At 33.9% G+C, this 144,179-nt stretch overlaps 9 protein-coding genes across 10 annotated transcripts; 5 read left to right on the top strand and 4 right to left on the bottom strand.

Moving 5' to 3' along the window:
- Nucleotides 1-32,697: 32,697 nt before the first annotated feature.
- On the bottom strand, nucleotides 32,698-34,324 carry LOC120174239 (heavy metal-associated isoprenylated plant protein 7-like). The gene is made up of 5 exons (XM_039181157.1): nucleotides 34,222-34,324; nucleotides 33,911-34,127; nucleotides 33,630-33,820; nucleotides 33,442-33,529; nucleotides 32,698-33,340 (listed from the first exon to the last, which is right to left on the bottom strand). The coding sequence occupies exons 1-5, from the start codon at nucleotides 34,228-34,230 to the stop codon at nucleotides 32,859-32,861; spliced, it is 987 nt and encodes a 328-aa protein (XP_039037088.1). The 5' UTR covers nucleotides 34,231-34,324; the 3' UTR covers nucleotides 32,698-32,858.
- A 10,644-nt stretch (nucleotides 34,325-44,968) lies between these two features.
- Nucleotides 44,969-58,557, bottom strand: LOC120174240 (SUMO-activating enzyme subunit 1B-1-like). Its single transcript, XM_039181158.1, has 3 exons — nucleotides 58,312-58,557; nucleotides 58,175-58,226; nucleotides 44,969-45,270 (listed from the first exon to the last, which is right to left on the bottom strand). The coding sequence occupies exons 1-3, from the start codon at nucleotides 58,392-58,394 to the stop codon at nucleotides 45,079-45,081; spliced, it is 327 nt and encodes a 108-aa protein (XP_039037089.1). The 5' UTR covers nucleotides 58,395-58,557; the 3' UTR covers nucleotides 44,969-45,078.
- A 7,776-nt stretch (nucleotides 58,558-66,333) lies between these two features.
- On the bottom strand, nucleotides 66,334-69,099 carry LOC120174234 (gamma carbonic anhydrase-like 1, mitochondrial). Its single transcript, XM_039181154.1, has 2 exons — nucleotides 68,647-69,099; nucleotides 66,334-66,846 (listed from the first exon to the last, which is right to left on the bottom strand). Exons 1-2 carry the CDS (start codon nucleotides 69,017-69,019, stop codon nucleotides 66,470-66,472), a joined length of 750 nt encoding a protein of 249 aa, XP_039037085.1. The 5' UTR covers nucleotides 69,020-69,099; the 3' UTR covers nucleotides 66,334-66,469.
- Nucleotides 69,100-75,838: 6,739 nt separating this feature from the next.
- Nucleotides 75,839-78,674, top strand: LOC120174248. Its single transcript, XM_039181164.1, has 2 exons — nucleotides 75,839-76,473; nucleotides 76,533-78,674. The coding sequence occupies exons 1-2, from the start codon at nucleotides 75,895-75,897 to the stop codon at nucleotides 78,291-78,293; spliced, it is 2,340 nt and encodes a 779-aa protein (XP_039037095.1). The 5' UTR covers nucleotides 75,839-75,894; the 3' UTR covers nucleotides 78,294-78,674.
- A 1,284-nt stretch (nucleotides 78,675-79,958) lies between these two features.
- Nucleotides 79,959-82,591, top strand: LOC120174316 (nuclear transcription factor Y subunit C-1-like). The gene is made up of 2 exons (XM_039181213.1): nucleotides 79,959-80,733; nucleotides 82,371-82,591. Exons 1-2 carry the CDS (start codon nucleotides 80,036-80,038, stop codon nucleotides 82,372-82,374), a joined length of 702 nt encoding a protein of 233 aa, XP_039037144.1. The 5' UTR covers nucleotides 79,959-80,035; the 3' UTR covers nucleotides 82,375-82,591.
- Nucleotides 82,592-84,772: 2,181 nt separating this feature from the next.
- Nucleotides 84,773-86,904, top strand: LOC120174244 (protein transport protein Sec61 subunit gamma-1). Of its 2 annotated transcripts, XR_005521153.1 has the most exons (4): nucleotides 84,773-84,914; nucleotides 85,050-85,219; nucleotides 85,299-85,345; nucleotides 86,893-86,904. XR_005521153.1 is itself a non-coding variant. In XM_039181160.1 (3 exons), the coding sequence occupies exons 1-2, from the start codon at nucleotides 84,821-84,823 to the stop codon at nucleotides 85,163-85,165; spliced, it is 210 nt and encodes a 69-aa protein (XP_039037091.1). In that variant the 5' UTR covers nucleotides 84,783-84,820; the 3' UTR covers nucleotides 85,881-85,990. The 2 variants fall into 2 exon arrangements, 1 of the variants encoding a protein (XP_039037091.1); XM_039181160.1 differs by lacking the exons at nucleotides 85,299-85,345; nucleotides 86,893-86,904 and adding an exon at nucleotides 85,881-85,990 and having other exon boundaries at nucleotides 84,783-84,914; nucleotides 85,050-85,165.
- Nucleotides 86,905-88,084: 1,180 nt separating this feature from the next.
- On the bottom strand, nucleotides 88,085-92,818 carry LOC120174238 (ubiquitin-like modifier-activating enzyme 5). Its single transcript, XM_039181156.1, has 14 exons — nucleotides 92,624-92,818; nucleotides 92,068-92,136; nucleotides 91,856-91,969; nucleotides 91,584-91,712; nucleotides 91,295-91,363; nucleotides 91,012-91,164; nucleotides 90,830-90,866; nucleotides 90,291-90,373; nucleotides 90,088-90,162; nucleotides 89,587-89,661; nucleotides 89,350-89,436; nucleotides 89,152-89,276; nucleotides 88,902-88,951; nucleotides 88,085-88,351 (listed from the first exon to the last, which is right to left on the bottom strand). The coding sequence occupies exons 1-14, from the start codon at nucleotides 92,711-92,713 to the stop codon at nucleotides 88,212-88,214; spliced, it is 1,296 nt and encodes a 431-aa protein (XP_039037087.1). The 5' UTR covers nucleotides 92,714-92,818; the 3' UTR covers nucleotides 88,085-88,211.
- Nucleotides 92,819-98,392: 5,574 nt separating this feature from the next.
- On the top strand, nucleotides 98,393-102,256 carry LOC120174233 (F-box protein At5g50450-like). Its single transcript, XM_039181153.1, has 6 exons — nucleotides 98,393-98,398; nucleotides 100,048-100,059; nucleotides 101,216-101,221; nucleotides 101,529-101,690; nucleotides 101,769-101,931; nucleotides 102,008-102,256. The coding sequence occupies exons 4-6, from the start codon at nucleotides 101,539-101,541 to the stop codon at nucleotides 102,239-102,241; spliced, it is 549 nt and encodes a 182-aa protein (XP_039037084.1). The 5' UTR covers nucleotides 98,393-98,398; nucleotides 100,048-100,059; nucleotides 101,216-101,221; nucleotides 101,529-101,538; the 3' UTR covers nucleotides 102,242-102,256.
- A 24,244-nt stretch (nucleotides 102,257-126,500) lies between these two features.
- Nucleotides 126,501-129,030, top strand: LOC120174308 (exocyst complex component EXO70B1-like). The gene has a single exon (XM_039181208.1). It carries the CDS (start codon nucleotides 126,794-126,796, stop codon nucleotides 128,744-128,746), a length of 1,953 nt encoding a protein of 650 aa, XP_039037139.1. The 5' UTR covers nucleotides 126,501-126,793; the 3' UTR covers nucleotides 128,747-129,030.
- Nucleotides 129,031-144,179: the final 15,149 nt, after the last annotated feature.

Below are 144,179 nucleotides of genomic sequence, written 5' to 3'. Positions count from 1 at the left end.
ATGGGGCATGGATGTTATTGGGTAAATTTCGCCGAAGGCATCAAATGGACATCGCATCATTCTGGTAGCGATAGACTACTTCACCAAGTGGGTAGAAGCAACTTTATATGCCGATGTTACCCAGTCAACGGTATGTAAGTTCTTGAAGAAGGAAATCATCTGTAGGCATGGCTTACCGGAGAGATCTAACAATGCATTGAACTTAAACAACAAGATGATGAACTCTGTCCGTGAGCAATTCAGGATAAAGCATCATAATTCCATGATTTATCGCCCAAAGGTGAATGGGGCAATAGAGGCTGCCAATAAGAACATTAAAAGGCTTATAGATAAAATGACAGAGACTTATAAAGATTGGCATGAGAAGTTGCTATTCGCTCTGTTTGCCTATCAGACTTCTGTACGGACGTCAATTGGGGTAACTCCATTTTCACTAGTTTATGGCATGGAAGCCGTCCTCTCTCTTGAAGTGGAAATTCCCTCACTTCGTGTTTTGTCAGAGGTGAAGCTGAATGAGGCAGAATGGATACAGGCCAGATATGACCAATTGAATTTAATTGAAGAAAAGAGACTAAAAGCTATTTGTCACGGTCAGATGTACCAGAAGCGGGTGATACGAGCACACGACAAGAAAGTTCGCCCTCGAGAAATTCACGAAGGAGATCTGGTGCTCAGGAGGATATTGCCCTTTCAAAAAGATTTTCGGGGGAAATGGATGCCCAAATGGGAGGGACCCTATGTTGTCAAGAAAGCCTTTTCTGGGGGAGCTCTAGTCTTAACTGAGATGGATGGTTCAGAATTACCCTATCCAGTGAATTCTGACGCAATTAAGAGGTATTTTGCTTGAAGATGAACAAAAAAAATAAAATAAAATAAAAATAAAAAATAAAAAAAGAGAACAAAAAAAGAACAAAAAAAAAAGAAAGAAAAAGGAGGGTTCAAGATGAAAACTCGAGAAGGGCGTCTTGAAACCAATGGAGACCTCAAGTTGAAAACCCGCAAAGGGCGGCTTGAGTTTTAAATTCAGAATTCGTGCATGGCAGAGGTTTTGAATTGTTTTTGAAAGTGGAAAGAGCTCCTGACATGGGTGACAACAATTGACGATTAGGGTTGAGACAAAAGATTAATGAATCTCGGTGAAAACAACCCATGGAGAATTTGAATACGTGAGATTCAGCACTGATGGGGCATGATTGCACCCACATCATGTTGAGATGACAAGATTCAGACCAAGGAAGCATGAAGTGTGAGCCTTACAATTTGAGGTGATGGGGCATTTTGAAGGCCTGTACCAGAATGAGAACATCCCAGTTCGAAATATTTTAGGCATGAAGAAATCCATGAATACATTGGGGCAGAACTGAACCCACATCATGTTGAGATGGCAAGATGACAAGATTCATACCAAGAAGGCATTGAGAGTAAGCCTTACAATCTGAGATGTTGGGGCATTTCAAAGGCCAGTACCAGTGTAAGATAATATTGCGACACTAGGGAGGGCCTGTTTTCAACTAGAGGTATTAATGTGGGCATATTTGGAAGCCTATGAAGACTTGTGGAATGATCACTGAAATGGACAAATAGTTCCAATGAGATAGAAATGTATGAAGAGTGAAAATGATGAAACAGTGACAGTGGAGTTTACTGTACATGATCATTTGGTCCATCATCAGTTGCTTTACTCTTGTGATTTTATTTGTATTAATGTGGGTGATCCGGTATCCCACTTTGATCTCCACTGAGTTTTGGTATCCTTGTAATACCATGTGAAAACTCTGAGTGCTACGCAAAGAGCTTCTCCAGTTAAAAGATATGGGCAGAAGCCACAGGAAAGATGAATATGGTCAAATGTTTTACGAACCAGTGAATATGGTGATGAATCAGTGTTGCGATTATGGGTTGTTTCCATTACCCAAGATGAAGTTTGCCTTCTACAACCCCAAGGTTAAAAATGACAAATGATGAAGATTTCTTTCCATGGAAAAGGCGATGGAATTTTAAACAGCAAGAAGCTAGTGGAACCAAATAAGGTTGGATGATGGGATGTTGTTAAACCTCTCGACCTGATAGGGCATAAATGAGCGTTGTTTGATATTTGATTAGATGGGGTGACATGAAAAATTGGGATAGATCCTCCTTGTGATGTGTTTCAAGAGTCAAATCAGAATAGATGCAAATCTCCCTGTGATCTTTACGAAGTTTGGTATAGTCATATGCACAGCCTCTGAAAATGGGGCGACACAGTCATATTTCTGACCATAGCAAGAAGTTGAGAGAGAAAATCAATTTCTCCGGAATGAAGGCAGAAAACAAAGATGACAAGAAGATAGAAGAAGATCAGAGGGCTCTTCAAGAATGCTAGTTGGAAATTATGATTTGTTGCATGGGTGTCTAAAGCAAACCCTGGAAAAGAATGATCAAATGGAAGAAGACCGAGCTAACCACTCTGGAGCCAAATGAAGATTGATTCAACATTTATGCATTCATGAAAACATCATTTGCATAAAAGAAAATGCATTACACTGATACATTTAATTGCATTCGTGTTTCATGCATAAATATATGATTTTGACAGATTTTCCATTGAAAAGAGAAGATGCAGGATGTTAGAATCCCAATGATCGAAAGAAATATTTCAAACATCAAACGCAAGGAATCGCGTTTAGAGTTCCATACTCCTTAAAGAAAGAATGAGCGAACCCGTAATAAGAAGATGTTCGAGTTCCATACTCCCTAAAGAAAGAGGGAGCGAACCCGTTCGCAGAAGATTTTTGAGTTCCATACTCCTTAAAGAAAGAAGGAGCGAACCCGTTTGAAGAAGATGTTCGAGTTCCATACTCCCTGAAGAGAGGGAGCGAACCCGTTTGAAGAAGATGTTCGAGTTCCATACTCCCTAAAGAAAGAGGGAGCGAACCCATTCGCAGAAGATTTTCGAGTTCCATACTCCTTAAAGAAAGAAGGAGCGAACTCGTTTGAAGAGATGTTCGAGTTCCATACTCCTTAAAGAAAGAAGGAGTGAACCCGTTGGAAGAAGATTTTCGAGTTCCATACTCCCTAGAGAAAGAGGGAGCGAACCCGTTTGAAAAGATGTCTGAGTTCCATACTCCCTAAAGAAAGAGGGAGCGAACCCGTTCGCAGAAGATTTTCGAGTTCCATACTCCTTAAAGAAAGAAGGAGCGAACCCGTTTGAAGAGATGTTCGAGTTCCATTCTCCTTAAAGAAAGAAGGAGCGAACCCGTAAGAAGAAGATTTTTGAGTTCCATACTCCCTAGAGAAAGAGGGAGCGAACCCGTTTAAAAATATGTCCGAGTTCCATACTCCCTAGAGAAAGAGGGAGCGAACCCGTTTGAAGATTTTTCGAGTTCCATACTCCTTAAAGAAAGAGGGAGCGAACCCGTTTCAAGAAGATGTCCGAGTTACATACTCCCTAGAGAAAGAGGGAACGAACCCGTTTGAAAATTATTCGAGTTCCATACTCCATAGAAAAAGAGGGAACGAACCCGTTTGAAGAAGATGTTCGAGTTCTATACTCCCTAGAGAAAGAGGGAGCGAACCCGTGTGAAGATATTCGAGTTCCATACTCCCTAAAAAAGAGGGAGCGAACCCGTTTGAAGAAGATGTCCGAGTTCCATACTCCTTAAAGAAAGAATGAGCGAACCCGTTTGAAGAAAATATCCGAGATCCATACTCCTTAAAGAAAGAAGAAGCAAACCCGTAAGAAGATGTTCGAGTTCTATACTCCCTAGAGAAAGAGGGAGCAAACCCATTTGAAGAGGATATTCGAGTTCCATACTCCTTAAAGAAAGAAGGAGCGAACCCGTTTGAAGTTGTTCGAGTTCTATACTTCCTGAAAAAAGAGGGAGCGAACCCGTTTGAAGATTTTTGAGTTCCATACTCCCTAAAAAAGAAGGAGCGAACCTATAAGAAGAATATGTCCGAGTCTTATACTCTCTGAACGAATAGAGAGCAGACAAGATTATTGAAGATTGTTCGTGTCTCATACTCTCTGAACGAATAGAGAGCAGACAAGATTATTGAAGATTGTTCGTGTCTCATACTCTCTGAATAAATAGAGAGCAGACACAATTCTTAGAGATTATTCGAGTTCCATATTCCCTGAAAGCAATAGGGAGCGAACCTAATTTTTAGAAGATTCTTTTCAAGTCTCACTTACCCTGAAATAGCAGTGAAGCGTATTAACCTTTTGAATTTTTCACGACTGGACAAATTTGACCATCTATTGATCTTTGCTCTATTCTCGTTCCACGACAATGAACAAAGAGGGGCATCTGTAGATGCTCGATTTGTCCGGGGTGTCATTCGATTTTAATCGAGTTTTATTATTATTGTTTTTATTATAGTTTCGGTTATTAGCATAAGTTTGGTATTTTTGCAGTTATTAATATATATAAATATATGTAAACAAAAAATTATTAACATATACTAAATCTTATTATTGTCGTTGTTACAGGGTGTACAGTGGTATTACAACCAAAATTACAACCCAATCCAAAGCCCAACAGCAGTTCAAGACCCGATCCGACCCAACAAACTGATCCGGACCCGGTTGTAACATTTATGTCTCCCACGTGATCTACACCACCAAACAGCAAGCCCAAAGCAATGCCACGCTCAGCCATCAAGCATAACCGAGCACACATGCACTCACTTCTCCACGATGCACGAGACCCCAGCAGCCCGTACTTCCCACGTTCCACGCGTGAAGACCCTGTGCCCATGCTCCACTGCACGAGACTCCCAGAAGCTCCTGCCAGCACCATACCCGAGCAGACAAGCTCGGCTCCCCATCATCCGTGACCTACAACACGCGAAGAACGAGGGCGTTCAACAGAACCATAAACCAACAGGAGAGACTCAGTTTTTTCTACATAACAGGGGAAACAAATTGAAAGAGGGTTTTTTTTAGAAGGATACCAACAGAGAGCTCACGAACAGCAGAGCACGGAACCAAAAAAACCAACAGAGGAGGGGATTTTTCGGTAACAACAAGGTGGTTCTTGAACGGAAAGCAGTGTAACTGGAGAAGGATTCCCCCGTATTCGAAAGCAATGTGAACAGGGGATCCTTCCATGATTTTACAGAGGAATGAAATGCTAGAAATCATTTTTAAAGTTTATTTTCCCGATTTCTTCATAAGCTTTTTTTCGTTTTTTTTTACAATCATTCTAAAAAATGAAGAGCTCTAAAAAACTAGTGAAATTCCATCCAAAACTATCATCAGCAACAACCCGACAACACAAGCAAAGCAAGCAATAAAACCCACTTTCGTATTTAAGGTATTTCTCTGGGTATATCTTGAACAAACAAAAGGCATTGGTAAGTTCACGAGGTAAATGCTATTATCTTTATTCGTTTCGATTCCATGTGTGTGGTGTGTGTGTGACTTGTTTCAAAATAAACTAAATAGATTGAGGCGAGGGAGTAATGAATACCTGTTAATGGAGTCTTCGTTGGAGAGAACGCTCGGTAGCGTTGGTCGCGGAGAGGAGTCGAGGCTTTCGACTGTTTTGGGTTTTAGAGAAGTTTGGGGTTCAGGAAAGCTTAGGCTCGTTTTGGGATTAACCAGTCGGTTTAGATAGGTCTCGAAGTGGTCTGGGGTGAGTTTCGTGGTTGAGTCATCGCGGCGCGACAGTTGGAGCCGTGGAGTTTGGGTCTCTCGGCGGCGTTCATGGGATGAGGAAGGGAGATAGAAGAGAGATTGCGGCTGAAGATGGTACAAATGAAAATTAGGGTTCATTTTACCCAATATTTGATATGTATTGATTCCTCAAAATGGCGTCGTTTAGTGGGTGTTTAGGGTTTCCCATTTCGCACGTGGGGTATTCAGCTTATGAGCCATTTGATTTTCCAGTTTCTTGTATTTCAGTCCTTAATTTGGCATTGATGTGTTTTTAATTTTGTCTTCCTAGTTTACACACATTTAATTTCAGTCCTGTTGTAATGTATTTAGTTTCTAATTTTTTGACAGTTTACTTTCAATTTTCGCATGTTTCGTTCCAGTCCCTAGGTCGAAGTTTGCATGTTTATAATTCTGTCTATTTATTATATGTTAATTTAATTTATGTCCTAAATGTTGATTTGTTTCATTTCTGGTGTTTAGATTTTAGACTTTAAGGTTTTTGCATGTTACATTTTAGTCATGTGGGTATGTTATTTTAGTGATGTTGCATATTTGGCATAGCATTTTCCCGATTTTCATTTTAGTTTTATAGGTGGTCTAGGTTTTACTTTGATCTTAGAATATGTAATGCATTGGTAGTGTTATTTTTGTGATCTTTGTTTAATAGGGATTTTAGCTGTAGATTTATTTACTCATTTATTTTAATCGCATGTTTAATTAATTTTTATATGACATCCTTTTTGCATAATTTGTATGTTACCCTCATGTGCATGACCGACGCCGTTACATAATCGGATTAAGGGTAATACCCTTTTAATTTAAAACTGTCGGAATGGCTTCTCCTAACTTACTAGAGAGATATTTTGACAATTTTAAATTAAAATTGTATCCCGTTAGTAACGCCTAATTAAATTTGGATCTATCACTTTAAAATTTGGGAATGAAAGAAAAAGAAATATTCGACTATTTAAATTATTTGAGAAAAGATCGTTAGAACTCACCTAAAGATCTGGTCTCGATATTTTTAAATAATCGAATATCCTTTATCTTTCAAATGGTTTGGTAATTTCAATTAAATTTATTTTGTTGCTTTGAATGTTGTAAATTTGCATTTTTGTTTGTTTTAAGGGATCATAAATCAAATTAAATTCGAACTTGTGAAATTCGTTGCAAAGACAATAATTAATCGATTAGGTACCAATTTAGGGCGTTGTGGGGGTGCTAATCCTTCCCCACACGTAACCGACTCCCGAACTTGGATTCTGGTAACGTAGACCGTAAATTTGTCGTTTTAATTAAACTTAATTTTTATTTAAAATGACAACGTTTTTGGGTGCCCAATCACACCCTAATCAAAGATTGGTGGCGACTCCTCGAACCTTATATTTTTATCGTAAAGGAATTTCCAAATATTCGAAACGAGAGGTTTTCTAAAATCGTATTGTTTTTAATTAAAAATCAATCGTAAATAAAATAATTAAAATGACGCGGTTTTCAAAAATCTCGCCCCCCCACGTTTAAAAATCGTTTCGACAATACAATTACCTGATCTATTCTTGATCCTTATCAAAACCAAATCCTGACATTACATTTATCTGAGACTCTGAAGTAATGTCTCTACGTGTTTTTTAGACACCAAATCCATATGTTTATCTTCTCGGGTAAAGCTTATTGGTTTATGATACTACATTCCACCATATATGGCTTCAAAAGTGACACCTTTGTCCTTCCAAATACAAAACAGTCATACCGGTGAAACCAAAAGACCTCAAAAGTACCAAAATTTCCAAATTATCCGTGAATCTTCTTGCAAGAAGATACGAGATGGGGCATCATAGATCAATTTGTTGAAGAAAAGTTCGAGTAATTGGGGCATGCTCGAAACAAGAAGAAGAAATAAAGGGATTGATTGAAATAAATATATCATGCATTAATTACATTGTTTTCATGTAAAAAAAGTTAATCTTTAATATTCATCCCCCTGGGATATCTCTTTTCACAAAGATTTATGTGTATGAAATGATGAACGGTCTTCTTTCATTTATCCCTTTGTAAAAGGAGAAAAATATATCCTTTATTGTCCCCATTTGAGTCTGAATGATTTTTCTTCTGATTTAACCCTAACCAAGGATCACACTCCACACTGGGGTCAAAGTGAAGGATATCTGCTCACAGGAATAAAGATCATCAATCTAGTTTTATTATGAAGGTAAATCTTAATGAAGTAAAGAGGGTTTTAAACTACAAGGTAGGTCAAATACAAAGTTCTTGAAGAACAAATACAAAGTTCTTGAAGATCAAATACAGTCAAGAATAACGAAAGAATTTTCGAAATGCAAGAGGAAAAAGAGGTGCTCAAAGCAATTGAAGTCCTATACTCATCCATCAGGAAAAAAAAGAAAAAAATGAGAAAAGAAAAGAAAATTAAAAGAAAATGAAAGAAAAAGAAAAGTGTTGAGTTAATCGATTGACGAAATCGGCCAAGAGGGGGGTGAATTGGCAATTAAAATTTTTGTGGAAGCTTTTGCAGAAAATTGAAAGTAATTGCACAGCGATTTACAGTGGTTTGACTTTCTCAAATAAAGTCTACGTCCACTACCTTAGCTATCCACACTAAGGATTTTCCAACAAATTCACTAATTTGTTCTTTCTTTTGAGGCCAAAGAGATAACCTTACAATTCCCTCAAGAGTATACCCCAACTCTTGAGAACACTCTTTTTCCCAAAGAGAATATTACAAATTTGCAAACTTACAAGAAAACCTCACAAGGTAAGATGTTTGCACAATTCTAGAACAAGAAAAGAACACTCAAAGAAAATTACAAATGAGCACAATAAGTGTTCTTTGAAAGCAAAATGAATATGAATGAAAATTGGCTTGAATTGCACAAACTTTGTGTTTGATGCTTTCTCTCTTGTTTCTCTATGATTTCTTACTGATCAAGGGCTTCAGAACTTGTTTAAATACACATTGAATCACTTCTGAATGTTGGGGATAATTAATGAAGATAATATAGCCGTTTTAGTGTGAAAACAATTAATAAAACAGCTTGGAGCGTGGGGGGAATCGGTTCCTCCTTATAGGGAATCGGTTCCCTAAGTGTAAAATTCAAATATTTCGACCGTTGAACAGGGGGGAATCGGTACCCCCTATGGGGGAATCGGTTCCCTCCGAGCATTCTGGAAATCTCGGAGTCAAACCATTCAGGGGGGAATCTGTACCCCCTATGGGAGGGAATCGGTTCCCTCTGAGCAATCTGGAAATTTTGGGTTTGACATGGTTCGAAATACTTTGAAAGATTATTTTGAAATTGTTTTAAGATTAAAACTTAATTTTACACTTAAGTAAGGATTAAAAATGATTTTAGAAATATTTTGAGTAATGTTTTGATATTCGAATAATTATATCGAATATACTTAGAAAATCATTTTGGAAAATCTTAAAATTCATTTAACTTAATTTGTTATATCGAAATATCAAAATGTTTTCAACAATCTCCCCCTTTTTGATATAACAAAATATTTTAGTAATTTTAAGATTTTGAAATCAAGTTTTGAAATTACTCATTACTCCCCCTTACTTTAACACTTCTCCTATTTATCATTTTAAAAACACACACTTAAAACAACTTAAAACATAAAACACACTTCTCCCCCTTTTTGTTAAATCAAAAAGATTCAAATAAACGTGAAAAATATTAAGCCATTTGATTAGGTATATGTATGCATAAGCTGTTAAGATCACAATTAAGAGAAACGTTAGCCATTAGTTCCGTAATCAATATTCATAAATAATGTGATATGGCAAAATTGGTCATATTGCTAATAATTATGTAAATGATGCAATAACGAATAAAACACACCGAACATATAAGTTCACACTATCCAAAATCCAACAATCCACAAAATCAAGCAATTCAAAATGTTGAAACAATATTCATTTTGTTTAAAGTTGTAAAGCTAAACACAAAATCAAGCATCCGGATCGGTAGGAGGAAAACGGGCTCGCATAGCAGCCATTTCATGAGTTAGTTCATTAATACGAGCATTGGTTGCTTCATTTTTTGCACGCATCTCCTGAAGAATCTCTAATTGTTGAGCTCCCATTGTGGATAAATGAGACTCTATAGAGGAAAAGCGCGAATCCATTGTCGCATAACGGAAATCAAATGTCTCTATAAAGGATTGAAAATATGGAGGCATTTGAGTCGATTGTTGTACGTGCTCCTCGGGTTGTTCAGGTTCTTCTTCAGCTTCATCGATATCCCTCATTAATTGTTCAAACTCGGGATCTTCGTCAGCTTCGGGTGGAGCTTGTGAAGAACTAGCTCCCGGAGTAGAAGATCGAACCCATGCACCGGTTTCCTTATTTTTGACCCATCCCGCTCTTGTTAAAGAAAGAAGATTGATTTGTTTCTTAAGAGGAAATGAGGCATCTAGACCAACTCGGAGTTCAGCTTTAGAAAAGAGATTACTAAGGATACAACCGTAAACTAGTGAAGAACAGAGTTTCTTATTTGGCACTAGGTTAACGGTTTCAACAATTTCAGCAAAGATAATCTCGGAGAGGTTTATTTTTATATTGTTTTCAAAATAGTGCAACCACCAAAGATCTAAAGCTCTAAGAGTTGAATATCGACCCCCGGATGGTCGAAACCACCAAGTGATCATGAGATGAAGGAAACGCTCATGGAGATCTAAAACACTTGCACTATCATTTCGTTTATAGCGAGAGCCTAAAACTTGTTTTTCGTTTGATAAACCTTCATTATCCAAGCCTAAGGCATTGGCTATGTAAGCCGGATCAAGATGAAAATATTGACCTAGGAGGTAGGAACGCACTCCTATGGTTTTGGTTTTGTCACGATTTTTGATACAAACAGCATTACAGTAGAAGATACGAACAAGTTGATGATAGACAATGGTTCAAGTTCGAAAGTTTATCAAATTTCCATTCGTGCAAGATAGGGAGATATTTAAAGTTATATCAACCATAGTTTGAAGAGATGGAATACGTTCTTCCCTAATCTTATATGAGTCAAATATTGGTAAAACCAATAACGATAATCTTTAGGACCGGTTGATTGAAACAAATTTTGGATAGTCAAGTTAGGATCAAGATTTGGAATAGGATTTTGAGGGATAGGAGGTGGAATTGGAGGTGGATTTGGTTGACGACTAGAACGACTAGATGAAGACCTAGCACGTTTAGGATTGGACATGGTGAAGGAAATCGGAGTAGATCAAATAACCTGCAATTTTAAAAACAAATGTATGCAATTCAATTAATCCCAAAACTCAATTGAGTCCTCAATATTTCAAGGTTCTCTAAATCAATCCTAATGGGGTAAAGTTTTTGAGAAACTTTTGAAAAATACGGTTTTGAGAAACAATATATGTATAGTTTTCATAACAACAACATAATTTAATCAAAACACAATAATTTGAAAAACAACAATTTTTTTTTTTAATTTCGAAAATTTAAAAATGTTGGAAAATTCTTGTGTTTTTGATGAAATTAGTTGTAACATCTAGTTTCTAATCATTAAACAATCAATGCCCGATCACTATTTCAACCTAGAACTAATTAAAACTAATCCTATGTTCAAAAACAATGAAATAGAGAGTTTTAGAAAAATTACCTTGAAAGATGAAGATTGAGGGGATTTAGATGTTGTTTGCACGATTTTAATGATGATTGCAAGTTTAGGAGATGATATTTGAAGTGATTTCCGATTGATATCGTTGATTTGAGGCAAAAATGGAGATTTGAGAAGAGTTGAGAGGAAACGGCGGAAGAGAAAAAACAAATGAGGGTTTTGGGTGTTTTGAAGGTTCTGTTCGATTTTAACAGAACCCCAGGGGGGTATCGATTCACATATAAAACATTCTTAATTTGTATGGAAGAGGTATTACCTATTGTACCAATACCTTCAATGTGACCTTTTGAATTGTCTCCAAAAGTCACTTCTCCTCCATTTTTGGCGTTAAGCTCAATGAACCGACTTTTTGTCTCCGGTCATATGTCTTGAGCATCCACTATCAAGGTACCATGAGTTTAAATTTGTTTCCCGTGCCTTGTAGCAATGCTCCTTTCCCTACAAACATAGATTAATTTTTTATTTTTGGTACCAAATTCTTTTGGGTCCATATTCATTAGTTTCCAAAATCCTAGTCCCCTTAGGTATCCATTTGTGTAGGATATTTTTATCTTTAGTAGTAATGAGTTCTTTAGGAACCCACATACTTCTAATGATTTTTCCATTAGAGGTTCTTTGGGGACCTCTATGATTGTAGTTTCTAAAACTTTTTCTAACAAAGTTGGATTTTGAATTTCCACCTCTTTCAAAATGTTTTGTTCCAACTTTATCAAAAGAAATTTTAAGATCATCAATTTTCTTTTGATGATCATCATTGATCTTTGAAAGTAAATTTTGCAAATCTAAATTTTTTCTTTTCAAACTCTTCTAGTTTGATTGCAAATCTTTGATTTTACTTTCAAGATCGTTGTTGGTTTGGATATGAGTTTGTTTTTATTTTTCAATTTGAAACATCATTTTATATTTTAAAAACAATTTCTCATAATCCGAAGCCAACCCATTGTACTCCTCAAATACTCATCATAAGATAAATCATCAAATCGGATGAGTTAGAGGTTACCTTAGAATCTTCCCCGAATGCCATCAAGCACAAGTTTGCTACTTCTTGTTCCTCTTCATCGGAAATTTCTTCATCGCTCCATGTAGCCACATGAGCCTTGTGCTTATTCTTTGATTGACCCTTTTTCTTCAATTATGGGCAATCATATTTGACATGCCCCGGCTTTTTGCATTCATAGCAAATGATTGGGTCCTTCTCTTTTGGTTCATTTTTGAGGCCTTCGTTTCGTTTGAATTTTCTTCCTTGGTAAGGTCTCATCATTTTTCTGAACCGTTTGGCAAACAATGCCATTTCCTCGTCATCATCATCATTATTAGAATCACTCTCATCTTTTGTGGATTTGAGAGCAACTCCAATATTTTTCTTCTTCTCCTTTTCCTTTGGTGTCTCTTCAACTTTATCAAGGTTCACCTCATCTTCGAGCATCATCTCATGAGTGAGGAGTGAACCGATAAGTTCTTCAAGAGTTAAGGACGATAGGTCATTAGACTCGATGATTGTCGTCTTCTTTGATTGCCATGATTTTGGGAGGGAGTAGACTAACTTCCTCACAAGCTTTTCATTTGAGATGATCTCTCCATATGATTTGAGACCATTGACAATCGTTGAAAATCTATCCGTCATAGCTTTGATGTCTTCATTTGGTTTCATCCTGAAATTTTCATAGCTATGCGTTAGAATACTAATTTTTGATTTCTTTACCTCATCTATACCTTCATGTGTGACTTGAAGTTTGTCCCATATTTCATTGGCGGTTGTACACGATGAAACTCTTCCGTATTCATCTGGTCCAAGAGCACAAAAAATAATATGGATGGCTTTGGAGTTGAGCTGGAACATTCTTGTCTCTCCTTCACTCCACAACCTTGGATGAGTGAGAGGTTTGATGTATCCTTCTTCTACAGCATTCCATGCTCCCATGTCACTTGCTTGAATGAAGTACATCATTCTATTCTTCCAATAGGCATAGTTAGCTCCATTGAAGAAAGGAGGCTTGTTGACGGGCATCGAATCGAGACCGGAGTCGAAGTTTGAAGCGGAGGCCATTGATAACTTTAATAATCGATATAACTCTTCCTGAATCGACTCAAGAGGCGATAAAACCTTCAAATGAGTTAGGCTCTGATGCCAATTGTTGAGTTAATCGATTGACGAAATCGGCCAAGAGGGGGGTGAATTGGCAATTAAAATTTTTGTGGAAGCTTTTGCAGAAAATTGAAAGTAATTGCACAGCGATTTACAGTGGTTCGACTTTCTCAAATAAAGTCTATGTCCACTACCTTAGCTATCCACACTAAGGATTTTCCAACAAATTCACTAATTTGTTCTTTCTTTTGAGGCCAAAGAGATAACCTTACAATTCCCTCAAGAGTATACCCCAACTCTTGAGAACACTCTTTTTCCAAAGAGAAGATTACAAATTTGCAAACTTACAAGAAAACCTCACAAGGTAAGATGTTTGCACAATTCTAGAACAAGAAAAGAACACTCAAAGAAAATTACAAATGAGCACAATAAGTGTTCTTTGAAAGCAAAATGAATATTGAATGAAAATTGGCTTGAATTGCACAAACTTTGTGTTTGATGCTTTCTCTCTTGTTTCTCTATGATTTCTTACTGATCAAGGGCTTCAGAACTTGTTTAAATACACATTGAATCACTTATGAACATTGGGGATAATTAATGAAGATAATATAGTCGTTTTAGTGTGAAAACAATTAATAAAACAGCTTGGAGCGTGGGGGGAATCGGTCCTCCTTATAGGGAATCGGTTCCCTAAGTGTAAAATTCAAATATTTCGACCGTTGAACAGGGGGAATCGGTACCCCTATGGGGAATCGGTTCCCTCCGAGCATTCTGGAAATCTCGGAGTCAAACCATTCAGGGGGGAATCGGTACCCCCTATGGGAGGGAATCGGTTCCTCTGAGCAATCTGGAAATTTTGGGTTTGACATGGTTCGAAATACTTTGAAAGATTATTTTGAAATTGTTTTAAGATTAAAACTTAATTTTACACTTAAGTAAGGATTAAAAATGATTTTAGAAATATTTTGAGTAATGTTTTGATATTCGAATAATTATATCGAATATACTTAGAAAATCATTTTGGAAAATCTTAAAATTCATTTAACTTAATTTGTTATATCGAAATATCAAAATGTTTTCAACAAAAAGAAAGAAAAGAAAAGAGAAAAGAGAAAAGAAAAGAAAAGAAAAGAAAAAAAAAAGAAAAAAAAAAGAAAAAAGAAAAGAAGAAAAGAAGAAAAGAAGAAAAAAATTGAATCAAGATGGATGACTCATTGAGCCTCAAGCTACAAGGTTGATCAAGTGCAATTAGTTCAAAGATCCATATTTAACGAGAAGCGCAAGAAATACTGGAGATATAAGAAAATAGAAACGAACCAAAAAATTGGCAGTATAGAGGGAACCTGAAAAAAAAATGATCCAAGTCAAGCAATGCAATATTCAGAGTAAATTTATCATTGGTGCAATTACCCTTAAACACTTGTTTGGGCCTATTTATCCCTTTCTTTAATAACCATGAACTCTGGCCAATGTTATGTACCTGAGAAGTCCATTCTAATCATACATGGATTTCTATATGAAAGAGACTATCTTCATATTTCACTCCGCTTCTTAGGATTGATTTTTATTTTGCTAAAAATTGTTTTTTAAAATCTTTAATGCATGATATGAAAAATGATAAAAGGGGGTTCAAGATGTAAAATTTCTAAATAACATCTTGAAACCAAAAGAGTATTCGAGTTGAAAACCTGAAAAGGCAACTCAAATATTGAATGATGCAACAACTACAAAAGAGATGATCTTAAGCTCTTGATAAAGCACTGCACATCCCAAAAACGTTTCTAAGAGTCTGGAACCAAGAAATATCTCTATGAGATGAGCATAACAACCATTTCTTCAAGTTAGTGGATGCTCAAAGACATATGTACTGGACCAACCTGAGAAACCTCACTTTACCAGAATCAACCTACACTAAATCAGTTAATAATTTTGACACTTGCCATAGGACTATGATTTTTGAATGATTTAAAAGAGTGGGTGATTTAGTTGATATTCTTTGAACTCATGCTTATAATTTGATTCAATTGTGAACCTGTAAGGGGCAATATTTTACAAAATTCTTTCATTCTTTAATAAAGAAATGAGGAAAAACATTTTCAAACAGGATTGTCTCAAATGAAAAAATCTTGAAGCAAGTTGATGTCTATTCTACCTCTATTGTAGTAAAAGAATGAGCAATTCCAGAATGATTAAGCATTTCACATTTTTGAAAACAAGTGGTCCGAATGACCTGAAAGACTGGAGAATTGAATTTGTAATGCTCTCTAGTGATATTATCAGCAATTCATTAAGAAGGATTACCCTATTCAAAAAGGGCATATATCTCAGTGCATAGCAAAAAGGGCAAGAATGCGACCAAATCAAGAAGAAGATAATCACCTTATTCAGAAGAGACACATATCTCAGACATTTCTGTTAGAATGATTGATTACTTCTTAAATGTTTGTGGCGACAACATGAAGAGAATCCCTCAAGTTACTTAACAATATTGTTGTTTAGTAACAATGGAATAAGAGCATTCAAGAATAACAGATTTGGTCACGAAAAGAGCTACAAGTACTCATAATGAGGCATTATCAAAGTTGTACCTTGTAGGAATCATGAAATTCAAATTCAATGGACATTGAGAGTAAACCTTTTAACTTAAAGGTTGGATGTATTTTTGAAGGTCCATATTATCTATCTGGGCATCTTGAAGGCTCACATCAGCATAAAAAAGACATAAGTTATCCATGTGGGTATCTTAAAGGCTCACATCAGCATGAAAAAGACAGAAGTAATCCACGTGAGGAATCTTGAAGGCTCACACCATCATAAAAAGGTTGGGATATTTTGAAAGTCTATTTCAACTAGAAATAGAATGTTGAGACATTTTGAAGGCCCATTCCAATCAATCAAAAATGATTTATGAGGGGCATTTTTGAAGCCTCATATCAACAAGAAGCAAACACTAGGGCATGCTAAAAGCCCATATCATCCTTCAAAAAAATCATTGATTTGAACAAATATTTCCAATGATACAGGAAGGTATGAAGAATGAAAATGGTGAAATAGTGACAATGGAGATGACCATATATGATCATTTTATTCATCATATGGTTGCATTATACTGGTAATTTCACCTACATTGATGCTGACAAGTTAAGTCATCCCACTTGTATTCCCAACGAGCTTTGTTCTTAAGTCATGCCCTACAAAAACTCTGAATGTTATGCAAATAGCTTCACTGAAAAAATCTGGGCAGAAGTCACATGAAAGAATAAATCTGTTGACAAATGTTACGAACCAGTAATTATGGTGTTGAACCAATGTTGATTATATGGTTTTAATTTTGTTGACCCAAGATAAAGATTATTTTCCACGGAAGAAGGGGCGCTGAAATTTTTACAACAAGAAACTAATGGAGCCAGCAAGAAAGTCGGTTTTATTACAGATAAAAAGAAACAACAAGGTCATAATTTTGACTGCAGCAAAAGCTCCGTAAATGAAACATTTCTTCTGAGACTTTAATGCAAATTGAGACAAGGAAGACACAAAGATACAAGTTGATCAGATGTTTCTTCAGAAATACAAGCCTGCTAGCATAAGTTGCTACACTGATATTTGGAGGAAACCCTGGAAAGGAATTATTAAGTGGAAGAAGATTGAATTCGTCACTCTAAAGTCAAACGAAAATTGAATCTACATTTTGCATTCATAAGAACATTATTTGCATAAAAGATCATGCATTACATTTGATTGCATTTGCATAAATACATTTTTCACATGAAGATGCAAGGACAAAGTACCTTACAAATGTAAGGTAGAATTCGAATCCCAAATACAGGAACATGTTAGGAGAGACAAACATCTGAAGAATAGATGAACATAATCCACAAATAAAGCATTATTTTGAATTGGGGCATGGTACCCATCCAACAAGTTTCTCATTTAATCTTTTTTAGAAAATAAAATTCTTGAAAAGAAAGAAGTTTCTTACCCAGTAAAGTATTTCCCACAAATTTGTAAACCTTCGGGTCATCTGTTAGTCTTTCGAGCATGATGCTTAAAACCTTCGGGTCATCTGTCAATCTTTCGAGAAAGATGATAAGTCCTTAGGGCCATCTGTAAAACCTAAGGGTAGGATGTTTTCGCATGAAAATAAGAAAGCGATTTCCAAAGTTTCTCATTTAATGTTCTAGAAAATTTAAACCTCGGGGTAATTTGTAAATCCTACGGGTCATCTGTAAAACCTCAGGGTAGGATGTTTTCACATGAAAATGAGAAAGCGATTACCAAAGTTTCTCATTTAATGTTCAAGAAAATTAAAACCTCCAGGTAATTTGTAAAACCTCCGGGTCATTTATAAAACCTCAGGGTAAGATGTTTTCGTATAAAAATGAGAAAGCGATTACCAAAGTTTCTCATTTAATGTTCTAGAAAATTAAAACCTCCGGGTAATTTGTAAATCCTCCGGGTCATTTATAAAACCTCAGGGTAGGATGTTTTCGTATGAAAATGAAAAAGCGATTACCAAAGTTTCTCATTTAATGTTCTAGAAAATTAAATCCTCCTGTTGATTTATAAAATCTCCGGGTCATCTGTAAAACCTCCGGGTATGATGTTTTTACTTTAATTTCCTTATAAAAACTTGCCAGTAGGACGAAAATTTCTTATTTTTTTTATCTTTGTTCTATTCTTGTTAACACAAAAATAAGCAAAGAGGGGCAGCTGTCGACAGTCATTTTCATCCGAGAATATATTATTATTATTATTATTATATTACAATTATTATTATTATTATTATTATTACAAATGTTATAAAATCGGAGACTAGTTACAAATAAATACCCGAAGGCCCAAGACCCGTGTCAGGCCCATAATCAAAGAAAGCCCATATGACCCAAACTCGATTAAGGTTTCCTCACACATCTCCAGCCGTCACAGATCACAACCGTTGGATCTGGAGAGATCCAACGGTCTATATCTAATCTAGCAAGAATCCTAGGGCCTAGGGACTATTCCGGCGCTGCCTCCAGATGGTTTACTCCGACGTTGCCACGACGTCGCCGCCTCCAACAGAAGGATCCATAAGAAGCGAGGATAACCACACACTTCATCATCTATATAGTGAGTCACCATCGTAGATCTGATGACTCACCGAACGAACAGTGTTTTGAGGGCTATAAAAAGCCTTGATTTCCCTGTAAAAAAGGGAGAACGACGGCAAGAACGGGAAGAGAGCAAGCAACACTAACGAGTAACAAATAAACCGAAAGGAGAAGAAAAGAGAGGAGACTTACCGAGGAGCTCAAACGTTGTCGGAAAACGTCATTAACCGAAGGTAAAATCTCATATCTAGGCCGATTAAAAAGCTTTTAGGAAAAAATGATGGTGGTTTCGGCTTTAAGGTGTTTTGATCTACATTTTGAGCTATTTTGATTTTTTTCGGTTGTGGATAGTGACCGGAATAGTAATCGACGGCGGTGAATAGTGATCGACGGTGGCCGAAATAGTGACCGACCGATGGTCGGCCGGTGATCGGAGCTCCCTCCGGTGAGGGAATTTAGAGGGAATGGAGAGCTTCTCTCTCTAAGGAGAGAGAATCAAAATGAACAAATGAGAAGAATTAAGGATTTTAGGCATATTTTGGTCTATTTATACCTAAATCAAAACTACGTTGTTTTGCGGAGGGAGTGTCTGTGTAATTTCGGGATTGGTTTAACCATATGTATAGTCTCTATATTCTATAATTTTCTATTATAGTCACCAAAATTAGGTTTCTATATCTTTTAATTTTGTCTTCATATTTTATTTATTTTTATTTTAGTCACTACCCGTATATTTACATATCTTTAAATAATAATTTAGGATTATTTACACTTTTAATATATATTTTTTATAATATTTCGAATATTGACAAATAATTTATATATTTTTAATTTAATCCTATATTATTATTTTGGTTATTATTTAATAGTAATTTTATTTTATTTTTATTATTATCTTTTATATTTAAATATTTTAAATCTAGTACTTATTTACTATTTTTTATTTTAGTCACATATGTATCTTAATAATATATATTAGTGTTTAAAATAAAATACATATAATAAATAATAAGGACAAAATAATTTCATTATTAAAAATAATAATAATAATTGAAAATGAATAGCACTAACTTTTATTCATAAGATTTACTATATTTTAATATTAATTTCACGTTTTTTTTAATTAATTATATTGTTTTACTTAAATTTTTGTTTTTTATAAGACATTATAATGGATACTCCACTTTCAAATATATTTATAAGATCACTAACTTTTGTTCATAAAATTTACTATTTTTAAATACTAATCCCACCTTTTTTATTTTAATTGATTATAATGCTTCATTTTTTATTTGTTTTCTTGAAATATGTATTTTATTCTCTTAATTTAATATTTTTAATATTTTTATATTATTAGAGAATTATTTACAACTATAGTACTTTGCATATTAAGTAGTTATAATAGTAACCTTAATTTTTATATTTTCTTGATTAAATCATTAAAATTATTATATGTAATTGGGTTATATTATTTTATACAATAAGTCATAAAATATTTTCTTAACTGATTAGGAAAGTATTTTAAATGATTTGTTGGTATAAAATAATATCCTTACTATTTTTATGGGATCATAAATTGAAATTAAATACAAATTTGTTAATTTATTGCAAAAACATTAATTAATAAACAAATGTACCAATTTTGGGCGTTGTGTGGGTGTTAATCCTTCCCCACACGTAACCAACTCCCGAACTCATTTTCTGGTAAGTAGACCCTTTTTGTGTTATTTTAATATTATTTTTATAAATTTTATTAAAATAACATAGCATTTTTTGTGACCAATCACACATCGATAAAATGATTGGTGGCGACTCCACAAATTGTGTTTTATCTTATATCAAAAGAAAAACACTTACATTTTCGAGACGAGATTTAGAAAGTAACGAAACTTGTTTTCGCCGGGCAAAATACCGTCTTGACAAGAGCATTAAGAGTAACCCGACAAAAATCGGATCCGATGGGGCATTAGTGCTGTCGGTAATGCCAGGTCGAAACCCAAATGTTATAACTTCATCCCCGAACTCATTGCCATGGAAAATAAGCTCTTGGTCTACAATTACATGCCCAATGATAGATTGTTTTGGTTACTTCACTGTACATTTCATCTTTTTTTTTTTTTTTTTTGCATTAGTTTCAAGTTCATTTCATATAAAATTAATAAATTTGGTTGTTGTTGCGGTGGGTGGAAGTAACCACTGTCGTCGGGTAGATATATTTGTGGGGTTTATAGAGACTGTCGAAACCGTCCCTTCCTGGTGAATCTAAGGCCTCCCTAGTAAGTAATTGTAAGTGCGTATAATATTCATCACAAGGAATTCCACCTTATATGTAGCTTGGCCTATAGTTAAAGGAATGTACGAGATCTCATTCGTTAAACTCTCAGAGGCGAACTTTCTTATCGTGTGCTTGTATTATACGCTTTTGATACATCTAACCATGGCAAATAGCTTTCAATCTCTTTTCTTCAATCAAATTCAACTGGTCATATCTAGCTTGTACCCATTCTGTCTCATTTAGTTTCACCTCTAATAAAACTCGAAGTGAGTGAATTTCTACCTCAATAGGTAGGTCAGAGATGGTTGATGGGTCACTTTCTCATAAAGTATAAGTAGATATATTGTTTGGATCAATACCGCAGGAGGAAGGAATGAAGGAAGGAAAGAAAGAAGAAGAAGATCATGTCGCTACATCAATAAAAATTAATTAGTAATTAGAGGTAACGGTATAGACTTTACTGAAAATAACTAAAAGTTCAATGATTGTACTATAAGTTTCAAAAGTTGAATTACCAAAATTTAAGAGCCCTAAAAGGTTAAGGACTATTTATATATTTTCCCTAAAATTTATATTATTTTATATAAAGTTGATATTATTGGTATCATTTTGGTAACGTACTGTATTATCCGATAAGTAGAAAAAGACGGAGGAGAAAGAAAGATAGAAAAGATGATGGGGTGGACGTGACGTAGGTGATAAGACAGCATATCTGAGTGTGATCGTTCCCCAAACATCACGGCAAGTATAGCTATCCCCCTTACGTCAACGAATCGCCCGCCGTCGTGCAAAAATAAAGCAAATTATGCTCTAATGGCGGCGGCTGAGGAATTCCAAATTAAAGTAATATACGTCACTACTACTATAATTGTAAGTTAGTTACTACACCATATGAAATCTATAGGTATAATAAGGTCATTTTCTAAAACAACGGTATTCACTTACGATAAAGTGATTATTTCTTTCATTATAATTTTGTTTTCTAAAAGAATAAATATTATTGAGTTTTATTTTCCCCGTAGCGGACTTAGTTTCCTCTTATTTTTTTGCGACGCTCATCTCGTGTCTTCTCTATCTTTGTTGATCCACAGTGATTTATGTCTTGATGTTAGTTTTTTAGATGGATTCTAAACATTTTCATTGTATAACATATAAATGATTACATATAGCTAGTTTCTTATATCAATAGTTATAAAAAAGTCTTAATTATATGTTTAATTTATATTTATAAAAATGATTACATAATAAAGTATATTATAAAAAATATTATATAATGAATTTTATTACATTTAAACAAAATATTTAATTAATAAATTAGATATAAATTAATATATAAAAAGTCCGACAGAACTAACTATTTCACATGCGGTCATATAAATTTACTCTGCCTCTCGTAAATATAATAATATTGTGTTTTCCCTGCAGCGAATAAAATTAATAAATGAAAGCTGGGAGTTAAAGAGCTTTTGGTGGTTATTTTAAAATTAAATTTTGGAGATGATATATATATATATATATATATATATTATTGTATTATTTTAATTAAGAGTCCAATGATATGTGAGCCAAGGAAACAATGTCGAGTCCCTTCTTACAATGAATATGTGAGCCATGATATGAACCCACACAATGGCTAATTTACATTTTAAATCATTAAATATAATTTCAAATTTAATTTCCATCACAACTTTAATTTAATCAGTTTACAGTATTCAACTTTATTATTCATAAATAAAGTCACTTGCATTAATAATTAATATTGTTAAATTTTTATAACGGGAAGAGTATGTTTGGTTCTAGAAAAGATAAGTCATTTTCATTTTTATTTTCTTAGAAAGTAGGAGATGTTGAAAAAATGTGTTTGATTGTAAAATTAGAAAAACAAATTCTAGAAAATGAAAAAAAAAAATAAGTAAAATATGAAAACATAAAAAATTATTTTCTATATTTTCATTAAAATTGTTTTGAAATTTTGAAAAATAGGAAAACACTTAATGTAGATTTTTTAAGTTAACTTATACTAGTTCAGATCTTTTTAATAATATTTTTTACTTAATGGCATCTAAAACCCTCAAATTTTTACACACAAAAAATCAATGTAGTCGCTGAATTTTTTACACTCAATTTGTCCTTAAACTAATTTTTTTTATAATTTAATTTTGTAGTAATTTATATTTAATGTATTAAATATCTTCTTTATTGTATAACCACCAATATATTATCTAATGTATTAAATATCTTAATAATTATTTATATTTTATATTTAAATAACTTCTAATTTTTTTCTAAAAAAATAATTAAGTCCTTAAACTTTCTTAAAAATCAATTAGGCCCTTGAACTTAGCAAAAAAAAATCAATTAAGCCCGTCTACAACATCATCGTCCATCATGTACTATCACAACAATATCATGAACTATTACATCAATATTGTAGATTTTGTTTAAGTTTTGAACTGTCATGTAAGTGTCGTGACGCTTAATGTTTAATCTCGTTAGACAAAGAGCTAAATTAATTATTTTCTTAGTTTAAGGGTCACATTGATGCTACACTTCCCCCCCCCCCCAAATTTTTTTTTTTTTGAAGTTCTTATATATTAATGATACTTTGTGTGCTTTTGTTTATAAAAATATTTTTGTATGTATTTTTTAATATAATTAATGTCCAATATGCATTAAAATTATATTATTGTTATAAACTAAAATAATTTATGTTTTATAAACTTTCTTATCAATTTTATTGTTTTATATTTGCATAACTCATATATTAAATTAATGTAATATTTTCTAATAATTATACTTTAACATAATTATTTAATAACTATTTGTCCATCTCGATTTGAAAAAATAGTTACCAAATATATTTTTACTATTTTTATTTATGAGTTCAAATTTTCGTTTCTATTGACCAAATATGTTTTTTAATTTTCAAGAAACTGAAACTGAAAATCATTTTCTAAAAAAATAAAAAACATTTTCTATAATGAAATGAGATAAAAAATTGATATTTTTACTTGACATGTTTTTCACACATTATCACCAAATAAGATTTACTTGATAATTTAAACAATTTTATTAAATTCTTTTTAAATATTTTGTTCAATTAAATGAAACGATAAATCAATTAAAAAATTCTTATAACCTATTTTCTGTAAGTTTTAAGTCCAATCGTACCGGAGTTATACTGATATTTCTAGAGATAAAAAAAAACAATGAAGAATTGGATAAAGGGATGGGATTGGAAGGTACAACTCTTCTATCGTTTTCCTTTTGGGTGTATTTGGATAAGCCGAAGTGAGTGACAGATGCTTACCCAAAAATAGACTTATTCCTTTTACAAGTTTTCTTTTCTTTCTTTTTTTTCTTTTCAATCTCTTTTAATTCTTTAATTAACGACACATATTAACTTTTTTAGAATTTAGATTAAAAAAATTAAATAGTTTAGGTGTCTATTTTAACTAAAAAGTTAATTTTAGGTATTTATTTTTATCAAATAATATTTTAAGTACTTAAACGAAAAATTAAATATACTTTAGATACTTATTTATTATATAAACCTTTATTTTACTATGATTTTTAATGTATGTGTTTGTTTTATAATCATAAGGTTATTGTTATACAGGTATGGGCAAGTATAGGTGGGTACGAGATAGGTGATCCAATTGAGTAATTGGCGTGGGGTGAATTTGAGACTATATCTATATGGGTGGGTGTGGATTTAAAAATTTTACTCGTAGTAGGTAATGAAAAGGTAATTTATCATCCCTATTCGTTAGGAACATATTTAAAATTGAAATCATAAAATATAACTTGTAGGATAAAAAAGCCTGATAAAATATTAATTATTGCACGTGAAATATCACGAAGGAATTGTTTGATCAATGATGTTGTTCGAAACATAATTATTTGAAGAGAAAATAATTTTAGTGACTAAAAATGTCTTATAATATATGATTTTAATCAAAAAAAAATTATTTACCAAAATGACCAACTAAATCGTAATACGATCGATAATTCGCAACGCGATCTCCGGTATCGCAAATCAGTTTCGAGATTCGCAACGTGAACATCGACGATTTTCCAAATTTGTTGCGATAGTCTAAGTTCGTGTTGCGATTTATTCCAAGTTCGCGTTGCGATTGTCCAAGTTCGCGTGGACGTGGTCGTGGTAATACGTGTCTTCGACACGTCCGCGCGAATACTATCTTTTTAGAGAAAATTCTTAAGAAATAAATGCAATACCACCAGTCGTTGCGATTTTGGACTATCGCAACGAACTTGGAATAAATCGCAACGCGAACTTCGACTATCGCAACGAACTTGAAATAAATCACAACGCGAACTTGGATTATCGCAACGAATTTGGAATACATCGCAACGCAAACTTGGACTATCGCAACGAATTTGGAATAAATCGCAAAACGAACTTCGACTATCGCAACGAACTTGGAATAAATCGCAACGCGAACTTCAACTATCGCAACGAACTTGGAATAAATCGCAACGCGAACTTCGACTATCGCAACGAACTTGGAATAAATCGCAACGCGAACTTGGACTATCGCAACGAATTTGGAATAAATCGCAATGCGAACTTCGACTATCTCAACGAACTTGGAATAAATCGCAACGAATTTAGAATAAATCGCAACGCGAACTTCGACTATCGCAAAGAACTTGGACTATCGCAACGAATTTCTAATAAATCGCAATGCGAACTTCGACTATCGCAAATCAGTTTCCAGATTCGTAACGCGAACTTCGACTATCGCAACGCGAACTTGGACTATCGCAATACGAATATATAAATCGTAATGCGATAGTCGAAGTTCGCGTTGCGAATCTGGAAACTGATTTGCGATACCGGAGATCGCGTTGCGAATTATCAATCGTATTGCGATTTAGTTGATTTTGGCAAATCTAAAAAAAATTAGTTAAAATCGTATATTTTAAGACATTTTTAGTCCCTAAGGTTATTTTCTTATTCAAGTGGGTTTACTAAATGTGTTGTGTCCTTCGTACAAAAAATTATATAAAAGATTTTTTCGAAATTCAGAAGATATAAAGAAACAGAATACTAATGAGTTGACATAAAGTTTATTGTTATATCAGTATCATTGCATGACCCCAACAGATGGCACAATCTTTGGTGCATAATTAGGTATGTAAATAAAACAAGATTGCAAATTAACTGAGTTAACCTCATTTAAAGTTTGATTAATTCCAATTAATTTTGAACTCAAATTGAATTATTTTTGAAAATGATGTTTTGTAAGTTATTAATAATCGAAGCATACAAAACAAGTAGGTCTGTAAATGAACCGAACGTTCAGCGGAAAGTTCGTTTATATTCATTTATTTATTAAATGAACGAACATGGATAAGATTTTATGTTCGTTTAATTAAATAAACGAACACAAACAAAAGACTCGTTCGTTCATTTACGTTCATGAACGTTCGATAATCCGTTCATTTATGTTCTTTTATTTATGTTTGTTCGTTTATGTTCTCTAGACTCATTTGAAATATAAATATTTAATAAATTTTAACCTTAAACTCATTAATATTTTTAAACTCAACTAATTTTAAACTCAAATAAAAAGTACTCAAATCAATTAAAGAAAATAAAAATCTTAAAATTATTTGAAAAGAAAAAACTCTTCTCCAATATAAACTCAATTAATTTTATGTACGTTCGTTTATGTTTTTTACGTTTGTTTATGTTTGTTTATCTTTATTCGTTTGCGTTCATTTATATTCGTTTATTATTTAAACAAACGAACATTAACGAATACGAACAAGCTAAATTTTTTAATTAATGAACACAAACAATAAATTTCGTTTGCTTACTTATTTGTGTTCGTTCGTTTGTTCGGTACAATGGCATGCCATGAGGTGGAGTGGTATCTAATATTTGATTACTGATTAGATCTGGTACATTCGTGTACATATGTCTGGCACTATATTTGCATTATGATATTCATGATATTTTGACTTCGTGAATTATCATATATGGTTCTGATTTAGTATAGTGATGATGTGTTCTACTATACCTATACTTTTGTTTGGCACTAAAAGTGATACGTGTTATTGTTAGTATAATGATATTGTGCTCTATAGTACTTATACTATTGTTTAGCATTAAAAGTGTTATCTGATACTAGCATTAAAACTGCTATATGTACTGAAAGTAAAATTGCATATAGCGCTCACTCATTATCTGACTCGCATACCATATATTCTCATGAAAATACAATGGGCAATGATATGAACTGAAATAGAAAAGTATAGATCTGAAATGACACAGTACAATCTGATTTATAATTTTTATAGTAAATTCTTATTACGAGTTCTGATTTAATGTTATACATATTTTATTTTAATAATATTTTATACGATATTGTTTGTTTTATCTATTAAAATATTTTATTTATTTTACTTGCTGTCTCACTAAGTGGGAAACTTAACTTTTGATTGTTTCACATGTAGATACGAGGAAGTGAGTAAAGTAGAGAGCATGTCAGCATCATTTATGATGAATCGAATATGCCTCTAGAATCGGTAAGGACATCGGACATCACACGATAATATTTTTTAATTATATATTGGCTTGTATATTATAGAATCTTTAATTGTTCTGATATAAAATTTATTTGGTTTGCAAATAGTTTAAATACATAAATTATTAAATATAATTAGTAGAAATAATGAATAGTATTTTAAAAAACACATCTTTAGAAAGTAATTGGTGGATTTTAAATTAGGCAATATTATTTAGGATATAAAACACTTTTGAATTGCATGTTTAATGCCTAAAAACAAATTCAATTATATATAAAATATTAAATTATAATTATACGATTCAAATTAAAGAAGTGTGTTTGAAAATTTTAAACGGATTTCATTAATTTTTTATTAGTAAAAATTTTATACGATTGATGTGACATATTTAACTCGTATACGGAAACATATATGTGTTAAAGGTGTTACCACCTAGTAATTTATGTTATCAACTTTGGTAATTTAAATTATATTTCAAGTTGTTATATTTTTGTCTTCTCATTCTTGATGTTTGGCTTTATCTATAAGGTTCTGTAGGTTATTTAACATTTTATGAGGGTATTTTAATTGTGCTTGCCCCTTTCTTTTGTTGTTTTGAGTGTGTTGTTCAATACGTTGCGATTGTGTTTTGTTGAGCTATTGTCACTTGTTGTCTGTGTGCTTGCTCCTAGTTCAGGTGATGTATCTTAGGTTTTCTGTTGTTGTATGATTTGTCGTTCTATTGATTTTGCTGGGATTGACCCATTTGTTACAACAGTCTATTCTACCCGATTTGGTTGTTCTATTTTACTTTCAACTATGTTTTAAAATATGATATGTTGGTAGATGTTTTAATATGGTATGTTTTAATATTGTAATTTTGTTAGTGTGGATGTTATATAAGTTTTATTAGGTTATTCTGTTTAATTTGTTTTTTAATTTGTTTAGTAATATTTTGAACATGTTCACGAACATTAAACGAACACGTTAGCTAACGTTAAATGATCGAACAGAAACACCTATAAAAATAAACAAACGAATACAAATATAGTCTTGTTCGTTCAAGCTCAATTCATTTATACTCATACCAGTCAGAAATTGAAGTGCCTTAGCACTAGGTGAGATATATCTGGATATTTTTAACAAGCAAACAACCGTAAAATGCTAAAGTAGCTCTGATGTCCTGGTTGTTTCCCTAGTGTCATACAAAGGCTAGTTTTATGTCATCATAATTTTCACTATTTATAGTTGTGTTTGTATTTATTTATGTTGCTCTTACTTGTAGGCTTATTTATAAAGTTCTAATGACCATTGATCCCCCCTACCTGAACACCTGAATCGAAATGAGTTTCTTACCCAAACCAGGACGAGGGTACCGATACTGAGCATTTCAGTATCGATATTAACCCTTGGTATCAATGCTAAAATGGCTACTAGATTTTGAAAGGACTATGTAGTATCGATACTCTTAGCTGGAGTATTGATACTCTTACATTAGGGTATCGATACTATCACAAGTATCGATACCAAATTTTGTTTTGATATTTTGAAAAATACCTTATTGAGAGTATGTATACTCTACCGTCAATATTGATACTCTCATGAGTACCAATACCAAAATTGGTTGATGGAATCTGAATTGTTATGTTAGTATAGATATTGCGTTCAGAATATCGATACCACATGAACATGTATCGATACTCCCAACCCAAAACACCATTTGTTTTAGACTACATAAAGAACAATATCGATATTGCTTGTTTAGTACCAATACCCAAACCCAAAAATACCCTTTTTTAGTACGAAAATATGCCCTAACACTACCCATTTGCACTACTAAGGCCATTAAACAATGTCTAATACTTATGTGAGCTATTATGGGTTACAGGGAGTCATTTTTCATGTTGAAAACATCATAATCAAAATCTACCATGAAATGCCCATACATGCTTCATGAACTCAACTAACTAACAATGCATACCTAAGGTTTTGCATGGTCAAAACATGATAAGATGAGCTTGAAAGGAAGCTTAGTGGATGGAGGTTTCATTTCTTACCTTGAAATCTTGAAATGAGGATGAATAGTTGACAAAGTTATCACCTTTGTGGAATTGAGAGAAAAGGAAAATGAGAGATGTAGGAAGAAAAAGAAGAGACAAAAGAGTGAATGAAATGTGAGATCACCCAAAATTAATAGAAATCAGTCTTTGTTTGAAAAATGGGGATATTTGCTCCTTTAATCCTCCCTCTTTTGACTTAAGATTAAAAATGTTTTTTTAAGTCTTACTGGGCTCAAACTAAGCCCAGACTAAACCCAAATTGAAATAAGCCTTCTTACAAGTTAATGAATTTGATCTAAAACTCTCTCGGATTAGCTCAAGAATCCTAACCTAAGGTTTGGGCGTTACATATGTCATCTAATCAATATAAATTAGGTACCGCTAGATTTTTTATTAAAATATCTAATTATTATAATTAAATTTAGATATCCCATATTTAAATATTAGATTTTATTTTTTTATTTAAAATATATAACATATTATTAATATTTAGAATAAACTACATAAGATATTAGCAAATTTTAGGTGATGTATCGTTTATATCATTGATTTTTTAATTGTTTCAATTAAAACATTAAATTTTCATTTTTGTTTCAATTATATCACTAGATCATTAACTCAACAACGGTATGATGTTGTGGATGATGATAATCAACGTGAATGTCATATCAAAATGATATCATTTTGATCGTGTTATTTTGATGTCTAAAACGACTCAAAACATCATTGTTTTAACAAGAACAATAGAGAAAAAAAAATCAACTAGTATGCTTAAGAGGTTTGAATAAATGACCTATAAAAAGAAAAGTCTAACTATTAATCACTAGGCAATTTTTTTATAATTTTATAATTGAAAATAGTGTAAATTAAACTAATTTAAATTTAAATAAATTTATTTTGTCGCCTCGATTTCCCGTCTAGAAATAACAGAAGAACGGAGATAGTAGTTTCCCAAGGAATCATTAAGCTTATCGGAAATTGAAGCTTTGAAGGACTTGTGGTCTTTCCAATACATTAGACTTCAGCCAATGCCATTATAAATTTTGAAGGAAAATACCCATAAAATATTCACAAAATCATAACAATTTGTTCCAAAAAATTGAACCTTTTTAATGTCCTAAAAAACTTTCAATATACTCTTTAAATCTTTGAAAAAATGTTTTTACTTAATATGTGATTTTATAAAGAAAAATAAATTAATTTAAATGAATTTTAATTGAATTCATTTTTGTAAAATTTATTTCGTGTATAATCATATTTTTTATATTTAAATCATATATAAATATAACTCTTATAAAATAATAAAAAAATATAATTGATGGAATAATTGATCAAAATGTAAAGTAACATTCTTTCTCGTGTATTTATCATCATCATGCCAAGTTAGTATTATTTTAATATTAATAAACAATCAATTTAACTTATATAAAATTTAAAAAAGTTATAATAAAAAATATTAATATTAGGCTTAATATAAAGAAATGCTCAAACTATATTATTTTTAAATTTAGGTGTTTAAATTATTTTTCAGATAATTTAGGTATCTAACGTTACAAATATTATCTTTTTAAGTGTCCCAACCGTAATAAATATTAAAAAATTATGTCAAGTAACACCTTTCACATTATAGTAATTTTGAAAATTTTAATCGAAAAAATTCAAAAATATAATTAAAAAATTTGTTTATCAAATCTTAAAAAGACCAAAACTTTGAAAACCCTAATTTTCAATCCATAAACTCATTTTGGCTGTCGGCCTTTGTCATCGCCATTGTTGTCTATCGAACCTACCCTGATGACACGATTTAAACCCCAATCACGATTTAAACTCATTGTTACAAATGTCGCGATTTACGTGACCCATAAGACCTGATTGCGCGAGAGACGACAAAGGTGACGACAACTCAAAAGGGAGAAGGCAATGACAATACCAATGTCGGTGATCGTGTCCGTAAAGAGATATGATAAGGTTGAGGTCAGGAATCTTAGGGTCGATTTGAGGAATTTTTAAGAATTTGATTTTTTATAAATACGATAATAATTTAAATTTTTTAAAAAATATTTTTTCAAATTATAATAATGTGACACATGACACTTAACATAATTTTTAATAGTAGTTACCGTCGAAGCACTTAAAATAGTAATATTTAGAACATTATACACATAAATTGATCGAAAAAATATTTAAGCACTTAAATAGAAAAAAAAATAGTATAATTTGAACTTTTTTTTATATTAAGCCTAAATTTAGTTTTACGGATCACTATATAAAGAAAGGCCCACTTGCCCCTACATAACTCTTCCTGCCAACCACCTGACATCATAAATAATATTTGCATTCATACAAAATTTAATTACAAAATCCGACCGACCATTTTTATTGCGGAAACCATATAAATTGTGTACCCATTCTCTTTTATTTTAAATTCTCTATTCCCATTTATTGGTTAATACTCTATCGAAAATTCAAATACTAATAGTTAAAAAGATTTTAAGTGCCGATTATATAAATCTCGAATGTAGCCACTAAGCTTGGCGTGAAGATCTTATATTTGGTGTCTAATTATCACCCCACAGAAAGGGTTTTGGAGGAAATGCTAATGTACGGAGCAGTGAAGAAGCTGGCGACATTGCTGCATTTGAAGGGACGATGTTCGACCCAGATAAAGGTGCTGGACTTATTATATATGTTACTAAAAAATGTGAATTTCAAGGAAAGTAAGGTATATTTAACCCCGTTTACTCTCTTTTTTTTAAAAAAAAAATTAAAAAGAAACCGTCTAAGGATACCATTCTTACTTTTCTTTCATCCCTTTTTTTTAATGCAATCCAAACATAAGATTAGTAGTACGAGACTTTTGACAAATTTTCCACGTACTTCAATGACTTTGTTTTATGTTCTTAAATTAAAGTAAAAATGGGACCAAAATGAACAAAAATTAAGTTTAGTGATGCTTTTGAAATGAAAAAATAATTGAGTGACCAAAATAAAAGTATAAAAATAGTTTAATGGCTAATTATATAATTTATCCTTGCATTTTCTTAAGAGAGTTAAAATTTTAGGATGAGGCAACAATTAAACTCCATGGTAAAACATCCCAAAAAATATTTTTAACAGCTAACTCGGTAAAAAGGATAACTTTAGACTAATATTTCATTTCTATATGCAGACTAATAAATTTCACTGAGTTTACAAGATAAAACATCAAACGAAATTTTGTCACATTTCTATGTAAAAAAGGACAACTTTAGAAACAAGAAGAACATTAGGGAAAATGAAGAAAATATTTTGAAATTGACATCAGACGATTTGTCATTATTTATTGTATAATATAGAAAAGTACAACTCTAACAAAATTCTACAGATAGTTCTGTAGATTATACCCTTTTTACCCAATAATATTACAGCCACTAAGCAGAGCTTAAGTAGTACAATCTGAAGAACAAGATGGCTCAATGTTGTTTTCTTTCTTTTTCTATCCCTACAATGCCCCTCAATCTTCCATGTTTTTACATGACAGTACAAGCATTAGGATTCTCGTCACTGAAGATCTGGGGCGGATACGGATAAAACTCCGTAGCATACCTTGGCGGGTAGTAATAGTATTCGTTTTTCTTCACTTCCACCGCCACTTTCGTCTCCTCCGTCGCGCCTTCCAGCGCCGTAGCCGGCGTTTCTTCCGCGGCTGCTGCTTTGTCTTCCGTGGTTTTATCACCTTCGTCCTGTTTATCTTTGTTCTCCTCTTCAGCGCCGGACTCTGTCTTCGGTTTCTCACCGCCTTCTCCTCCACTTTTTTTCTCTTCCTTGTTGCCATCGTTGGGTTTTTCTTTTCCTTCTTTCTTGTCGGCCGGAGGCGGCGGCGGCTCTTGCTTCACTATCGCTGCGTGCTTCCCGGTTCTCTTATACACGTACTCCACCAGTTTCGGTGGTTCGAAAACTCCCTTCACCGTCACCTCGGAGCTCTTTAGATCTGGTTCAGCTGATTCAACCCCTGAAAAATAACACATTAAAACAGTTTTTTCTACTGTAAATTAATGATGATATTTGTCAAGATTCGATTCATAACTACATAGAACCTTTAAATGAACCAACCTTTCATTCTTTGGATCCGTTTCTTGATTTCCTGAGCACAAGCTTCACAATGCATGTGAACTTTCAGAACCACCGTGATCGGCACCGGCTGCAAAATTCACCGCCGGAGAAAAGAAAAACCCGAACTTTATCAGATAATGTGGAAAAGCATACATGTTTTAAACAAGACGTTTGAGAAAGAGACCGACCTCTTCTTTCTTCTCTTCAGGCTTGGGTTTATCTTTTTCTTCCGACTTTTTCTCCTCCGGCATCGGTGAAAGAAGCTCCACTTTCCGATGACTCTTCCTTTGAACTCTCTCGAGAACTTTCAAAGGATCGGCTTTCTCTCCTTTCACAACCACTTTATTACTTTTGCAATCCGTCGTTACATCTTCAACCCCTACAAATCCAACAACAACAAAAATAATCAAAATCCGAATCAAATAAACAAAAACAAAGCCAAATCCTTACGCTTTTTTATGTTTAAAACCTTGAAAACCCTTGAGACACCGGCGAACTTTCCGAGCACAGCCTTCGCAATGCATGTAAACCTTCAAGATGATCTCTTGCGGCGGCATTTCCTCCTTTGTTTCTTCCCTTTTATTTTCCTCTGCTGGCTTTTTAGCAGCTTCTTCGTCTACTTTCTTTCCATCTTTCTCAGGCTCTTTTTCCTCCATTTTCTTCTCCTCTGCAGGTTTCTCTTCTTCCTGTTAAACAAATAAAAGCACGGACCACAAATAAGATCCAAATCCAAGCAAATATAAATTGAAAACAAAAAAGATCGTAGTTTAAGATCATTACCACCCCCATTGACGCGAGCTTATTTGTTCTGTCTTTGTAAGGAGGCTGTTTTCTTTTTCTAAGAAGAGAAGCACTTAAAACTAAGTGAATCGCAGAGAATTATGAGATGTAGAAGAAACTACTAAATAGGGAGGTGAGGGTGGGGATTTTATCATCATCGTCCATTATATCATCACAAAATGACACGTGTTAGGGGTCGTGGATGAGTGGAGACAAATGGTGGATCAGCAAGGTTGCATGCTTTTCTTCCCTCTTTTTCTTTTATAAGATTATATCAGCTTTGCATACCAAAAAGAGAGATTAAATCAGCTTCCATTTAGCATCTAAATCAATAGATTTACGTTTACATTTAGGAAAATCAAAATATCACACAAAGATTGGGTTTTATTAGATATATTATTTTAAAAATCATTTATATAACACCTTTAAAATATTATTTATCTAAATAATTCTAATATATTTTATCAAAATAACAAACTTAATTTTGATATCAAATAGATTAATATGTATTGTATTAATTATGTCTTTTGAGAAGTATATATGATAAAATTTCTTTTTATCTACGTCGTGTAGAGAGGATGTATCAAAAATCAATGTGAATAAAAAATTAAAAGAGTTATATATATATATAAAGAAGGAACATAGTACATATATATTAAAGATACATGTTAGTATGAACATGAACACGTATCAAGTGATAATAATAATATGCAGATAAAAAAAATATGATTTTATATTATGAGTGAACTTATACTATTATTTAGAGGAATAAATTTATGAAATTTTAAGAGATAAAAATAAATTATCTATAAAAAATATAAAAAATATTTAAAATATGTAAAAATTTAAAATTTAAAATTTTCAAGAAATTGTTGGGTGATGTATGTAGTCTCATCTTTTGCTAAATTTTTAGGATAATGATATGTAAAAAAAATGTTCAAATAATGATCAATTGAAATTATTTACTCGAATAATGTTTTTTTACAATACAAGGGTATATCACATCGTATTCAATGCTTTTAAGCTAATGCCGCAGGGACTACCATGCGTGGGGATGGCAAACGGGTGAAGCGAGTGCGGATATCCCTTCCCTCATTTTTATATATATCTAATATTTTCGTATCCATCACTACCTACCAACCACGCGGGTAAAATTTTTAAATCCACACTACCTATACGGGTATATTCTCAAATCTACCCACACGTCCACTACCCAACTGAATATCTATCACTCATCTCGTATCTGTCTATATCTGCCCATACCCGTCTGACATCAACCTCACATATTACATAAACAACAAAGTATAAAATAAACACATCCTTTAAGAAGCATAGTAAAATAAAGGCTTATATCATAAATAAGTATATAAAGTATACTTTATTTATCATTTAAATACTTAAAGTATTATTTGATCAAAATAAATACCTAAAATCATCTTTTTAGTCAAAATAAGAACCTAAACTATTCAATTTTTTTCATTTAAGTACTTAAAGTATTATTTGGTCAAAATAAATACCTAAAATCATCTTTTTACTCAAAATAGGTACCTAAACTATTCAATTTTTTCCATCTAAGATCGAAAAAAGTTAACATGTGTTATTAATTAAAGAATACTTTAGGTACTTGAATGAAAAAAATTGGATACTTTAAGTAGTTCTTTTGACCAAAAAAATACTTTACGTACCTATTTTGACAAAAAAGATAACTTGAAATACTTATTTTGATTAAAAATATTTTAGGTACTTAAATGAAAAAGATGGTATATTTTAAGTATTTATTTGCTATATAAGCTTAAAATAAACCAAGGATTAATTCAGTTTATAACCTAACATTAATTTATATTACAAGTCATGTCCTATAAAATCTTAATACTTATAGAACAATCTTTGAAATTATACCTAAATTCATAATGGTCCAAAATTTATATGGTGAGTAATTAGTGGGCGGGTGGATGCGGGGCGGGCGGATACGGAGCGGGTAAGATCTTAAACCCGTCACCTACCCACTAGCCAAGGTGGGTACGACTTTTTACATCCACACCCGTCCACTATCCACTAAACTTATATCCATCCCCGCCCCAATTGAAGCGGATTCTGTATGAAATCTACGAAATTGTACCCATCTACCCTCCCTAACCATGCGTTTCTAAGAGAAAACACATGGTGCTTAAACTATTTTTCTACAAGTTATCAATGTCAAAAAGTTTTTTAAATTCATCACCAAAAGGTTGAAAAAAACTCGATGAAAGCTTCAAATTATGGGTTTTCAAAAAGGATTAATTATCAATTTGGTCCAATTCTATCATTAGAGTTTACATTGTGCATAAGTTGTAGATTGCATTTTTATATTATATGTAAAGATTTAATATAATCAAATAAAAGAACTAGAATTAAACATACAATTTATGCGTGATATAAGGATTAATAATAGAATTTCTTAATAGATTTCACATGGTTTAAAGACAAAAGTTCAAAAAATTTGAAGTAGTATAACTAAATTTAAAGCTTTCAGATAATATAAAAACAAAATCTATTGTCCTCGATTGCTCTCTTTTAAAAATGACATAAATTAAATTGTATTGTTTATTTTGAGAAAGTTTAATTTACTCATTATGGATTTTGAAAGTGACCTCATAGGTCTTTTAACCATTTTATATCATCACTATTATTCAACCCATGGAAGACGCATTGCAAGCTGTCGTCGGTAATGCAAACGTCGCCGAGAAGACGCATGGGTAACGCATCATGCTTGGAGTCGCATAGTAGTCCAGTCCATGTGTTTTAGCATGGACTGCGTCCCGCGTCTTGCATGGTTGTATCAATAACCCTATTCGAGCAAATAATTCTACATTGAACATTATTCGACAAATTTTTTATTCTCACAACATTATTGTAAAAAATTTGCTCATCCCCTCATCTTTACTCGGCTGATTTTTTTGCAATAATGCAGTCAGAAAAATTGTTCGAAAAGGACACTCTTGGAATTATTTCTTCAAATAGGGTAATTGTTACAGTACACCCCAAAGACGCATTGCAGTTCATGCGACTCTAATATAAATTTGGGTCCCATATTTTTTTCATATTTCATATTTTACTTAAGTTTTAATCATTAGATAAAAATTTGGGAAGGCTAAAATTGGGGGAGGAGAGTCGCATTATGATCCGGGGGAGGGGGAGTCGCATGGTGTTCCATGCGACTTTGGGGAGACGCGAGGAGCCCAATGCGACTTCGATGTGTACTGTAACGCGCCCTATTCGAACAATTGTTTTCGACTACATTATTGCAAAAAATCACCCTCTTTACTCTATCAAAAAATTAATGCTAGAATGATAATTTAAATACTTAAAAAATATAATATCTAATCAATGGGAGATTTATAATATCAAATCTCACATTACTTGGATATTGAGTTTTCTAAGTGCTTAAATAAGTCTTTTGATAAACATTCTTTTAAGTGATTGAAGATAAAACTAATATGTGTTCGATCAATATTATTTGACTCCTGCCCTACCATGCATTTTTCTTAAAATAATTTATTTTTATAATTTAATTTAATTTTTTATTTTTGTTATTCACAAACACATATTCTTAAGATTTTTAAATTTAAGTGTCACGTTATTTTTCTTTTAAAAAACTTACTCAAACATCCGTACATGCGAAAAATAATACTATTTCAATAAGGAAACTTTTATAACGCCGACGAGTATCGATGAAACCCATTAATTTAATTTATAAAACTTTAAAACTTTAAAGGACTCTACATATAATTATAAATTAGTTGAAAATTTAAAGGTAAATTATTTAAAGTAAAAGATAAACTATACCAATAATCACCTAACTATTGCCCCTTTTTATTTTGACTAACATTTTTTTAATTTTGTCAATCATGTCAATCAACTATTTAAATGCATTCAATTAATCCATTTGCCGTTAATATTTAATAGAAAAGCTAGTGTGACAATTAAAATATTTGATATTATTTCACATTTGGTCCATGTTACTTATATATTCTATTAATTTGGTCCTTATTTTAATAAATTAAAATAAACTTAACCCTCAAATCAAATGGTGCCAAAGTAGTCTTTATTCATCTTATTCTTTCAATTGGTAGGAAAACAAACAAGAAATAAAAGAAAACTTAGAAAAAATGATTTCATTTTTGAGAAATTAAAAAATATATATATCAAACGTTTTGATTTCAAAAATACATCTATATTAAGTGAAATCAAAATTTAAACTCTTAAAAATTGATCCAAAACAATTAGATTTTAGTTATAATGCGATGAATTAGGTAAAAGTAAAGTTATAATACTTGGATAGTCGAGTAATAAAAAATAAATATTTTTTAAACAAACAGTCCAAAAGTAATTATAAAATAAAAAACTAATTTAAACTCCTAAAATCATTGAATCACACTAATTGTCTTGCATGTATCAATGTAAAATATAGTATTATAAGCAAAAAACGAAGAACATGAAGAGATGATGACACGTTTCATAACAAAACACTGGCATGTTTATTTTACTTTATTATTAGAAATAATAAAATCTGATAAAGAGAACAGAAAAATTGTATTGGCTGACATTAAATTGGATTCCTGTCCAATTAAATCTGATTAAATGTGTAATTATACTAAATATTTTAACTGTTACATCAACTTTTCTGTTAAATATTAACGGTAAGTGATTTTGTTGAATGCATTTAAATAGCACTTGAGTGACCCTGATTGATAAAATTTAAAAATGAAGGTCAAAATAAAAGGAGTAATAGCAGGTGGTCATTGGCATATTTTACCTTTTATTTTAAACAATTTACCTTAAACTTGTATGAATTATGTTAGATAAAAATATATTGTAGTTTACTATAAAATTTTCTGGCCTCGCCACTGAAGATCTATACATATTGTCAATGATTAATTTTTTTTAAAATAAATAATATATTATAATCACCTTAAACTATTAAAAATATTACAAATTTCCAAAAACATATAATCTTTTTATTAATCTAAACCAACCCACGAACAACACTAATTCCAAATATTAAAACCTTGTGATTTTATAAATAATAAACACTTTCTTTCTTAAAAGACAAAAATGTAAAAATCACTTTTACATCAAAAGTAGAAAATACTTTACAATAGACAGACGTAATCTAAAATATTTACATAAAAGCATCCATACATATGCTTTTTTTATTTTCTGACAAAAAAATATACTTCACGTTAAATTATTTTTAATAGTTTGTGATATTTATAAGATGATATTTGTTCAAAATTTTCTCAATCAATTAATAATAAACGTATTCTGTAAACCTAGACATCAATTAATAACGTGCATATTATGTAAACCTAATTGTTTGATTAACTAATGTAATATATAAGTCCTATTAAACTGGATGTAATTAAAGATTCACGTTATGCTATTAGATTCTTATGAATGACGTGAGTTAATGTACTGCGATTGTAAATAAAATCGATAAATTTATAATTGGTATTATTTTAAAATTTAATTCATATAATTTTATAATTATATATTCTATCATATACGATATAAAGAATTAAAAAGTATAATTACAGCAGTCAAATATATATCTAAGAAATCAATATTTTACTAATAAAAGAAAACTTGCATTTTTCATACTAGATATCGATGTCTGAACTATCCATAATTAATTAGAAATCTTAATTTGGGAAATGTGGTTAGAACGTTGATTCAGGTAACCCTAACCATGGTGGAATTAACTTTGAAAAAAAAGGACGTCTCTCACTTGAACGTAGGCCACAATCCAAACGAATTGACATTGTTGGCCATGATTCATAAGATAAGAAAATGCGAAATGACTCTGATTTGACATTGTACCCTCTCTAATGGTACCATTACAGTTAAATGCTAAACCCACATTTTATTTAACATAAATACAATTATGGCATGGGATAAGCCAAGGCTGGAATATGTACAAGAAAAATCAAACACTTTGATCACTCAGGGGGATGCTACTGTTTTAGATTAACCATTATCTGGCTGGTGTTGGACCGTCCAATCATATTCATGATAAAGCACGGAGATTAATTACACATGTCCGAATAATCAGAGCTAATATCTTAATTTATGAAATTCAAGATTTGGTAATAAATAATGACAGCATTACACCGATAGTGCCCCTTTACCATGATGTGAAGCAAAGCCTCATCTCATTGCAGCAATGACTAAAATCAAATGGATTGCTTCATAATTAATCGCTATCATCTTAGTTCTTGTACTTTATTATATATTGATATCACATCATTTCTATTTGTCTTATGAATTTGTTACACATACATCCTTGGCGTTCGGCTACCGGCAAAAATAATGATGGGCCTACAGTTTGAACAACCAACCCACGTTCCACGAGCCATTGAATTCCCTTCTAGAGGACTTATTCCTTCTCAAGGCACCACAGAGTAAGATTTTAAAATGGAGGGGTGTGTGCTCGAATGCCAAGTGGCAGGTGACTTGTCTTTTCTTTGACGATTCAATTATTTGACATGGAAAAACACATGTTAGCCGTTGCCGTGTTAAGCACATTACAAAACAACATCTAGATGTGTAATAAGCCTAATCTATACTGCTGTCAAGTACATCTGAACCGTCATTTGCATAACATGGTAAGATTTGAGCTAAAATAGAACATGGTATTCGATAATCTGAAACCAGTTAAATTTTGAATCAATTCAAATATCTAATTGGAAAAAGAAACTTAATTATTATATTAATACCAATATATTAACTTAAAAATGAGGTGGGATGATCTGAACCACCTGAAGAAGAAATTCAAAGAGCATATAATGGCCTCCATGGGCCTCAGTTTAGAGCTGAAGAGGACCATTAGAAGGGCAGAAGCCATTCATGCATCTCTTTCTCTTAGGCCCCAATCAAGTAAACTTTTGGAAAAGCAAAACCTTAATGGCAAACACCACCAATCAAGCATCAAACACCCAACAACAGAATAACTCAATTTGTGGTGGTTGATCTCAGGATTTAAAGGCCCCCCTTTCAGCATTTGTTTTCTTATCAATCAACCAACTTTCAATCTCAAGAAACTATCTATATTTGAACACTTTTGTAGTTTCAAGAACCTCCATGAAAGATATTTCTTTTTCGAGTTCTTCCATTTGGGAGAAGGGTATAAATATTTTAATTACCACAAATGTATCGATCGATATCTTTGCCCATCACTCACTATTTTTTATTAGTCATAATATTAATTTAAGAAATGATCATAAAATTATATTATTTGCTTAGACCAAATGATATTTGGTTTAACAAGATTTTAATTTCTTTATTTTCATTTTACAAATTAATTTCTCTATTTCTACACTAAATTACAAAGTGATTCAATTCGTCATCATATTTTTTTTTAAATAGTATGAGGTGATTATAAGATAGTATGTGTTTATAATCATTATTAATCATTGATAACGCTCGTACACCCTACACGCAACTGCTAGAACAAAGAATTAAGGAAATCCTATTAAAAAAACCGTACCAGAATGGCACAAACTGGGGAACTATTTTTTTCATCAACAATTCGGGAATTGTGGAAGAATAGAAACGAAACCATATTCAGAAACTCAAGAAAAGATACGCATCACATTATACGCTACATCTACAACCTAGCAAGGGACTTTAAGAAAGATGCGAAACTCATTAGAGAGTCACATTGGGTCCATTGGAGAAAACCCTCAATCGATTGCTGGATTTTAAACACTGATGGGGCGTGTAATACAAACTCTGGCCTGACAGCAGCGGGAGGCTTAATCAGGGACGAGAATGGAAACTGGGTGCACGGATTTATGTTGAATATTGGGAGAGCTACCAGTGCAATGGTCGAAATTTGGGGAAGGAACGATAATAGCCAAAACCCTAGGAGTAAAGAACCTCATCGTAGAATCTAACGCAAAATAAGCTGTCAATTCGTTAAACAAGGACAGAAATGAAGACCCGCGAAAGGAAATCATCTTTATGGATTGCGAAAAACTCATAAATAAGGAATGGATCATAGAGGTGAGACATATCTCGGGAAAAGAAAACCGAGGGGCTGACTGATTGACAAGAATTTTCCTTTCTAAGATGGTAGTTCAATAAACGTGGTCGTTTCAACCTTTATACCAAAAAAACAAACAATTTCTCTCTTTTAAACTCATTTATCATTATTGTTACACAAAAATAAAACGATCAAGTTATTTAATATGATAGATACCTGTTTTGACAAATTGTGATAGTGAAATTTGTTTTGATAATAATCTAATGTTCTAGTTACATACTTATCCATAGTGTTAGTGTTCGGATTACATCATCATCAACTATTAGCAAGAATGATCACATGATAGTGCGGTAACATTTAAGTACGAAATATTCTTATAGATTATTACACTTTTAGGTGTCTACTATTAAAAAAACCCGTTAAATGATACGTGTCACATTCACTTATAGATGTTTCGACAAGAATAATGAACGAATGAAAAGACATAAAAATATATCGAAAAGTAACAAATGCAAACCAAAAAAAACCTAAAGCATGGACCGAGTGGCAATTATTTGTTTCCTTAACATCTGAAAAGACGTCTAGTATATCCAGAATTGATCCAGATCCAATGGAATGTTGAAGCTTCAACCTTTTTTCAAAATGCCAGAAAACAACTTCACATTGGATAACGATAACTTCCCTAAAAACTAATCAGAGGCAACATGCAAAGATCTTTCGACCCTAAACCGCCAATTACGAGGCATCCAGCCAGATGTATGTAAATGCAATCATCTTCAAGTTGCAGACATCTGGTGTTTTGTCTGATATCCAACGAGTCTTTGGAGATTGGCATGGCAGTTTCAGGCAAGCAGTGAGAAACAGCGAGTTGGGTGTTTCAGACATGAAGGAGAAAGATCAAACACAACCACAGGACCAAATTAACCAAAGTTCATACAGGAAATCACAAAAATGGGTTTTGTTTTTCCAACGATAATGGCCGTACTAATCATGGGATGTAAAGTGGCTAAAGGGTCAATCTTGTCTGTGAACAGCCAAACATATCATGGTAGAATTATTTGATTGGCCATGGCATGTGATCTTGTTTTTGGTCCCACTTTGGTAGGGAATAAGAATCTTTACTGGTGCAGCAATAGCAGACCCATTGATCTTTGTTGGAACATGGGTTTTGGTATATGGCTACTCACATGTAAATACATTGATACTAATTAATCCAACACGACTACTCACATGTGATGTGTTATTATTAACTATTATTATAATAATATAATGATTAAATCATTCATTTATATTATATTTAAGGCTTAAAGTAAAAAATAAGTACTTAACTTATTTTTTTTAGGTATCTAAATTATTTTTTTATTAAATTAAGTGTTTAAATTATTATATTTAATTATTTTACGTCTTAATATCTTTCAGTTAGGAATTTATTTTTCGACCAACAATACATTGCCATGTCACACAAAATTAGGAATTTATTTTAACTAAAAAAATATTTTAGGGGCTTAAAGAAAAAAGAGATAGTTTAAGGACTTATTTTGATTAAAAAATAATTGAGGTACTTAAACTGAAAAAAAGGGTATGATTTAAGTACTTTCTCTTATTGAAGCCTATATTTAAATACATTTAAATTCACATATGTTATTGAACTCAACGAGTGATCTTAATAAAAAGTTTTGTTCTTCCTTAAAGGTTCTGCGTTTGAACAACTATGTTTGCAAAGTGTGTGTTGTCTTAAGAAAGATTATGAATAGATAATATTTTTTTATATCACATTTTTGCTTCTCCTTTGCTTTTTAAATTTTTTAATAACTCTATCTCTTGACATGTTTTCAGTCTTCTTTATTGGTCATTCGGTTGTTTTTTCGTTCATCTTTTTCTCATAGTTGGATTTGACGTTGCATCGATTGATCAAGATGACACTTATTTTTTTATATTGCTAATCCTCTCTGCTTTAAACCATCGGATTGGATTTTGGGTTTGTGTTTGTGGATAGTTTTCTCACATCGTTCGTCTCCGGTTTGCAATTTATTAGTAGTCTTTAATTAATTCGACCCTATTTTTTAGTGTGTTTGCTGATGCAGTCAAATATGGTCGCATCTATCTTTTTTTTGAATATTTTGATTGAATTTTTTAACTTTTTCCTTATATAATCTCAAGTGACAAGTTTATTGTGTTTATAGTTATAAAAAATATCCTAATTATATATTTAATAAGTAAACGTGATTATAAAAAAATTATTATAATTCTAAATATTTTCTCTTTTTAATAAATATAATGGGTTCTATAAAAAAATACATTTAAATTCATGAATTACTTCAGGACTCAAAGACCAAAATTAATTTGATGATTATTCAATGGGATGACTGATAGAGATCATAGCCCAGAACTTGCGTAGTGGGCTGGGTTTCAAAGTCACTTGCAAAGACCCAATTTTGTTTCTTGATGTTGATTATAGAAGTTATTAATCAACATAAACGAATTAAACACATCTATATTTAAATATATTAGTTTAGTTAAATAAATATTTATGGATTATTTGACATTAAATGTTAATTATGGATATATCAAATACCAAATAATATTATTTATTGAGCAATTTTTTAAAAAGATTATATCCTCAAATATGTCCGAGATAAGAGAGTCGAAGCAACACAAACAAATATCAGAGCAAATAGATTAGATGCCCTTAAACATAAACCTTCCAAGTTCCAACAATAAATTCCTCTATAAGGTCTTTAAGAAAGGTTTCACTCCACAGCTATACTCAAAATTCACAAAAGTTCTGAGCATTGTGAATTTTTGACCATACGATACTCAAAATACTAACCTTTTTATACAGAAACATGAACCATGGGGTTGAATTCTTTCAAAGAAACACAACAGACCTCAGCAAGAGTATTCCCAGTGTACAGATTTTCATCAGGCAATATCAAGAAATTCGCAGACAAAGCTTCCTGAGTAACTGCACGGTCATCCACCAATGTCACACTACCAACGCCTGCCAGTACAATGTTCTTGCAAAACTAAGCATACCCACAAATTTAAGCATATAATAATCATTAAAAAGAACAAAAAACAAAGCAATGACAAAAGACCTATAGTGATAAAAAGGATGTGAACGAGACTCATCAGTTTGAGTTCATATGCAACTCAATACTAACTCAAAAAGGAACTTGAATTCAGCTTGTTCTTTATCAAGCTTGAGCACCTTCAGAAAGCCGAATCATCTTTATGGATTGCAAAAAACTCATAAATAAGGAATGGATCATAGAGGTGAGACATATCTGGGGAAAAGAAAACCGAGGGGCTGACTGCTTGGCAAGAATGGCGATTAGTTTGAAGATCCACATCAAGAGATTGTTGCGATTCTTCAATCTGATAGAAAAGAAATTTCCTTTCTAAGATGGTAGTTCAATAAACGTGGTCGTTTCAACCTTTATACCAAAAAAACAAACAATTTTCTCTCTTTTAAACTCATTTATCATTATTGTTACACAAAAATAAAAACGATCAAGTTATTTAATATGATAGATACCTGTTTTGACAAATTGTGATAGTGAAATTTGTTTTGATAATAATCTAATGTTCTAGTTACATACTTATCCATAGTGTTAGTGTTCGGATTACATCATCATCAACTATTAGCAAGAATGATCACATGATAGTGCGGTAACATTTAAGTACGAAATATTCTTAGAGATTATTATACCTTTAGGTGTCTACTATTAAAAAAACTCGTTAAATAATACGTGTCACATTCACTTATAGATGTTTAGACAAGAATAATGAACAAATTCTAGAGGAATGAAAAGACATAAAAATATATCGAAAAGTAACAAATGCAAACCAAAAAAAAACCTAAAGCATGGACCGAGTGGCAATTATTTGTTTCCTTAACATCTGAAAAGACGTCTAGTATATCCAGAATTGATCCAGATCCAATGGAATGTTGAAGCTTCAACCTTTTTTCAAAATGCCAGAAAACAACTTCACATTGGATAACGATAACTTCCCTAAAAACTAATCAGAGGCAACATGCAAAGATCTTTCGACCCTAAACCGACAATTACGAGGCATCCAGCCAGATGTATGTAAATGCAATCATCTTCAAGTTGCAGACATCTGGTGTTTTGTCTGATATCCAACGAGTCTTTGGAGATTGGCATGGCAGTTTCAGGCAAGCAGTGAGAAACAGCGAGTTGGGTGTTTCAGACATGAAGGAGAAAGATCAAACACACTGTCGTAACCGTCTTTCGGTTGGGTCCCGGATTTGGGCTTCGACTTAAAAATGTGGATTGGAGTCGCCACCGACCACTTTAAAACGAATTTAGGTGGGCCGGACACCATCTTACCTGATCTGCGTTGTACCAGAAACGTATCGGGTTCGGGAGTCGGTTACGGTTAAGGAAGGATTAGCACCCTTGAACCGCCCTTTCGGTACCAATTAATTTGTCGGTTGTCTTTAATTGCGAAGAATTAGAAATTAAAATTAAAATTTAAAAACCGATTCATATTACTTACCTTTGATTGATTGGAAAAAATGTTAGACAATAAATAAATAAATAAATAAATGTTAAATAAATAAAATAAATAATAAATGAAAAGGAAAAAAATAATAATAATTTAAAAATGTTTAAAAAAGTTAAATTTTAAAAGCAATAGAATAAAGAAAAATATGAAGAAAGAAGAAAAAAATAATTAAAGAAAATAATAAAATAAAGTAAAAAACTTAGAACATCAAATTGAAACAAATTAAAATTAATGGGTTAAATTGATATTAAAAATGAACTGCAAAAGTAAAAATAAAAAATTAGTGGGCCAAATCATAATTATTAAAATATTTTTTCATGCAAAATAAATAAATAAATAAAAGGTCACAATGGAGTAACTCTTGAAGGGCCAAGATGATAATTTACCCTTGAAAATTCCAAAAGCAATGGCTCCCACGTGAATGCCGTGAACCTTTCTCCAATAATTGTGAAACCAAATTTAAATTTGGTTCATTCTTCCTCTTTACAGTCTACACGACATAAAAACAGAGAGGTCATCTCGTCTTGGCTTCAATGTTCAGAGGTCGGCAATGGAACCACCGTGGTGCTCGTCGCTGGACACCGTTCGACCCTAAATTTCACGGGAGGTCTCGTCTCGATGCGAGGAACACAGATCCGACCTCCGTTTTGCGAGGAACAGTCTCTAACTTGACAAAAAGGTCGTCAACTGTTTAACTTTCTCCACTCCGATTTACCACCTTCCGCCGCTGGATTGTCAAAATTTCCGGGTATGTCGTTTTCTAGTCTCTCCTCTACCTTCTTATTTTGTTTTGCATGTCTCGTTGGTGGTTAATGCTTCCATCGGATTTTATTCGAGCAATCACGATGTATGTAAAAAAAAACATGAAACAAAAGGGAAGCTTTTAACTAAAAGAAACTCTTTTATTGACTTTGATGATTGAGTTACAATGACTGGATTTCTCTAGTAATCCCTTTTTTTCAGAGTCGAATGTGAGTTCCCCTTCGTGTTTCTTGTGTTTTTGCATGTAATTTCTCTCGAAAAACCCCCCCTATGAGTTTGATTACAAGCCTATTTATACAAAAAAATGCATGCTTGTTTTTAGTCCAATTTCAGTTCTAATCAAACTCTACTACCCCTATTTGTTTGATATCCACGGTTGTTGCTCATGGCCGAGAGAATCGGGCTTTGTTGAGCAGTTGGTGTCTCACATATTCACGTCGGTTGGAGGCCGAGAAGAGTGGGGGTCGTTGCGTGAGAAACAGCGTGCCAAGGGAGGGAACCTCGATCGAGAACATGACATGCGACGCTAGGGTTCTGAAAACCCTAGCTGATACGGATAGAACGCGTCTTGGATCTTGGCTGGGCCATACGTGGACTAATTTTATTTGATGTAACAGGCCTGCACAAATGTAAAGAATAAAATTACTAATATAATAATATTAATAAATAAAAGACAAAATTAAGTGTCTTCAGCTGCCCCTCTTTGCTCATTATCGTGCAACGACAATAGAGCAAAGATTAAAAGACACAGATTTTGTCCATATAGAATATCCTCCGTCGTAGAGTTGAAATCCGATATTGAAACTGGTTTGTCAATTGACAGCCACTCCTTCCTTGAGTTGGATATCCTTCGTTGTGAAGTTGAAATCCAATCTAGAGATGGATACTGCTTGTGCGCACGATTCCCTTCGTTGTGAAGTTGAAACCGTGGGTGGCCCTTGATCTGAAGACTATGGTGTTGTGGTGTTACAGATGACTCCTTCGTCGCGAAGTTGGGTCAATCTGTTTGTGAAGTTGGAATTGTATATGGCTCCTTCGTCGTGAAGTTGAGCCTGAGAATTGGATATCCCCCGTCGTGAGGTTGAAATCCAATGCAACTTGCGTTGTTTCGAGGCCAATATCCTTCGCTATGAAGTTGAAATTGACTCTGAAACTGGGAAGTTGTTTGTTGACAGCCAGCGGCCCCTTCGTTGTGAAGTTGAACTTGTGCTGTCTTAAACTGGGGAATTTTTGTTGACAATCAGCGGCCCCTTCTTTGTGAAGTTGAACTTGTGTTGTCTTGAGTCCAATATCCTTCGCTGTGAAGTTGAAATTGGCTCTGAAATTGGGAAGTTGTTTGTTTACAGCCAGCGGCCCCTTCGTTGTGAAGTTGAACTTGTTCTGTCTTAAACTGGGAACTTTTGTTGACAACCAGCGGCCCCTTCGTTGTGAAGTTGAACTTGTGTTGTCTGATACTGGGAAATTTTTGTTAACAACCAGCGGCCCCTTCGTTGTGAAGTTGAACTTGTGTTGTCTTGAGTTCCAATATCCTTCGCTGTGAAGTTGAAATTGGATTGGGAAATTGTTTGTTGACAGTCAGCGGCCCTTTCGTTGTGAAGTTGAACTTGAGCTGTCTCGAGTGGCACGATATCCTCCGTCGTGGAGTTGAAATCGCGGATGGCCCCTTCGTCGTGAAGTTGAGCCTTGACTTGAATATCCTTCGTCGTGAAGTTGAAATCCAAGTATTGTATGTTGCAGGTGGACACGATTCCCTTCGCCGTGAAGTTGAAACCGTGGAGACCCCTTTGTTGTGAAGTTTGGCTTCGAGTTAGATATCATCCGTCGTGAAGTTGAAATCTACTCTCGAGCACATTGTTTTGTTTCGAGCGAAACTGCCTCATGGGAGACAAAATTTGTTTCAAAAGAAACTGTCTCAAGGGAGACGAAATTTGTTTTAAGGAAAACATATTCAAATATTTTGTTCAAGGGAAACTGTTTTCAAAGTCGATGTTTCAAGAGAGACTGTCTCAAGGGAGACAAAGTTTGTTTCAAGAGAAACTATCTCAAGTGAGATAAAATCTTCTAGTGAAAACGGTCTCAAGCGAGACAAATCTTGTTTTAAGAAAAATAATCTCAAGTGAGATAATCATCTGCATTAAATGAAACTGTCTCAAGCGAGACAAAATTTATATTGAAAATGTCGAATCTGAAGATGAATGTCAACATTTTCAATCTGTCAAGTTGGTGGAAATGTAGCTTCTTGCTGCTGAGTTAAGCAACCAACATGAATCTTTAAAGGTGCTTTTGAATCGAGTATCCTTCGTCTTGAAGTCGAAACTTGATTCTAAAAGCTGCAAAAATTATGTATATGGAAAAGAATGATGAATATGATACTCTCAAATGTATGCATAAGATGCGTGTAACATGAATTGGTTATATTTTATCTGATAATTTGCATTAAGATGTTGAATCCCCAAAGATGCCCCAAATGTTCCTCATTTCTTGTTTCAGCATTGATTCTGAGCATGAGTTTTGTGTCTAAGAGTCGCATGTCATTTACCAAGATCCACTCTAGAGAGACTGTCTTGTTTGAAAAAAATATTTTTTTTTCTCTTTTATTTTCAAAGTTCTAAAAATATCAATTAAAAGAGTTTGAAAAATGTTTAATCAAAAGTTTTGAAAATATTGTCTCTTTCACGGTTTTACAATTGAGACGAATCATAAAACTAGAGTTCATTGGATATCAAATATTTAATTACAATGTTAATCCTTCAATAAATTATAGCTATTTGACAAGTGCCAAGATCAAAGCTATCTTTGGGAAATGGTTAAGTAAGGAAAGGATAAAAAAAGTCTCAGGTTATTGTGATTGGTCAAAGGTTTGGCATTTGATGTTCAAAGGTTTGACATTTGATGCTCAAAGGTTTGATGGGGTAGTTTGCGTGCTCCTCTGCTGGAAGTGTTCTCTGACTCCCAACCTTCATGGTCACACTCGGATTGTACGATGCCTTATCAAGGAATTTGTGTGATCGCCTCAGTTGCACAATTTTTATTTTCGAGCCGTCTTTTCAGGTTTTCAACTCGAATCCTCCTTTGGTTTCAAGACGTTATTCAGGATTTACGTCTTGAACCCCCCTTTGTTATTTTTCTCTACCATGCATTAATTACATTATTTTTTGCAAACAAAGATTAATCCTGATGGGCGGGATGAAATCTGAAGATAGTCTCTTCTGTTTAGAAATCATGTGTGATTAGAAGGGACTTTTAAGGCACGTAATGTAGGCCAGGGTTCATGGTTATGAAAGAAAAGGATAAATAGGCCCAAACAAGTGTTTCATGGTATTGAACCAAGGATCAATTCATTCTGATGCCTTCAATCATGTCCTGCTCAAAATGTCTCTCTCTTTTGATGCTCTATGATCTTCGAGTGAAGTGATTCGAGAATGTTTGTGCTTGATCAATCTCATAGTTTGAAGCTTTATGTGCCATTTGTCTTTAGGGAATCTTTGCATGTGCTTTTTGTCCCTTTTTCTTTCGATTTTTGTTCTTTCTTTTTGTTCTTTTGTTTTTTCCTTTTTTCCTTCTTTTCTTTTTCTGTTCTTGATTGGATCTTTGCACTTGCCATTTGGTCCACCTCGTGGTATCTCCTTTGGATTGATGTCTTCACTCATGTGAGCAGATTTCTTCCACATTGCCCCCCCAGTGTGGTGGGTGATCCTTGGTTAAGGTTGAATCAGAAGAAAAATACTATAGGCTCAAAAGGGGACACAAGGGATATATTTTTTTTCTCCTGTTGTGAAGGGATAAAGAAAGAAAGCCGTTCATCATTTCATACATGTAAATCTTCACAGAAGAGGTATCCCCAGGGGGATAGATTTTCAGGATTAACTTCATTCACATGAAAACAGTGTACTTAATGCATGATAGAATTATTTCGAATGAATTGTTTTTTTCTCCCCAGATGTCTCAACGTTTCGGCTATCTGCGAAATGCCCCAAGTTAGAAGAATGCTCATGTTCGAATGAACAACTCAATGCATTGGGTTTTAATGGTGTAAAAATGTCAATTTTGAGTCTAAAGACAATGGTGTGATCTTATTGACTCAAAGAAAGGTGTGGGTGTATCAAAAAGATAAAGGTAATGTTCAAGAATTTCAAAATGAGGTAATGTCAAAATTTGGTCTTTTTGGTAATGACATGAGTTGTTTTGGGTAAAGAATCAAGGTATTTTGTTTTGGGGTTTGAGACAGGATAAGAAAGGTATAATCTTGCCATATGTCAAAAATCTATAATCCTTGAAGAATTAAAAGAATCCTTAATTCATTTAATATTCGAAGAACTAAAGATTAAAATTTGTTCAATTGCTCCACCTTAGAAAGTAGCATAAATTCAATCCTTTAAAAGATTAAGCGAAAAATCAAAGACGTGTTCAAACAAAACAATCCTCTAGGTGCAAATGGTATATGCAATGCCCCCTTCTTCGGCTGTCTGTGCCCCTGAATCCATTAGGTTTTGGATCTTGCGCTTCAGCGCCTTATAGTTCTCAGAGGAATGTTTGGAGCATCCTATGTGGCAACTGCAAACAACTTCAACATCGTAGCCCTCAGGATATGTGGACTCTTTTCTCAGATCATCCCGGCAGGCTTAGTCATACAACCAACTGATCGGGCTCACACTGTACTGATTTCAGTTTTTTTCTTTTGATGTTACAATCTTGCTTCCATGTGGTGTCATGTGGTTAAAACCACTTCATTGAATCCTCCATGAAGAAATTTAATGTTTATGAAAATACTTTAAAATGAAATGTAGATGCAAAATGCAAAAATGCATGAAATGTTCGAGGCATTGATCCGAAAACGTGTCTGTTATTATAATAATCTTTATTTGGACAAAAGTGTTTTATCTTTTAAGAGACAATAAACATATTTAAAGGTACATCCGGACTAAATCCTCTAGACCCCAAAACAAGTTGACTAGTCTTCTGTCTTCGTTTGTCACACCGGTCGAATACCCTGCCGAACCGCTCCGGCTTTTCTGGCTAAACCGTGCAAGTGACGAACTGTTTTTTGTACTTGTTCCAAAAGTATCGAACGACTGCATCTCTGGCTTTCATCCTTTGCTGAATCAGAAACTCCATTGAAATCCTCCATCAAATGGATTATCCGAAGTTCCTTTGCTTGTTTCTTGAATTTGTCGACAATGACTTCCAATTCAGCTATCGTTTTGCCATCTTGTTCTTCTTGTCTTTGAATGGACTCTCGAGATTAGTAACCTTTTTCTTGTCTTGCCCCTGCCACCTTTGTCAACCCATTTTTGAAAAGTAAACTTTTGATGTACTTGATTGTGGGCACCACGTCTTCTTGATCGAATGTGACACATAGTTGCCTTGCAGATTGTCCTCCTTTTCTTTTTGAGTCTTTTCTGACCATAGTCGGACCCCTACGTTCTTATCTCTTGTATTACAACCCCTTTGTCCATTAATGCAAATTATTTATGGTTAACGAACACATTTTTTGGGGATCAACACCTCTTTTGAAATGATGCAAATGGTGAAAATAAAATAAAAGAGAACAAAAAGGAAAGGAAAAAAAGTTAGTGAGGTGAAAAATAATCAAAAACGATAAAAATGAAAGTTCTACCCCACATGATATCTACCCCACATGCTTATTATTCCTACCCGGACATGATCTCTATCCCACATGCTAAACAAATCCTAACCGCATATTTGTCTAGTTCGCATGCTTTGAACAAAAGGTAAAACATGAAATAATTCAAGCAGTCTAGGGTTTGGAATGAGTTTTGGGGTAGACTCTAATTCTTCAAAGTCTCCCAGTTTTGGTTCTAAAAAACGGTACCCGAGTTCTCCTTGCTGGTGCCCCCTTGGGCTTGCCAGACCCTTAGTCCTAAACACATCACAGGCTTGTATGGACTAAGTTGAACTCGAGAGGAAACATTCCCTTATGCCCAACACGGAGAATAAATTCACACGAAGGCATAAGGTATATGTATCCCGAAGGCTACTTGCTAGGTCCGCACGGTGAATAAATTCACACGAAGGCGTCGCTTTCACCCCCACTTAAATAGGGTTTGGAGCTCGGGTATAGAGCCTTTAGATGAACAACAAGTTTGGGAAGCTGAAATCATTAGAAAACGGTCAGTACAACTATTTACTTGAAAAATAAAATCAAAGATAAATAATTGAAATCGAATAAATAAATTAAAATTTAAACTTGTAATTTTCGCTAAAAAAGACAACCAGAAATTAATTTCGGCCTGACTCACTTACCTGTCCCCAGCGGAGTCGCCAAGCTGTCGTAACCGTCTTTCGGTTGGGTCCCGGAATTGGGCTTCGACTTGAAAATGTGGATTGGAGTCGCCACCGACCACTTTAAAACGAATTTAGGTGGGCCGGACACCATCTTACCTGATCTGCGTTGTACCAGAAACGTATCGGGTTCGGGAGTCGGTTACGGTCAAGGAAGGATTAGCACCCTTGAACCGCCCTTTCGGTACCAATTAATTTGTCGGTTGTCTTTAATTGCGAAGAATTAGAAATTAAAATTAAAATTTAAAAACCGATTCATATTACTTACCTTTGATTGATTGGAAAAAATGTTAGACAATAAATAAATAAATAAATAAATGTTAAATAAATAAAATAAATAATAAATGAAAAGGAAAAAAATAATAATAATTTAAAAATGTTTAAAAAAGTTAAATTTTAAAAGCAATAGAATAAAGAAAAATATGAAGAAAGAAGAAAAAAAATAATTAAAGAAAATAATAAAATAAAGTAAAAAACTTAGAACATCAAATTGAAACAAATTAAAATTAATGGGTTAAATTGATATTAAAAATGAACTGCAAAAGTAAAAATAAAAAATTAGTGGGCCAAATCATAATTATTAAAATATTTTTTCATGCAAAATAAATAAATAAATAAAAGGTCACAATGGAGTAACTCTTGAAGGGCCAAGATGATAATTTACCCTTGAAAATTCCAAAAGCAATGGCTCCCACGTGAATGCCGTGAACCTTTCTCCAATAATTGTGAAACCAAATTTAAATTTGGTTCATTCTTCCTCTTTACAGTCTACACGACATAAAAACAGAGAGGTCATCTCGTCTTGGCTTCAATGTTCAGAGGTCGGCAATGGAACCACCGTGGTGCTCGTCGCTGGACACCGTTCGACCCCAAATTTCACGGGAGGTCTCGTCTCGATGCGAGGAACACGGATCCGACCTCCGTTTTGCGAGGAACAGTCTCTAACTTGACAAAAAAGGTCGTCAACTGTTTAACTTTCTCCACTCCGATTTACCACCTTCCGCCGCTGGATTGTCAAAATTTCCGGGTATGTCGTTTTCTAGTCTCTCCTCTACCTTCTTATTTTGTTTTGCATGTCTCGTTGGTGGTTAATGCTTCCATCGGATTTTATTCGAGCAATCACGATGTATGTAAAAAAAGCATGAAACAAAAGGGAAGCTTTTTTAACTAAAAGAAACTCTTTTATTGACTTTGATGATTGAGTTACAATGACTGGATTTCTCTAGTAATCCCTTTTTTTCAGAGTCGAATGTGAGTTCCCCTTCGTGTTTCTTGTGTTTTTGCATGTAATTTCTCTCGAAAAATCCCCCCTATGAGTTTGATTACAAGCCTATTTATACAAAAAAATGCATGCTTGTTTTTAGTCCAATTTCAGTTCTAATCAAACTCTACTACCCCTATTTGTTTGATATCCACGGTTGTTGCTCATGGCCGAGAGAATCGGGCTTTGTTGAGCAGTTGGTGTCTCACATATTCACGTCGGTTGGAGGCCGAGAAGAGTGGGGGTCGTTGCGTGAGAAACGGCGTGCCAAGGGAGGGAACCTCGATCGAGAACATGACATGCGACGCTAGGGTTCTGAAAACCCTAGCTGATGCGGATGGAACGCGTCTTGGATCTTGGCTGGGCCATACGTGGACTAATTTTATTTGATGTAACAGGCCTGCACAAATGTAAAGAATAAAATTACTAATATAATAATATTAATAAATAAAAGACAAAATTAAGTGTCTTCACACACAACCACAGGACCAAATTAACCAAAGTTCATACAGGAAATCACAAAAATGGGTTTTGTTTTTCCAACGATAATGGCCGTACTAATCATGGGATGAAAAGTGGCTAAAGGGTCAATCTTGTCTGTGAACAGCCAAACATATCATGGTAGAATTATTTGATTGGCCATGGCATGTGATCTTGTTTTTGGTCCCACTTTGGTAGGGAATAAGAATCTTTACTGGTGCAGCAATAGCAGACCCATTGATCTTTGTTGGAACATGGGTTTTGGTATATGGCTACTCACATGTAAATACATTGATACTAATTAATCCAACAATACTACTCACATGTGATATGTGTTATTATTAACTATTATTATAATAATATAATGATTAAATCATTCATTTATATTATATTTAAGGCTTAAAGTAAAAAAATAAGTACTTAACTTATTTTTTTAGGTATCTAAATTATTTTTTTTATTAAATTAAGTGTTTAAATTATTATATTTAATTATTTTACGTCTTAATATCTTTCAGTTAGGAATTTATTTTTCGACCAACAATACATTGCCATGTCACACAAAATTAGGAATTTATTTTAACTAAAAAAATATTTTAGGGGCTTAAAGAAAAAAGAGATAGTTTAAGGACTTATTTTGACTAAAAAATAATTGAGGTACTTAAACTGAAAAAAAGGTATGATTTAAGTACTTTCTCTGATTGAAGCCTATATTTAAATACATTTAAATTCACATATGTTATTGAACTCAACGAGTGATCTTAATAAAAAGTTTTGTTCTTCCTTAAAGGTTCTGCGTTTGAACAACTATGTTTGCAAAGTGTGTGTTGTCTTAAGAAAGATTATGAATAGATAATATTTTTTTATATCACATTTTTGCTTCTCCTTTGCTTTTTAAATTTTTTAATAACTCTATCTCTTGACATGTTTTTAGTCTTCTTTATTGGTCATTCGATTGTTTTTTCGTTCATCTTTTTCTCATAGTTGGATTTGACGTTGCATCGATTGATCAAGATGACACTTATTTTTTATATTGCTAATCTTCCCTGCTTTAAACCATCGGATTGAATTTTGGGTTTGTGTTTGTGGATAGTTTTCTCACATCGTTCGTCTCCGGTTTGCAATTTATTAGTGGTCTTTAATTAATTCGACCCTATTTTTTAGTGTGTTTGCTGATGCAGTCAAATATGGTCGCATCTATCTTTTTTTTGAATATTTTGATTGAATTTCTTTTTCCTTATATAATCTCAAGTGACAAGTTTATTGTGTTTATAGTTATAAAAAATATCCTAATTATATATTTAATAAGTAAACGTGATTATAAAAAATTATTATAATTCTAAATATTTTCTCTTTTTAATAAATATAATGGGTTCTATAAAAAAATACATTTAAATTCATGAATTACTTCAGGACTCAAAGACCAAAATTAATTTGATGATTATTCAATGGGATGACTGATAGAGATCATAGCCCAGAACTTACGTAGTGGGCTGGGTTTCAAAGTCACTTGCAAAGACCCAATTTTGTTTCTTGATGTTGATTATAGAAGTTATTAATCAACATAAACGAATTAAACACATCTATATTTAAATATATTAGTTTAGTTAAATAAATATTTATGGATTATTTGACATTAAATGTTAATTATGGATATATCAAATACCAAATAATATTACTTATTGAGCAATTTTTTTAAAAAGATTATATCCTCAAATATGTCCGAGATAAGAGAGTCGAAGCAACACAAACAAATATCAGAGCAAATAGATTAGATGCCCTTAAACATAAACCTTCCAAGTTCCAACAATAAATTCCTCTATAAGGTCTTTAAGAAAGGTTTCACTCCACAGCTATACTCAAAATTCACAAAAGTTCTGAGCATTGTGAATTTTTGACCATACGATACTCAAAATACTAACCTTTTTATACAGAAACATGAACCATGGGGTTGAATTCTTTCAAAGAAACACAACAGACCTCAGCAAGAGTATTCCCAGTGTACAGATTTTCATCAGGCAATATCAAGAAATTCGCAGACAAAGCTTCCTGAGTAACTCACGGTCATCCACCAATGTCACACTACCAACGCCTGCCAGTACAATGTTCTTGCAAAACTAAGCATACCCACAAATTTAAGCATATAATAATCATTAAAAAGAACAAAAAACAAAGCAATAACAAAAGACCTATAGTGATAAAAAGGATGTGAACGAGACTCATCAGTTTGAGTTCATATGCAACTCAATACTAACTCAAAAAGGAACTTGAATTCAGCTTGTTCTTTATCAAGCTTGAGCACCTTCAGAAAGCCGAATCCGAGTATCCTACTGCTGGACTCAAGCAACCCGAGAGCCTAATCGTTTTTTAAATAGTATGGAAAATCCCAAATTTGACATGAAGCCAAGTAAAAATAATCAGGCTTGAAGTCAAACTTGAAAATCGAGCTTTGTTTACAAGATAAATGAGCTTAACTGAGCAATTGAATTTTTACTAGATGGAGTTTCTTACATATAGAGCTCGACTCATCTCCATTACACACCCTAGTAACAGAGCAAGTAGAACTATTTTTTAAAAGGTGAAAACTACTATACCTCAGCAACAGTCCCTTTCATTCCATAAACTAGTATACGAGATTTGCTCAATCTAAAACAAACATGGAACAAAAAATAAATAAAAGAATATAAACTCAAAATAATTTGAAAATCACATTAAAAGAAAATAGCATTACCTTCTTTGAGCATCAGCACCCCAAACCCTAATTTGACTATAACAAAGAGCAATCTCCTGCTCTGTCAACTCCTCCCCGTTCATATCAAGTTTTAAAATTTGAATGCCAAAGAAACAAAAATCACACAAAACTCAGAACAGAGAGAGAGTAATTAAAAAAAACCCTAAAACCCTGAATCAAGCTTCAAACTTGGTTTTTCTTTGAAGCTTTTTCAGTGTAATATTACCGAAAACAACCAAAAAAATGGGGGGCAAATTTTAAGAAAAGGGTCAAGCTTTCATTCTCTCTCTGAGTTGGCGCCAGTGGAGAATATTGACTGCTGATTTGTGGGTTTGGGCCATTAACTCGGTTCAAAAATTAGTTAATTTGTTAAATTGGACCTCAATCTATGGCAGTCCAATAATATGAAAGATTAGTCTATTCCCCCCTCTTCCCTTCAACCTTCTTTACCCTCCCCCTCCATTTTAACATTATCTATTAAAACCGTCAATTTCTTTTTACAATTTTGAGATCAAATTTAAATATATATATATATATATATATAGATTAAAAAATAAAAATTTATCTTTAAAGTTAAACGGTGATTTTTTCTAAAAAAAAAAGTAACTTAGATAAATTTGCATTACCTGCTTGTTATGGCTAGCCACCAGTTCAGGTCACTAATAAACTCATGTATGATTCTATAGTCAGGGATGGACCGAGGGTGAGAGTGTAGGGGCAGCCAGCCCCTGGAATTTTAAAATTATCTTATATTTGAGGTTTTTTCTATGCATTTTCTATGGAAAATATATTTTCGCCCCCTGAAATTTTATAATTTTAAGTTCTCTATAATTTTATAAGTTCAAGTTAATCCCCATAACGTAAAATCTTACGTCCGTCCTTGTATATTACTCAAAATTGGAGAGCGGATGTTGGATACTATATTTCAATTTCCTCTAAAAATTTTCATATATATCAAAGAATTATATTATCGTATTCAAAACACGAATATATGTATATATTAGATATAAATATTGGATATGAACATATTAAAAAAAATGAAGAATATAAATAATATCCTTGTTCTCTTTATATCAATAATTAATATAAAAATACAAATGAACGATGTTAATAGTAAAATGAATAATATTCTCCTTCGATGATTCATTCGAATAATTTTGCCTATATATATGCACTAGTTTATCTAAATTTGAAGTTCAAGTCAAATACCACTGATATCAATTAAGTTGAGAAGATTTTGTGCTGAACATAATTTTTTTCCTTGTGAATTTTCCGGGAATGTTATATATACATGCAAGAATTGCCCATACAACTCAGTTGGTAGAGCGCAATGCTCTTAACCTTATTGTCGTGGGATCGAGTCTCACGGTGGGCAATTCATAATTATGACTGCCGGAGGTCTTCCACGGATGCTGCTCTAACCTGGCGTTGGGTACAGCCTACTATCCTACCTTCCCTCGTCCCATTACATATGGAAATAGGGTCAGTTAGTTTTTTTTATATATATACATGCAAGGGAGCTGTTGAAAGATTCTGAGAAGATATATTTCAAGAAAATTAGGTTATTTTGTTGAGAACTCAAACTCTACTTTGAACTAACAAGAAAGAATAGGGTTTCATCTTGTAGAATATCAGCCTCACCCTACATCCCAAAATGAAACTGTCCACACACATATATAAATAGGTATACACATACACGCACACACACACAAATATGTATATGTATGTATGCCTGCATATTTATAACTCATACTTTACACAGTTGCACTTGAAACAGCGAGAAGCAGAAAGGTTAAAGAACCATCCAGGAAATCAAGCTGAAACTGAAACTGTCATATACATATATATAGAGATATGTATTTATGTATGTATGTAAGAGTAAAGGTGATATTGGCACGGCTCAATCAAATTAAATGACCCAAAAAAGCTTCAGGAGATTTGACTTGATTGAGCCATTCCAACATCCCCAGTTTACAGATATCATATGCTTACCGGTTCAACAAAAGCTATTTCTCGAACCAGACAGACACATCAAAACATAAAATTGCCACCTACTCTGTCCCTCTCCTTGTCGGATTTTCGTATTGTTTTTTCTTCCTGTTATCGTGTTTGCCGATGAACACCATCCATGATTGCAATAGCAATAGTAATAAAACCTGAGGAAAGATGCAGCGAAGGAGAAAGTGGAAAATAAGATGGAAGAAGGTGTGATATATATATATATATATATATATATATATATATATGACATTAGAGTGGTTGAGATGTCAAGATCTTTGCTGGATTCAGAAAACTCACTGTTTATATTAAATTTATCGGATTAGGCTTTCCATTATTTGGTTTAGTGGTTGATGACATTACACATAATTAAGTACCCAAAAACCTCTCTTAATTTATATTATTTAATAATATAGTTTTTCTGTTGATCCAATAACATTATCCATCTCCACCTAAACAAATATAAATGCTATATTAACATGAAAATATATACATGATATATTGATTATAAACAAAATTTTCTATTTTTTAAAACCCTAACCGACGCATCTCTTTTCTTTCAACTTAGTTTTCTTTCAATATTTTTGTAGGCTTTCTTCTTTTTCTTTGATTTTTTAGCCTACGGCGGTACTAATCTTGATGTTAGTTGTCAACCGCCAGTGACTATTAGTTTTTTTTAATATATTATGTCTTTTATCATTTTTTGGTTGAGTCTTTTTAATTTTGAATAAGATTCTTTGTCCTCGTGATATGATTTTCTCAGCTCTTGTGGCACGATTCTCATGATTTTTGGTACGTTTTTCGCATATCTTTGCGGTCGTTTTGGTTCTCGCACAAAAATCATCACGACAGTTATTTTCTGATTAGTCATATCATTTTTTGGTAAAAGGTTGTTTGTCGGTGTAATCAGATTGTGTAGCGAAACAACCTGCCAAATTATTTGGTTCACTCTTCACTCTTTTAAGACGTCGTCAAGCGTCTCATTTTACAGAGACGAGAAATTTTTATGAAAGTTATTGGGTTTTGATGTTAGTCGTCATTCTCATTAGGTCTTAATTGTTTCTTTTGTAGGAGTATTTTGGCGACTATCGTCTCTAAATTTCTTTCTATATTTTCATGCATTTGAAATTTTAATTCCTTTCACTATTAATAAAATCTAGTTGTATATTCTTTTTATCTCTTTATACCTCTTCATCTCTACTTTTCTTTTTCTCATTTTCTCTTTCTTATTTTTCTAAGTTTTATTTCGCATATCTATTTGATGGATATGAGATTTTTATTTTGTTTTGTTGAAAACATATTCTTATTTTGTTATAGATGTTTTTATTTTCCATTGTAGCATGCTTTTGTTTTTTTTAATCGTAAAATACCCTTTTAGCATAAATTAGCACTAAACTCAAGTCTTGAAAATATGTGTTATAAAGATTATTTATCTGAAACATTAATACGAGCTAAGTGATGAAGAGCTTTTGTGTCGTGAATGACTCATGTTGTGGAGTCTCTCTGAAGGCCATGATTCAATTAACAAGATTTATGTTGTAGATATTCTCTATAGGTTATAACTGGACAAGACTCCAATTGTAAATACTCTTACCCAACCATTAGAATCATAACCCCAATAATCTTAAAACCATCCATCAATACTCTAAATTAAAAATGATAAAATTCAAGAAATATATTATTTTTAAGGGTAAAGTATAATAATGGTCACTGAACTTTTCTAAAACTTTCATTTAGGTCCCTAAACTTTTAAAACTTGCAGTGCAGTCCCCAACATTTAGTACATTTGTAATACAGTCCCCCAACATTTAGTTTGTTTGCAATATGGTCCCCCACTTAACCGGCCGTTTGACACCGTTATACTGTCGTTAGTACGTTTACAATATGGTCACTTAACATTTCAAGCGCTTGCATTTAGGTCCCACAACTTTTAAAACTTGCAACACAGTCCTTAATTTCATTCTAAACCCCAAATTCATTTTTAATCTTGAATTTCATTTTTCGCTTCTCTATTATCATTTCCAGCGTAACTTTTCAGTCGGGAATGCATGGGAAATTCTAATCTAACTTTGAATTATGTGGATGTGTTGACTTGAATAAGGGTCCATTGAGAGAATAACCGACAAAGGGACTATCGGGACGATTAACGATTCAAGATGTAATGTTAGATACAGGTCATCTCAGGTGAAGCATAGATGTTTGACGAAATGCTTGTGAGAAAAAAATGGGGTTAGAAATGCAGAGTTGACAAATACTACTAAGATGAACTAAGTATCATTGTTGAAAGTCACCAACAAAGATGGAATTATTTTGTATAAATGGCATATAATAATTTCTTCGTTTAATCCTTGTGGTTAAAGATTTTCCAACAGATGATCAAATATAATGAAATACCAAACAACACATTCACCTCTCAGTTTCTTTCGCAACTCGAAAGGCATCATGACAGGGTTAAATAGCTGCTCCAAATATTCTACCCTGTCATGATGCCTTTCGAGTTGCGTGCATGCATAATTGTCTTCTAAAGATATAATTCAATACAATTCAACTGTAAAATTTCCAAAACATGTAAAAAAATCCAATTCGTTTACGATATATCAGTCTCATAATCAACATGAACTTATTAAAAAGAATACCAACTCACAGGAGGCCAAAAACCACAAGTCGGATCAATAAAATTCCAGTAAACTAGTACCAATAGTCTCTCGGATTGAGCCTGGCGATTTCATTATGTCGATAATTTAAAGAAAAACCAAACAAAAAGATAAAAAAAAAACCTAGGACCATATTTCACTTCTATTCTGATAGACTGAATATCTTTCATAAGGAGTACTAAAAGTTTTGATTAAGAAGAAAGAAAGAAAATTAGATGGTTTTGGTTCAAAACTAACACTTAATATCTAGATCATTGATATGCAGTTCCAGAACCATAAAAATTTCAACAAAAAACACACAATGTGAGTTGAAAATGGGAAAGTGTGAAAGAGGAAAAGCTTACTTCTTGATAGCTCAAAAGAGAAAATAAATACCTTCTTGCAAGTGAGGGGAAAGGCTAAGAAATAAACGCAATCGGTGTTGCATTCCAGCAATTTTTCCTCCATTTTTTCTTTATAAATAAAAAGCTGAAAGACATAGCACTGCTTGGGTTTACAATTTTACATGGCGGAAAATTGAAGAACAAAAACCAAACGAGAGTGCATGTGAGTGAAAGAGACTAAGAGGTGAATGCACTGTTTGGGATTTCATTATATTTGATCATCTGCTGGAAAATCTTTAACCACAAGAATTAAATGAAGAAATTATTATATACCATTTATACAAAATAATTTCAGCTTTATTAGTGGCTTTTAATAATGATACTTAGTTCATCTTAGTAGTATTTGTCAACTCTGCATTTCTAACCTCATTTTTTTCTCACAAGCATTTCATCGAACATCTATGCTTCACTTGAGATGACCTGTATCTAACATTACACCTTGAATCGTTGATGGTCCCGATAGTCCCTTGGTCGGGTCTTCTCTCAATGGACCCTTATTCAAGTCAACTCCTCCACATAATTCAAAGTTAGATTAGAATTTTCCATGCATCCCCGACTAAAAAGTTACGTGGAAATGAGAAGAGAGAAGCGAAAAAGGAAATTCAAGATTGAAAAGGAATTTGAGGTTTAGAATGAAATTGAGGTTTGTGTTGCAAGTTTTAAAAGTTGGAGACCTAAATGCAAACGCCTGAAAAGTTTAGTAACCATATTGCAAACGGACTATATGTTGGGGGACTGTATTGCAAACGGACTAAATGTTGGGGGACATAAATGAAAGCTTTAAAAAAGTTCAGTGACCATTACTATACTTTATCCTATTTTTAATGATACGTCTTTCTCCTTTCCATGACGTTTATAAGAGAAATATATTAATCTTAGACAAATATATGGTACTATCTTTGGAGAATGAGATAAGTGATTGTTTTTCTTTTTTCTTTTTGATTAAGCCAATGTGATTACAATGTAATATATGTTCTAAATACTCTCAATCATTTGACAATGAACGCTTTATCATCCTGCTACAGTTGTTAGTGCTCGAATCCATTACCTCTAAGAACAACAACGATTCCTTTGACCATTTAAGTGAGTTGATTCATGATTTCTTTTTTGTTTTTAAATAGTCTGATGATTACAAGATGATATTTGATTATAATTTTTCTTATTTATTGATAATGTGTACACATCTTGCAGACGAAACAACTCGAATCTAAAATCCCTAGAAAAAAAATAATATTTAGTCACTGAGATCATTTGATGAGTTCGAAACAATTGTTTTATCGAATTTGCATTATAAAGTTAAGAGCAATTATTGGAAGAAGAGGATAGGCAACTAAAACAAGAGACTACGATACTCAAGAGCTGTTCATATTCCAGTTTTTCGGCAAACATCGAATTTAGCAGACGGCCTATACGGAAGTGGAAAATGGTGTGCCCATTATTTGCTTTTTCACTATGCATCAAGTGCGAAAATATAATAATATTTTTATATTAGTTTATTATATGAATTGGAATTCATAGTTGCCGATTTTTTTTTAACTTAATATCTGAATTATTTTGTTTATTTTGAATTTTAGAAAATTAAATTGATATCTATGTTAATATATCGCTTTAAACTGTTAAATTGTTGGTGTAGTATTGATCAACTAACATATTATATTATTAAAAATTAAATATAATAATTTAATTGATTATTAAAATATTATATACAATTGAAGCCATCAAATGATCTTAATGATCAAAGGAATATTGTTTTTTTCTTCTAGATGTTTTAAATTCGAGCAATTACATCTACAGATTGTACGTGCGTTATCAAGTGGTTAAAAAATTATGAACAAATACTATTTTATGATCACGTCTTAAACTATTAAAAAAATCATATATGGTTAATAAAATATATAAATTTTATATCATATTGATCTAAATATAATTGAGGGTAAGTTTTGAAAGGAAGTTGAATATTTGGTCCAATGCAATCTAAAGGAGTTGTTGAGAAGATTTTAGGTGGTGAAAGTAATGATGAAAATAATTTAAGATAATGACATCTGGAAAAGAAAATAATAAGTTTGACAAAGCAATATCCAACAAACCAATGAAATTAAGAAATGCATATTAATTATGGTATTTACTGGTTTTAATTCCTACAACACGTGAAGAACAAGTCGTGTATATTTAAAATTAGATTAAGTGCACATAATTATATGGCTATGAAAAGGAACAATTAGGTTCTAATATTTTATTTTACTTTTTGAAAGAAGATACAAGAAAAAAATATGTATATTTAATTTATGTTAGTTTCTTTCGAAGTTCCCATATGAAAATGAACCTAAACCAAGTTGGCTCTGAATTTATAAATAATAAAATGTTGTTTTTATTATTAAATAGTAATTCATATTAACCTGAGGGGGGAAGAAAGTCTCCTAATATAATGAATGGACCTGTGCTTATCCCATCCCAGCATGTAAAAATAAGAGTGATAGAGTAGCCGTATATGGATGCTTACTGTTTGCAATAATTTTGTTTTGGGGGGAGGGGGGGGGGAACTTCTTTAACCTTATCCCACTCCACGCATAAACGAAACTTTAACAAATATATGAGCACAAAAATCAACCCATATTTGTGTATTATTGACAACTTGACTATCAAAATACTTAAATAGTCCAAGTAACAAAAACACCCAAAAATCTAAAAAGAAATATGCTTTTTCTGTCGAAAACACCCTTGAATTGACGCACACGCACAACTTGGAGGGTAAAAATAGTAATAACAATAAAACGATAAAACAAATAGGGGGAATGGGTATTTACATAAGTTAAAACATACATCCTCATCAATCAATCACTGAATCCAATTTTATGGGCATTAATAATGTGAAAGGTACCAGGAATTTTATAGATGCCGTCACAAAGGACAAAATACACTAAACAAATAAAGTGGTCAGCATACAAAAGATATTATTATGGAAAACACGCAACTAAAGTGTTCTTTTATTTTTACCAACAGCCAGCATGATGAAATGCATGCGTAAACAACAGAAAAGATCCTTCTAGGTGTTCTTCGGCTGCTTCTTTCCTGGCAAGGAAAACCCCGGGAAGCCGATATTACGGAAGAAAATGAGAATGAAAATCAAATGGTTATTCCTAGGGACTTCTTTAACTTCTCAACTTCTAAGTATACTGTTGAATATGGAAGGAACTCTGAGAAATGTTCTTTGCTTAGATCATTGATTGCTACTGCAAGTTTAGGGATTTCTAAGGTTTCTTCGTGGGTCAAGGCCCGAACAAACCTAGCTGGATTCCCTGCCCAAAGCTCACCAGTTGGGATTCTCCTACCTGGTGGAACTACAGAACCTGCTTCAAGGATCGAGTGTGTCTCCACCAAGGAACCTTCCATAAGAATTGAATGTTGTCCGATAATGCACTCTGGTTCGATCATGCATGATCTCAAGAGACTGTATGCACCAATTGTCACAAACCTCTCAATTGATGTCTCAGCTGGAAGTCCTGTAATACACAACAAGCCAACAAGGTTTCAGATTAATTAATCATAGTCAACATGTCAAAATAGTATTCTCATGATGATGCCAGGCAGCACGTGGACAAAATAAAGCTCTATTCAAATATTTGTTTATCTGATTCATTCTGACTGCATTGCATAAACACCGAATCAATCTCCAGTTACATGAATGAGGCAGACATGATATTAAGTGGACTTGTGGGTTTTAAGGGCGGCTATACAAAGTTAGCAAAAGAGGAGTAAACGATAAACAAAGAAGATTCAATACAACCAATTCTTGACAGTAAGTGCATTTTCTGAAAGACATTTAACATCATAAAATAAACTGCAAATATCAGATCCCTGAAATTATTAAAAGAAAAAGACGGAGAAAAGGACTAGAAATCTTTAAGTGTATTATAGAGACAGGTTCTTAATAAAAGACTGGCTTGCAAACATTTATCCAGTTCTTTAAAATAATTTTACCTATTTTTTGTACTTATGCCCTACCATATAACTAACACATCCAAGCAAAATATCCAAAAGTATCTGTGCCAATAGAGGAAATAGCTCTACTAGTAGTATCCCTTTAAATGTGATTAGTTTCTGTACATTTATGGAAAGCCATTACACCATTGTTGGGAACCTGAAAACTGCATTTCTTCTGTTCAGGGAGCACTCATGGAGGACATTATTCCATATGTGACTCTGTTTTCAGACAGATTCATAATCAAATATTTAAGAACTCCCTATTGTCTCACAGAGTCACAGGGCCAGGGGATCCACAAGTTGAATCAAAAGTGAAGGATGTACTTCCATTCATCGAAACAGGATTAACCTTAGGTGGTCCTAAGCTACTAAACAGCTAAACCCACAGCTGCAACCATAAGCCTCACACAGCACCATGGAGGACATGGAACAAGAACCATGATTAAACAATCCCAATTTAGTCCCTTAGGTTTTAAAGCTAAAGAAATGATAAAATTGCATTTTGGACACCCCAAAATTGATAGATTTCAGTTTAGTCGTATTAAAAAAATTATATGATTTTAACCTAAAACAATGATGAAACTACATTTTAACCTTTCAAAATTTATAATTTAGGTTTGCCCCCCCCCCCCAAACACACACACACAAAAGAAAAAAATCCTGGTGTCGCCCCTGTTTATAACTTAAGAGTGATTATAGTTGCAATTCACTTCCCTTCTCTCTCTGGAACAATTTTTTACCCTTTCTTTTCATGTTATACTTGGTCTTTCAGTTATGAGTATTTCAACAATGCAAAGCATTAAATGCCAAAATAATTAGTAATCCTTCAAGCTATAATCTAATGGACCAACAAGTAGACCTCAGACGATTAATCTAAAGGAAACTGAGGTTACTGATTGCTGTAAAGATCACAATGAAACCAAAATACAAAATACTCTCCATCCTACATTAAGACTCATAAAAGAACTACAAAACCTAGGTGTTTCATTCAGTAAAACAATTCAGTTTACAATGTACAAACACCAAGAGCTCCTAGTAACCTGAATCCTAAATTCTAGCAGCCATAACACTTATATTCTGCCTTCCAAATTTTCTTATTTTTCAGCTTTATTGAAGATATTATAACATGATGTACAAATATCGACTAGTTAAAACCTTAACTACCGCAGCTCGTTCCAATGTAAAGTAACACCAAAGCCAAATCGAAGTCGAGCTAAAATTTGATTATAAACAACCCAAGAAACTCCAAAACCCTAAAATTTCATTTACAAAAATGTTTCAGAAAATCCAAAAATTAAAAAGTGAAAATAACTGATTACCAGTCGGCGAGGACCAAGCTGCGTGAATGACGCAGCGTTCCTGGACGTTGGAGCAGAACCCAACGGTGATCTTGTTGAGATCGCCACGTAGGACGCATCCATTCCACACGGAGGCTCCGTCGTTGACTGTTACTTGACCGGCCAAGACAACGTTGGGGGCAACGTAAGCGTCGACAGCTACCTTAGGGACCCACTGGCCGAGAGGGATTATGTTTCTTTGGCCCCTGTAGTCCCATTTCACTCGATCCGACGATGGCGAGATCGTTTTGGCCGCCTCCGTGACAAAACTACGGGAGGCGATGACGTTACGGAAGCCAGAGAATGCCGAGGCCGCGGCTTTTCTGGAGAAGCGAGCTGTCATAGGTGTCGCCATTGCTTATGGTAAACGATTAAGAGCTCAGAGAGAGAGAGAGAGGATTCGGTGCTTCGACAAGAGAAACGAGATAGTTAAAAAAGCCCAAACCCCAAATCAGATTCATTTTGTGGATTTCAATCAAAGCCCAGGAAAACTGCCAATCAGCTATGGCCGAAGGGTGTGTTTGGACAGCCAGAAATTTTGAACTTTGAGTAAACTACATATTTAGTCGTCTAATTATTCAGGGTAAACTACATAAATAACTACTTAACTATGGGTTGGATCGCAAACTGACCACTATTTTTAAACTTACGTCAATATGACCACTGAACTATTTAAATAGTTTTAATATAGCATATTATCGTTAACATTTAATGAAAGTGTTTGCATGACAATTAACAAAATTGGTATAATTAGGGCATGGGTCCTTGTAAAGTTACGTATTCGTGGTAATAGAACCCTATTTTTTTCTTCCATTTTGATTGCTACTTGTGTATGATTTGTTTCCTTGGAATTTCATTTAATGATTTTAATCATGATTATGATTTTAATTTGTCTAATGAATTAATTTGAACATTAACTTTAAAATCTTTTATTCTAGCCATGCAGTAAATTTATAGATTAAATCCCTCAAATTTTAGAATTAATCAATTTGATAACCAATATTAACTTTAATTCTTAATTTTTAATTAGGTCTTAATTTCAAATTAATTTAAGAAATTTAATAAATTTATTTCTCCAATCAAAAAATGACACATGTCACCTTTTGAATTAAAGTGAAAATAAATAAAGATGAGTTTTAACACCCAAAGGAATCTAACTTATGTCCCAATGGTAGCTTGTGCATACCTTAATCACTGAGTTAATTCTCATGCTTATTATTAAGATAATACATATGTTATATAACTTGTTCAAGTTTAGGCCAAAAAAATTAAAATAACTTAATTGGATTTGAACTCAAAGTTAATTAGTAATCAAGCAAGTCTTAACCAATAAGCTAAATATAATATTTAGGAATCAATTATAATATTATATATATATATATTATAGTTAATGATAAAAAAATAAAAACGGATAAATGAGAATTTACATCTAAGCCAATTGAAAATATGTCAACACTTAAATCACTAAAAAAAATCTAATAGTTTATTTATAATTGATTTAAGATTTTAATAATTTTAAGCTAAATTTATTGTTTTTATATTTATTGTTTAATGATTATATATATGAAATCATCAAAAAATTAATATTCAAATTATAATATATATTATATTATAGTTAATGATGAAAAATATATATTATATATTATAATTAATATTCAAAATATAATCATAAGATTGTGACATGTTTTACAATTTGATTGGATAAATAAATTTATTAAATTGAAATTAGGACCTAATTAAAAATTAAGAATTAAAGTTAATCTTGGTGATCAAATTGATTAATTCTAAAATATAGGGGATTTAATCTACAAATTTAATACATGAATAAGATAAAAAATTTTAAAGTTTATGCTCGATTAAGGCATTAGACAAATTAAAAACAGAATCAGAATCAAATTGCATTAAATGAAAATCCAAAACAAAAAATCATACACAAGTAGTGACCAAAATAGAAGAACAAAGTAGGGTTTTAGCGTTGTGAATACGTAACTTTACAAGGACTCGTGCCCTAATTATATCAATTTTGTTAACTGGCATGTAGAAACTTCCATTAAGTGTTAATGGTAGGTGGCTATATTGAAACCATTTAAATAGTTCAATGATCATATTGACATAAATTTGAAAATGGTGGTCATTTCACAACTCGACCCATAGTTATATGGTCATTTATGTAGTTTACTCTTATTTATATTATTTTTTAGTCACTTAACTATTTTATTTTCAAAATAATCATTAAACTTGTGTTTTCATTCCGTTTTGATCACCTATTGTTAAAAATAAACATAAATGCTAACCTGACAATTTTTTTGTTAAGGTTTATATCACAAATAAGTATTTAAAGTATACCGCATTTTTTTTATACAAGTATATCACATTTTTCAATTAAGTACCTAAAGTATTTTTTGTCAAAATAAGTATCTAAATTTATATTTTTGGTCAAAATAGTTACCTAAAGTATTTTTCGGTCAAAATATGTACCTAAAGTATTCAAAAAATTCATCTAAGTACATAAATTATTATTAATTAATATCACATGTCAACTTTTTTAGAACATAGATGAATGCTTTAGGTACCTATTTTGACCAAAATAATAAGTTTAGGTATTTATTTAGATAAAAAATACTTTAGGTACTTGGATGAAAAAATAGTATACTTTAGGTACTTATTTATAATATAAGTGTTTTGTTACTGATGACATGACATTAACTTATGGTGATATGTCGGTATCATCGATAATTTTTTAATGGTGTGTGAACAAAACAAAACAAATATATAATTTAATGATGATTTTGAAAAAAAAAATAATTGAGTGATCAAAATGGAACTATAAAAATAATTAAATAACTAGATACATAGTTTACGCTATAATTTTCTAGGACTATAACATATAAATACACATGATTTGTACGATTCGTCAAATAAATAACATGGACAAAATTAATTTGAGGGCTAAGTTTATTACAAATTGAAAGAATAAGATGAATAAAGACTACTTTGACACCAATTAATTTGAGGGCTAAGTTTATTTTAATTTATTAAAATTAGGACCAAATTAATAGAATATATAAGTAACATTGACCAAATGTGTAATAATATCAAATATTTTAACTGCCACATTAGTTTTTCCGTTAAATATTAACGACAAGTTGTTTAATTAAATGCATTTAAATAGTTGAGTGACCTGACTGATAAAATTTCAAAAATGATGGTCAAAATAAAAAGGGACAATAGTTAGGTGGTCATTGATATATTTTACCTTTTATTTTAAATAATTTATCTTTAAATTTTCAACTAATTTATAATTATACGTTAAGCCCTTTAAAATTTTAATCTTTTATAAATTAAATTAATGGTGCTCGTCGTTAGTAATTCTCATCAATACTCACCGAGCTTTGTAGAATTTTTCTTACTAAAAAAATATTCATATTGTATGTTAAATAAATGAATAATTCTTCTACGCTTGACGAGTAGCGAGAGCATACTAACGAAAGATTATATCTCTTACCTACGTATATTTGAAAATATGTCCATATATACATGAATCATTAAGTGGTTTTGGTAGTTAAACAAATTGTTGTTATTCTTAGAAGTTTTGGGTTTAAGTAGTTGTGTCCATGGTAGTGGTGGATCCATGTGGCTCCCTAAAGGAGCACTTACACACCCATTATTTTGGGGAAAATTTAAAATATATTTAGTTTAATTTGTTAATGGAAATATAAAAAAAATAAGGAATTTTGCATACCTATTTTTTTAAAATAGAATATTATAATTTTGGACCCCATTTTTTTATTTCTAGATTTGTCACTGGTTCATGGGCGTGTAAACCTTGTCAATGATCAAAAATTCTAAACGCATACTACCTTATAATCACATGACAAAAATATTATAATTTATGTGACAAAAAATATTATAATTTTTTCTATTGAAACTTAAAATGTTATACTTTTTATGACATTTTCGGCCGAATGGCTTACGGAAGTGGTTTTTTACTCTAGTCTGTGATAAAGCACCAAGTGTGATTTGAAACCGAGCACGGGAAGAAGCACATGCCAAAAGGCAAACCACCACCATAATAAAGGGAAAAAAGTGATTCACTGTGCCACATAAACGACCGGAAAGTCTTTCACCGAGACAAAGAAACGCAGGTCGACTCGTAACCGCCGACCGTGTAAAAATGCCACGACTTCATTTCAACAGAACCGGGGGAGCTCTTCACTTGTGATTTCATTACATATCTAAATAAAAATTCGGACAACATACATTTTTATGTAACCAGCAAGGGGAGCGTGTGCCACACGACCTTCTATATTAGGATATCTAGTAAAACCTTTTGAAGAGGACGTGATTAATTGCCATATAAACCTTTCCATTACCAAAGTTAAGTTGTCCAATTATACAAGGGGATGAATCTGTATAACAATTTCTCATTCTCATCTGGACCTTCCATTCTCGGCAATTATGGTACATATTAGGAAAATTTAAGCCATTTCTGGCAACAAATTCAAATCTAATTTTTTTAGTTTCATTAATACCTGCATTTGAAAAGTTACCAAGTAATTAGACTTGGATGTAATTGATTATAATTATCTAATTTTAATACATTCGAATATTCGTTATAATTTATTCGATTTATCGTTATAATCGATGACTAAATCAAGTGTAGTTGATGCATCCAATTATACTCTAAAATTATTAGGGAACAAATAAGAACCAAATCTAATACTCGTATATAGTTTATTACGATTATAAAGTAATATAATTATTATCTAGTAATTAATTTTCCTACAATTATTTTCTTTTTTCTTTTTGGTACATAAAATTTTAGATCAAGGGTGACTATTTCAATCTAGAGTCACGGCATACCTAAGACTCAATTAGAATTTACATAAGAATTTACAGATTATCCGCTAAGAGTGACGTAGTAAGATTTGAATTTGACCTTACAAACTTAAATTCTTGAATCTCAACCACTTTTACTAACACTCGTTCGCTTTTCCTACAATTATTTTGCGATGTTCAAACGCATTAGTTATATGAAAATCAATCTTTGAGTTAAAACTTAACCATGATTAGGGTATAATGAGTAAGCATAGGTTGGATTTAGGCATTATATAAATAAATAGAAAATTCAACTTTTTTTCATATAACCATTAAATAATAAACAGTAGTATTATATTATTATAGTCAGAATTCTCAAAGTTCAGGTTTTGGGGATTGTATTTATTTAACCTTTCAGTTTGAAAAATCCGTAAAAATGAAAATTGAACTGGGAATTCTTCATTGCCTTGTCTGAGATTGAAATGTGTAAGCGGGTATTTCCCTTCCCTTTCTTTTAATTTTCCTTGCATTTTTAGTATACTCTGATTGTTTTACTTTGCATGTAATTCTTTTGGATTTTTTTTCCAGGCATTGATGCAAAACCTGTGAGAAAGAGCTTTAGGGTTTTAATCTGAAAAACAGCTACTGAAAGAAAGGTACATTTTGAATGTAAAATGTGTAACTAATGAATGGATTTTACTGCAATCTCGAATACTCTGTTGAATTGTCGGTTTCTTTATTTTTGACAGAATTCAAGTTAATATTGAACTGGATTCTTTGTTTTTTGATTTTTTGTTTGTTTGCTATGAATTGTGTTTACTCTTTCAATGTGGATTTTTGGTTTAAGGGAGTTCTGATTTGGTGTTTGAAGCTTGAAAAGTAAAAACTGAGAATTCAGTTTTTGTTTTACTGAACTATGATACTTGTTGTTTCCTGAAGAAAACTTTGGAGGCAAATGAAAATAAGGAATTTGCAATAGCCATTTGAGTTTACAAATTGACAGGTTCAATGTTCTTGTTAACCATATGGCATTTTTGATCACATTCTCTCCAATGTTTTATTTTGGCATCGATAATTTTGAAAGTTCGGTACTCAAGTTCGTTATGATTTAAAATGATTGACATCCCTCGCATTTCCCCCCTGTTCGTTTTAATGCATGACTTTCCCGCACTTTATTCGTTTTCAAGATTAATGCGTGACCTTCCCTGTGCTTTATTCGTTATTTGTTTTATGCAGTTTGTTGGCTCCATACCTGTTTTGGTTATTTTGAATGTTCGGTACTATAGTTCAGTACTCTAGTTCCTTTAGCTTTTGATGCATGAACTTCCCGCGCTTTATTCATTTTCAAGATTAATGTGTGACCTTCCCGGTGCTTTATTCATCATCTCTGTTATGTAGTTTGTGGGCTCCATCCTGTTTAGGTTATTTTGAATGTTCAGTATAGTTCGGTTGTTATCTTAAAAGTTCGGTACTCTAGTTCCTTTAGATTTTGATGCATGACCTTCCCTTGCTTTATTCGTTTTCAAGATTAATGTGTGACCTTCCCGGTGCTTTATTCGATATTTCCATTATGCAGTTTGTTGACTCCATACTTGTTTTGGTTATTTTGAATGTTCGGTACTATAGATCCTTCCTTTACTTTTTAATGCATGACCTTGCCGCACATTGTTTGTTATTTCAGCTGCATAGCTTGCTGTTTCCAAATCTATTTTGATAATTTCTGAAAGATCGGTACACTAGTTCATCGAGTTTTGAAATAAATGACCTCCCGTGCTGTTTTCTTTTTCAGGTAATAAATTATCGGTAAAGACATTTTTTTGCCCCTTGTTTGTATCAAAATATTTTGTATGCTTCTGTTGGAAGTTTCACAATCAATTTCATTGCATGGTAAATGAATGGCTGTCCTGCACATATTTCTTTAATTAGTTAATTGGTTCCCAAATAAAGAGTTTTTGGAATATTTGGTAATCGATTAATCTCAATATTGCTTCTTTTATTTATTTATTCATTACTCGTGTCGGAACAAAATTTTGATCTCATTCTATGCATCGCTTTTGAGTCAGTAATGCTCAAGCTTTTGTAGTTTGATAGGAATGACCTTCTGCATTCGTTATTGTTCCTTTGTTTGTACTTATTACTTGATTGAAAACCGAAAAACTTCATGTCATTATTTTTCTTTTTAGCTGACTGAGGTTCCTCATATTGGATTCAATGACCACTAGCTGTCTTTCACGATTAATTTCTGTTTAATAATACATGGGGAAATTTTGAATTTCTTATTAAACATTTCAATTATTTTTAAATGTTCAAATCTTTACTGATGTTGTATTGGTGGAAAAATTCAGATAATTAACTGAAGAGGGAAATAACAAGCAGTTGGAGCCAATCCGAGAGTTACTTGCATAAAGTGATATGGACTGTAACAAAGATGGTGCCATTAGAGCTAAAGAGCTTGCTGAGAAAAAACTTGCTGAGATGGATGCTGTGGAGGCAAGAAGATTTGCTCTGATGGCTAAAAATTTGTTCCCTGAGCTCGATGGTCTTCCCCAGTTGCTTGCAGCTCTTGACGTGTACATATCCACCGATGAAAAGATCAATGGAGAAGTTGACTGGTACAGGGTGCTTGGTGTTCAACCGGATGCCGATGAGGAAACAATTCGAAAACATTATAGGAAGCTGGCTCTTATTCTTCATCCGGACAAAAACAAATCTGTAGGTGCAGACGGGGCTTTCAAAATTCTATCTCAAGCTTGGACTGTGTTATCTGATAAAGAAAGGAGAACTGCATATGACGAGAAACGGAACTTAAGGGGCAGTTATTCAGATGTTTTTCATGGGAAACCATCAACAGAAGCGACCAGCTCTAATGGTTTCCATGACTTCTTCAATGTTAATAATTCAAAACTGTTGATCAAAACGGTGCTACTTATTCCAATCCTGCTCCTCCTCACTCAGCAAGAAGCGATACGTTTTGGACAACTTGCTATGCCTGTAAGATGAATTTCGAGTACTCGAGAGTCTATGTCAACATGAATCTTACTTGTTGGAAGTGCCGGACACCCTTTTTTGCTGCTGAGACATCGACCCCATCTATAAATGGCAATAGTAAGTACACTCCCTTGTCGAACTTCATGCAGCAACAAAAGTTCCACCAGGTTCAAAATTCAGGACGGGGCAGATTTTCTGGCTTGGGCGCATCCAAAAAATTTTCTCAGGCAGGTGCATTTGCTGGATCAGCAAGTAACATAAATGTGGCACCACCATCTTCTTTTGCCACTCGAGCTGCTGGTGCTACTCATTCAGCCAGTAAAACATTAAAGAGAAGGCACAAGGAATCAAAGGCAGGTACCAGGACGGGGGAAAGCCTGCAGATTAGAGTTCCTTCTCATAAAACACATGCTGGTTTAGGTACCAGGTCTTCGGGTTCTGTTTCCCGTACTGCAGCAAAAAAACCCAGGTCTAAGAAGAGGCACACTGGCACAACAGAGATAGAAAATCCAATAGCAATGGGAAATGAAGGGGCTAGTCTTTCTTCTATTCAAAAGAATGGTTCCAATATACGAAGGACGGATGCTTCTGGAATCTCTAGTAATAGCATAAAGGAGCCTCCACGTCTGGGAATTCGGAATATGCTGATGGAGATGGCTAGGAGAGAAATCTGCAAGAACACAAATTCATGGACCCCGGCTTTACCAAATGCTTCCAATAAACCTAAGGTTTCAGATGAAGAGTTGGAGGAGCAGAATGAAGGAAACAGAAAAGATGCTCCAAGTAAGAAACCCGGTGCTAAAAAATCCACGGAGTTTGTTGATATCAAGTCTAGCATGCAGACCAAAATGTCTTCCGTTGCTGATTCCGATGTTGATCCTGCTACAAGGGGACCTGAACCCGTGTCAATGAGTGTTCCTGATCCAGATTTTCATGATTTCGACCAGGATCGCATGGAAAAGTCGTTTGGTGAGAACCAGGTTTGGGCTGCTTATGATGATGATGATGGGATGCCTCGTTATTATGCTATGATTCATAGTGTGATATCATTAAAGCCATTCAAGATGCGAATGAGTTGGCTCAATTCTAAAAGCAATGCAGAATTGGGTCCACTAAACTGGATCGGTTCCGGCTTCTTCAAAACTAGTGGGGAGTTCTGGATAGGCAAGTACGGAGTTAACAGGTCTCTGAATTCTTTCTCACACAAGGTGAAGTGGTCGAAAGGCCGAAAAGGAGTGATTCAAATATATCCCCGGAAGGGTGATGTTTGGGCTCTCTACAGGAACTGGTCCTCCGATTGGAATTCACTTACACCGAGCGAAGTGATACACAACTATGACATGGTTGAGGTGCTCGAAGATTACAATGAGCAAAATGGTGTAGCTATTTCTCCGCTTGTTAAGGTGCCGGGTTTCAAGACAGTGTTTCGCAAGCATTCGAAACCAAGTAAACCCTGGGTGATCCCAAGAGAAGAGCTGTTTCGTTTCTCTCACCAGGTCCCTTCTTATTTGCTCACAGGTCAAGAAGGTCAAAAGTCTTGTGAGGGCCGTCTCGAGCTTGATCCTGCTGCTACTCCTTTAGAACTTCTCCAGGTATTCACTGAAGATCAGGTGAAAGAAATGGAGACGATGATTGAAAGAGCTCGGGAAGACGCACTAAATGTGGATTCGAAAAGATCCAAAGGAAAAGAGCTTGTGGAGGATGACCAAGAAACGAAACCAAAGATTACAGATGAAGGTGTTGGACAAGCGAAAGAAACGGAAAACAAGAAAGCCGGGCTGCTTGTTTATGTTAGACGGCACCCGAAAAAATCAGATAGCTAGGGAAACAGTTTTGATGCATAGGGTTTTACAGGTTTTATTTTTCACAGTGGTAGGAAACAATATGAAGCAAAAACAGTAAAAGTCCAAGAATATAGAATAATCATAGTTTGTTTTTCTCTCCTCCTCGGCGGTCAATGTGGCCTGTAGAAGTCAGCAAAAGCCGCAAACCGACGGGATCGGAAAAACTCACATCACAGCATTAGGTTCTTCAAAACTGAGTTCACATTTCATTCTGTGAACCTGAAGAATGTCTTGAAGGTCAGCACAGGTTGTTTTCTTTGTTCTTTGTAGGTCAAAACACCCTCAGGAAAAGAAAAAAGGGACTATTTTGTTTGCAAAAGAGACAGAAACACCTACATGAACTGGTTTTCTTGTTTTTTGAAGTCACAGTTCTCCTTGTTACAGCTACTTTTATAGTATGATTCAGATTTTACAGTTTCACATTGTTTTCATTTCCTCCATGAATGGCTTGCTGTTTCTGTTACTCAGCCTGCCTGTCATTGCCATATACATCAAATGCATGTATATACACCCTTAACATAGCTGTCAAATGCTTTAGATGTATTTCCTAATATATTAATGATTTTTTTTTTTTTGCTTTGTGTGTGGGGTTTTTAGATTTCACATGCAATGTATGTGTTCATTTTCATATATAGAAGTATAGGTTTTCCTTAATTTGGAATTTTGGATTTAAACAATTTTAATATTTGGTAATAAAGGGACCCAAAAGGACATATACTTAATAATTTCTAACCCCCTTCTCTTGCCAGTAATTTATTATTAATTTTTTATTTGAAAACTAAAATCTAAACCCTAAATTACAAAACTAAATCTAAACCCCAAAAAGACTTGTATAAACTACAATTCTTCTAATTTTTTATTTATGTATTGATTGTTAGATGTCATTATATTATTCGTCCAAATAAAATTATGAGGAGAGAAAACTGATGAAAAAAAAATCAACTTTACCATTGTCGTTTATTTCTTTTTAACCATTGGTGATTAAAATAAGAAAAAAGCATAATGTTACTGATGTTGGTTGCCAAAAAAATAGTTCGGTGATTAAAATGAAAAATCGGTAATAAATTGATGACTTGCGGTATAGGTTATCCTTATATATATATATTTTAATAAGATACAAAGGAATAGATGCATGTATAAGTTGGAATAAACCATGTGTTTATAAGTTATTCAAGTCTAATTTAATAATATTAGAGTAGGTTTGATTATTATGCAGCTTGAACAAGACAATACGAGTGATCAAAGTGTGCTGAATATGAGTATTCATGAACGGAATCGAGTTTTTATTATTTTGAAAAATATTGTTATAAAATCCTAATTCAAAATATAGAAATAAATAAATAAATAATGCCTACAACACAACACATTTTGCTTTTCCGAAGGGCCATTGGAACCATATTCCTTTATTAAAAAATTGGATGAAGATGTGGTCATGTCAAAAAATATTTAATGGTTCCAATATTTATATTATTATAAAATTCTATATGGGTTGCCTTTTGAATTAAATATTAAAATTAAATAATTTACCCACTTTTTTTTATTAAATAGTAAAAGAAATTTATATTTAATATTTTTATCCTAGGGTGATCCTTAAAAATAGCACCACTCTGACTCCCCAATCTCCCACCCTATACTGTACCTTTGATAAATAAAAACCCAAGCTCATCCATCCATTAAGTTCTGATATCCCCCCTTAAATCTGCCGTTGAATTTTTCATCCAATGGACAGCAACAAGCAAGCCCAGTCCTCCTCGTACCCTCCCACTTCTTCTATTACCCCGCCTCCCGCCATCGCCGCCACTCCGCTGGCGCCCTTCCACCACCTCCTCCAGCAGCAGCAGCAGCAGCTCCAGATGTTCTGGTTTTACCAGCGCCAAGAGATCGAGCAGGTAAACGACTTCAAGAACCATCAGCTGCCTCTCGCTCGCATCAAGAAGATCATGAAAGCCGACGAAGATGTACGTATGATCTCGGCTGAAGCCCCCGTTCTCTTCGCCAAGGCCTGCGAGCTTTTCATTTTGGAGCTTACCATCCGTTCTTGGCTTCACGCCGAGGAGAACAAGAGACGGACGCTTCAGAAAAACGACATCGCAGCGGCTATTACTAGGACCGACATTTTCGATTTCTTGGTGGATATTGTTCCCAGGGACGAAATCAAGGATGAGGCTGGTTTGGGTGGGATGGTGGGTGCCACCGCTAGTGGAGTGCCGTACTTTTATCCTCCCATGGGTCAGCCTACCGGTGGTCCTGCTGGCCCCGGCGGGATGATGATCGGGAGGCCTGCGGTCGACCCCACCGGTGGCATGTATGCCCAGCCACCCTCGCAGGCTTGGCAGAGTGTTTGGCAGACGGCGGGGCCTGACGATGGATCGTATGCAAGCGGAGGTAGCGGCGGTCAGGGAAATCTTGACGGACAATGGTATGTGGAATTTTTTTTATTCTATTTTGTAAAATTCTTGCTCTTATTTCATTCTTAAATTCCAATAATTTTGTGGGATGGGGAACATTTTCGAGAGCGATATTTAGTTTGTTTTGTGAGATTCTAGCTTATTTTATAGGGGTCTGAACTTCTGATAACTAAATGCTTCCAGTGCTTTGAACTTTGGTTAGAGATGGAACTGCTTCAACGAGTCTAGCTGAGTGCAATCACTGTAGGTCTTGTTGGCTTGTTTATGTTTTCCAAAATGTCTTGGTTGCTGTCGTGTTTCCGATTCCCTAGTCTAGGACTGGTTAACGAGACTGGTGGTGGGTTATGGCCTGATGGTTGTAGTATGATCATTGTAGGTCTTGATGTCTGGTTGTTGTTTACGGGTTACAAGGCTTTTGTAATTGATAATGACATGAACTTAGCTATACAGTAAGCCAAGCTACTAGCACTGATGGTAGTGATGATATCACACATATTTCATCATAGCACATGATTCTTACAAGTAACTTAAGCTAGCCTCGCTTTTATAGATGCTTTAGTTAGCTTTGTACGATGAAACATTACTGTTTCTGATTCAGTAAATATGGAGATAGTTTCCATCTGGGAAAGCTTGGAAAGAACAAGGAGAACCTGTTTAAAATGAGAAATTATGTTAGTCGCCTCCCTAAATGAGAGGTTAAGAAACTGGAAAGCTTGACAATAGAAAAAGAAGAGTTTACTTGGAACAAGTAGTCTACGGCATTTCTTGACAGAATATAGATAACACCAAATATTTTCCAATGAAAATGAGCAAAAATGGTACTATACACCATCTTGACTTTTTTGGTCAACAAAAAGATGGTATGGGCAAGAAAAGCGAAGATCGGGTGGGAATTTAGATGGGGATGGGGAACGAGTGTTAGTCATTCTGAATGCTGGTTGGTTTTTGGTGTTTCTTTTTTATTTTTGTTGTTTATCCGTAATCCAACAACTATGCTTGTGTTTGTAGTAGTTTTGCTTCCTTCAAAACAAATTGGTATTTTTCCCCTTAACTGCTGCACCATGCGGCAATCAGGATAGTATATTTGATCTCATTGGCATGATTGCGATTTATCATTTTTGCATTATTTGCACTTGCATGATATATCATACTGTCTGACATTTCTTTTAAATATAGCATTGTTTCTATGTTATTAGTTTTGCATGGTAATAATGCATGCTTTGTTTATTTCCCTTTGGTTATATGGAAGTGATATCCTTTCATCGGTGATGCAATCCCGTTGTCTTCGTGCTTCCTTTCTTAGATCTTTATCTTCGTGTTCAAAGGGCCGGGCCTTGGTCGTGGCTTTTCAAAATTCGGGCTAGCATCTGCATGGCCCAAACTACTACTAATTATTGTCGAACGCTAAACATTGTTAAGTGATGATTTGCTAGTGTTTAATCCACTTTGGAAGGATGTTTTCATTTTGAATATCCAAAAATGGAAAATCCAGGTTTTTGGAAGTACATGTCCCTGCCGTTATATTTCCATTCGAGCATGAATTGTTGGGTTTTCTATTAAAAGAAAGAGGATTAGTTTATCACACGACTGACCATTGTTTCATACCGGCCATAGTCTAAACTCTTTGTAATTTTGTTGTTTTCTGCAGCTAAGCAATTCATTGGTCCGATGTGGACGCTCGATGGTGTGGCAAATTGCGTGATGCTGTTGGGTAATCAATTGGGAATTTTGGTTGCTTGTGATTTATGAATGTGAACCTGTCTGCCATTGTTTCTGGAAAGCTACCTTTTAAATGTGATTTATTTAGAAAAAAGACCCTTAACTACAAATAGGCTTTTGCTGCTATGACTTTGCCTAATCAAAATCTCTTCTAATGTTGTGCAGTTCTGGGATCAATCATCCCCCACTTGTTGTGCTTCTTATATATTTTCATATGAATGAACATAATTTTCAAGTCCATTATTTTCGGAGACCGGCTATTCGTAACAACCTATATTTGCCCCAATGTTTTGTTTTTGTCGAAGTAGTCTAGTACGACACCTATATCCGATGCATAATTTAAGTCCAGAGGCACATTGTTTTTGTTTTGGAAGGTCAGAAGAACATAATTGAGAGTTTCTTTAGTTGTCCATATGTTTTTCATTGTAAGAATTGAGAATCATTTATGTTCATAGCTTCCCCATCAGCAGCAGTAGTAGTTTGTGCAATCCAGATTTGGGAAATGCTTGATCTGAATGTATAATGAGTTATTTAATTTTAGATGTTTTTTCAGTATATTTCATGTAGTAAAGTAATCTTCAGATGTGATTGAACTTTTAGCTAGATTTTTTTTTTCCTGTTCTTGATTTTTCTCAATATATCTCATATAGTAATCTTCAGATTTGATAGAACTTTTAGCTAGAATATTTTTTTCTCTAATTTTTGACTTTTCTCAATCCAATTTTTTTTTTATTAATACGATAAGTACATGGTAGTATCTGTTTAAATATAACTCTCAATATTTTGACATTGAACGCTCATATTCATTTTGTTATCGATTTATTTGGTTTAAGTCCCTCAACTATTATTTTCCTTTAATCCATTAACTAAAATCCGAGCTGGTAATTAAAAAAAAAACCCCACGTGTTTCTTCTTGTTCTTCCATTAAAGAAACTTCCCACTCTTTTGCTCACTTATTTCCCCATCTCTCCTATTAACTTTTTCACCATCTTCATCAACACTTTCCATTTCACGAACCCTGATTTCATCCCATTGCTTCCCGATTCAACTCATAACCCTGGTTATTAAAGCTTGAGGGGGGGGGTGAAGATGTATAGGGTTTTATAGCACTGCAAAGACGAAACAACTGCTTCAAGCTGCAGTAGACCTCCCAGCACTGGACAGCAAACATTCTCGACTGGGTTTCCTAATCCGATATACACCAATCCTCTTTGCACATCTGCACACAGTCCTAGCTTAAGTGTATTAACTGGGCATGTTGGTTGTGTAGTTGGTGGTGCAAGACTATTACTACCCACCCCCACCTCCTCTGTCGCCGCCGCCACCACCACGACCTCAACCTTCTCCTCCTTCACTAACACCTCCACCGCCCCCTCCCCTAGAAGGTGGACAAGGAGAAAAAGGTGGTGGGGTGTAACATGAGGGTTCGTTATTGGTGGATCCATGTGGTTCCTAAGGGAGCACCACCCCATTATTCTAAGAAAAAAATTTAAATTTAGTTTAATTTGTTAATAAAAAATAAGAAATTTGTAAACCCAATAATTTTTTTAAATAGAATATTATAATTTTGGATCGCACTTTTTAATTTTTAGAGGTGGTGGCTCTACCGTGGGGCCTCCTCCATGTTTTGGTGGATGCTTTATTTTAGGGTTACCAGTTTGACCAGTGGTATGGGGGGTACTGTGGAATGCGTGCAAGGCGTAAATGGGTGGATACAAACTTAAAAATAAAGAATATGAAAACCATGGCTGTAATCTTCCAAGCCATGACTTGGGGTTTTAAGAGTTCCCCTTGAGTTGGATCAAAGCAAAACTATATATAACTGAACTTTACGTGAAAATAATTCCAAAGATGAAATTGTGAAGAAACATAAAAAGATGACAATGGAAGCTGCTGTTGGTATATTTTGTTATCCTTTTAAAATTTTGATGCATAAATTATATGCATTTACTTAGCCACTTTCTATCCAACTTATTATATGAGGAAGAAGTGAAAGCAGTTCAAATGCATTTAGTAACTACGTAAGGGACCAAACGCACTTAATTATAAAAACGGTGACCAAAGTCGGTCAGACAGAAAATAAAATAGAGGTAACGGTCAAGTGACTTAAATCGAATAAATCGATAATATAAAGGACCAAACGCACTTAATTAAAAAAATAATGATCAAAGTCGAGCAGATCAAAACCAAAAGGGACTATTAGCATAGTTTACTCTTTCTTTTATGAAAGGGTCTGTAAGCGAAGGTGGCAAGCGGTCAATGTCAAAATTTTGTGTACGGCCACCTCTGAAATCGTCTTTGTCTCTTATAAAAGAAAATCTCTCGGAAATCTTGTGTATTAGGTAATTAACACTCAATTTTGGTTGAGAGAGAAGAGAAATGGACGCCCTTGACAACGTCGTAGATCCTTTGAGAGACTTCGCCAAGGACAGCGTCCGCCTCGTCAAGCGTTGCCACAAACCCGATCGTAAAGGTATCTCCCCCCTTTCTTCTTCCCTCCCATTTATTTTTCAAATTTTGGATCTGTTCGAATTTTTGGGTTTTTAATTCCTTCTTCTTTAAGGATCTTGTTTTATTTTCGTGGGAATGTTTGTTGTTTCGTTTGCAGAGTTCACGAAGGTGGCGTTCCGTACAGCGATTGGTTTTGTAGTGATGGGATTCGTCGGATTCTTCGTTAAGCTCATCTTTATTCCTATCAACAACATCATCGTCGGCTCCGCTTAGGTGATTTGCCTAATTTGATTTTGCATGCAAGTTTTACATGTTAAAAAAAATGGGATATTTTCATTTGGATGAATCTAAATTCGAGGAATTTTTACCTTGTTTTATTGCAAAAGATTTATCGTCAATCTGCCATAAATGATCAAATTTTGAATCAATAGCTATTTCCATATTACTGAGTGAGTGTTCTTTTGCTTGCAAGCAAAGCTTAAAGGAATATTTAGCCAAACCCATTGTATACAATTGATGCCTTGTCAAAAGCTATGCTATTTTAGAAGATCCAGTAGGCTTTTTGATTCTCCGGTAGACTCTTTGATGGATTTTCTCAAATGTCATGTCTTTTGTTCCAAGTGCTCGCAAAAGTTGCATGTTCATTCCTTCTTTGATAAACTAGCAGTTCACCTCAGTCTTGATTGGATTTGAGGATTAAGACTTCATTACATCTTTTATTTATTTTGTTGATTTGGGTGTGTTATATGTAGCATTGCTGATGCTATGAAATTATAGTCTTTGATAAACTAGCAGTTCACCTCAGTCTTGATTGGATTTGAGGATTAAGACTTCATTACATCTTTTATTTATTTTTGGGTGTGTTATATGTAGCATTGCTGATGCTATGAAATTATAGTCTTTGATGCTTGGTATTTTTAGTTCTTAGAAATTCATGGATATCAAAGTTTAAATCTTTATGATTTGGTTTTTGTTATATGAATTGCAGGGGGATATGGGCAGTTGGATAAGTTGCAAATTCTGATCAAAGAAAAATGTTACAGTGCAGCTATTCCCTTGTCACTTTACATTTTATTAGTTGGACCAATAGTCTTGAATCCAAGTTTGAGCAATTTGTAATAGATTATGGTTAATTTTGCATCGACTTTTGTGTTTCCTTTTTATTTGTAATAGATTATGGTTAAATTCAACTCGATACACGTGTATCCTAACTTCCATGGCCATTATAACACTAAGATAACCGAGCGGTAGACACCAGACTGATGCATCAAGTTTCCCGAGCTTCTTAGTAGGTTCACTGAATCTAAACTGTCCATTTCCAAGATTACCTTCCTTTGCCCAATCTTCCAAACTTGCAGAAGGCCAACGTACCCCCATCATAGCTCAGCTTCGAGTACTGAACACAAACCAACCTTCCTGGCATAACCAAGCTGCCAAAGACCTGCATGATCCCTTTAGATCCCGAAATCAGGTTGTCGAACCCCATCTGAGTTAGCGGACGTTCCCAATACACCTGCTTTTGTAGGCTCTTGTCTGCGCAGCTCGTACCTGCACATTTTCCGCTTGTTTAGCATGACAACCTCCTGCAACATTCTCTTGCTGGTACACTCTTCGTTTGCACAAAATCAGCTTGAATTGTTATTGCGTTTCCTTAAATTCCAGCAAAATACCCCAAATAGACTAGTTCATATCTACATTTCTAGGAGCAAAAAATAAGAAATATGGTTTCCACTCCTTTACATCCATGCTCAAAAACTCCACAAGTATATCTTGTCTCACTAATCCATTCAGAGACAATGCCTTAGAGCATAACTAATATCTCAACATTTTTTCAAGTCGAGTTTTATTTGCCCTTAATTATGGTAACAGAAAAACCAAGATAGTGCCCGACAGTTGAATGATTTTATTTTAGCTGAGAGGACCAGGGTTTACCACTAGAATCAGAATGCTCCTACTATTGCCTAAGTAATTGACTGAGTGCTTACAGGCCTTTTACCAAGGCTATGTGGCTTGCCATTTTTCCACAACCTCAGTGCTTTGCTATTACTTGAAATGAGCTTTCAATTGGAAACTCCATAACCTGTTTTGCCCACTTTTTTTTTGTATGCTGTAAAGGACATAAGCTGCTACTGGTTTGTCATTTTAAATCGTAATTGGTAGAAAGATCAATAATTGAAAATACATAAATAATAACGTATTAAGAGTTATTGATTGTTTTTCAATAATATTGTTAAAATTCAAACTTAAGTCTGAACCGAAGAATGTAATGTGTTTCATCGTGTCTCTAGGTCATGGGCTATTGATCCACTAGAAGTACTTCCCTTCCTTTTCCTAGAGACCTCCTATCCCTCTCCTCTAGATAAATTAAGATTAGATTTAGATTTTGTAAAAATATATTATCAAAATATTTTTGGACAAATTACACTATAAACCATTCTAATATGTGTATTGTTTTTTTCCCTTTAAAGGTTTACCAGTAATGGCACTGAGAGGATCTTTCATCTTCTTGTGAAATTTTGCAGAAGCTTTATGTGACCATGTTCCCCTGCAATGATTATGCAAAGATAATCATTCAGGTTTGATACCGATGTTCCCCTTAATGCTTCGAACCGAACCGTCAACTTTATGTTTAGTAAATAACGAGTTCGTATAGATTTTGTTTCTCCTTTCATCAACATTGATGTTTACCATTTATGGATTTGGCTATGTTGCAGTCAGGTGTCTCAGAAGTCATATTTGATAGAGAAAAGACTGAATACAGACACTGCATATGTTCGCGCAAGCTGTTATCAGTGGCTGGTGTTGAGGTAAATTCTTCATCGACATTTCTGTGTTAATTTATATCTCCATCAATGACCTGGGTTCTTTTCAAATGAATCTGAATTTTCTTTTGCAGTTCAGAAAACATCAGCCACAGATGAACCAAATTTTATTGCAGTTCAAAGATCTGTAGTTTTATGTTCATGTACCCGTTTCTATCCCGACAAACACGATTGTTACTTCCTTTGTATCTTATATATAACTGTAAAACAGAAACTATTAATGTTATTCTGATTTGGGATGATTTTCGAATGGATATATGTCTCTGATAATAATACTTGTTTGAGCAGACTGCATGTTCAAAACTATGGGCATCGTATGGATTTGTTAACTGAATGTAAATTTGTTAAACCCTAAAGGGTACAAGTTTTTGGGAATGGGGGAATCATTTGCTTGAATGTTGAACCCCCAGAACTTTCTTTTATTTCGCCCTCAATGGTAGACAAACAATTAAATCTAGGAGTGTTCCTATCTTTCAACTAGATGTTATGCCGGGGTATTAATCAGCATTCAGAGCATCAAGCTGCCTCCGGAGATCTTCAAGGTCATCGATAGTAGTATCTGTGGCTCCAGATGGCTGGGGCTTTTGATATTCATCGGCACTCGGGAGCTCACGAGTGAGGCCTTCGGGAAGCGCATCTGTATGACCAGAGGAAAGCAGCTTAGGGAAATGAAATATTGAGATCAAACAAGAGTGGTACAGAAGATAAAAAGCAAATGAAGGGTAGTAATTGGGAGAGTTTAAAGTTTCAAGGTAACTCCACGTCAACAATCAAATTAAGGAAAACTGTAAATGTGTATCAAATGACAGACATGCTGAATGTAGAAGAAAACTGTTCCCGCAACAAGTTTCGGCGGAGACTTAATCCTTCTAAATAGGGTCAGAACTGCAAGCTACAAACAATTAGCATGTGTTGAAGAGCAACTAAGAAAGCAAAATTTATTATTTGTTATGGAAACTGTGCCCTTTGAACATACAAAATTCCCATCTGAACTCCCTATGTTTAACCGATCAGCAGATTAAAAGTGACCGGAATTACATTATAACTCTTCTCAAACTTTTGTATAGAGGACCTACATTTGTGTATTCAGAACTTTACAAGAAGATAACGCAATCATATATAAAAGAAAATCAGCAAATGAAAACTGGAAGAAAGTTCAAAACAGAGAGCATAGAGAAGAAAAACACCTGAACTTGTGCCACAAGTACTCTTCTCTGGCTCGTTATCATCGATAACACTGCAAAAAGAATAGTATAAGCCGGTTAATCTCCCCAAGTAAAACCATACAACGATATGATCCATGAATATAATAAATGCAAAACAGTCCATAACATCATAGGAAGCACATCATTCAATCACTATTTAAATTTGTAAATCCAGTCAAATGTCGGAATTATATAACTACGAAAACAAAAAAAAAGTGTTAGTTTTCAGAACCTTATGTCCCATTCATTATCAACATGAAGCGGCACATCTCCTGCCGAGGCAGCGGCTGAGGCTTCAGCCTCCATCTTGGCTTTAGCAGCTGCATCTCTGGCTGGTTTTGCAAGAATGTATTCTTTCTGCAAAGCAATAGTCCACTCCATCAGAAGAAGCAAAACCAATTGACCAAAAAGACAGAAATCACTCTCTTACCTGCCGCTCCAGACAGGCAGCGTTTGAACATTGCGGATTTGGCTTCATTGCCATTGTTGGGAAGAAATCTTTAAGAGAACTGTATCCCTACAATCATCAACACAGAAAAAATCTATCAAAAACCAAGAATAAGAACAAGAGGTCATTAGTTACCCAGTAAGAACACATAAGTAAAGGATTAAACCGCAGACACCATTTACAGAGATGAGAGAGAGGGAGAGCTGATGTAGAACTTACCAAGTAGGGAGAAACGTGTCCAAATCCCAACAAGAACTTTAGTGTATTTTGAACCAGAAGCCCAGCAACAACTCCCTGAAAAGTTATTTCATATACTAGATGTTAGGAAAACCATGAAATTTTTTATTTTATGTACCGAACAGTACATCAAGTTATCAACAACTTAATGATTATTGCTGATGCATATTCTAAAGTCCAATTTTATGATTTAGGCACTATATAGAACATGCTAAAAGGATGAACATGCACATTTGCAGCACATATTCATGCACGATATAAACAAGTACACAGGCATGCATGTCTCGATGCATCCATAAATGTAAGCATGTGCGCGTGTGAGTATAGATAGAATCATTCATGTCTTATATTTGTGTTTCTGTGTGAGTATATCTATATAGGTAGACAAGTTCATGTCAGTATGTTCATATGCACAGGCATGCACACACACTACAAAGGAGAAAAAGCCAAAGAATGAGGAAAAAAAGAGAAAAAAATGCTTACCATGGTAGTTGGCAAAGATGCGGCACAAACCCCTTCACGCTTGAGTGTTCGTTCATCCACTCCAGATGCTACAACCTTCAGAGGAGTAGAAGAGCATAGTCATATTCACTTTCATGATTAAATAACCGAACTGCACAAAAACATGAACTTAAACGTTTCACATCTACATTAAGCAAATATCATAGGTTAATGGATGAACGTACCAAAGGAGGGGCACATGCAAAACAAGCAGTTTCTCCAGGAATCAGCAACTGTATATGACCAGAAACTGCATCCTCAGAAACACCTGTCACAAAATTTCCTCTTTTCAGTAATCATAAATAGCGGAGAGTCAAACCAAGAATACATTTATATCTTTATTTGGGATCCTCTCAGAATATTATGCAATATGGATATACAAGTATAGTACACAAACCACTAAAAGGGCATATGGAAACATGAAGAGGAATTACACTGTGGTTATCATAGATTAGCATATGCATCAATGATAAGTCCAAGTTTGTAGGTAATCTTTTATGTCACTATACGAATATTGAATCTTGTAGTTTAACCATTTACAGCGGAAAAGCTTTCAATCAAGATAACAAATCACAGCTTTCAGGATTACAAGCATCTTTCGAAAGGAAACTTGTGATCTGATTGAAACATAAAAATAATATAAGGGATTTCTTACAATCTTATACTTCTACCAATGAATTCAGTTAAGTTGATTACTTGTAACTAATGAAAAATAAGTCCGTACCAGACTCCATCCATGTTTGATTCAACTCATTGCAAGCCTGTGTATATACAAAAAATAGAAACAAAATTCAATTTTGTAGAATGATGATAAACAGTTCATATATACGGAGGTCATCAAACTGAGAACCTATCAACTTAGGCCTACAAGAAAATAAGCATGCTTAACATAAAAGTAACTATGACCTGATTGACGACCATCCTTGCTTCGTAATTGTCTACACAGCTTAAAACAAGATCCACTCCACTACCTTCCTTCCTTGAGCAAAATGTTTTGTTCTCTAAGCTTGACATAAAGGTTTCAAACCCTTGTACGGTTGTAATATTCAGCGTATAGCTCTAAAGAAATGAACCAATCAGTGTGGTAAGTTCTTAAAATACACAGTGATGCATAACACTTTTACCCATAAAAAAATCTGCTGAGGTTAGATAATCAAACATTACTATATGGTGAGGGGGGACCGCCTACCTCAAGCACAACATCAGGATTTATGTCTGACAGGGTCTGAACAGCTGCATCAGTCTTTGTCATACCAACCTTAAAGGAATATTTGAAAGATTATTCAAAATAAGGTACAAAGCCAGGCTTCCGGGTTTATATAAATGCAAAAGCCACAGTTACAGGGAAACAATATTAGTGGCAGTTCGAGTACGTTCGAGTACTTTAAGCGAATGATTGACTTACTATTTAATAATCATGTCATTTTCCAACTAGCTGTCAAGATAGAACAGTTTTGAAAAAGGGCATGTATACTCACCTGCTCTGGACGAAAGAATAGCCGATTCATGTTAGCTAACTCCACTTTATCATAATCATACAACAAAAGTCGACCTATCCCACACCTTGTTAGCATCTCAGCTGCAACACTGCCAACACCACCAATACCCTGCAAGTTCAAATAGACTGCTGATGAAAATTGAATCGGGAAGAAAAGGATTATCAATTTAAGGAGACTGAATGGAACCGATAGTATGTGCTAGGCAATGCTTTATTGAAAAATGATCTTGAAAGCAAAAGACAAATACATACAACTATGGCAACTGAGAACTCCCGGATTCTTTCATAGTTTTCCACAATGCCCATTCTTTGAAGTGCCATGAGCCTACTATAAGGATTGGTATCAACCACCTCAGCACTCATATCCTGCCATCGGATTGATTAGACATGCATTAGTGTCACAATCAAAAAACATAACCAGAAGAATATGTAATCGCCAAGGAACAAGTACAGGCAACAAAAACCTTGACTTTTGTTCGTCGAACAGGTACTGACTTGGCAAGATGAGTAAGACGGTCAACACGCAACTGCATCTGGACAACATATAAACAAGTTATAACCAAAGTAATAGGCTCAAACATTGTTAAAGACAATTTCTGCCTTCATAACTAGAACGTAATTTTTTTAGTTTTCCAGTATGTTATTAATAAATTCCGTATTACAAAAACATTAATTTCATTCTGCCTAACAGATCCTAGTCATCATCGAAAAGAACATAATCTAGCTACATTACCAACCTTCATTGGTAGATAAGAATTAGGATAGCATAAAATTCATGAAAAAAAAAAGAATTATCATCTATCCAATTCCGTCAAAAAAAAACCCCCAAAACCCAATTTAAACATATATGTAGCAAACGAGACAACTGACAGATCGACGAAGATCAACGTAGAACCGAAATGAATCTCGTTCTTCGCAATTCAACAAATATAAAAACACGAGTAAGATACAAACTTTCCAGATCCCCCCACTGTCCTAAAAGGCACATCTCATCGGATCAAATGCAACTGAAAATTGTACCTGATCGATTGATGCATGAAGAGAAGGATCAGATAAAGATTGCCTTAGAGACAAGAGATCATCAAGCATCTCTTTCAATTCCACCTCCATTGTTGTTCTTTCTGCTCTCCTCTAAAAACCCAAAAAATTGTGTTTGTGTGAGAACCCAAGAAACGCTGCAAAACTGCTATAGCAGTGTTAAATTCTTTTTGGAACGCCCAGAGGTCAACTGTTTGGCAAAGCTGCATTTTTTGCTGTAAGAATCTGCTTTTCTAATAGTGTTTCAATTTGGGTTTCAACTTCAAGAGTCCAAAAATAAAAGTTATAGAAGACCAATGAAACAGTTGGGCTCAAACTACCAAAGGGTAGATTTTTCGTCTGGGTTTATCGGCCTAAGAGAGATGAAAGACCCAACAAATGTAGTAACTATAATTTTTTTCTTATGACAAACTGGCGATTACTTTGAAAGTTTTTTTTTAATAAACTGTTTTTTCCAAAAACAATATTTTTAATTATCCCTTGTTTATTTATTTATTTATTTCACAATAATAAAAAATCACTTCAATATTTTCAGATTTTATAGTTCTATTGTTTTAGTAGTTTCTTTTTTTATGGAAAAAAATTGGAACCTCAAAGTGCCTTTTCCACTCGCATCATTATTCAGTAGGGGAAGTAAACAAACCTGATCTTCTTCTAACATTTACTAAAACGTTATGCTGACTTTGGATTAGGTTCGACAAGTGATTCGTACATTTATTCTCTTCATAGATAAAAATGGTTGTGCGATATTATATTATAAAATAAACTTTTAAAATTTTAAGAAGAACGAGTTAGGAGTAAAAATAGATATCAATATAATATATAAAGAAAATATTTTGGAATATATAATAATTTAAATTTTTTGATTAACCCTCTGGGTTTCTCTCTGTTTTCTAGCAGTCGTCCCTCGGGCTTCTTGGGACGTCTATTAGTGATTCTCGGTCTTTTAGCTTTGCTAGTCAATTATTTTGTTCCAGTTTTGCTGGTTTTGACGCTGGTTCTCAGCCTTGGTCCTGACCTTTTTAAGGCCTAGGCAAAATAGTAGAACGGGCCCCCTTAAAAAACAATATATAATAGAACAAAATAAGAATATATGATCGTACTTCTATTAAAATTGAAGAAAAAAAACTCTCATTGCCATTGATAAGAGAAGGTTTAGGAGCTTTGCTTTTAATAACGGTTTAATTTTTTTAAGAAATAAGGAAATTTTTCACGAGTTTAATGGTGGGTAGAGATAACCCCGGTCTTGATCTTTTTGGGGCCCTAAGCAAAATAGTAGATTGGGAACCCTTAAAAAATAATATATAATAGAACAAAATAAAAACATATGATCATACTTTTATTAAAATTGAAGGAAAAAACTCTTGTTGCCATTGATAAGAGAAGGTTTAGGAGCTTTGATGTTAATAGCAAATTAATTTTTTTGGGAAATAAGGAAATTTTCCATGAGTTTAATGGTGGGTATAGATTTAGGAATTGAATTTTGGATCTTGGAGAGAGAGAGAGAGAGAAAGCAGAGAATTTGAAGAGTTTCTAATGATAGTGATGAAGCAGTTGTGATTCAAGGGTCTTTGATGAAGCTTAAGAGATTTTTGTTTTGGGTTTTTGATAAAGGCGTGCATGATTGATGAGGGAGTAACAGTACATCAGTTCTTTATCTTTTCTATTTTTGTCTTAATATGTTTTTTTTTTTTATTTTTCTCTAGAACTATTTTTAGATCCAACATTGGGGCCCTTCCCATCTTGGGCCCTTGGCTATTGCCCAACCCAAGCACCCCTCAGGGCCGGGGTTGCTGGTTCTCAAGGGTAAATTAGAGTAAGAATTGGAAGGGCTTAATTTGGGAGAAAAGTAGGAGGATGCACTGTTTATTGAACAGTCGAATGGCACACCCCCGATCTCCTTCGACAACTATTTTGTCGGTCAATTTCTCACAAGCAATATTGTTAATTCACACCCTAATTTAGGGGTTAAATTTTTAGGAATTCTAAAGAATTGAATTTAAGTGATATTTTGGAAGAAATTGAGGATTAAATTATAAAATTTTAAAGTTGACAGACAATTTTAGGTAGTGTAGGAAATCCAGGGACCCAGTCCTGAATTTACCCATTTTTATTATATGTTGAATTATAAGCTCTCTCTCCCCGTGCAATCAGTTTTCTAGGTTATTTTTTCCTATTTTCCTCCCCCGTTGACCCTCCTTTAAGCTCTGATCTCTCCACCGTCCGGCCATCGTTCGTCAATCCGAAACTACCATCGTGTTCGTTGTCGACCGATAAACAAAACCCCTCAAATATCTCGTCGTGAATCGGAGTCGTTCGCCGTAAATCTCAACCAGAAGGTTACGTCGGTTTTAACTCAATCGCCATTGGTTTTCCGTCAATTCAAGTCGATCCGGCTACCCGTTTTCGACACTTCCCGCACCATCGTGTTTCTTGCATCGTTCCGAGTCCATCGGTGCCCTTCTTGTCTCCATCGTCTCCGGCGCATGAGGGATGTGAGAAAGTTTTAGTTTCCGACGTTTCAGAATTGACCTCTCCACCGTTCAAAATTATGAACCGAGATTGGTAAGTGTCTCAAAATGCCTTAAAATATTTTTAGAATTTTTCCAGAATTTTTTGGGGCTCCGAGGCCACCGCACGTGCCGCCCTTGCGCGTGGGAAAAGTCCAAGGCGTGGGGGACAGATTTGAACCGGTTTGATCGATCCGACCCATTGACTGCTATTGACAGCCGTTGATCGGGCCGTTGACCGATCGTTGACTTTTTCCGAGTATACCTATCCTGACGTTTTTCGACGTCTTGAGTCAGTTTCGCCAAATTCGAACCCGGTAAGCTGTTTTTCACTGATTTATCACCCGATTCGATTCTTTTTTCGTAATTAAGCTCCATTTTTAATGAAATTCCTATTGATATGTATCCGAGGAATTATTGGAAGAAGGTCGAGGGCATTCGAATAAAGTTTAAATGGTCGATCAATATGGCACAAAAATTGAGGTAATACATTACTACCTCTTTATGCTTTATGGAACATGTCGATAATGAATAAATGCAGGGATGTATATGATTGGTCTATAATGCATGTTTGATTATGGATGGATTCAAACTGAATATGGTTTAAATGATAAATTATGTGAATACTTCGATTATGTAAAATTATGAAAATACCCTTATATTGTAAAAAAGACAAGAATTGACCCTGAAAGTTGGATAAGAAGTTTGTAAAGACATATTGATATTATGAAACTACTGATGTGTATAGAAAATGCTAGCTTTGTTTAGAAAATTTGGATAACCGATTTCTAAACCCAATATGACTTGTACAAATTACTAGAAGTTTGATAAGAAATAATTTCAAGTTCAGGGATTATCCGAGAAAACAATTAACCTTAGGATCTCCAAATTATATTATCTTTGTTAAGAGTTTAACATCGAAATTATCTGGTTACTAAATTACAAAATTGCCCTTGAGTACCCAGAGATTTCATACCTAACCCGATAAATTACGGATATAATTGTTAACATCCTGTCTTTGTACAAAAAAATTTTGATAACCTGTTTGTACTTCTGAGAAGGCAATTGACCTGAAAATTTCCGAGTTAAGAATAAATTATCGAGGGTGCTCTTTTGTCAAAATTGTTTGAAATGACTGGAAAAGATGATACGTTTGAATTAAATATTAAGATCAAATGGAATGAAAGGATTGAAATACACTGGATTTGTAAAATGACCAAAATACCCTGTAATGGAAATGACTAAAGAGTATCACCAAGCCTAGGAATGAATGGATATCCTCAAGCTTTGAAATGAATGAAAAAACATTGAGCACCAAAATAACCAAAATGCCCTTATGATCTAGACTAAATAAATGTCTTGGGATAATTAAGGAATTCAAATAAACATAGGTGTTGTACTACCCTTAAAAGTAATGGAACACAATTTAAGTTAGTAGATCAACCCTAATGTCATGTCAATACCTGAATGACATATATATCACTTGAATGTGTGTTCGTCTTCTCAAGTTTGGATAGATGATAATTCTGGAAGTACTTAGCTCAGCTCAACTCTAAAGCACATTCGGTACTAAGAAGCGGATATTCGTGAGACAAATCAACCATGAATACCAGAATGACTTTATTGTATGACTAAATTGAGCTGAAAGGAAGTACAATATGTATATAAAATTCAGAAACGTCTGAATTACTCTGGAAAACTCTGAAGTAACCGGGATAGACTTTGCTAAATAAACTATGTAACCTTAATGACTGATGATTAAATAAGTGATTTGGATGAGTCTGGAAACGCTGTTGAACTTACATAATGAATTGTCCTTATGGGTCATGAACCATGAATCAAGTACATCTATATTTCCTGATATCGTTGAAACATGGAAATAAAATAAAGACCGTTGGAAGATCTATTCAGCGATGATTACGAAGATGATTTATGGACAAGAATTGTTAGTATTAAAGAGTGAATACTCTGGAAAGGCAACAAATTGACGGGTCGACATGCATTTGTTCTGAGAGTTGTTCAGTTTGAATTGTTCGATAAACCAATCGATCAACATGGATTGTAAATGTCCTGAATCTCCGTTTCTCCTTTATTAGCTCAAATCACTCCGGTCATTCCTGAACACTTTCCTGATGCACATGAAAACATAGTGGGATTCTAAAGTATCAACCTTAAATGTCTGATTAGATCGGTTAGTAATTGATTCTCTTAAATAGGACCTTGTTCCTAGAATCTGATCAAATTGCACAAGTTTCATGTTATCCATACTGATAACTACAAAATGCCTCTGAAAAATACTTGGATTCTCTAGTGTGTTCCCTATATATTACTAAATTGTTTTATTGTTTTAACATGTGGTACACTGAAATATATGGTTACTGTTTTATGGATGCACCGACTTAATGGTGATGGCTTATGGATTATGTCTGCTATCTGATTATTGGTTTTCACTGGTATATGATTACAATGATTAAGGATTTATCAAATTGTATCACTGTATAAATTATATCTTGGAGATACTGATTCATAAAGTACAACTATGATTAAGCTGTAAAATTTTATGGACCTAATGTGACTCTTAGGTAGGCTCTACGGCCCTGAGATCATTCTCGGGTAGGCCCTATGGCCCTGAGATGTGTTCTCAGGTAGGCCCCGTGGCCCTGAAATCTTTCTTGGGTAGGCTTTCAAGCCCTAAGATGTTCCCTTAGGTTGACTCTTTATACAATGAGTTTAAACTACGAGTTTAAAAAGCTAAACTACATTATGATTTATGAGATTTTACTGAACTATTACTTGATTAGTATACCTATTATGATTTTTATCGTACTGTTGGAACACATTAGACATCCTATTCGATCTCCTGAAAATGTCATATTATGAATGCTTCCTATGACCTAAGATCTTCATGGCTTCTACTTGATGGACTACCAGTGAAACCTCAGATTATCCCAAAAATTGGTATACGTCTGATTCAATTACAAAATTATATGGCTTTATATTTATCTGCATCTCCTGTAGCATCATCTGGTAGTTCTGTATTACTAAGCTTCTCAAAGCTCACTCTATTACTCACCATTGCAGGTTAAAAGAATCACGTCAGTGCATCTATCGACATAAGTAAGTGAGTTCTTCCGGCGTTGCTTGCAGAGTATGATACATGTGATTTAGGGGGCATGTAATTGTATTTTGTTTTATATTCGAGTCTGAAAATCTGTTTTATTTCTGAATACTGAAAATCATTTTATGAGTTTACATATTTTAATAAAAGTTTTAAATTTTCTGATATTTTTACGGCGGGTCGCTCCGGTGGCCCTAATGTGACTTCCTAGATCGGATCGGGTTACCCGTATCGGTATAAGGGGGTTATAGTTAATCTTCCAAGCCATGCAAATAATCCTAGTCAATGTTTGGCATCTAATCGGAGACATCTCAATCACTGAATTAGGCGAGGGAAGATTGTTTCGACTTTTTCATGTAGTAGATTCTAATTGAATAGAAGTAGAAGACCTCTGGTATTTTAGCGTCCACTTATTGATCATTCACCGTTTAAAACATGGATTTCAGAACGGGACCGGTTAGCGAACCGGACCGGTTAGCGAACTGATCATGTTATCGGTTCACTGGTTCAACCGGTCGAACCGGTCCGACCGATCGAAATAACCGGACGACGTCATAATTATTTAAAAAATTAAATAAAAATACCAAAAATATTTAATAAAAATAATTTTTTATATCACAATTCATATTCAAAGCAAGTCATAACATATATAAGTTAAAAACCATAAAATCAAGCGAAACAAAATGATTCAAATTAACTACAACATAATATTTAAGGTAAAACATATTAAATAATAAATATAATTATATAACTATAATTAAAAAATAAATTTGGGGTTAAAAAAATCATAACAAAATGATATTGTTTGGTTTAATTTTTTTTAAAACAATCTCACATGGCTAAGAAACATAGAAGAGCATCCTAAAAGTCTAAAGAGTAAAAATATGAGAACAAAACAATCTCACATTACTAAGAAACATAGAAGCGCATCACAACTAACTTCTATAAATAATAGAGGTAATTTGACATTCAAAATCATGGAGCCTTTTGGTGAGCATTGAGTGAACTATTCTTTCACTTCAATCAAGCTCGAATTTTAGGCTTCAATCGAGCTTCTAATTTTTTTTTGAGTTCAAGTTACAATATTATATTTCGAGTTTGAGTTGAACTTGATAATTTTTAGCTTGTGAGTTTGAGTTTAGTTGAGCTTACTTTTAAAGTTTTCAAGTTCATGTCGAGCTCAGCAATACTCGAGTTCGACTTGGCTTGTTTAACAAACGACGTTGTTTGATTTAATTTTTTTTTTTAAAAAAAAAACAAAAATCCCGGTTTTTCTCGATTTTTTCCGATTTTCAGCCGGTCCAGTTCGAACGGTTCAGAAGTTCTGGCCGGTTCACTAATAACGGTTTAACCGGTTTAATTTAAACCGGACTAAACAATAATTTCCGGTTGAACCGACCGGTCTGATCCCGTTTTCAAAACAGATTTAAAAGGAGGGGAAGATCTTATGGTGGTGGATCTTAATTGCATTGATTTTTGGACCCTAGCCATCGGTCTACCTATGGGTTTTATCTATAGACAGGTTACGATGCAGTTGGGGAACTTTTTGGGGATCTTTGTTGATTATGATGATTCAACCAAGTCTTTGATGTATAGAGGTAGACTTTGAATCAGAGTGGGGTTGGACGTCCGAAAGCCATTAAAAAAAGAAGCGGATCACATTGCCTAAAGGAAAATCTACTTACACTAATTTTCAATATGAAAAACTTTGTTTATTTTGCTTTCTCTGCGGTAAGTTGGGTCATGGAGAAGGATTTTTCCCTCTATGTGTTCTTCAGGAGAAAAAAGGACTTGGTTTTCCAATAGGACGTCTCGCTGTGAGTGCCTTATATGCGACAAGGTTTCGGCATAAGTCCCTGGTTAAGCGAAGATGATGAGAATGAGGTCTCAAGGCACTTTTTGTCATCAGTCACGATTTCTTCAAACTCAACATCCTATTCAAAGGTCGAGCTTTGAAAGCTAGGACCACTCAAGTTGATTCTTCGAAGGGGGACGAATGTGGTGATGACACAAGTTGAGGAGGAAAACCTGTTGGAAAAAGGATGAAAGTGCAAAGAGACAGAAGTGTTAGATTGGAGAATAATGCTAAGTTATCGGTACGCCTATTGTCTTAGGCCAGCTGCCAGTAATGAAACTCTTACACTGGAACTATTTTTGTATAATATGTCAACATTTTATTGATCGAAAAATAATTTTCTAACTGAAAAAGTTATTAAAATATTTAAATATAATAATTTAAGTACCTAAGACCAAAAAATAATTTAAGTAACTAAAATAAAAAAAGCATATATTAAATACTTATTTTTACTTTAAACCTATACTTGTTGTCATTAGTTTTGCCAATGAATTAGTCTCTTGTCAGTTGCCAATTACGACACCTAGTACTTGATAATTATATTGATTAATTTAATAGAATATATTCTTTCAAAATCAATTAGTATAAAATAAAAAGTTTAAATATTATTTTATTAATTATAATATTCTTCGAATTAGATGACGTCGTTTCTTCGAATATATCATTAAACTAAAGTTTATTCAATTTAATAATTTATTGTATTATTTACAATATTCTTAATTTATTTAAATTAATATATTTTTAACTTCAATTAATATATATATATATATTAACTAAATTTAAATATTTTTTTATAAAATCAGAAATGAACCAAAATATTGATTTCACACTTTTTCACCTTTTCCTTGGTGAAATTTCTGTCATTTTGCTCAACTAAACGCGTCATTGATTATGCTTTTAGCTTTGGGATACTTTGACCAGCTTCGACCTTCCCAATTTTCATACGGTAAAATTTATCTCACTAGGTTAATTAAATTAATGGAATTTGGATCATAATTGGCAATTCTGATTCACAATTATGATATTTAATTAATTACTTAAAACTCACAAGAAAATTTTAAACTTAGAAAGTGAAAGTTAAAAAGATTTTTAAAGAAGTAAATATAGTAAAATTGTACGATACGTTATTTATTATATTTAAAAGTTATTATAGTTTAAAATTAAAAAGTGAGTATGAAATTTCGTGGGTCCAAATTAAAGCAAGCTGCATACAATAAATCTCTATATTCTGTCATATTCGACTCACTGAATATATTCGTTTGGAATTTTGTTTTCATCTCGAAGAACAGTTAGCCAAAAAGAAAACTCGGATTTGATATAAAAGTACAAGGAAGCTGAGAAGATTAATTTGAAGTTGGACTGCTGTTTCTTCCCTGTTCTTTTATGTCCTTATCCGAGAGGGAGAAAAAAAGTTATGTTGCAGAGGAAAAAGCAACGAATTTCTCGTAAATTCACCCAGAAACCGGATCCGTTCGATGGATTACCAGACGATCTTGTAATTTCCATAATTTCAAAGCTCGCTTCTTCGGCTTCGTCTCCTCCTGATTTCTTCAGCATTCTTTTAACGTAAGGTTGATTTTTGTTTCGAATTTTTTTAGTATTGAAGGTGTCATTAATGGAGATTTTGAATTTTATTTCCGATAGATGCAAGAGAATAAACCTTTTAGCAGTTCATCCTTTGATTTTATCAAAAGTTGGCCTTAAAGATTTTGCCGTCAAAGCTCGGAAATGGTGCGATTCAGTTCACCGTTTTCTCAAACAGAACGTTAACGCCGGCAACGATGAAGCTTGTTATATTCTCGGCATGGTCAGTATTCATGCAAATTATTTATTTTAAAAAAATAAATTTTATTAGGAATTCGCGTAACCTGTCGCTGTTACAGATCCGATTTTACTGCTTGAAAAACCGAAGAAGCGGAGAGTCATTAATGGCGAAACCAGCAATCAAATCCCACACGCCATCTATATGCTCGCTCGCAGTCATACAATTCAACGGAAGCGGTAGCTCGAAAATCAATAAGGAACTCCGCGCCGGAGTAGCTTTATGCGAACGAGCCGCTTTCCTCGGCCACGTGGGCGCATTGCGTGAACTCGGTCACTGCTTACAGGATGTGTAAACACTAATTTTATTATTATTATTATTATTATTATTATTATTATTATTATTATATATTATTATTATTAAATAAATATATATATATATATACTAAGGCCCAAGATCGGGGCCTGATTACAACTCTGGCCCAACTCCCAGAAGCCCTAGGGTTTCACAACCCTAGGTTTATATCCCGGCCGCCACCTCCAAGCTTCAAGAACATCCACGCGGCGCCACCACTGCCTCCAGCTGCCTTGCCGACGTTTCAGTTCCAGATGGTCCAACCAGTTGCTGCCGACGCTGTTGCTTCCACGACGCCGGCCTCGTCGAGCTTTCCAGAAGCCAGCTGCCTCACCAAATCAGAGCTCTATGGTGAGTCACCACCATAGCTTGGTGACTCACCAAAGATGCTACCTATGGGACCGGTCTAAGGAGTACACTGTGGTGGCTATAAAAGCCACCACTGAACCTGAAAAAAAAAGGGAGAGCAACGGAGAACACGAGAGAAACGAGGACATCCAGCAAAGAAAAAAAAAAGGAAGACAGAAAGCTACCAACGATCCCAATCAACGACAAACCAGTAAAAAAAAAGAGAAGAAGAAGAAGAGAACATAGGAACTTACTCTGTCATCGGAGAACCCCAAACGTCGCCGGAGAACCGAAATACCGAAGGTGAAAATCGTAGATTTAGGATGTATTATAGGGTTTTAGGTTAAAATAACCTTAGATCGGACCTTAGGACGTTTAGATCTACGCTTTGGGGGTGTTTTTGGTAAATTCCAGCCACCGTAAACGGCGACGGAGCACGGTGGCCGATGGCTGCCGGTTTCCCTCCGGCGAGGGAAACTAGAGAGAAACCAGAGAGAGAACTCTGGTTCTCTCATTCAGAGAAAGAAAGAAAAGAAAGAAATGGGAAAGCTTGGCCCTTCGGGCCAGGCGTTTAGGTTTTATAAACCCTCCCCCGAACGACGTCGTTTTGGGGAGGGTATCTGTGTAATTTAAGAAAGGGTAAACCCTTTCCGCAACCCTTATAGTTCTATAACTTTGCAATTTAGTCACTGAAATTGACTTTTAATCATTTTAATTTAGTGTTTAAATTTTATTTTATTATATTTTAACCATTAACTGTATTTATATATATTTAGGAAAATATCAAATTTGGTCCCTCATAGTTTATTAATTATTATTTTAATCACGTATTAATTAATTAGGCTAAATTACACTATTAATCATTATCTTTCATAATATTTCAAATTATTATCTTTATTTTTAATACTTTATATTTAGTTTTATAATTTTTGAATATCTTTTATTTTGATCATTATTTAATTACAATATTATTTTATTATTACTTTTATATTTTAATTATTGCTTTAATTATTATTTTATTATTATTTTAGTCATATATATATATATATATATTTTAAATAATAATGTTTATTTATTTTCGATATCAAAGAAAAGGGCAGTCTTAATATAACTGGATGTCCTATTCTGGTATTTTAAATAATTAATATTATAAAAATTATAATTTAGTTTTATTTAAAATATTAAAATTTTAATATTTTTATTTATTAATATCAAAGAAGAGAGCTGTCTTAAGATACCTAGAAGTCATTTTCTGATATTTTTGAATAAATAAATATCTTACTATATTAAAATAAATTTTTGTCATAAAAAATGTTTGTCATTTATTTATTTTTTAATATTGAAGAAAAGAGCTGTCTTAAGGCACCTAGAAGTTCTTTTCCGATATTTTTAAATATTTTTTAATTTTGAAATAATATAAATTTAAATTAAATATATTTTGAATTTTTTTAATTTTTAATAATAAAGACAATTTATAATTAAAAAGTACCAATTTTGGGCGTTGTAGGGGTGTTAATCATTCCCTAAACGTAACCGACCACGAATCCCTCTTTATTATTAAAAAGAACGAATTTTTGGTTATAAACGCAAATCAGTTCATTTTTTTAATTGGTGTTTTCTTAAAACTCTTTTAAAAAATAATTTTTAGGTATTCGACCTACCTGACCCAAAAGGCCGATGGCGACTCCCAAATTATTTTCAAAACCATTTATTCACATTATTTTTCCCGCCGAGTAAATATTTCGTGCCCGGACGAAAACCGGTTACGACAGCTTGGCGACTCCGCTGGGGAACGGTCAAACTTTTAAAAATCAATTATAAATTGTCTCTATTAATTATAAAAATTCATATATTTAATTTATAATTCTTTTTTATATATATATACATATTATTTTTATAGTATTTATATATATTATTTATATTGCAAGTATTTTATTATTTATTTTTCTGTCAGAGGTATGAACATTTCTCCTCACACACAACACTTGCATTGCATAAAATAAAGCTCTATAATTGAGTTTGTCCCTTTTAAGTGGGAGTGAAAGCGACGTCTTCGTGAGAATTTATTCTCCGTGTCAGACCTAGCAAGTAACTTTCGGGGTTCATATGCTCTATGTCTTCGTGAGAATTTATTCTCCGTGTCAGGTATAGAGAAATGTATCCCCTCTAATTGAACTCGATCCGTTTAAGTCTGTAATGGACTAGGATTGAGGGTTGACAGCCCAAGGGGACATCAACAAGGACAATTCAAGTACCTTTACTCCTAGAACTGAAACTTTGCATATAATAAACCCTAGAAATTCACCTAATCTAAGACAGTACTGAACCTTTGTTCATAGGTGTACACAAAGGAGAAATAAGCTCTAGTTTTTAATTTATTATTATTTTTTCTCCCTGAATAAATGCATGCGAACTAGAAATCATGCGGTTAGGTTAATTTTTCCAAACAAAGCATGGAACTAGAAAGCATGAGGTTAGGATTTATTATATACCATGATAAACAAATTTTTTCTTTCAATTAGTTGGTATTAACCATTTTATTTTTTTCTTATTTTCCCATGTATGTTATTTTTGCTCTAATTTGTTTAAATTATTTTCTTTTGTTTGCATTACATGATCATGACCAAAAGGTGTTAACTGAAAAGACTGTTCATCAAATTAGAAAGAAATCATAAATGGACAAAAAGTTCTATGATCAAACAAAATATGATGCGGCCAAGAAAAGACATCCTGAAGGAACTCTGAAGATAGAAAAGAACTATGCACCCAAAGATTATATGCCCATTGAAGAGCAAAAGGAGATACGAGAAATAGGAGAGCAGATGTCCAAAATGATGAATAGAATATCTGTTTTGGCCAAAAGAGAAGAGATTCCTGCACAGAAAGAGAGAAAGCTTAATGAAGATAATCCTGCAATTTCATATATGCAAGGGACTTCGGATCTTAACCAATTGGAGAAATTACAGACAGTCATCATTCGAATTTACCAATCGTCTGGAGATACCAAAGAAATGGTGACGACTGTACAAGCTCCCAGAGAAGAGAAGAAATCATGTAATTTGAAATCATCGAAGTTTAGTATGCTCTCGATATCTAAAACTCAGGTTCAATTCAAGACAAAAGGTGGCTCTCATCTTGATACTATCCCCATATCATATAAAGATTTATATGAGAAGCTACTTGAAGCACGAGAAGTGGATCCATATTATATAAAACCGTTCCAACCTCCGTATCCAAATTGGTATAACATCAACGTTCATTGTGAATATCATGCCGGAGCTCAAGGACATACCATCGAGAATTGTCTTGCCTTCAAACGTCGAGTCCAAAGTCTTTTGGATCATGGAACCTTACAATTTATAGTAAATGATCGACCTAATTTGGTAACCAAGGTTCCTGATAGATTAATACCAAAAGTCTTCAAAGGTAAGAATATCAGTAGGGGCGCCCAGAGAGAAGAAGATTTGCTGAGATTTGAAGCTCAAATACGTCATTTGAAGATTGAAAACGATAAATTGAGCACCAAAATGGAAACCATACATGAAGACTTCCAGAAGGTCAGTCAAGCCTTTCAAAATACTGGTATAGGAAATACCCCAGAAGAGTGGATATCAGGGGTCACCAAACTGAAAAAGAGTTGCAACATACATGAAGATCTTGTCCAAAAACTTTTTGAACACAAATGTTCTATCACAAAGGAAAATGATCAACTCCAAGAATTGACATAGGAGATGAAAGAACACCAGAATGTCATGGAAGAAGCTACAGTCCAGACAAGCAATATGGCCCATAAGATGATAAATTAACTTGGTTTTAGAGAAGAAAATGGGAAAGTTATTCCCTATATGTAAAGTTTTGTTAGGACAGAAAGTTGTCCCCTACATGTAAAAGTTTTGTTTGATGTACTGAAGCTTTTGTGTTCAATGAAATCTTTTCTAAGATGATCACTCTTAAGTAACACCTTTTCATACATGCATTTACATTTTGTATCTATGCATTTTCATTTTGTATTTTTACTTTTTATATCTTTTTGCATTCTTATTTTTCCATTTATGCATTTTTCACATTTTTATTTAAGTACTGTCATGTACTTTAATTATAAAAACATGTTAATAATTAATGAAAGGTTTTGTAACAGTAAAAACCAAGATCATTCATTTATTTTACTGTACCATCATTATGAAAACAATGGAGCAATCTTATGAAGGACTACAAGATAAGTGGCCAGAACAATTGACAGGGTTACCTCGGGATACAAGGAAAGAAGCGTCAGATTCAATACCAGATGGATCAAATCAAATTATTCAGTGTGTGGTATCTGATAAAGAAGAGATAACTGCTAAAGAGAAATCGTGCTATCAGATTGAAGAGTCGAGAAAGACAACATACCCTGGGGCATCCCACTCAAACCCAAAGAATAGCCTTGTTCATTATTCGCAATATGAGGAAATATTCAAGAAGATGGATGAAGCAATCAAAAATATGAAATGTGTTGATACTTCCCACAAAGAATTAGAAGCAAGAAAGCTCAGCTTGGTTCCAGATTTGATTATTCCTCATGAATTCAAAATGCCTGATTTTGAGAAATATGATGGCACCAGTTGTCCCTTAATCCATTTGAGAATGTTTTGCAGAAAAATGGGAGGATATTTAAATTCTGATGACTTGTTAATTCACTCTTTCCATGATAGTCTTGTTAACCCAGCAGTAGTCGGGTACAATCAGTTGACCCAAAAACAGATCAAGAAATGGGTAGATTTAGCTGATGCATTTTTGGGACAATATCGGTATGTTAAAGGCTTAGCTCCAACACGTATGGATCTTCGAAGAGTAAAAAGGAAAACCAATGAAAGATTTCAAGAATATGCCTTAAGATGGAGAAGAGTGGCAGCTCAAGTTCAACCTCCCATGTTAGAAGAAGAGATATCACGTATGTTTCGTGATTCCCTTCCATTGCCTTTCTTCGAATTGATGCAGGCAAATCCGACAACTGAATTCGAGAATCTAGCGACAAGTGGAGATTTAATTGAGAATGTAATCAATGAAGAAAACTCAAAAGTCACATCCAAGAGCCTAACGGATCAAAAAGCGAAAGCTGATGATGTGAATGTATGTCGCATCCAGAATCCCCGCAACTGCAAAAGAAAAAGAGCAAGTAACTGTTCGGATCGACCAAAGAAAGTCATGCGATCAAGAAAAACTTTAGAAGTGTTCCAAACTTCTATTTCAGACTTATACCCTCATTTGGTTAAAGGTCAGTACATCACACCAAGACCAATGAAAATGTCACCAAACCCTTCTGCTCATAGCTATGATCAAAATAGTGTTTGTGATTTTCACTTAAGAGTATTTGGGCATTCCACGGGCAATTGTAGGCAACTGTTAAAAGAAATAGAGATGCTTGTTGACAAAAGAATCTTGACACAAAAAATGATCAAGAAATGGGGGGCAAATGAAGAAAAGAACCCTGATCCTATTACATACCATTATAGGAGTAATGAGGCATAATAAAATAAACAAGTGGAAGTGTTATCTACCACTGTAGTACCTTTCTATTGTCAGCATCTTATTTGAACTTGTTTTTTGTTCCTTTCTCCACTTTTTGTGCAATAAATAAATGTGTGTTGCTTATTAAGGTTATGAGTAAGGAATCAAATTTTAATCTTGAAATTATTGAGTATCAAGTAGATTAAATATTCTTTTAATTTTTCAAGAGTTATAGATTTATTGGCAAGTGGTAAAATTATATCTTCAATATCCCATCCAATGCCAATTATTCAAACTAAATCTTGACACTACAAAGTTTCCGAAGTAATGTCTCCACCTGTTTTTTAGACACAAACTCTAGATGTTTACTTTCTCGGGTAGAGTCGATTGATTGATGATACTACCTTCCACCATATACATGACTTCAAAAGTCACACATTTGTCTTTTCGAACACAAAACCATCATAAACCAAAAGACGTCAAAAGAATCGAACTTTCAACTATTCGTGAATTTTACTGCAAGAAGAGACGAGATGAGGCATCAGGGACCAACTCATTGATGATAATTTCGAGTGATTAGGGCATACTCAAAGAAGAAGGGGAAAGTGATTGATTGAAATAAATATATCATGCATTAATTACATTTTTTTTATGTAAATAAAGTTAATCTTGAATATTCATCCCCCTGTGGATACCTCTTTTTACAAAGGTTTCTGTGTATGAGATGATGAACGGCATTGTTTCATTTATCCTTTAATATATATATATATATCCTTGGTTGTCCCCATTTGAGCCTGAATAATGTTTCTTCTAATTCAACCCTAACCAAGGATCACCCTCTACATTGGGGGGCAAGAGTGCTTGAAGATCAATCCAATCAAGAATAATGGAAAACCTCCAAAATGCAAAAGGAAAAGGAGGTGCTCAAAGCAATTAAAGTATTATACTTATCCAACAAAGAAAGAAGAAAAAAAAAGAGAAAAAGAAAAAGGAAAATTGAATCAAGATGGGTGACTTATTGAGCCTCAAGTTATAAGGTTGATCAAGTACGAACAAGAAGAGCAAGAAATGCTGAAGATATGAGAAATTGGAAATGAATCCAAAATTTGGCAGTCTAGAGGGATCCAAATGATGGAAAAATCCCCAAAAAAGCAGATCCAAGTTAAGCAAAGCAAGATTGATGGCATCAGAATGAATTGATCCTTGGTTTGATTACCCTTAAACACTTATTTGGGCCTTTTTATCCCTTTCTTTCGTAACCATAAGCCATGGCCTACGTTACGTACCTGAAAAGTCCATTCTAATCATACATAGATTTCTAAGTAAAAAATGATATCTTTAGAATTCATTCCGCCTTCCAAGATTGATTTTTATTTGCAAAAATTGTTTTTTAAAATCTTTAATGCATGATATGAAAAATGATAAAGGGGGGGTTCAAGATATAAATTTTTAAATAACATCTTGAAACCAAAGGAGGATTCGAGTTGAAAACCTAAAAAAGGCGGCTCGAATAATGAATGGTGCAACAATGACATAAGAGACGATCTTAAGCTCTTAATAAAGCACCGCAGATCCCAAAGACGTTCCTGAGAGTAGGGAAACAAGAAGCATCTCTACAAGATGGGCATAACAACCATTTCTTCAAGTTAGTGTAAGCCAAAACAACATACTGAACCAACTTGAAAGAACCTACTTTACCAAAATCCACCCACACCTCAAATCAGTCAATAATTTTGACACTTGTCATAGGACTATGATTTTTGAATGATTTAAAAGTGTAGTTGATTTATTTGATATTTATTAAACTCATTGTTTATGATCTGATTCTATTGTGAACCTAAGAATGGCAATACTTTGTAAAGTCTTTCATCTTCAATAACAAAGGAGGAAAAAAACATTTTCAAACAGGACAGTCTCAAATGAGGAAGGTCCTTGAAGCAATTGTTGCTTATTCTACCTCTGTTGTAGAAAAAGAATGAACGAGGCCAGAAATGAAAGCACTTCACATTTTTGAAAGCAAGTGGTCTGAGAAGTCAGAAAGACTGGAGAATTGAACTTGTGACACTCCCCTATGTCATTATTAGCAGTTCATCAAGAAAGATTATCGTTTATCTCATGCTGAGGGCAATAAGCATCACCAGACAGATTATTTTCCCCAACCATCAATTCATGTTCTCTAGAAGATTACATCATAAAGCCATGAACAAGTCACTACCTGCACTCTGGTGTTGGCTCAAGTCTTGATACATCATTGCTACTTTTTCTATGACGATCATTTTCTTTGTCAAGATGATATCCATTATGTCCTTCAGAAGATTGCTGAATTTGAATTTGAGGACTTAGGGCACAGAACAAGACATTGGAACAGAATCTACCCTTATAGGCCTTTTATATAAGTAAGGTTGTTACGCTGGATGCCACTGACAACAAGGTCGAATTCGACAAATCTACTCATCAATTGCTCCAACCGATCATCATTCAGTTCTTACACATCTGTTTTCAAAAATATGCCAAGACAGTAGAAGACAGCCTCTGCATCACTGATCCCAGAAGAAAAAAAACAGGACATGGATACCACCGGGGAACATGTCTCTAGCAGATCCTCCTCCTCGTGTATGGTTTTTAGGGAAACCTAGAAGCATTTCCACCTCATCAGGTTCAAGTGGAACCATTTTATTCCTTCTAATCCATACTAGATTCCATTTTCAGCACTCATCAAGAACATACTGTTGGACATTCGAATATGATTCATTATCATAAGCTTCAAGAGCCTTACAGATCCTTTCTATCAATTTGGCACTTCCTGTACATGTTTATAAACAGTTCAACTTTGTTCTTGGATCCCAGGAAGGCCATCATTTCTTTTTCAATGAAAAAGCATCAACACATGGAGGAAGCAGAATAAGAGAGAATCTGTTCTCAATTGGCAGAATTATGAATATAGCCCTTTTTAGTGTAGCAGCATGAAAATGCTTCGAATCTACAAATTCTGGCTTTACATCAAATAAGTACTGTGATATTCCAGTCCAAACATTAACTGGAACAAGTGCCATGTGCTCATAGTAGAAATAAGAAGACCCAATAGTATCTTTTGGAAGTGTTCTTTGAGTTATCTGATCTGGTTTGGTATGAAACCACAGAATCAATCATTGAATTTGGAAGATGAATGTGCTCATAGCATCTTCTGGAAGTGTTCTTTGAGTTATCTGATCTGGTTTGGTATGAAACCACAGAACCAATCATTAAATTTGAAAGATGAATTTGCTCATAGTATAAATAAGGAGACCCAATAGCATCTTCTGGAAGTGTTCTTTGAGTTATCTGATCTGGTTCGGTAGGAATCCCATAACCAATCATTGAAATTGAAAGATGAACTCCATGATCATCTTCATTAAGAAGCTTCTTTTCAAGCTTCCTCTGCTTCTTCCTTTTCCACAAATCATAGCCCAAGTTTCGTCTTTGCTTGTAATTGGGATCATTGCATAATGGCTTCCTATCTTCTACCATAAGAAGTGCGTCAGTAACCTTAGCCATTTGATCAGCATATAAAATCTGTCAATTCTGCAATTGATGAATCTGAACCACATCTCTCCATGGTTATTGAAGCTTCAGCCTCTGAGAATCCCATTTTTGTCAAGTATAACAGTTTACTCTCCTCATCAAAATCAGAATTCATGATTTCCTCTATATCAGAAGAACTATCAATATATGTGAAATCATCCTGAAAGATCGCTTCATAATCAGATGATTTGTTATCAGAATCAACATGTTGCATGGGTGTGGATTTTTGATGAGCTTGTACCATTGTATATGTAGTCTTGCCATTGCATCAGATTATTGTTTGCATAAATTGGTTTCTCTCCCACAGAAAAGTATATTTCAGATATGGCCTTCACTGAAAGATGATAAGCCACTGTGTCAGCCTGGAACGGATTACCAAGCTATTTTTACTTCACTGTCTGACTAAATCCCTCCAGATACAGAAAATGGTCACCTCATTCAGAAGACACATATCTCAGACGTTTCTATTAGAATGATTGAATACTTCTTAAGTTTGTGATAACATGAAGAGAATTTTAGTTACTTGATAACACAACTGTTTAGTGACACCAGAATGAGAGTATTCAAGATAAATAGATTTGGGTCACGAATAAAGCTACAAGTAACTACAACAATTCATTGTCAAAATTGGACCTCGTGGGGATCATGACATTCCAGTCAAACAGAGATTGAGAGTGAATCAGATAAATCTAGAGGGACATCTTGAGGGCCCATTTCAACCAGAAATAGAATATTGGGGCATTTTGAAGGCTCACAGCAATATGAATATTTGGGCATTCTTGGAGGCTCATCTCAACAAGAAGTAATGTTGAGCACACTTTTAACATCTGTATCAGCAAATATTGGGGCATTTTAAAGCTCATTTCAGACAGATCCATGTGGGGTATTTTGAAGACTCAGATTAACAAGAAGCAAATATTAGGGCATGCTGAAGACCCTTTTCAAACAGAATCAGAAATGTTGAAATATTCTGAATATTTATCAGCAAAATGCTGGGGCATGCTGGAAACCCATTTCAACCAGAATCAGAACTGTTGATGCATTTTGAACACTTGTATTAGCCAATGTTGGGGCATGCTGAAGGCCCACAATATCCTGTGTAAAGATCATTGACTTGAACAAATATTTCCAATAAGACAGAAAGATATGAAAAATGAAAATGGTGAAACAGTGACAGTCGAGCTGACTATACATAATTGCTTCGTTCATCAGGCGATTACATTATGATCATGATGTTGAATAAATGTTTACTCAACAAGTATGTTTTCAAATACCTAATCTTCTTAACCGTATGTCACATGACAGTGTGTTCTTTGATAAACTACATTACGGTTGCATGAATAAAGATGATCCTCAGGTAGACTACTTGATCCAGGGTTCAGTTCCTTAAGATCTCAGCATTGAATTTGGCCTTCTGTGTGTCGGTGATAATTGAAAATATTTCTTTGAGATTCCTAGCAAATAGTTTCAACCATATTATTGAGATTATGAAGCTGTTTTTCACATCAGTTTTTGCTTCCTTGATGACATTAAAAAGGGAGACTCGACTCTCACTTATATTACTGTTATTCCCGTTGTTATTTGGGATCATCATTGCTAGCCAAGATGAACTGAGTTTTCATCTATTTTGGTTTTATCATTTGTATTTCATCCCCAGCTGCAAAAATTCCACGGATATCTTTTTGTACATTGATCCTACAGTTGATGTGTTTCTACTTCCTACAAAGATCATTATAGAAGAAAATGTGATCAGTATCACATTTGTCTTTGCCCGAGATGATATCAAGATCAGTTAGTGTCTCCTATTCAATTCGACACCAGCATATCTTGTGAATTTGACCAAATTTTTGGTCATACCAACATTACACTTGAATCCCCACTGAGTTTTGTTCTCAAGTGGTCTTATGACATTATACAAAAACTTTGAACACCATGCAAAGAGCTTCAATGATTAAGAAATCTTGGCAGAAGCCATAAAAAAGGGATAAATGTGTTATCAAATGCTTTACGAATATCTGAGCTGAAACCACATGAGAAGATGAATGTATTGTCAAATGTTTTACAAACCATTGATTATGGTGCTGAACCAATGTTGCAATCATATGGTTTCCATTTATTGATACAAGATGAATATTTCTTTCCACAGAAGGAGAACTGAAATTTTAAATAAGAAACTAGTGGTACCAACTAAGGTTGAATTACAGGTTGTTGTTAAGCATCTCGACATGATATTAGTACAAGTTGCCTTATTCGAGATCTGATTATATGTGGAGACATGAAAGGAATTGGAATAAATCTTCCTTGTGATGTTTCAAGAGTTAAATTAGAACAGACTCTACTCTCCTAATTAATCCATGTTGAGTCAGGCATATCTACATCTACACTCTTCAGAGATGATAGATTCTCTTTTTAAAGATGAAAGCTTTATGGGATTTACACACAAGTCCAAGCAAATAAAGTTGGTTTTATCCAAGACAAAATCGGGCATCAGGGTCATAATTTTGACTACGACAAGAGTTCCACAAGTGAAATATTTCTTCTAAGACTTTCATGAAGCAAAGAAGACAGCAAAGATACAAGTTGATCAGATGATTCTGCATGAATGCAAGCTTGATAGCATAAGTTGCGATACTGATATCCAGAGGTAACCCTGTCAATAAATGATGAACTGAAGGAAGATCGAGTTCACCACTTTGAAGTCAAATGAAGATTGCATCAACATTCATGCATTCATAAGAACATCATTTGCACAATAGATAATGCATTACATTGATACATCTGAGTGCATTCAAAAATGAAGTTTTACAGATCTTCGGAATAACAAGAAGATTCATGGTAAGAAATACCTTACAAGAAGAAGGTATTCAAAACCGTAAATACAGGAATCACGCGAACATCTGAAGAATAGATGGACGTAATCCACAAAAATGAGCATTATCTTGAGATTGGGGCATGTTACCCAATCAACATGTTATTTTGAAAAATAATGAGAAAACGATTTCCATAGTTTCTCATTCAATCTTTTCTAAAAATGAAATTGTTGAAAAGTAAGAAAACAATTTCCATAATTTCTTACTTAGTAAACTATTTCTCACATCTGTAAGTCCTTCAGTGCATGATGTTTTCAAAAAGCCTTCGGGAGCTTTTTGATGTTTTCAAAGCCTCAGGGTCATCTGTAAGTCCTTCAGTGCATGATGTTTCCAAAAAGCCTTCGGGAGTTTTTTGATATTTTCAAAGCCTCAGGGTCATCTGTAAGTCCTTCAGTGCATGATGTTTCCAAAAAGCCTTCGGGAGTTTTTTGATGTTTTCAAAGCCTCTGGGTCATCTGTAAGTCCTTCAGTGCATGATGTTTCCAAAAAGCCTTCGGGAGTTTTTTGATATTTTCAAAGCCTCGGGGTCATCTGTAAGTCCTTCAGTGCATGATGTTTCCAAAAAGCCTTCGGGAGTTTTTTGATGTTTTCAAAACCTTCGGGTCATTTGTAAGTCCTTCAGTGCATGATGTTTCCAAAAAGCCTTCGGGAGTTTTTTGATATTTTCAAAGCCTCAGGGTCATCTGTAAGTCCTTCAGTGCATGATGTTTCCAAAAAGCCTTCGGGAGTTTTTTGATGTTTTCAAAGCCTCAGGGTCATCTGTAAGTCCTTCAGTGCATGATGTTTCCAAAAAGCCTTCGGGAGTTTTTTGATGTTTTCAAAGCCTCAGGGTCATCTGTAAGTCCTTCAGTGCATGATGTTTCCAAAAAGCCTTAGGGAACTTTTTGATGTTTTCAAAACCTTCGGGTCATCTGTAAGCCCTTCAGTGCATGATGTTTCCAAAAAGCCTTCGGGAGCTTTTTGATGTGTTCAAACCCTCAGGGTCAGTCATAAGACTTCTGGGCAGAATGTTTTCAACATTTCCATATTACTCAAAATAAGCTAAATGAAAAAAAAATTATTGTCTTTTTCGTCTTTGCTCTATTATTGTTAACACAAAAATGAGCAAAGAGGGGCAGCTGTAAACACTAATTTATTATTATTATTATTATTATTATTATTATTATTATTATTATTATTATTATTATATATTATTATTATTAAATAAATATATATATATACTAAGGCCCAAGATCGGGGCCTGATTACAACTCTGGCCCAACTCCCAGAAGCCCTAGGGTTTCACAACCCTAGGTTTATATCCCGGCCGCCACCTCCAAGCTTCAAGAACATCCACGCGGCGCCACCACTGCCTCCAGCTGCCTTGCCGACGTTTCAGTTCCATATGGTCCAACCAGTTGCTGCCGACGCTGTTGCTTCCACGACGCCGGCCTCGTCGAGCTTTCCAGAAGCCAGCTGCCTCACCAAATCAGAGCTCTATGGTGAGTCACCACCATAGCTTGGTGACTCACCAAAGATGCTACCTATGGGACCGGTCTGAGGAGTACACTGTGGTGGCTATAAAAGCCACCACTGAACCTGAAAAAAAAAGGGAGAGCAACGGAGAACACGAGAGAAACGAGGACATCCAGCAAAGAAAAAAAAAAGGAAGACAGAAAGCTACCAACGATCCCAATCAACGACAAACCAGTAAAAAAAAAAAGAAGAAGAAGAAGAGAACAGAGGAACTTACTCTGTCATCGGAGAACCCCAAACGTCGCCGGAGAACCGAAATACCGAAGGTGAAAATCGTAGATTTACGATGTATTATAGGGTTTTAGGTTAAAATAACCTTAGATCGGACCTTAGGACGTTTAGATCTACGCTTTGGGGGTGTTTTTGGTAAATTCCGGCCACCGTAAACGGCGGCGGAGCACGGTGGCCGATGGCTGCCGGTTTCCCTCCGGCGAGGGAAACTAGAGAGAAACCAGAGAGAGAACTCTGGTTCTCTCATTCAGAGAAAGAAAGAAAAGAAAGAAATGGGAAAGCTTGGCCCTTCGGGCCAGGCGTTTAGGTTTTATAAACCCTCCCCCGAACGACGTCGTTTTGGGGAGGGTATCTGTGTAATTTAAGAAAGGGTAAACCCTTTCCGCAACCCTTATAGTTCTGTAACTTTGCAATTTAGTCACTGAATTGACTTTTAATCATTTTAATTTAGTGTTTAAATTTATTTTATATTTTAACCATTAACTGTATTTATATATATTTAGAAAAATATCAAATTTGGTCCCTCATAGTTTATTAATTATTATTTTAATCACGTATTAATTAATTAGGCTAAATTACACTATTAATCATTATCTTTCATAATATTTCAAATTATTATCTTTATTTTTAATACTTTATATTTAGTTTTATAATTTTTGAATATCTTTTATTTTGATCATTATTTAATTACAATATTATTTCATTATTACTTTTATTTTAATTATGCTTTAATTATTATTTTATTATTATTTAGTCATATAATATATATATATTTTTTAAATAATAATGTTTATTTATTTTCGATATCAATGAAAAGGGCAGTCTTAATATAACTGGATGTCCTATTCTGGTATTTTAAATAATTAAATATTATAAAAATTATAATTTAGTTTTATTTAAAATATTAAAATTTTAATATATTTTTATTTATTAATATCAAAGAAGAGAGCTGTCTTAAGATACCTAGAAGCCATTTTCTGATATTTTTGAATAAATAAATATCTTACTATATTAAAATAAATTTTTGTCATAAAAAATGTTTTTCATTTATTTATTTTTTAATATTGAAGAAAAGAGCTGTCTTAAGGCACCTAGAAGTTCTTTTCCGATATTTTTAAATATTTTTTAATTTTGAAATAATATAAATTTAAATTAAATATATTTTGAATTTTTTTTAATTTTTAATAATAAAGACAATTTATAATTAAAAAATACCAATTTTGGGCGTTGTAGGGGTGCTAATCCTTCCCTAAACGTAACCGACCACGAATCCCTCTTTATTTTTAAAAAGAACGAATTTTTGGTTATAAACGCAAATCAGTTCATTTTTTTAATTGATGTTTTCTTAAAACTCTTTTAAAAAATAATTTTTAGGTATTCGACCTACCTGACCCAAAAGGCCGATGGCGACTCCCAAATTATTTTCAAAACCATTTATTCACATTATTTTTCCCGCCGAATAAATATTTCGTGCCCGGACGAAAACCGGTTACGACAGGATGGTTACGGCGTGCGCCAAAATATTGCATTAGGACGCCGACTACTCGTCCAAGCCAACACGCGGGAACTCGCGTCTTCTTTAAACGCCTTGGTCCAACAGAAACCTCCGGGACAACACCGTCGTAGTTTAAGCTATCAACTTTACAGCTTAAAGAAAAGTTTGGGTTGCTCATTGTTAGGTGATTTCGAGTGCAACGTACCCGCACCGGATGTCCACCCTGTGAACGTGTTCTTAAAAGAATGGTCCGAGTCAGGGGCGGGCGAGTTAGCGGAGGGGCTGAGGCTTTGTTCCCATAAAGGGTGTGGGAGGCCGGAGACGAGGCCTCATGAGTTTAGGAGGTGCTCGGGTTGTGGCACGGTGAACTATTGTTCGCGTTGTTGCCAAGCACTAGATTGGAAGCTGAGACATAAAGTGGATTGTGGGCCGATAGGACGATGGTTGCAAGAAGGCGACGGAGAAATGGAGGTGGTTGTGGGAGCGGAAGAGTTGGTTATTTAATTTATAAGGGTAAACGGTAAAATCGTTAATGCAAATTTGTATAAAAAATGAAAAAAAATACGGATTTGGATAATTAAGTCACATTATTGGGATTTTATTTTTATTTAAACCTAATTTTGGATTAATATTCAAAATGAATTTTAATAGTCAAACTTATAATTACTTGTTTGTCACTTTCTACGATACGTGAAAAATTAAATATTACAATAAAATAATATATTAATCTTTATAGTTTAGAATAATTTACTTATTTATATTTATATTTAATTTTTGATTAAATTATACGAATGAAATAATTTCGTTGATTAAAAGGATCATTGTTATCTCTAGAGGTAATTAGTTTAAGCACAATGTTTATAGGAGTTAGGAGTGGGTAAGAATATCTTATTCGAATAATCCAATTATTCGATCCCAATATTTGAACATTTGATCTGATTTTTACTTTTAGATAATTCAAGTAGGATATTCAATAAAAAAAAATTAGATAATCGAGTCGAATATTGAGCGGTGCTTTGTTCAAAACAAAATTACCTGGGTCCTAGAGAGAAAACGATTATAAAATCACCTCCACGTAAATTAGAAAGATTATTCATTTTCCTGCAAAAATATAAAATCAAAAGTGTGTGTAAATATGAAGCAATGAATAAATATATCAGATCGATGTATAGACTAATGTCAAAAGTGAGTGTAAGTATGAATTGTTGAACCGATGTATAGACTAAAAGGCAAGGAATATGTGACTGCAGATTAATGGTTAAATAAGAATGAGATAAATGAATAAATGATTTCAGGCGGTGATAAAGGAAATATAAGGGAACAAGATCAAAGTAAGTTGGTGGTAAAGGTCCAAAAGTACTATTAAGACAAGGATCAAGAAGCGATTAAGAAGTAAAATAATTGACATGTTCGGATTGGATATCCAATTTTTGTCTGAATCGGATCCGGATCATTATTTTAGTTATTTAAAATTTTGGACATTTGAATTTTTAGATTGGATTGAATCCGATATTCGTATTTACACACCCCTAACAGAGGTGTTTAATCGTTCATTGTCAAATAATTAAATCTTTCGAACATATATTACCTTATAATTATATACACATAATATAAAATTACTCCTAATGTTTGCACAAATTGTCACTTTATCTTCTTCTTTTTTGGAACATTTTAGCCCCTAACGTTTTATTTTGGAGCAAATGCTCGTTGGATGGATAGAAATCGTTAGTTGATTAACAATCAACGTTTTCTATTGATGTAACAGGTCCACGTGTGATTCCATATAATCAAAAAAATATTTTTAAATATATTTCTATAAGTGTATATGTAATTAGTTATAATTATAATTTTACTCAAAAAATATTTTTTGTTGAATTGACATCACACATGGACTTGCCACATCCGTATAAAACACTGACAATTAATCAACTAACAATTTTCATTCAATCAGGAAAGATTTTGCTCAACATGAAACGTTAAAGACTAAATACTCTAAAAAATGACAGATGGCAAAATAACCATTTATACAAAACGTTAGGAATAAGGATAATTTTGTTATTACGCCATTATAATAATTCCAAACAATAAAAAAAAATTCTTTTAATTAAATTTAGTGCAACTAATTAATTATGTATCAATTAATTAAAAAATATAATAAATTACGATTGTAATCATTAGGGATGGGCATGAGATCCGAACTCGATGGGTTCTGACTCGACCCGACCTAAAAAATTGAGTTCGGATTGGGTTGGGCCGGTTTCTTTTTAAGGTGATATTCGGGTCAGGTCGGATTTAGATTTATGGTGAAAATAGCCGACCCGACCCGGGAAAAATAATTTTACCTATATTTAAGAATAATTATAATAATACCCCTCTATATTATTTTTTTCAATTAAATCATTGTTTTTATTGAATAAAAATAATATTTCTTTATTATTTCGGGTCGGGTCGAGTAGGGTCAAATTTTATCTTAAAAAATCAGATCGAGTTTAGGTTAGGTGAAGGATATATATTTTTTGGGTCGGTCAAAACCTAACCCAAACTCTACCCATGCCCATCCCTAGTAATCATGAATATTCTTTTATCACTCAGCTATAGACCTTTTAAATCACAAACTGTTAATTATTGAATAATTTATAAATTTTGTGCAATATTAAATTTAATGTTTAATATTTACTTATTTATAAAAAATTATCTCAATTTTTAAAAAATAGAGTCATTTTAATATTACTTCTAAAATATTATTGAAAAATATTAAATTTGATGTAAAAATACTTTTAAAAATATCTTTGAAAAGTGTAATTTAAAATTTAAGTGTTTTATATTACTATCAAAAAATAATTTTGAAAAGATAAAATGTTTTTTTTAAACATACATGTATACTAATTTAAAAATCAATTAAAATTAAATAATTGAGGATAAAATTATAATTTTAACAAAAGTGATTTTACGCAATAAAACTAGTAATTCAAATTTTTGAGGTTAAGTTGAAAATTACTTTTTCTAACTATAATTTTAAATCAAATTTTGAATTTTTCTTTTGAACAATTTTTTTTTTGTGGATATTTAACATTACTCCTAGGATGGAGAGTCACTGGTATTCCTAAACTTGTCCTAAATCTTCAAATTTTACCCACTGTAACAAGCCATAGAACTTCCAAAAACAATTTCTAAAAAATCTGAAACAACCATTAGGTATTCATTCATAATTCAAGGGAAGGAACAAAAGATTCGCACCTGCTTCCGGACAAAATTCTAATCGAAGTTTGCCTTGTACGTTTTTCTTTCAATCTAGATCCAATTTGAGAACTCATCTGCGCATTTGGTGTGGGGAGCATCATTTTGAAAGCATGAGTCGTATAGATTGGTTAGAAGAAAATAACAAGGAATTATAAAATGCCAGTGGGAGGTTAAAGAAGCTATGTTGGGTGAGTCATTTTGACATACACCTTCTGGGCACATGTAAGTCAAGAATATATGGCCTTAAAGACCCATTTCATATCATTGAGCTTGGAGAGAATCTGCCGTTTCTTCTACTTTTATTCCAACTTCTTCAATAATGATGATTGCAAGTTCCAATTGATTCTTCGTTGCGATCATACTAATTCAGAATAGTGCTACTGCCTTTACTTGAACAGGTTTGTTCGCAGCCCTCGAATGCCGGTACTGCTTTGAAAGTTCGGAAGGATGTTGCGGCAAGAAAAAAAACCTGCAGCAGCGTTAGGTTTGTAATATTTTTCTTCTGTGATTTTATGGTAGCTTTGGATGTTCAATATCAATGGAGTTGTCAAAAGGTCCTTCGGTAATTCCGAAATCCCGTCTCAACTTAGAATTGGATGATGGAATCGTCGATCGTTTTCGAATTAGGTGTATAGCACCTTGAATTTATAATTTACCGGATTTGCATCTTACTAAAAATTTATCAGATTTAGGAGCCATTTACAAATAAAGAAGGATGAGCACTTTTAAATTGATCTTTCGATACAAACATAAATACCGAATTGTCTTAATTACAAAAATTAAAATTTTAAATGGAAATTTATATAATCGCTCCAAGTCATTTACCTTTGAACGGGATTCAAATTAAGAGTTACTTGAAAATGAAGTTAACATTAAAAATAAAATAAAATAAACCAATAAATAAATAAATAAATAATTAATAATTAAAAAACTACAAAATAAAAAAAATTGAATTAATCTATCGTTTTATAAATAGAAAATAAATAAAATAAATTTAAAACATAATTAATCAATGGACTAAATTGTAAAGAAATTAAAATTTTAGAAGGGAAATTACAAATAATTTGGATTGATGCAAAGAAAGGGACTAAAAGGAATTATACTTCAAAATTGTAGGGACTGCAGAAGAAATTAAGATTTTAGTAATTACACGGTCGCCGCTACCCCTTGAAAACCCACAAAACTTGTATTTTTATTTATTTATTTGTAACTTACTCTCTCATAAAAAACTCTCTTCTTATTCTCTCTTATCTGTCAACCCAACCCCTTCTTACCGGCCAAAGCTACCCTGACCACTGTCTCCGTCGCCTCTCCAGTCACAGCCCACGGTTAGCTATTTAGCTTCAGTTGAATATGCTAAGCAAGCTCGTGCAGGTCTGATTCGTTAAGGTTTCGGGTCAGATATTGTGGCTAGCACTGCCCTTGTGGACTTCTATAGCAAATGGGTCAGAATAGAAGATGCTAAATACGTTTTCTGCAGGATGCCTCGCAAGAATACTATATCTTGGAATGCTGTCACTGCTGGATATGGTAATCATGGTTGCGGAGCTGAGGCTGTGGAATTGTTTGAGCAATTGCTTCGAGAAAAAAATGAGACCTAACCATGTTACTTTTCTTGCTGTGTTATCTGCGTGTAGCTACTCGAGACTATCTGAACGCGGTTAGGAAATTTTTCAGTCCATGAGTAGAGATCACAAGATCAAGCCCCGTGCGATGCATTATGCATGCATGATCGAGTTATTGTGTCAAAAGGGACTTCTAGATGAGGCCTTTGCATTGATAAGAGCTGCTCCCTTCCAGCCTACGGCAAATATGTGGGCTGCACTACTAACTGCTAGTCGTGTCAATGGGAAGTTGGAGCTAGGGAAATTCGCAGCTGAGAAATTGTATGGAATGGAACCTGAAAAGCTATTCAAATTTTTATACAAGACGAATACAAATAAAATTTTATGATAAATATAATCAACAAAGTCAAATAATTATCTAAAATAATTCAAATTTCAAATCGATCCTTTTACTCTCCTACGTCACCTTTCTTGACAGGGCATTCAAGAGCCTATTCCCTTGAGACCTACGAGCACCTATAGACGAGTAAATAATTTATCCGCTTTCAAATAAACCGTGGATTTGTCTTGTTTGATCATCGATGACTTAATCTGTTGATTAATTAATATAAATTAGATATTAGTACATAATTTATTATGGAACGATCAATTGATAACGGAATGAATTAATGGCAAAGATCAAACATCAATTACATGAATTAGGCAGCGTGTTAGTTTGGTTCAAAGCGGAAACGATATTAAGATAATTGCATTACGCCAGCAAGACAAGTCAATGAGGGCCCCATGAGGCCAAAAGTCTAATCTGAAACCTAAGGGATGACGAAATTCCATCTGCCAATCAATCTTAGGGTACACTACGTTTTTGTCACTCAACTTTGTTTTTATTCTTATTTTAATCATTTAACTTTAAAAACTTTCAAATTTCTTTTTTTTTTGTCTCTTCCGTTAAGTGTCTAATGCGGTTTAAATTTTTTAGATAAAATTATGAAAATATTTCTTTAAACGATGAAGAAGTCAAGAAGATACTATACATCGATTTTAATATGATCAGATGATATAAATATCGTATTAAATCAAAATAACATCGAATCATTTTTTAATTAGAAAAAATTATTTATCTTACAATATGAGGACCGAGGATATCCCTATCTAAAAATAATTGAATATGAGCTGATAAATTGATAGATTATCATGTTAAGAGTCGGGAGTTTTTGCAAGAGCATTCGTAGGCATGTCATCTTCTCGTGGTATTCGATAGAAATTTGTCACCCATGCTTGTTGACGAATAGCATGAATAGCTCGAACTAGAGAAAATGAACCAGAGAAAGTGAACTAGAGCATGCATGCGAGTCTTGAACGAGCTTATATGCCTCCTTGCAATCAATTTGAATAGTAAGCATTTTAAAGCCATAGGACTAGGCTATTTGAGTTTTTTCTATTAAAAAAATTCAAACTAATAAGAAATAAGGAGAAAGATGACTATAAAATATCAACTATGTCGTAAAAGTTGGTTGATAACGATCGAACGATAATAAAAAATATATTATTCATAGAAAGAAGACATCAATATTATGTCAACTTCATAAGTAAAACTACCAAAAACAAAAGAATTTCCTACTACAGTTACGCAACTAACTGTTTAGGTGATAAAATAAAAAAAATTGAAAATTGAGTGATAAAATTGAAAGATTTTAAATTACAGTGACCAAAACATAAGCATAATAAAAAAAATTTAGTGATTAAATAGATAGTTTGCTCTTAATTTTATATTCATCTCAAAGAGTTTTTAAGGCAGGTGGTTGAACCAATATTTTTGGGGAATATTTGTTAGGATTGGGGATGACACTCGGATGCGGTGGATTTTCAGCCATCCGATATAATTTAAAATTTTAAAATCTCTATTTGACTTTCATTTGTTTCACCCTTTTTAAAACCTATTCCAGGATTAAAATTTATTCTTGACTTGAATAAATTTATTTTTATTTTTAATCGAAAAAACACACACAATTTTTATACATTTAATAATCAAAAGAAATGAAAAATAAATGGAAAAAAAGCAATGATATGTGAATTTCAGGGTAGAAGTGTATGTACTTGTAGGGATGGCAAACGAGCAGGACGGGTCGGGTGCGGACACACCCTCCCCATCTCCATACCCACCTAATATTTTTTAATCTACCATCTGCCCACCACCCATGATGGGTAAAAAATTTCAAATCCACACCTGCCCACGTGAGTACATTCTCAAATTCATCCTCACACTCACTACCCAACTAGAGAAGTACCCGACTAGACTCGCCTGACAATTAGGGGTGTGCAAAAAAATCTGATCCGATCCAACCGATCCGATTCGTTGACTCGTTGATCCGATCCAAAAATTCAGATATCCGATCCGTTTTTCAATTTTCGAATAGTTCGGATTAGGTATCCGAAAATTATAAGTTATATCTTATAAAATATTGAGATTTATAAATTAATTTATAAAATTATACATAAATTCATAATGATACAAAATGTACAACAACAATAATTATTAACAAATCGTCAAGCCTGTAAGAACGGTAAAAAATAAATTTAAAATAAAGAACATTTTAAATAAAAATAAAATAAAATCAAAACTCTAAAATCTCTAATTTCAAATTTTATTATCAATAGTTGTTGGTCATCTTTGGTCACTACCTCCATTACCGAAAACTATCCATTCATTACCGTCTGTTCACTGACCGACCATCATTATTATCATTATTTCAAAATTTCATCCCTAAGACCCTAAATATCCGAATCCTTAATCCTAATTAACAACCATCACCGGCCAAATCCCATAATCTAATTGCAATGAAGATGTTCACACCGAAAATCAAATCCATAAAATCCATTTTTGAGTGGATCTATCTCATGCTCTACGTCTATAGCACCATGAGCTACCATATACCATATGCCCCACCACGGTGAAACCTAATGGGAACACAACTCCATTAACCTGTATTTAACCATATACCACCACCTTACAAGTATTCTATATTAATAACCCATTATATGAATAGTAGTAGTTATAATATATGAGACAACTATGTCCTTTGACTGCATTTCAAAATTTCCCTAATGTAACGTGTGTGTATATATATATTAAAAAATGCTTCTAAAAGAATATTTGAATTATAGGAGGCTACATAGGTTTACATGTTTAATGGTGTATATTACCAAAAAAAAAGTTACCTTACAAATAAAAACTGGTCCATAAATTATTCATTCAAGTCATAAGCTTGAACCAACACAAGCATTGTGAATTGATAGATAAACAACTGTACATTCTGGGACGGAGCCAGGATTAAATTATGAGAGGATAAATTGTTCAACTTTGAAATAAATAGGATCTTTAAAATTGAAAAAACCATAAAATTTTAAGAAGTTATGGTTTAATTTCACAAAGTTTAAAATTGAAGGGTCTTACAGCATAATTAAACCCAAAAAAGTTTTAACTCAAATTTTATTTTAAACTAAAGGGTCCTAAATATAATTAAACCAATGAATTTGATAGGGGCAAGGACTTAATTGTAATGATTTAAAAAATATTAGAGGCCTAAAACCAATTAAATCATTTGTTTTTAGGAAAGTATACTCTTAACACTGATAAATTAAAAGTACTAAATCAAGTTTAAGAGATGATTGCATATACTTACAAAAGGAAAAATCAGGTTATTTACATAATCTTTTAAGAATTAACGTTAAGTAATTTAAACGAATATAGTTTAAAAATTCAACGATGAAATTTATAATTTATAATTGAGAAATTATATGTTAAAAGTTGAATGACTAATTACATAATTTATCCTAAATAAATATCCTAATTATCCTGCCGTAAAAAAAATAAGATTTCCTTCATTACCGAAACCCTTGTGGTTTGTCTTCTTACACAGTATCTAATTCTTATTATAATGAATTCTCGGGCAAAGCGCTCATAAAAACATCCTCCGACGTTTCGTTGTTTTCTCTTTCAGCATCGTATTTCCTTTCCCTAACCGGCCGGCGAAACCCAGTCCCAATTTTCCTGCAAAATCTTCACTTCCCCTTGTTTCAGTAACCCCAAAATCCTTGTACAACCCAAACCCAGAAAATGGTTGCTTTCATTTCATTTCAACTCTAAACCGCGCGCCCCACAATCCCCAGATCGTTACTTCTTAGAAAAAGGCTCAAAAAAGAACCGGAGAATTGGTCTGAGTAAAGGGTCAAAAGCATCGACTATGAAGACCACCACGACGAACCTTGGAGCGGGCAGCGAGGACCGGGTCATGGCCACGGCTCAGCAGATCTTGAAGAGTCTCAACACTCCAAAAGAGGTTCGTGAAGACATGCTGTTGATTTTCTCTAGTTTCGATAACCGCTTGTCTAACATCACGGATTTAATCAACGAAAACGCTGATACCACCGGCGGCCGCTTTGACGCCGCCGAGAAAGTGATTCTCCGGTGGGATTATTCCTCTTCTTCCTCCAACGCCGAGGCTTCTCGCCACTCTCTCCCTTGGGAAGACTCTCCCGATGAAGCCGCCGAGTACCTCGCCGCTGTCGATGAAATCCTTCAGTTGGTTGTTGATATGTCGATTCGGTCTGATAATAAAATCATGGACCGGGCCGAGACGGCTATTCAGATGGCTATGTCGAGGCTGGAAGACGAGTTTCGGCTTATTTTGATTAGGAACACCGTCCCGCTTGATTCGGAGAGGCTTTACGGTTCCATCAGGAGGGTTTCGCTTTCCTTCGCGGCGAATGAAGGGGAAATCGGTGAGGAATTCGAAAGTTTCGCAGAAGTCGATAGCGAAAGAGGGTGCTTTCACGACCGAGGACCGAGTTTCGGTGATGATTTATGTGTGGATTTGATAAATCCTGATGCTGTTGTGGAATTGAAAGAGATTGCTGAGCGGATGATCAATGCCGGGTATGAAAAAGAGTGTGTTCAAGCTTATAGCAACGTTAGGCGTGATGCTTTGGATGAGTGTTTAATGATTCTCGGAGTCGAGAAATTAAGTATTGAGGAAGTTCAGAAGATTGAATGGAAAACTTTGGATGAAAAGATGAAGAAATGGGTTCAGGCAGTTAAGATTACTGTTAGGGTTCTTTTGAAGGGGGAAAAAAGGCTTTGTGATCAGATTTTCAGTGGGTCGAATTCGATTAAAGAGATTTGTTTTAACGAGTCCGCAAAAGGATGTGTAATGCAGTTGTTGAATTTTGGGGAAGCAGTGGCAATTGGGAAAAGATCATCTGAGAAGCTGTTTAGGATCCTGGACATGTATGATGTGCTAGCAGATGCATTGCTTGAGTTCGAGATGATGTTCACAGATGATTATATGTGCACCGAGGCAAAGGGAGTGTTGGCTGGATTAGGGGATGCGGCAAAAGGGACGTTTTTGGAGTTTGAGAATGCCGTGAATAATGAAGCTTCAAAGAAACCTATGCAGAATGGGGAGATTCATCCGCTTACTCGTTATGTGATGAATTATGTGAAACTGCTTGTGGATTATAGCGAGACTTTGAATTCGTTATTGGAGAGTGACGAGGATGAAGCAAATGGATTGCAGAGTGAGGATGGTGAGCTAGAGACAATGACTCCTTTTGCCAAACGGTTGCTGTTGTTGATATCCTCTTTGGAATCCAATCTCGAGGAGAAGTCAAAACTGTATGAGGATGGTGCATTACATTGTATCTTTTTAATGAATAATAATCTGTATATAGTACAAAAGGTGAAGGATTCTGAGTTAAGAAAACTTTTGGGAGACAATTGGGTTCGTAAGCGGCGTGGCTCGATACGCCAATATGCTACAAGTTATCTGAGGGCTTGTTGGACCAAAGCTTTATATTGTTTGAAAGATGAAGGAATTGGTGGTAGCTCGAATAATGCCTCCAAGGTAGCCTTGAAGGAAAGATTTAAGAACTTCAATGCCTGTTTCGAAGACATATATAGGATTCAGACAGGTTGGAAGGTTCCAGATCCTCAACTTCGTGAAGAGCTTCGAATTTCTATATCAGAGAAAGTACTTCCAGCTTATCGCTCCTTCATGGGGAGGTTCGGGAGTCAGCTAGAGAGTGGAAGGCATGCTGGAAAATACATCAAGTATACACCCGATGACTTGGAAAACTATCTGTTGGATTGTTTGAAGGAACCTCTTGTTCTTCATCATATGAGAAGAAAGAGTTCATAGGGTACTGGACTCTCGTTACAGGTATGCGCTTTCCGCACATCAAGGACTAATCAGAGCGAGAGTGTTACCAATATATGTGTTCGCTGACTTTTGTCTCTTCTTTTTCTTCTTTTATCTGTTTGATGTTTAAACACAGGTTTTGTGAAAGCTACTTGTCACCCCTTTATATACTGTATCTTGTACATGTTTATAGTTTATAGTTTCTATATGTGTGGATTTTTCTTCTTGTTCATATATTTTATTTCTCGAATCACCATTAGCATGGCAATATTGTTACCTCTCCATTTTGTCATGCTTCATAGACCCGTTAGTATCTTTGAAAATATTGCTCACAATATTCAGCAGCACCTGAACTTCTATCTGCTGGAACAAAAGCTTCTGCTTCTGTAATCTTAATATAAGGACCATTGGCAATGTTTTTGTGTTTAGAATTGAAACCAATAAATATATTTTGTTGCTAATACCTTCCGGTAAGATTTTACACACAACTTCCATATAACATGATGAATAATCAGTTATGTCTATACCAAGGGAATGGCTACATCTCTTGCACTTTTATTTCTTTATTTGTTATAATGTGTTGCCGTAAATTGTAAGTGCGTAAGTTAGTATTCAGTCTTTGTGGTATCAGCAAGAAGGCACATAAAAGCATAAGTCAGATTTTATCCATGTCATATTCATAAGTGTTATAAGAATAGGACCGATATGTTGTCTGTGGATTGTGAACTCTCCGGCCCTATCTTGCAGATGTTTTATCCGTTTTTTCTACATAAATGTGTTAGTTCAAGGTAAGGCATGACCGCTTAAGAGTCTCTTTCAAGGTTTTAGGGTGTTCCATGTTAGAATAAATACATCAATGGCAGGGCACTTTGAATAGGTTTAGGTATAGGAATTGCAGAAACTTCCCTATATGTAGGGTATATAATTAATTGATTATCACTTATTTTCCTCATCCGAATCTTTCACGTTTCATGTATTTGCACCTAGTGAGATTGTATTTAATGTGTTTTAGTATCATGTTTGTTTTTACTGTTTTTTCCTGTGGAATTATGTGTCCAGTGCTTGCATTTGTAAAGTAGTGAAAGCTTCCTATGGTTAATTGGTTGGAATTCTTTTGATTGCTTAGCAGAAGGAACAACAATCTTGCCTTGAAATATGCTTTTCTAGAATAGAATTGATGGAAAGTTGAAATTCCTCTACTGTTGGGGCGCTGCCAATCTTGACTCTCGCCCTCCAGAGTCAACCCAACGATACAGATAGGTGACTTTTGAAACAACATAGCAGCCATTTGTATAACTTGAATTCAACAAAAATGATCCGAGCCCTCTATTCAATGTTTTGAAAAAGACGTTGAGGAACTTCTAATTTGTTGATTTTCTTAGTATTTGGGGTTTAACGTATTGAGCGTTATAAACTCTATGACCTCCCTTTTTCTTTTCGATGTGGGGTTCATGTCCCCACCTTCTCAAGGCGTGACAGTTGCCTGAACCGAAAGAACAATATGAGAAAAAGCAGAACACACCAAGATGACAACGAACGGGGCCAGGTCCCTGTTTCAAAACAATAGGGGAACATAAATAAACCAACATGTGTTTTCAGACATTATTGTGTTATAATAACAAATGAACATGCAATGTCTTTGGTTTACGACATGAACTCAACTCGGATCTTGTTAGTCGTCGCTTTCATTAGACAAGTCATTGGCCTATTCATGAATAAAAATTGCAGGGTCCATTTGAAATGAAACCTGATACATCAGTAAGAAAGAACCCTTGGGGTGGTCCATTGAAGATGAACTGAAATTTTGGGTGGTAGTGGCTTCATTCCCTCTTCTCTCATTGCTGGTTAAAGATCATTTCTTTGTTGGCCGGTGGCGGTGAATTTGATATTTTTAAGTTATTTTTTTTAATCTGTGAAGTCACTAGATAACAAAATAGAATATTTAGATTAAGCTTGGAGTCAAATTTGATGCCAGTTGGTTCTCTAACAGCAACATGGGAAATGTGAAATGGCTGCCATTTCAATTACTATAATCATATGAACATTGGAAAAAGCTATCAAAAGTTTCGCCAATATCGCAGCATCTTGTGGTGACAGTGAGCAAAATTGTCGGTAACGACAAATGTTGGTAAAAAAAGGTAGGCAGCTGGGTATTTTAAGTAGTAGGAACAAGTTGGGTTATTGGTAGAATCTGATTGCCGAGGTTGTTTCCTAAATCCCCAAACAAATTCATTCTCTTTATCACGTCCTTTTCAGATTAAGACTCGTAAGAACTGTCCAAATTTTACCTAACAAATTGTTTAGGAGCTACTCTTCATTTTCACGATTCATGGGATTCTCCAAGCCTCCAATTACGTATGGTTGTTTGATTAAATTGAGTTATTGTTTTCATTAATCGAGTTATTGTGTCTTATTTTATTATTATCATTTAATTTAATTTTTTAATCGAGTAAAATAGAATAAAATTTGTTCGAAATAAATTAAAATATTTGTTAAATTACGTATAAGTACAGAGGACATTGACAAGGTACATTGCACTCCAAGAAGGGGACGCAATTTAAGAAATAATATTACTGAAAGGTGCATATAGAAATATAAAATATTTATCATAAAATAAATATGAAGAATATATATATATATATTACTGAAAGGTACATATAAAAAATTAGTTGACCCTATTCTCATATGTAATGGGGTAAGGGGGAGGTAGGATAGTAGGTTGCCCTCAACGTCAGGTTGAGAAGAACTTCCGTGGGAGACCTTCGGCAGTCAGAATTATGATTTGCCCACCGTGGGACTCGATCCCACAACCATAAGGTTAAGAGCCTTACGCTCTAAAAAGTACATCTAAAAATAAAAAATATTTAGCATAAAATAAATATGAAGAATAATATATATATACTTATTTTTTATAAAGTTTTTAGTCATATCTAGTTCAAAATTATCGATGATATTTATAGTTTTTAAAATACAAATAATAATTAAAAGTAAAATAATAAAATAATTTTTTTAAAGCTAAAATAGTTTTCATAATTTGACGACTCCGTTGAGGATATTTCTAATATTTAAATTATATTTTTTTAAAAGTATATTGTTTCTGCTTTTAAAAAATTATAACTCGAATTTCATGTTTAATTTAAGATCTCTTTATTTAATAAATGAAATCATTATATCAATTTTTTAAATTTCTCACGCAATATCATTTTAAATAATTATCTTAATATTTTGTTCTATATTAACACTCTTAAATTCAAAAAGACGTTATATTCCGTTTTTAAATATTAATTTATTATGAACTTTAGAAATAAAATGCTTTTATAATAAAAATGATGAATATTGTTTTTAAGATTATTTCTCGTATCAATAATTTTCTTTACGTATTTACATTTTGTATGGTATGAGTTTCATCCATTTTAATTTGGAGTAAAATGTTAAGTCTTCGTGAGATAAATCTTCGTGTATGATAGTAATTATTTTTAGGGTACATATCTCTTATGTTTTATAAGGTTAACCTCCATATAGACATGAAGAAATATAACGTCTTAAATTGAACTCGACTCGTGAACTTATAATGAATGAAGATCGATAGTGATATTAACCCTGAACATGTAATGAATGAGGATCGATAGCCATATTAACCATCAACCTGTAATGAACGAGGGTCGATAGTCATATTAACCTTTGTATGCGACAGCGAAGACAGTTCGAATACCTATTCTAGAACTGAATCACATAACATCCAAATCCAGTTTATATATATATATATATATAGTTTTGGATTAGTTGAGTAATATAAGAGAAATGATTATATATATAGATAGAATGTATATTCATTCCAAGAAGAGGGGTCTTGTTTTTAGATTGCAAGTTGCAACACGGAACATCCAAATCCATTTATTGAAAGCAGCATAAATTGACAGAACTCAGAACCTGTCAAGTAGAAGCGGCTCGCCTATGTTACAATCTGCATATCCAGAAAATCATGAAGGAGTGAGTTGCATCATTCATGGGGAGCCTACAACTTGTTTTGATTGTCACTCTTTCACACCCTGCTGTTTTCAGGTAAAGGCAACACGCCAAATCACGAAAGTAGCCGCGTGGTTCGTGTACCAACTTTGAGATGATGTCTCTAAGTGTGATCACTCCTTCCTAGTTCCCGTCCTCGTCCACGACGTACACCCTCTGGATCTTCTCCGAGTCGAATGTCTGGATCAACTCTCTTACTGTTTCATCTCTCTTGCAAGTTATCATGCCACTCAGCGTCGGCGATCTCTTCTTGTGTTTCTCCAAGTAGTTTCGAACCGCTATTAGGAAGTTCTTAGTCGTGATTGATCTATGTGAAGATACTAATTTTTTATCCATATTTTTTATTATTATTATTATTATTATTATTATTATTATTATCATTATTATTATTAATAATAAATATATATTAAATAAATATATATAAATAAATAATTACAGACCAATTACAACTGGACCGGCCCAGTTACAAACAAACCAGAACCGATCCAAATCAAACCAGAAACCCTAAACATTTGGGATTCCAGTTAGGGTTTCCTAACCCTAATCTAGCCGGCCGCCTCATCACAGCCGTTGGATCTGAGAGATCCAACGGTCCAGATTGCCCCAGATGGAAACCCTAGGGTCTGATACCCTAGGGACACGCGGCCGCCGCTGCTATCTCGCCGCCTCCGCCGCTGCCACGTCCCAACCGAAGACTCCAGAAGCTAGAACACCAGCCGTCCACGCCATGGCTACGGGGTGAGTCACCACTGGTAGTCCGGTGACTCACCGAGACCCCCTCGTCGGACCGGTCCGACGGCCACACCGGTGGTGGCTATAAAAGCCACCACCCCAACCTGAAAAAAAAACGGAGACAGAAAAAAAAGAGAGACAGAACCGGAGAAAGAAAAAAAAGAGAAAGAAAAAAAAAACTACTAAACCAACGATCTCAGTCAACATCCAGCAACCAAAAACAGAAGAAAAAGGAGGAGAAAGACTTACCGAGGAGGCCAAACGTCAGATCTCACCAAAACCTTCGAAAAGCCGAAGGTATTCTTTTAGATTTGCTCCGATTGGGAGCCGTTTAACGAAAAAAACATCGGAACCGTCATTAGGACGGTCCGATCTACATTTAGATGTAAAAAAAAATTTCCGGCCACCGGCGGTGGTTGACGGCGGACGAACGCCGGCTAACGGCTGCCGGCTGGCTTCTCTCGTTTTAGAGAGAAACGAGAGAAAATTTCTCTCTCTCAGAGAAGAGAGAAGGAAAATGATGAAATGAAGCTGGCCCTTCGGGCCAGCCGATTTTTGGACTTTTATAGTCCTTCCCGAACGACGTCGTTTCGGGAAGGACTATGCGCGTAATTATAAAATAGTTAAACCCCGTCCGCAGTCCTCCGAACTTGTAAACTTTACATTTTAGTCACTAAATCGAATTTATAATAATTTTAATTCAGTCTTCGAATTTCAATTTTATTCATTTTAGTCCTTTATATTAAAATAATATATTTAGGATAAATTACAGATTTAATCCTTAATTTTAATAAATAATATTTAATCCTTAGTTTATATTTTAATTTATTTTATTATAATATCCGAATTTTAGATAATTTTATTTTAGTCATTTATTTTAAGTATTTTTTTTATTTGCTTTTAAATATATAGTTAGAATTGTATTTTTACTTGTTTATATATTTAAATGTTGTTATATAATAAATAAATATTTATTTTAAATAAATTATTTTAATATTTATTTTTAATATCGAAGAAAAGGATAGTCTTAATACAACTGGATGTCCTATTCTGATATTTTAAAATTAAAAATTAAACAATATTATTTAAATTAATATTTATCAATATCAAAGAAAAGAGCTGTCTTAAGGCACCTAGAAGTTCTTTTCTGATATTTTTAAATAAATATTTTTTATATAATTTTGAAATAATAAGATTATAAATTAAATATATTTTTGAATTTTTAAATTTTAATAATAGAGACAATTTATAATTAAAAAGTACCAATTTTGGGCGTTGTAGGGGTGCTAATCATTCCCTAAACGTAATCGACCACGAATCCTTTTATTATTAAAAAGAACGAATTTTTGGTTACAAACGCAGATCAGTTCATTTTTTATTAGTGTTTTCTTAAAACTCTTTTAAAAAATAATTTTTAGGTATTCGACCTACCCGACCCAAAAGGCCGATGGCGACTCACAAATTATTTACAAAATTATTTATTCACATCAAATTTCCCTGCCAAGTATAATAGTTCGTGCCCGGACGAAAACCGGTTACGACAGCTTGGCGACTCTGCTGGGGACCGGTCAAACTTTTAAAAATCGATTATAAATTGTCTCTATTAATTAAAAATTAAAAATTCATATATTTAATTTTTAATTCTTTCTTTTCAAAATTTTTTTTATTTATTATTTTATAATAATTATATGTTTTATTTTATTTGCAAGTATTTTATTATTTATTTTTCTGTCTAAGGTTTGAACATTTCTCCTCACACACCACATTTGCATTGCATAAACATAAAGCTCTATAATTGAGTTGTCCCTTTTAAGTGGGAGTGAAAGCGACGTCTTCGTGAGAATTTATTCTCCGTGTCAGACCTAGCAAGTAACTTTCGGGGTTCATATGCTCTATGTCTTCGTGAGAATTTATTCTCCGTGTCAGCATAGAGAAATGTATCCCCTCGAATTGAACTCGATCCATTTTAGTCTGTGATGGACTAGGATTGAGGGTTAGCAACCCAAGGGGCACTAACAAGGACAATTCGGGTACCTTTATTCTTAGATCTGAAACCTTGCATATAAAAAACCTTAGAAACTCTTCCGATCAGAAGTCATGCCGAAATTTTGTCCAAAATAGGTGTACACACAGGAGAAATGAATTCTGATTTTCCTGTTAATTTATTTATTGTTTAAATTACATGTTTATTTAAATTATTTAAATTCAGAAAAGCATGTTTAAATAAAGAATATTTATGTAAATGTTATTATTGAATTTTTTATTATGTAAACTAATTTATTTTCTTTTTGTGTGTTCTTTATTTTTCTGTTTGCATAGCATCATACAGGATAAAAGACATTGATCCTTGTGTTAATTGTCTCATTGGAAAGCCTTCATCCATGGATAAAAAGGGTTCAAATCAAGTAATTCTAAACTCAGAAGTAAGACAATAGGCTGAAGAATTACAAAGGCAAGAAGGAGATAGTCTGCAGGATGATTATGTATCTGACTTGGCCAGTTATGCTCCAGTTTCACTAAAAAGAAATGATATGCAAGATTTGCGAAGCATTTGGGAAAGTTGGGATTCAAACAAACATTGCAGTTTTATCAGACTACGGAGACATCCCATATTTGCTCTATGTAGAAGTTGATGATGAATTACTCCGAGCCCTAATTCAATTCTGGAATCCAGGGTACAATTGCTTCACTCTCAATAAAGAGGATTTGGTCCCTACTATTGAAGAATACACAACTTTGCTACATATAGATGGGGTGTTGGAGAATCGAATCTATTCAAAGTCAATTAAAACTCAACCCTTTCGAGTTAAATTAGCAAAGATTGTTGGGGTACGAGAAGAATGGGTGGCATCCCGTACAAAACAAAAAGGCGAAAGCGAAGGCATTGCTTGGACCAACATTAGAGAAATTATTCAGAGCCATCCAGATTATAAAGTACGATTCGATTTATTTGCTCTGGGTATATATGGTATGGTCATCTTCCCAAAAGTATTAGGATATGTTGAAGCTGCAGTGGTAGATTTGTTTGAACAGCTACCGAAAAAGATTAATCCTGCTTCTGCAATTCTAGCAGAAACCTTCAGATCGTTAAATGCTTGTAGAAAGGTAGGACGTGGACGATTCTCAGGGTGTACCCAGTTGTTATATGTTTGGATCCGTAGTCATTTCTGGAGGACAGAAAAAGTTTCATACCGACGCTTTAATACGGATTACTCACCATTAAAAGAATTTCTGGAGCAGGAATGGCCGAAAGAAATTACGAAAGATATGTGGATTAATGCCTTTCGAAATCTGCAAAGCAATGACATTGTTTGGCAAGCCCCGTGGCAAATACAAAGGGAATTCATTTACAAATGTGGAGATTACAACTGGATAATGCTACTTGGATTATGGGGAGGAATTGGATATGCACCACTTCTGGTCATAAGACAGTATGAAGGTCGTCAATTTGTACCTGTCACGGCTGGATTACAGTCATCTGAGTTCGCATTCCACAGCAAAAATTATAAAAGAAGTATCATGGAAGCCGTTACAGCTTGGAAAACAACTTTTTGTATCCGAGCTAAAGCAGCAAAAGAAATGTTAACTCCTGATTATGAAGATTGGAGATCTGTCAGAAAAAACGAAAATATTCCTATACCAGATCAAAATGAGGATATTTCTATGGAAGATCGCATTAAGGTGGTTTCATCAGAGATTGAAATCTTGAGAGCTGAGTTTGAAGCAGAAAGAGAAGGCTGGTCGAAAGAGTTAGAGCAAATGAGACAAGATAAAGCTATGTTGGGGGTTGACATTGACTTTCATTCATCACAATGTGCAATGTTGAGAAAAGATAAAGAAAAAGGTGAGGATGAGTACAGAGCCTTACAGAAAAATTACCAGGAGTTATATAAATCCCGAAAAGCATCAAGACCCAGCCAATCGACGGTACAGATGACCAGAGAATTGATACGAGAAAAGACGAGTTGAAGATCTGAAAGGAAAGAATAGCCGTCTACTCAAAGGCCTTGAGAAAGGAAAGCAAAAAATGGAAGATTTTGAGGTCGACAGAAGAGAGCGAATTATAAAACACAAGGCTGAACACCGCGAGATCATGAATGAAATGCAAAGAGAAAGGGATCGAGCCAAAGATTTAGAAGAGATGAAGAATGACATCTTTAATAAATTTGAAGGTGAGAAAAATATCATGTTCAAGGGATTTGAATCTGAAATGAACCAGTTGATTGCTGAACTTGAAGTCAGAGGTCAAAAGATGGAAGAATCCAATATTGAAAAAGAAAAATGGGAGCTAGAAAGAAAAAATTTCAACACCAGACTTGAGGTAGAGCAGGAGGTGGCTAGCAATTGGATGCAAAGATGCAGACACAAAGATGTTCAAATCCAGAAGCTTAATCAAAAAACGCAAGAAGCACGAACAAAACTTGAAGAAGATCTGGATCAGTCTAGAAACAAAAATTCAGAGTTTAATGCTTACATTTTGCAACTTGAAGAATCATTGTTTCAAGAAAAGGTTCGTCTAGGACCTAATGATCTCAAAGAGAGTAATGAGGAAGATGCTTCACTGCGAAGACGCATTAGAGATCTTGAAAAAATTCTGCACAATTGTCAAGTTAGAATCACTGAATTAGAGCAACTCTTGAAGAATGAATGAACTGCAAAGTCAACTGAGTTCTATGTTGAAAGAAGTGAAGAAAGAAGTAATATGGTATTTGAGGCCATGGTTCAAATGAGCGAAGTTGCTAGATATGTTGGGGAACTAGCTGTTGAAGCCAAAATAATTGAGCATCATGTTGATCCAGTTTCTAAGTGCGGAAAGAAGGTGTCATGGTTAATGAAAGAAATTATAGAGCTTAATAGGAAAGCTACGCCTTATCTGTAGTTATGAACTATTATAAAGAAACTTTTGTATGCCGATGAAAGTTGTTCTATGACATTAACTTTTGGGATCAATGTTTTTTACATACATGCATTTTGCATACATTCATCATTCATTTCATAATTTTCACTATGAATTATTTATTTATTAAGTTAAAATTCATTAATTAAAATTTGAAAAAATATTAAAAGATTTTTCAATCGCAGTTACTCTGGCCAAAAGAGAAATACTACATCACTACGGTACTAGACAAGCTACTAAGAGAATTATGGAGGATAAAATACAGCGTATTGAGGAACAGCATCATAAAGAACAAGAAGAAATGAGAATGAAGTTGGAAAAAATTGAAGCCAGTATTGCAAATTCACAAGACAGTATGATGAAGAAAATAGAGGACTTGTTTAAAAGGCAGGCTATCAGTGGAAAAATGCATGAAAATCCTGTATCTTTCGATCAAGAATCTATGTATCCTCTAGGTTTTCCACCAGAACCAATTTATCATTCTGGTACTACACCTATACAAATCAATGCTCGTACATCTGCATTACAAGAAGTCAAGCCACATGAAGATCAACAAGTGGATCCTGCATCTTCAAGCAAAAATCTGCTTATATCAGATGTGAAAATAGGGGATCTTAATACTGATCATTTGATCCCGGATTTGAATGAGCTGAATGAGAAACAAAAAGTAAATGAAGAACTGACCAGACAGATCAAGAACTTAGAAGAACGAATGAAATCCGTGGAAATAACTGAATCATTCTATGGGTTTGATGCTAGTGAGTTGAGTTTGGTTCCAGACCTAATCCTCCCCATCAAGTTCAAAGCTCCCGAATTTGATAAATATGACGGTACTACATGCCCTTCATCCCACATTACTATGTTTTGTCGCAGAATGGCAGGATATGTGAAGGACGAGAAATTGTTAATTCACTGCTTTCAGGATAGTTTGACAGGACCGGCTTTAAAATGGTATACTCAATGACCAAAGCCAACATTAGATCTTGGAAAGATTTGGCTAAAGCATTTTTAGAGCAGTACCGCCATGTGACAGACATGGTCCCTGATAGATGGACTCTCCAAAACTTGGAGAAAAAGAATAATGAAACATTCAGACAGTATGCCCAGAGATGGCGTGACACTGCGGCTCAAGTTCAACCACCTTTGTCAGAAAAAGAGGCCACAGTAATATTTGTTCATACATTGAAGGCTCCTTATTTAAATCATCTAATGGGAAATGCAACCAGAAATTTTGCAGATTTAGTCATTTCTGGAGAACTAATTGAAAATGTCTTGAAAAGCGGCAAGATTGAATCGAATGATGGGTCTAGTTCCAAAAGACCTACATACCGGAAAAAGGAGAATAAAGTCAACAATGCAAATTCTTACAGCAAAGATTCATCGAAAAGTGTTACAATAACCCAGCCAAGGGTTAAGAAAGAGGAAACAAACACTAATCGAGCAGAGTCCAGAGGATCTCGAAAGGAAAATGAAAGGTTGTCTTTTACACCTTTACCAGTACCCTATGCAGAGATCTATGATTCGCTGTTAAAAGCAGATGTTATACGGCCTTATCCCTTGGTTCCCATGTAACCACCATTCCCTCCTTGGTATGATACAAAGGCACACTGTGTTTACCATGAAGGAATTACGGTCATTCCATTGAAAACTGTTTAGCATTCAAAAGGGTGGTTCAAAATTTGATCAACTGGGAAGTTGGAATTCAATACACCATCTGCATCAAATCATCCATTGCCAAATCATGGAGATAAAAATGTAAATGCAATTCAGGAAGAGAACAGAAAGAAAGCAAAGACTGACATTTCTGAAATTAAATCTCCGTTTGTTTGGGTATTCCAACAACTCTCTTTAGCCGGTATAATTCCACAACAATTCAAGCCAAAGCAGAATGAAGGCAATAATTATTGTGAATATCATCAGGAAAGGGCATAAAATTCAACTATGTCCTGAGTTTAGGGATTTGGTGCAAAAATTGATGACAACAGAGAAATAGAATTCTTTGAAGAAGAACCAAGGAAAAAAGAAGATGATGTTTGCTCATCAGAGGATTCTAACCAAGTCAAAGAATAAATGATCCTGTGATCATTAATGTGAAATCATCTACTGGATTCCTGCACCAATAAAGCCGAAAGTAGTTATTACCACTCCTCTACCATTTCCATACAAAGATACCCGCAGGGTACCTTGGAATTACTACCAATGTTTCAATGGTAGGAGGATCTGTTTCTTTAGAAAAACAGAAGAGAAAATACAAAGCTGAGTACAACATCGACGTCTGAAGCAGTAAGCGAGGTCGGTTTCTTTACAAGTGGGATGTTACTCTCCCGAAACATCCAATGATCCAGAACAAGTGAAAGCAAAAGGAAAAGCCATGGCAATACCTCAGAAGGTATTTGAGGATGATCCCTTCCAGCATTCAATGAGCCTGTGACAGAAAAACAAGCTCAAGAATTTTTGAAATTCCTGAAATAGTGAGTATAGTGTGGTTGAACAACTACACAAACAACAAGCGAGAATTTCTATTCTTGATTTATTGATGAATTCAGAAGCACATAGAATGCTTTAATGAAAATCCAATCAAACATTTATCCCCGAAGATATATCCCTCAATAAACTTGATAGAATTGTGGGACATATAGCGCTGACAATTACATAACGTTCACGGATGATGAAACCGGAAGGCGGAATGGGGTCAGTAAAAGCTTTGAACATCACGACACATTGTCATGGTCATGTGTTGCCAGGAGTATTGATTGACAATGGATCCGCTCTCAACTTGATGCCTCTAGTTACACTTCAAAGAATGCCTCTGGATCAATCACACATGAAGAGTTATCAGAATGTAGTACGAGCATTTGATGGTACTCAAAAAGAAGTGCTTGGGAAAATGGAAATACCGTTGTTAATCGGCCCAGTCGTGTACAATATTGACTTTGTGGTGATGGACATCCACCCCACATATAATTGTCTATTAGGGAGGCCATGGATTCATTCAGCAGGAGCCGTTCCTTCTTCATTACATTAGAAATTGAAATTTGTTGTTGATGGACAACTAATATGCTTAGTGCTGAAGAAAATCATTGCGTCTGTAACAAGCGATGTTCCATATATCGACACCAATGATGAGGCTCTTGAATGCTCTTTTCGAGCTCTTGAATTTAAATGCAACCTTTATTGCAGAAGGAAGCAAAATTACATATCCCAGATTGTCTGATTGCACCAAGATGACGGTACAACAACTTTAGGCATCGGAGCTAAAGCTGGGAGAGGTCTAGGAAAGAATCTTCAAGGGATTTCAGTTCCTATCAGTATAAAGATGAAAAAGACCGTTTTGGGCTAGGGTTTAAGCCCAATCTTCAGCAAAAAAACAAAGAGATGAAAAGAAGATGTGAAGAGAAAGGCAAAATTGAAAGGGGAGAAATCCTTTGGGAACACATGTCATTCCCACAGTTGAAGACCATATTCAGATCAGGGGGAACAATTAATGTAGCAGCAGCTTGTTGAAGCCTTTAAAGAAGAAAAGTTGACGAAAGATCAGACATAGTTGAAAAAGCTATGAATGGATTATTTAACATGATCATGAATGACAACAAGACTGGCAAGTACTTGGATAGGATTCGCCCATGTTTTCCTGGAGAAACACTCACCAATTGGACCGCTGAAGATCTTCCTATAGTTTTTAATATTAATACAGTAATATTCAGAACTAATCTTTATGTTTAGCTCAAAATATGAAAACTTTTTGTTATCTTGTAAAAGAAATTATGTTAAATATAAGAAATTTTCTTTAAAATTTTCAGATGGCAATCATTTTTTACATTTTATACATTTTACATTTCATAAATTTACTATATTCTTTCGGAAATATGTCCGACTTAAATTTGCAGGTGTCACCGTGTTAATATCATGCGTATTCCTAATTTAATCCAGTGATAATTTAGAGCATCCTATATGTCTGGAAGAAATCAATGGTTGTGAGGATGAACTGGAATGTGATATTCCTACTGAACTATTAAGATTGTAGAAAGAAGACAAACAAATTCTACCCACAAAGAAGAGGTTGAGACTGTGAATTTGGGAACAGATGAAGAAATAAAAGAGGTGAAAATTGGTACCACTCTGACAGTCAGATAAACAAGAATTGATAAATCTCCTTCAAGTTCAAAGATATCTTTGCATGGTCTTATCAAGATATGCCGGTTTAAGCACAGATATAGTATACACAAGCTTCCAATAAATCCAGAATATAAACCAATCCAACAAAAGCTCAGACGAATGAGGCCAGAAATGTTGTTGCAAATCAAAGAAGAAGTGATGAAACAAATCAATACATGTTTCTACAGACATCTAAATACCCAGAATGGGTAGCCAACATTGTTCCCGTACCAAAGAAGAAATGAGGAAAGTTCGAATGTGTGTGGATTACAGAGATCTCAACAAAGCTAGTCCGAAAGATAGCTTTCCCTTACCCCACATAGACACATTGGTGGACAATACTGCAGGGCATGCATGGTTTCATTATGATGGATTTTCAGGATATAATCAGATAAAAATGAATCCTGAAGACATGGAAAAAACAAACATTTATAACCATGTGGGGCACATTCTGTTATAAAGTGATGCCATTTGGATTGAAAAATGCAGGGGCAACGTATCAAAGAGCCATGGTAACTTTGTTTCATGACATGATGCACAAAGATTGAAGTATATGTAGATGACATGATTGCCAAATCCGAACTGAAGAAGAACATATTCAAAATCTGAGAAAGCTTTTCCAGAGATTGAGGAGATATCAATTAAAGCTCAACCCCGCAAAATGCACTTTTGGGTAACTTCTGGGAAACTTTTGGGATTTGTGGTCAGCAAAAAGGAATCGAGATTGATCCAGATAAAGTCAAAGCAATTCAAGATCTTCCACCACCCAATACAAAAAAGAAGTTCGAGGCTTTTTGGAAGATTAAATTATATATCTCGGTTCATTTCTCAATTAACTGAAAATGTGATCCAGTGTTCAAATTACTTCGAAAGAACAATCCTGAGTCTGGAATGAAGAAACTTTGGATATTATTAAGAAATATTTATCCAATGCCCCAATTTTAGTATCACCAATGCCTGATAGACCATTAATTCTCTACTTACGGTCTTCGAAAATTCGATGGGATGTGTACTAGGACAGCATGATGAATCAGGAAGGAAAAGAAAAGCTATTTATTATCTGAGCAAGAAATTTACTGATTGTGAAGTTCGATATCCACCAATACAAAAATTATGTTGTGCCCTGGTGTGGGCTACTCGAAGACTCAGACAATATATGTTATACCATACTACTTGGTTGACATCCAAACTTGATCCTTTAAAGTTCTTAATGGAATCACCAGCTTTGACAGGCAGAGTGGCTAGATGGCAGATGTTATTATCTGAGTTTGATATTGTATATGTCAACCAAAAAGCGATAAAAGGAAGTGTATAGCTGATTTTCTGGCCAGTCGTGTATCAAATGATTATCAGCCTTTGAACTTTAATTTTCCCGATGAAGATCTGTTGTGCATATCCATGAATGAAGAAGTCAGAACAAATGATGAATTTGCAACTTGGAAGCTTTATTTGACGGAGCATCTAATGCTTTGGGACGAGGAATTGGGGTGTAATTTCTCCAGAAAAGTTTATTATCCCTTTACAAGTAGACTGGAGTTCTTTTGCACCAATAACATGGCGGAATATGAAGCTTGTATCATGGGGTTGAAAGCAGCTATAAAGAAAAATCAAATTTCTCAAGAT

This window comes from Hibiscus syriacus, unplaced genomic scaffold (assembly GCF_006381635.1).
Source record: "Hibiscus syriacus cultivar Baekdansim isolate YM2019G1 unplaced genomic scaffold, ASM638163v2 tig00112044_pilon, whole genome shotgun sequence".
In the NCBI taxonomy this organism is placed as follows: domain Eukaryota; kingdom Viridiplantae; phylum Streptophyta; class Magnoliopsida; order Malvales; family Malvaceae; genus Hibiscus; species Hibiscus syriacus.
Note: the sequence above shows the minus strand (reverse complement) of the source record. Positions and strands in the feature narration are given on the sequence as shown.

Bases quoted from the DNA above. Each gene is read 5' to 3' on its own strand.
- LOC120174239 (XM_039181157.1), bottom strand. The intron at 33,821-33,910 runs GTTTTAAACATA...TTGGATTTGTAG, and splicing joins GTGTCTCAAGGGTTTTCAAG to GGGTTGAAGATGTAACGACG. The intron at 33,530-33,629 runs GTCGGTCTCTTT...TGAATTTTGCAG, and splicing joins CTGAAGAGAAGAAAGAAGAG to CCGGTGCCGATCACGGTGGT.
- LOC120174240 (XM_039181158.1), bottom strand. From the start codon at position 58,394: ATGAACGGGGAGGAGTTGACAGAGCAGGAGATTGCTCTTTGTTATAGT. The intron at 58,227-58,311 runs GTAATGCTATTT...TGTTTGTTTTAG, and splicing joins GGTGCTGATGCTCAAAGAAG to ATTGAGCAAATCTCGTATAC. The intron at 45,271-58,174 runs GTATAGTAGTTT...GGGTATGCTTAG, and splicing joins TGAAAGGGACTGTTGCTGAG to TTTTGCAAGAACATTGTACT.
- LOC120174234 (XM_039181154.1), bottom strand. From the start codon at position 69,019: ATGGCGACACCTATGACAGCTCGCTTCTCCAGAAAAGCCGCGGCCTCG. The intron at 66,847-68,646 runs GTAATCAGTTAT...TGTGTATTACAG, and splicing joins AGCTTGGTCCTCGCCGACTG to GACTTCCAGCTGAGACATCA.
- LOC120174248 (XM_039181164.1), top strand. From the start codon at position 75,895: ATGGACTGTAACAAAGATGGTGCCATTAGAGCTAAAGAGCTTGCTGAG. The intron at 76,474-76,532 runs GTAAGATGAATT...ACTTGTTGGAAG, and splicing joins TTGGACAACTTGCTATGCCT to TGCCGGACACCCTTTTTTGC.
- LOC120174316 (XM_039181213.1), top strand. From the start codon at position 80,036: ATGGACAGCAACAAGCAAGCCCAGTCCTCCTCGTACCCTCCCACTTCT.
- LOC120174244 (XM_039181160.1), top strand. From the start codon at position 84,821: ATGGACGCCCTTGACAACGTCGTAGATCCTTTGAGAGACTTCGCCAAG. The intron at 84,915-85,049 runs GTATCTCCCCCC...TTTCGTTTGCAG, and splicing joins CCACAAACCCGATCGTAAAG to AGTTCACGAAGGTGGCGTTC.
- LOC120174238 (XM_039181156.1), bottom strand. From the start codon at position 92,713: ATGGAGGTGGAATTGAAAGAGATGCTTGATGATCTCTTGTCTCTAAGG. The intron at 90,867-91,011 runs GTCATAGTTACT...GTATATACACAG, and splicing joins CAAGGATGGTCGTCAATCAG to GCTTGCAATGAGTTGAATCA. The intron at 89,437-89,586 runs GTAAGTTCTACA...TGATGATTGTAG, and splicing joins GACACGTTTCTCCCTACTTG to GGATACAGTTCTCTTAAAGA.
- LOC120174233 (XM_039181153.1), top strand. From the start codon at position 101,539: ATGTTGCAGAGGAAAAAGCAACGAATTTCTCGTAAATTCACCCAGAAA. The intron at 101,691-101,768 runs GTAAGGTTGATT...TATTTCCGATAG, and splicing joins TTCTTCAGCATTCTTTTAAC to ATGCAAGAGAATAAACCTTT. The intron at 101,932-102,007 runs GTCAGTATTCAT...TCGCTGTTACAG, and splicing joins CTTGTTATATTCTCGGCATG to ATCCGATTTTACTGCTTGAA.
- LOC120174308 (XM_039181208.1), top strand. From the start codon at position 126,794: ATGAAGACCACCACGACGAACCTTGGAGCGGGCAGCGAGGACCGGGTC.